The sequence below is a fragment of the Oncorhynchus kisutch genome, linkage group LG27 (genome assembly GCF_002021735.2).
Source record: "Oncorhynchus kisutch isolate 150728-3 linkage group LG27, Okis_V2, whole genome shotgun sequence".
Lineage (NCBI taxonomy): Eukaryota > Metazoa > Chordata > Actinopteri > Salmoniformes > Salmonidae > Oncorhynchus > Oncorhynchus kisutch.
The window spans coordinates 6,022,686-6,166,864 of record NC_034200.2 but is presented as its reverse complement, the minus strand read 5'-3'; the positions used below and the strand labels follow the sequence as shown (position 1 = coordinate 6,166,864).

The following is a 144,179-nucleotide window of genomic DNA, read 5'->3' as shown; positions in this document are numbered from 1 at the left end:
TACGGATTCCTGCCTGTTTGCTGACGTCTAGCAGTCAAACAATGGAGGGCGAGAGGGAGAGGGGCACAGGGGGTGACTGGCGTGTCTCTGTCTGTCAATGGCGCTTTCTTCCTCTTCAACCTCCTCCCTCTCTCTCTCTCTCTCCATCCAGACAAAGCTCTGTATTCTCCTCCCGCCTCCCTCTGCCGAGCGCCTACTCCACTTAATTCTGTAAAACCGACAGAGAGAGAGAGAGAGTAGGGAGAGACCAGCTATATATACAGTATATATACACTACCGTTAAAAAAGAAAAGCACATTTTTTGTCCATTAAAGTCACATAAAATTGATCAGAAATACAGTGTAGACATTGTTAATGGTGTAAATGACTATTGTAGCCGGAAACGGCTGATTTTTAATGGAATATCTACATAGAAGTACAGAGGCCCATTACCAGCATCCATCACTCCTGTGTTCCAATGGCACGTTGTGTTAGCTAATCCAAGTTGAACCCTTTTGCAATTATGTTAGCACAGCTGAAAACTGTTGTTCTGATTAAAGAAGCAATGAAATAGCATTTGTGGGTTCAATTTACAGGCTCAAAATGGCCAGAAACAAATAACTTTCTTCTGAAACTCTTCAGTCTGGTCTTGTTCTGAGAAATGAAGGCTGTTCCATGCGAGACATTGCTAAGAAACTGAAGATCTTGTACAACACTGTGTACTACTCCCTTCACAGAACAGCGCATACTGGCCCTAACCAGAATGGAAAGAGGAGTGGGAGGCCCCGGTGCACAACTGAGCAAGAGGACAAGTACATTAGAGTGTCCAGTTTGAGAAACAACCTTTTAAAATGATAAACTTGGATTAGCTAACACAACATGCCATTGGAACACAGGAGTGATGGTTGCTGATAATGGGCCTCTGTACGGCCTATGTAGATATTCCATAAAAAATCTGACGTTTCCAGCTACAGTAGTCATTTACAACATTAACAATGTCGACATTGTATTTCTGATAATTTTATGTTATTTTAATGGACAAAAGATGTGCTTTTCTTTCAAAACAAGGACATTTCTAAGTGACCCCAAACTTTTGAACGGTAGTGTAAACATATACATACAGATTGATTGATATGAGGACACTAAGACACAGACATGAGCGCAAATGGCAATACAGGGAGCGGGAGAGACAGAGAAAGAGACAGAGGGTTAGACAGAACACCAGAGTAGGGGTTTCTATGTACGAGACCAGGCATTCCACTCCAGCAGGACCCACAATCCATCAACCTGTCAGATGATATAAATATGCATTTGTTTATCTATGGTGGGTCGATTGAATCTACGCTGAAATGATTGCTTAATGTTACATTGCTTTTATCCGCTGGGCCTCTAGCTCTCCTCTCCATATCAGAACATTTGCTCTTCCCATCAGACCAGGGTGGCGTCTCAAGTGGAACGCTATTCCCTATATAGTGCTCAACTTTTGACCAGGGCCCATAGGGAGAGGAGCGTGACCTAGTGGGCCAGCAGAAAGAGGGCTCTGGTCAAAAGCAATGCCCTATATATGGAATAGGGTTCCATTTGGGATGCAGATTCTGTATAAGATTGGCAGCATGCAGTCTAAACTCAGTTACATATTACAAGGCTACTCATTGTAGGCTAAGCTTAAAAACCCGAACACCATACTGACGGATCAATTAACTACAACAGACCATCTGCCAACCTGCAGTGGCAGACACTATCTCTGTGTATCTCCTAAATGATTAAGGCTGCCATAAGGCAAAGGAAAAAGGATATATTTTATAAACCTGGCAGGCAGGTGGACGGAGATTGCCTTGGCACACAACTGCTGTATTAAGAGAGAAAGAGAGAGAGAAGAAAGAGAGGCAGTTATGAAACCACCTGCAGTAAGGAGAGAGAGACCATCAACCTCTAAATAACACAAGGGAGAGAAGAGGTAGGGCTAACTCTTAGCCTGCATCCCAAATGGCACCCTATTGTTTATTTGACCAGGGCCCTAGTTTGCCATTTGGGACGCATATTTAGGCCTTAGCCCAGATGGAAGAGAAGAGTGGATTACAGGAGCAGCACCCTCCTGGGTTCTACTGCTGTGTGAATAAAATCAGCTCAATAGGCTCGCCATCTACAGTGTCTGTGTGTAACAGAAGGTTAATAACCAGGCATGTTGGCAAATGAGCACCAGTGGAATGTCTTGGACTGGCCGGGTTGGAGTGATCTGGGGAGCGTCTTGAGGGGGCTGGTGGGTGGCGGTGGGTGGGAGGCCGAGGCTGAATCCCAAATGGCATCCTATTACCAATACAGCGTACTACTTTTGACCAGGGCCCTGGTCAAAAGTAGTGCACTAGATAGGGAATAGGGTTCCACTTGGTATGCAGACAACATTCTCTGGCCATGAGGACAGAGAGGGAAACAGAGGCCAGAGGACACAGTACTCATCAGGTCATGAAGCTAATGGCCAGGGAAGTGATCCAATGGAGCACAGCAGAGCAGACAACCCCTTAGGGAGAAGAGAGGAGCAGCAGTGTGGGCCTATGCCAACCAGCATTTGGGAAAACGACCACCGATGTGGACCAATCACAACACAAGAGCCATAAACACCCTGGGCCCATATTAACAAAACTTCTCAGAGTAGGAGTGCTAATCTAGGATCAGTTTAGCCATTTAGATCATAATGACTAAGATTAAATGGACAGAGGGGACCTGCTAGTAGATCCTTTCTCCTACTCTGATACGCTTTATGAAGAGGCCCAGATTCTGCTCCCAAACCGCAGCTAAAGGGTGAGGGTAACCAGCCAAAACTGCCATGACGAACAAACAGCAGGCAATTCCAGAATGTTCTCCAGACAAGAGACTGCAAGTCTCCCAATGATTTGAATAGGTGTAGAATATGAATAGAAATAGGATGTGGCTTAATAGGGTCTTGGTATAATTACAGAAAAAGTGCCAGTGAAGACTGTGGAAAAAACATGTCAGGTGCTGTGTGCGTCCCAAATGGCACTCTATTTGCTATATAGTGCACTTGCCGGGTTGGAGGGATCTGGCGAGTGTTTTGAGAGCCGTAGGGCTCTGGTCAAAAGTAGTGAACTATGTAGGGAATAGGGTGCCATTTGCTACTCAACCAGGGTGCTAAAGCTGGCATGACATCATCAAAACTATTATCCAAAGGTTACTGGCCAACGCTCGGTGGTCCTGTGGCTCAAGAAAAACACAATTGATATTCCGTGGGTTCAGCTGGAGACAATGGACGGTCCTGTCCCTCCCTCTCTCCCTCGTGTCCTTGCATGGCCGAGATGTCACAGAGAGCACCAAACAAGGGATGGAGGGGCAGACAGGGATGAAAAGAGAAGGCGCGATGGAGGAGAACAAACACATTATTCACGGTTGAGAAAGGGTGTATTGTGTGCAAGACAGATAGCTGGGTGGGAGAAAGGGGAGAGGAGACAAAAGGACAGAGAGAGGTGAAAACCGTTATTTGTCAAGCACCAAACAAAATCGAAACAGTTTGGGGCAATCCATAACAGTGTTCGGGAGGTTCTGCATTTCAGCCAATAGCTCAGCATTGCTACCCGGCCTTACCTCTATTTCTTTCTCTCAACCACGGGGAATACAAGCTCCGGAAACAACATTTCCATTTAATTTGATGCCTGTGAGCAGAACTGAGCAGTGATGCGATTTGATGTGTCAGTTGCTTTTCCTTTACGTCAGGGACGTAGGCATGTAGCTACTCCATCATGTGTATCAACAGACCATAATAAACAGCGGTGAGAGGCAGGGTGATTCCCAAATGGCACCATACAGCGCATTACTTTTGAGCTTTGTTGGTCATAAGTCGAGCACTATAACGAGAACAGGATGTCATTCGGGACACAACCTGAGTTTGGTTCAGCAGCTCCCAGGTGGGGGGACTCAGTGAAGCAGGTTAGTTAATCTGAACCAACATCAGGCAGATGCTATAAGTGGAAACCAGGGCTGCGTTCCAAATGGCGACCTATTCCCTACATAGTGGAAGGTTTCTGACCAGGTCTCTGGTCATTATAAAAGGGAACAGGGTGCTATTTGAGACCCAGGCCTTTGTAGAGATTGAGGCCACAGAACCACAGCAGAGCGGTACTCTGCCCTGCAGGCACATGATCTGAGCCAGCTGCCCCTCCGTAAACACTAAACACCAGCTCCCACTCCTCCCCTCGGTCTGCAACACCACAACACAACACACTGCAGCTGCACTGAAACAACACAGGAGCAGAGGAGTCTTCAGCTCACATTCTACTGTGCAAACATTCAGCTACTTCCTAGTTTCAGGTATTATTTTTAATCATCAGAAGCAACACCAACAGGGGCAGAGACTAATAATATAATATAAATAACTAATATTCCACCATGCAAACATTAACTGCTTCTTCCTTGCTTCAGGTATGAATTAAATAGGACAAATAATAAGCATCAAATCTAAATCTGCCATTTATTCGTGATAGAGCTAGCTAGGAAAGGAAGCCACATGTTGAGACATGCAGAGAAAGAGAAGGAGAGGGGGAGAGAAAGAAAGAGAAAGAAAGAAAAAGGGAAAGTTGTAGAGATGAGTAGAGGCAGAGAGAGAAAACACAATGACATAAACAGATGGGAAAGGGCAAGAACATCTACATTTCCATGCCCAGGCTGGCACAATTGCAGCCCTTCTCCTCCCCCTCCTCCCTTGCAGAAGCAGACACTGAAGCTCAAGCACAGGTCACATCACAGCCCACTCACTTCCACAACATTCATTCTGGGTGTGTGGCCCAAATGGCACCCTATTCCCTGCATAGTGTACTACTTATGACCAGATGTGCTCTGGACAAAAGTAGTGCACTATATAGGGAATTGGGTGGCATTTCAGACACATACAAACACCATGTATGGCATCTCACTAGCTTCCCAGAACGCTACAATCCTCTTTACTTCCTATAATGACCATGTGTCCTTGACTCTCTTCTCTGGCCTGAGTCTTCTTGTAGTGGATTGATTCTTGATTCCGTCTACTGACTTGTGGAGTTTCATCATCTAATGCAGGCTGGTAAATGCATCTGTTTTGTACTGCTCCTTGAGCTGTCAACCCGTTTGCATTTTATAATGCACCAGATGCTCTCCTTGCTTCGTCCTTGTTCTTCTGCACATACCCCGTACATTTAGAAACGTTACACTGATATTCTGCATAATAACATGTCTTAAAGAAATCGCATGTCTCGTTGCAGTGTTTTGCAATGTTTCTGCAGGGAATCTTGTTTTGTGTGGGAGTGTTAATTTGACTCTGGTGAACTGTTGAGATGTCACAGTGTACTGTTACACACTGTAGTGTACTGTAATATTTGTAAGAGAGGAACTGTCAATATTTGTAACCTAGAGTCGGGATATTTTTGTAAGGCCTATTGGGTAGACTAGAATTATTGGGTAGACTAATAGACTAAAAGTAAAGATACCTTAATAGAAAATGACTCAAGTAAAAGTGAGTTACCCAGTGAATTACTACTTGAGTAAGTCTAAAAGGGTTTGGTTTTAAATATACTTAAGTATCAAAAATAAATGTGATTGGCAAAATATACTTAAGTATTGAAAGTAAAAGTACAAATATTTCAAATGACTTATGTTAAGCAAACCAGAAGGCACCATTTTCTTGTTATTTACAAATGGCCAGGGGCACACTCCCAACATGTGTTTAGTGAGTCCGCCAGATCAGAGGCAATAGGGATGACCAGGGATGTTCTCTTGATACAGTAAGTGCATGAATTTTGCAGTTTTCCTGTCCTGCTACCCATTCAAAATGTAAATGAGTACTTTTGGTTGTCATGGAAACAGTATAGAGTAAAAAGTACATTATTTTCTTGAGGAATGTAGTGAAGTAAAAGTAGTCAAAAATATTAATAGTAAAGTAAAGATCCCCCCCCAAAATGTAAGTAAAAATACTTTAAAGTACACTACTTAAGGACTTTACACCACTGGTGAGCAGCAATGTTAAGAGTTGACTTGCCTTCAATAGTGTAATGGGGAAAAACAGAAGGGCATTTATCCTTACATTCTGACGTTGGTAGGGGGCATCCTAAATGGCCCCCTATTCACTATATTAGTGCACTACCTTTGACCAGAGCCATATGGGCCCTGGTCAAAAGTAGTGCACTATGACAAAAATAGGCTGCCATTTGGGATGCACACCATACTGGACTGAAGCTGTAAGAATGAGAGGTACTTAGGGGGAAGTTAGAGCTTTGTTGACTTCGACAGTATTCAAGTCTCTGCGTACTGCTAGGATTATGCAAGTGTTATTCAACTCTTCTGAACTCCTCATCCTTATTGCACCAGGTGGCTCATAGGACACCATAAAGGGATCTCCATTTCACTCACTGCATGAATGATGAACATTAAGACAAAGGATAATGGCTCATACATGCTTAGAACCAGTTTTAAAGCATACCTGTATGTTTCAGGTAGTGTTACTGAGATATGCATTACAAGTGAATACCGAAGATTAGTCTTCAATGTCTTGGTGTTCTCTATACTGTATCGGACGATTTCCTGAACACAGATGAAATTTAGAACGGGATTAAAAAGCATAAGTGTTTTTTATTCCAGGGCTAGTCTTAAACTGTGTCCGGGAAACCAACACTATCAATCGATAAAATGAAGCTTAGGCCAGGATAAAATCAACACCCAATATGTTTGATATTATAAAATTAGCAAAGCCTTTATTCACATTGTCATTACTGTGATTTATTTGTGTCATTGAAAACCGGGGAACACATCCTTTATTTATACTGTTACGTATACGTTTACAAAAATGAGCCTTAGGCTCAACACCAACACACACAAAATGTTGACATTGGCAGAGCCTAAACCAGCACCTGGATATAGACACTGCTGTGCAGAGTTTAAAACATTTTTTATAAAAAAAAAATATTTACATTGCATCGACAGAGCCTTGTTCAAGTTTACCATAACATTTATTTTATATGTACAAATTGAGATTTCACCCGAGTCATTGGCGACTGGCCGGTCCGTTGATGAGGTCAGTAGTAGTCCTCAAGGTCAGCTTTGTCTCCCTGATTCTGAACAACCTGCTGCTCCCTGTACAAATCAGCAATCTGAAATGGGACAGAACAAAGAAATCAGTGAGGGGGAGAGGGGATGAATGAGCCAATTGGAAGCTGAGGATAAGGTGGCCATGATGGTACGAGGGCCAATTTATATCAAATTACAGGGGGATAAACACAGAATAGCAAAATTGGTGGAATAAAATGTACTGTGTGTATATATATATATATATGTGGGAGAAGCTGAAACACAGAGGGGGGAAGCATAGATCTAGAATGAAAGAAAACTGGCACCCTATTCCTTATTTAATGCACTACTTTTGCCTGGGAATAGGGTGCAATATGGATGCACCCTCTGTCTCTGAAGGTAGGTTTCTTCTATAGAATAGGGTGTCTACCAACCCTGCCCAGAGTGGGTGAAAAAGCACTTTGGTGATGAGATTTCACTTCCTTGTGTTATAAAATACATTTTACCAAGACAAATATGATTATAAATGTTCTGAATCATTAGTGGGGTCTTTAACATTTCATTAACAGTATATCCAAATGGGCAGAATGTGTAACCTCTGATGATGATAATAATCACAAAGCTCTGTTGAAAGAGCATGCAGCAACTTGAGGATTTTACATTTTGTGGTTCGTCTTCAAAGTTGTTCCCACGGGACGCAAAAAGCGAAATTAGCATGGCACGAGCTGAATTTAAATGTAAAAGGCTTTGAAAAGAAGCTTGCGGTATTCTCAGTGCTCTGTTGACATTTCACAGATGTGGAAAATCTTTTAAAAAAACAGGAATTTCACATTAATGTGAAACGGGTATACCAAAATATAAAAGTACTACATGTCATGTCTCAAAATCGATATACATCTTACCTCTACATTGTTTTGAGTCCTGCGGATTTGAGAAGAAAGATGGCGAGTTCAACGGGAAAATGAGCCTGTCAAGTAGCCTTTATTCCCACACAGCATCCAGCCTAGCTGATGCGATGCTGTGCAATTATTTTGATTTACTCACCCTAATTTTGGCCATTCTACAAGGGTAAAAACTCCAATAACTTTTGAATTGATTATGATAGGGGCATGAGGTTTGAACCATTGAGTTGACCCATTTGTCAAAATACCCGTTTTTGATTGGACAACCTGCATAGAAAAACATTTGGGAACGCAACCAGAGAAATTCAGAACTACGAGATACACTGTCACAGCAGTGTCATCAACTACCGGTCTTCCTGAAGTTGCGTGCTCTGGTTTTTTATCATCTCGGATCCTCAGGAAGCGTGGGAACCGAAGAGAGATGCCCTTCTCTGGGTCACACTGGGAGAGAGGAGAAAATACATGAATTGCCAGTAACAGTATTCGGATAGTTCCAAATAGATAGTTTGTCAACACTTCAAACAACTATCCACTAACCCTAGCCCTTACCCTAACCTGAGCAAGCGGTTGAAGCTCTTCTCTGGGTCACACTGGGAGAAGACCAGAGCCAAAGAAAAGATATGAATCATCTTTTCACCTAAACTTGTCTGACTTTTGCTGCCACTAAAGACATTAAAAACGGAAGACTATTGTGGGTTTTCCTTTCACAGTTAATACGCTTTTTAAACCCTGCACCAAAAGACTGGAGGTTGAAGAACTATTGATTCAAAGATGGCATCTCTTTATTTAATCTAACATAGTACCACGATATCACAGCTTTGTTGAGTACTAATGCAAAGCACAGATTAGGACCCATATCCACAAAGAGCTTTGGAGTAGAAGTGGTGAATAAGATTTTCGGACAGCACTGCTACTCAGACTGAATACGGTCCTGAGATTTTGCCTAAATATTTGACTTAGGCCTATAGGAGTGTGTTTTTAAGCTATGGGTAAACATGGTCGCTTCATGGTAGGTCTCTTAAATAATATAGTTTTTAAGGGGAAGAAAAAAGTGTCATGATCATCATGAGAAATTTGAGACATAAAAAATGTGAAAATGTACCAGAGAAATTTCACAACATCCTGAGACCTAAACATTTTAGATTTGCAGAGGGGATTATTGAGTTAAAGATTCTGTTGTGGTTGCTTTACTGGCTGGCCCTCAAAGATGAAATTGCATTGAATCAAATTATTAACTTCCAAATTACTTTAAACTGGCTTGAAATCCAAATATTATTAGTACTGATGAGCCAGTGTACAAGGACTAGTTCTACTAACCAATCCCATGCCAGCCTTGTAGATTGGCGACAGCGATAGGTCAACACACTTCACTTCCCATACTTGCACGGCATCAAGCCACACATCAGGCTCTGTTGATAGGTCCACACAATGATAGGGGTGGGGCTTGGGCAAAATGTGCTCCTGGAAAAGACAATGCCTTCATAGTTAATTGGGTCTAAAGACTCTGCGCTTCGCATCAAACGAGCATAAAACACAAACATCTCTGTATTGTACCTTTAAGAATTGGTACTGTTGCTCCAAATCTTCATCCTTGAAACCTGTCCCAATCTGCAAAGACAAAATAACTTGAAAAATATATCCCCCTGTTGTAAGCCAGATGAGACATTTAGCAGAGCAGAATTGTGAAAGAATTCCCTGTGCAAAATACCTTTATCCTATTTGGACTGAGGCACTGTGTCACATTTCAGAGAGACAAACCAACCGAGACAGAGAAAGACAAAAAGTCACCTCCTAGGCAAGGAGGTACACACACACAGACATAAGCAGACATACAAAGACACCCCTGACACGCACACAGACAGACCTTGCAGACTGAGTGGAACTATTCATTGTCCTCATCGTAGCGGGCGAGCAGGAATCCTTCGTAGGTCCCTGTTCTCTTGCCCTTCCCCAGATACGCTCCAATCACACACAGATCCACTGTCCCCCATCCAGATAGTCTTTCTTCAGCTAGACAGAGAGACAGGGATGAATTGTAGGTTTTCATGCGAGTAGATATGAGAGTGTAAGTATGTGTGTGTGTGTATACCAGTGGTTCCCAACTCCATGTGGGGGTCGCCTGATATGAAAATGGGGTCGCAGGAGAATTTCCAAACCCCCCACCCCAACAAAATACAAAAAATATATAGTATCATCTTTGTGTCTCAAATCATTGTAATGTGGTTCATCTTAAAAATGAATATGATGAAAATCAAATTCAACCAGAGTGCCCTTGATCCTGGGAAAAGGCCACACTTGACCGTTGCACTTGAGTCATTCCCACAGTGAATGACTAGGCCCGATACGCCATGAAACCACACACTACTGCAGAGACTTCAAAATTACCGTCCGTAAACAATGTGTGGGGAGGCAGAGTCACAGAAACTCACATCAATACCTTTGCCAGACAACACTGTTAAAGAAATCATTCATGCTATTGCTAGCAATGAAGAAGAAACTGACTGAATGACCCAAACTCCAAACGGACGTTAGTTGTGAGAGCTGAGATGCCCATGAATTGCCTTGTTTTCTATAGATGTCGGGGGATGCTATTCACGAGGACACAATGTTCTGTCTCACCATTACCGAGCATGAAATGGCACAGGGGATGTTCAGTGTGCTGCGTGGCTAACAGATTCCATATGGGATCAAATGGCTGGCTTTTGCACAGATGTGGCTCCATCGATCACGGGACGGAGGTCAGGTCTCTGCTCTCTAGTTATGAATGTGTCTGCCTCTGCCATATGAATGCGTTGTATGATAACCCGAGAGCAACTGGCGGCAAAAGAGCTGAGCACAGAACTCGGAGATATACTGTAGCAAGTAACTTTGATTGTAAACTACATCAAACCACACACTGGTTCGCATTAAAACCAGAGATGAGGTGCGCACTGTAGATCACGCCCGCTGACTTTGAGAAGTGCTAACGTGACATGCATCAAGCACACCCATCTCATTAGTTGTGGTGAGATAAGATACATTTTTTCAGACTCATTTGCAAATGACTCATAGCCCCACATCAGAAGTATGTGATGTGGAGTTGAGAAGACATAAAAACAAAAATACTGTTAGAATGTTTTCCAATTGACTACCATAGCCCCAAATAAAAGTCAACTTTGGCTGTTAAATCACATACATTTATTTTCCCACAAGGTTGGAATGCGAGAATTTTCACATATCAAAATGGGGTCGTGGGTCAAAAAAGTTTAGGAACCCCTGGTGCATATGTGTGCGTGCATGTGTGGTTTGTGTACGTATGCGTGCATATGCGTGTACCTTGAGTCATTTGTGAGAGCGCTTGGCGATTTCATGTGGCATCTTTCTCCAGAGTCTTCACTATTAGTCTGAGGATTCAACCAAAAATCACACCACAGGAGGACATACAATTAAGAATACATCCCAAATGGCACCCCCTTCCCTATATAGCGCAAATACTTATGATCAGGGCCCATAGGGAATTAGGGTGTCATTTGGGACACAGCCTAAGACATTCATTAATAAACAACTTCTCGAGAGAAGGAGAAGACAGGATAGCCCTCCCACAAACACATGGTTGGCTCCCGTCTCTCTCCCTCCCTCCCACACACAGACAGTCACACGCACACAGCAAATAGACCGATCCCACACTGACACACACACACCTCGAACAGACTACTCCATCAACTCAGCGATGGTGTCTGTGTTGTCTGAGTCAATAGCGCGGGCGAACACAAACTCTCCCTCCTCGAAGCTCTCCTTCAGTAGGGCCCTGTGACCCAGGGGCCGCTTTACCAGAAACTGAGACACACACCACTGAAATTGCAAACATTAGAATCAATGTCTAATGATTCAATGTCTAATATATTACACTAGCATCCTGTGCAGGGGGTGTACCTCAGTGTTCATTTTGTCAACGAAAAGTGGCGAAAATATTAGTCTCACACCTATGTGTTTATTGTAACAGCCGTGTATATTCCCCCTCAAGTCGATACCACGACAGCCATCATGGAACTTCACTGGACTTTATGCAAACTGGAAACCATATATCCTGAGGCTGCATTTATTATACCTGGGGATTTTAACAAAGCAAAGTTGAAAACAAGGCTACCTCAATTCTATCAGCATATTGACTGTAGCACCTGCCCTGGAAAACACTGGATATCACTGCTATTCTAATTTAGACGATGCATACAAGGCCCTCCCCCACTCTCCTTTTGACAAATCTGATCAACGTTGGTCTGACCAATCGGAATCCACGCTTCAAGATTGTTTTGATCACACAGACTGGGATATGTTCCGGGTAGCCTCAGAGAATAATATCAACATATACGCTGAGTCGGTGAGTGAGTTTATAAGGAAGTGTAAAAGAGATGTTGTACTCACTGTGACTATGAAAACCTACCCTAACCAGAAACCGTAGATAGATGGCAGCATTCGCACAAATCTGAACGCGAGAACCAACACATTTACAACGCAACTCAGACCAGAACATACCGGACCTCTCTCTCTCTCCCTACCCCCAGATTTCAACCGAAAGCTCTGGACATTTACACCTGGATCACGCAGCTAGCTAGCTGCTATCCGTGTGACTATTGGCTTACGTCGATCCCGGAGCAAACATCAATTATTCCAGAGCTAGCCAGCTGAAGAGTTCCATCAGCCACTCCTGGGCTACAATCACCTATCCCGACGCGTTTTACTGCCGATGCGGAGCCCCACCGGGGCTTCACGACTGGACTACCAACGTTATCTGCCCGAGGGAGTTATCCAACTGGGCCCTCAGTCGCAACGTTACCTGAACGCCCATCTGCGGCCTGCTAATCGTTAGCCGTCTTATCGGCTGCTATCTGAATAGATCTATCGGACAATTTTTCCTGGGTCACTATAACTATATCTATTTTGCCAATTGGATTGATTCCCTCTACCACACGGAACCCCACTAATCTACCGACGGAAACGCACGAGGTGGCTAAAAATAGACCTCCATCCTATGCTAGCTTGAAACCGATGGCCCGGCTAGCTGTCTGAATCACCGTGACCCCAACCAACCTCACTACTCACTGGACCCTTATGATCACTCGACTAAGCATGCCTCTCCTTAATGTCAATATGCCTTGTCCATTGCTGTTCTGGTTAGTGTTTATTGGCTTATTTCACTGTCGAGCCTCTAGCCCTGCTCATTATACCTTATCCAACCTTTCAGTTCCACCACCCACACATGCGATGACATCACCTGGTTTCAGTGATGTTTCTAGAGACAATATATCTCTCTCATCATCACTCAATACCTAGGTTTACCTCCACTGCATTCACATCCTACCATACCTTTATCTGTACATTATACCTTGAAGCTATTTTATCGCCCCCAGAAACCTCCTTTTACTCTCCGCTCCGGATGTTCTAGACGACCAATTCTCATAGTTTTTAGCCGCACCCTTATCCTACTCCTCCTCTGTTCCTCTGGTGATGTAGAGGTGAATCCAGGCCCTGCAGTGCCTGGCTCCACTCCTATTCCCCAGGCGCTCTCTTTTGATGACTTCTGTAACCGTAATAGCCTTGGTTTCATGCATGTTAACATTAGAAGCCTCCTCCCTAAGTTTGTTTTATTCACTGCTTTAGCACACTCTGCCAACCTGGATGTTCTAGCCGTGCCTGAATCCTGGCTTAGGAAGACCACCAAAAAATTCTGAAATCCTCATCCCTAACTGCAACATTCAAGATAGACAAGATAGAACGGCGAAAGGGGGCGGTGTTGCTATCTACTGGAGAGATAGCCTGCAGAGTTCTGTCCTACTATCCAGGTCTGTACCCAAACAATTTGAACTTCTATTTTTAAAAATCCACCTCTCAAAAAACAAGTCTCTCACTGTTGCTGCCTGCTATAGACCACCCTCAGCCCCCAGCTGTGCTCTGGACACCATATGTGAACTCATTTCCCCCCCCAACTATCTTCAGAGCTCGTGCTGCTAGGTGACCTAAACTGGAACATGCTTAACACCCCAGCCATCCTACAATCTAAGCTTGATGCCCTCAATCTCACACAAATTATCAATGAACCTACCAGGTACCACCCCAAAGCCGTAAACACGGACACCCTCATAGATATCATCCTAACCAACTTGCCCTCTAAATACACCTCTGCTGTTTTCAACCAAGATCTCAGCGATCACTGCCTCATTGCCTGCATCCGTAATGGGTCAGCGGTCAAACGACCTCCACTCATCACTATCAAACGCTCCCTGAAACACTTCAGCGAGCAGGTCTTTCTAGTCGACCTGGCCAGGGTATCCTGGAAGGATATTGACCTCATCCTGTCAGTAGAGGATGCCTGTTATATTTTTTAAATGCCTTCCTCACCATCTTAAATAAGCATGCCCGCCAGCTGTGCCATCAGAGACTCTGGGTCCGCACCCAGGCTCTGTCGTAACCGGCCGCGACCGGGAGGTACATGGGGCGACGCACAATTGGCCTAGCGTCATCCGGGTTAGGGAGGGTTTGGCCGGTAGGGATATCCTTGTCTCATCGCGCACCAGCGACTCCTGTGGCGGGCCGGGCGCAGTGCGCGCTAACCAAGGTTGCCAGGTGCACGGTGTTTCCTCCGACACATTGGTGCGGCTGGCTTCCGGGTTGGATGCGCACTGTGTTAAGAAGCAGTGCGGCTTGGTTGGGTTGTGTATCGGAGGACGCATGACTTTCAACCTTTGTCTCTCCCGAGCCCATACGGGAGTTGTAGCGATGAGACAAGATAGTAGCTACTAAAACAATTGGATACCACGAAATTGGGGAGAAAAAGGGCAAAAAAAAATTTTTAAATTAAATTTAAAAAAATAGGCATGCCCCATTCAAGAAATTTAGAACCAGGAACAGATATAGCCCTTGGTTCTCTCCAGACCTGACTGCCCTTAACCAACACAAAAACATCCTACGAACAGCCCCCGTGATATGCAACTTTTCAGGGAAGCTAGAAACCAATATACATACACAGGCAGTTGAAAAAGCTAGCCTTGGATTTTCTAAGCAGAAATTGGCTTCATACAACAAACTAAAAAAAGTTCTGGGACACTAAAGTCCATGGAGAATAAGAACACCTCCTCCCAGCTGTCCACTGCACTGAGGATAGGAAACTGTCACCACCGATAAATCCACTATAATTGAGAATTTCAACAAGCATTTTTCTACGGCTGGCCATGCTTTCCGGCTGGCCACCCTTTCATTCTAAAATGATCTGCCGAAATTGTTGCAACCCCTATTACTAGCCTGTTCAACCTCTCTTTCATGTCGTCTGAGATTCCCAAAGATTGGAAAGCAGCTGCGGTCATCCCCCTCTTCCAGACTCACATCAAACATCTCCAATCCAAAGTTAAATCTAGAATTGGCTTCCTATTTCACAACAAAGCATCCTTCATTCATGCTGCCAAACATACCCTTGTAAAACTGACCATCCTACCGATCCTCGACTTCGGCAATGTCATTTACAAAATAGCCTCCAATACCCTACTCAATAAATTGGATGCAGTCTATCACAGTGCAATCCGTTTTGTCACCAAAGCCCCATATACTACCCACCACTGCGACCTGTACAGTCTCGTTGGCTGGCCCTCACTTCATACTCGTCAAACCCACTGGCTCCAGGTCAAGACCCTACAAGACCCTGCGAGGTAAAGTCCCCCCTTATCTCAGCTCACTGGTCACCATAGCAGCACCCAGCTGTAGCACACGCTCCAGCAGGTATATCGCTCTGGTCACCCCCAAAACCAATTCTTCCTTTGGCCGCCTCTCCTTCCAGTTCTCTGCTGCCAATGACTGGAACGAACTACGAAAATCTCTGAAACTGGAAACACTTATCTCCCTCACTAGCTTTAAGCACCAGCTGTCAGAGCAGCTCACAGATTACTGCACCTCTACATAGCCCATCTATAACTACCTCTCCCCCTACTGTATTTATTTATTTTGCTCCTTTGCACCCCATTATTTCTATCTATACTTTCTTCCACTGAAAATCTACCATTTCAGTGTTTTACTAGCTATATTGTATTTACTTCGCCACCATGGCCTTTTTTTTGCCTTTACCTCCCTTATCTGCATAGACGTATTTTTCTACTGTATTATTGACTGTATGTTTGTTTTACTCCATGTGTAACTCTGTGTTGTTGTATGTGTCGAACTGCTTTGCTTTATCTTGGCCAGGTCGCAATTGTAAATGAGAACTTGTTATCAACTTGCCTACCTGGTTAAATAAAAGGTGAAATAAAACAAAATGTAACCATGAAAAGGTGACTGGGAATATGGCTGAATACAAAAGTGTAGTTATTCCATAGGGAAGGAAATCAAACAAGCAAAATGTCAGTGTAGAGACAAAGTGGGGTCACAATTCAATGGCTCAGACATGAGACATATGTGGCAGGGTCTACAGAAAATCACAGACTACAAAAATATACAAAAAACAGCCACGTCACCGACGTCTTGCTTCCAGACAAACTAAACACCTTCTTTGCCCACTTTGAGGATAATACAGTGCCACCAATGCAGCCCACTACCAGGGACTGTGAGCTCTCCTTCTCCGTAGCCGACGTGAGTAAGACATTTAAACGTGTTAACCCTCGTGAGGCTGCCGGCCCAAACAGCATCCCTAGCTGCGTCCTCAGAGCATGCTCAGACCAGCTGGCTGGTGTGTTTACAGACATATTCAATCTCTCCCTAGCCCAGTCTGCTGTACCCACATGCTTCAAGATAGCCACCATTGTTCCTGTACCCAAGAACGCAAAAGTAACTGAACTAAATGACTATCGCCCCGTAGAACTCACTTCCGTCATCATGAAGTGCTTTGAGAGACTAAAGGATCATATCACCTCTACCATGCAGGTCACCCTAGACCCACTTCAATTTGCTTACCGCCCCAATAGGTCCACAGACAATGCAATCGCCATCACACTGCCCTAACCCATCTTGAAAACAGGAATACCTATGTAAGAATGCTGTTCATTGACCATAGCTCAGCATTCAACACCAAAGTACCCTCCAAGCTCATCATTAAGCTTGAGGCCCTGGGTCTCAACCCCGCCCTGTGCAATTGGGTCCCTGACTTCCTGATGGGCCGCCACCAGGTGGTGAAGGTAGGTAACAACATCTCCACCCCGCTGATCCTCAACACTGGGCCCCCCCAAAAGGAGATGATCGTGGACTTCAAGAAACATCAGAGGGAGCAGCCCCGTATCCACATCAACGGAACAGCAGGGGAGAAGGTGGAAAGTTAAGTTCCTCTGCGTACACATCATGGACAATCTGAAATGGTCCACCCACACAGACAGCGTGGTGAAGAAGGCGCAACAGCGCCTTTTCAACCTCAGGAGGCTGAAGAAATTTGGCTTGTCACCTAAAACCCTCAAACTTTTACAGATGCACAATTGAGAGCATCCTGTTGGGCTGTATCACCGCCTGGTACGACAACTGCACCGCCCACAACCGCAAGGCTCTCCAGAGGGTGGTGCGGTCTGCACAATGCATCACTGGGGGCAAACTACCTGCCCTCCAGGACACCTTCAGCACCCGATGTCACAAGAATGCCAAAAAGATTATCAAGGGCAACAACCACCCGAGCCACTGCCTGTTCACTCCGCCACCATCCAGAAGGCGAGGTCAGTACAGGTGCATCAAAGCTGGGACTGAGAGACTGAAAAACAGCTTGTATCTCAAGAGACATCACTAACTCAGAGAGGCTGCTGCCTATGTACAGACTTGAAATCATTGGAAACTTCAATAAATGGATCACTAGTCACTTTAATAATGTTGAAATATCTTGCATTACTCATCTTCATACTGTATTTTATACCATCTATTGCATCTTGCCTATGCCGCTGTCATTGCTCATCAATATATTTATATATTCTTATTCCTTTACTTAGATTTGTGTGTATTTAGGTAGTTGTTGTGGAATTGTTAGATTACTTGTTAGATATTGCTGCACTGTCTGAACTAGAAGCACAAGCATTTCGCTACACTCGCAATAACATCTGCTAAGCATGGGTATGTAAACAACACAACATGATTTGAGTCAGTGGCAATTGACAAGATTACTAAATAAATCGAGGGGAAAAAAATAACACAATTAAAAGGATCTCATTTCGGTTCACAAAAACAAGACTAGATTAAATTATCTGTGTGACTAAAACCTGACTAGTAAATGGACTGGACAAGAGTTGAGAGATTGAGAGCTTTTTTGTGTCATTTGTTTGGTCCAATCAAAAGCATGCATGACATTAGTAGAATTGTAAGGCTTAACTTTGATTACAATACATCTACAATATGTCAAGAGGCAGGGCTCTAGACGGCAGCCGTTTAGTCACATTTTGCGACCCTTTAACTTGACTGTGTGAGTTACATTTTTTATTGGTTGCATCAGTGGAAGCTGAAAATTCATTACATGGTCACCCCACTCGAAAGTTTAAAAATGTCCTATTTTTTGGCTGCTAAAACCATGATTTGGTCAAACAGTAAAGTGCATTATCCTCATGGTTCCAGTAATGAAATTGTATTCCCAGCCCCTGGGCATGTTTCCATGGGGCCTGCTGCTGTGATGAGCGAGCCACTTGATGTGCGCTACGGGAGAGAAAAAAGCTTCTGATTGTACATTTAAAAATCCAATTTGTGAAATTCATATCTTTGGAAGCAACTACTGTTGTTCTCAGCTTTCTGTGGATATAATTTAGATTTGTCATCTCTTAATTTTGAGCTCCAAAGCAACTATTTTACAACCAATACATTTGATTATTCTTTAAGATGCGAAGCATGCAATTCCGAGCGCATAGGGTCGCAAGCTACAACGTTTAGGACATTACATTTACTGTCTAGAGCGACTTACATTGAGTGAGTGCATACATTTTCAGACTGGTCCCCCGTGGGAATCGAACCCACAACCCTGGTGTTGCAAGTGCCATGCTCTACCAAGTGAGCCACAAGGGACACTAGCAGTGGGTATTATATTTAGGGTTAGCAATCTAGCAATCTATGTAGCTGAATCTACATAAAGTTGTTCATACATGAGTTGTCATGCAGTCATGCAAGTAAATTTGAGTTTACTTCCTGTGGTGAATTAACCCCAAAATAAATTAGCCTATGATATTAGTGCACATAACAGTTAAGGCAAATTACTCTCTATTGAACAACAAAAGTCAGAAAATTCTGGAGCCATATTTTAATAGAAAAATAAAAACAATACTCTATTGTCAACCCACAATTAATGACAGACACTGGATTAGGTAGCACATCAATATATGTTGAATCATGCATTCCTGCTTGGACGTGTTAGATGAAACAACTTCTGTCTCAAAAAGCCTACCATCTCAGTAGTCTATTACAGTCTAAAGCACTGTGAATGACTTCAATTACGCGTTTTTCTATTGCGTGACGCTGTGGAAAAAAATTGGTGCGAATCATGGGCTGGTGCAACCAACTGAAAAAGTTCTGGGAAATGTTAGTCTGAAGCCCTGACAAGGGGTGTGATTTTATCATCTGCTGCAGATAAATGCATTCTTCTGGCAATTTGGCTGTTGAGAAGAGAATCATGCGATAGGATGTTATGCAGAAAGATGTAGGACAAGACCATGCATGCTTGTGCACATGGAAGTCAGTGATGTGTTTACTAAAGGTTAATAAGGCCATTTTTTTTTGTAATATAATGTGCTCGACTAAGACAATGATATTTCAGTCAAAATGAATAAGACTAGACTAAAACTTGAACAATAAGCTGCCTCATGCTACAGAAAAAGGAGAGGCCATTCTGACTGGAACAAGGTTTACTTAATAGATGACTCCATAACTCCCGTCAAATCAACGTGCCGAATGCAACAGGTGTTACAGTGACATGCTTATTTAATCATCATCCCAACTCACCTCTCCGTTGAGATACAGCAGGTGAACAGCAACCTAACTAAACATGACCATACACCTACACACCAAAAAGAGCATTCAAAACCTAGATCTTTTGGCCCCTTCACTCAGTATATTTTTGCAGTCAGGGGGCTTGTGTACCCCAATAGCCACCTCAGAGGTAACTCCCGGCAGGTCTAACTTGATGAACATAGAGAGCATGGTAGGAAAATGATCCACCAGCACTGCAGACAACTTGTGAACACAGCTGCCTGGGCTAATCACCCATCCAGCTGTTATGAAAATAATTACAGAAACCAAAACCATGGATACCGACTATTGTCCCCCCCCCTTATTTCTCTTTCCTCTCACCTTTCTCTTCCGTGTGGTGAGCACCTGGAAAGGCTGGATCTGTTTATTTTCTCTGTCCCAAGACACAGCATCAGAGTCATGCACACAGGACACCATACTCCTTCTTTACCTGAGGGAGGGAGGGAGGGGTGTGATAGAAATGGGGGAGGGGAAGGCAGAGAGGGAGGGAGAGAGAAATATGGAGCGGGAGAGAGAAAGAGGGGAGCAAAATAGAGGAGATAAAGAGAGGTATTATTCATGAAGTGAGCTTATGACCATGAAGGGGCTAAGATGCTGGCTGAGTGTGTATCCCAAAATGCATCCTATTCCCTATATAGTGCACTACTTTTGACCAGAGCCTTATTATATAGGGAATAGGGTGCCATTTGGGATGCATACAGAGTGTGCTAGTGTTGAGAGGGTTACTATTACCGTGGGAATACGAGAGATGATATCGGGATATTTGGTCGTATTGTCTTCCTGGTTGCGACTGAAAATACGCACTTCCCCATTCTCCAGAATATGGATCTGCACAAATACAATAATCAATAGTTATCATTCAACTAATAACAGTGAGTGAGTGAGTTTCCTATCGTATCTGGAGAGTAGAGAGACAGGCCGTGTCCAAGGATTTTTCTTAATCGATTCTTCCTCGCATCCTCTCTCCTCACCCCGTTCTCAAAACCCACTGGAGAAGAAGGGCCTTAGCTCTTCTACTCCAATATGGTTGAGAAGAATTTGAGGAGATAGTATGCTAGGAATCACAGAAAGACGAATTGACAGAGCCCAACTGTATGAGAGAAGCTCCAGATGCCAGCATCTTAGGGTTCCATCTGCTGGCCATTTCAGGAGTCACACTGCAGTTTAAAGGCACAAAGAATAGGTGTCACACTGCTCTCTGGGTGAATCTCAAGTGAATTTCCATTGTATTTTTCGGACTCCTGGCCTCAATCTTCTCGACCTCCTCCTCAAAACGCATTGGAGAAGGTTCTAGCGGAGGAAGACAGATCTTCTGCTCCAATGTGCTTCGAGAATGTGAGGAGAGAGGTTAGGAGAAATTGAGGAAGGATAAATAGAGAAAGAGAAGTTACACTGCTCTCTCCAATGCCTCCACTGGGAGGGGCTAACACAGCCCAACAGCATCATGTCTGTTTTCTAACTAGGGCACACAGTTGACACACACACACACACACACAGTAAGTGGGCATGTGAGAAATAAGACACCTGTGCTCTTTCTCCGTCATACTTGTACTCGCAGGTGAAGGTGGCTTCGTCGAACCTCTTCATCCCCTCTCCTACACCTTTGGGGGGTTGAGCCAGCATGGGCCTCAATGGCACACCTGAGGTGGGGGAGAGGAGGGTGTCATAAATCATCACACACACACACAAAGTACTGTACCTTGGGTGAGTTTGCAGTGGTTGGGCAGTTCATATATGCCCTCCACCAGTACTGGGATGATGACATCATAGTTGGGCATCTCACTGGAGTGGACAAACAAGAAAACATCATCAGGAAGAGTCAGTCAATAGAGTGAATCAGTGTGTCCCAAAATTGTAAACATGCTCCACTCTAAATCCTCATCTAAACCAATACAAATAAATAAAAATATGTAAAAGGTGCTTGGAACTAAAAATGCATGACATGAACATTTTAACAGAAGGCCAATAATGAGTGCAGACCGACCGGTGTTAAGTACATCCCAAAAGGCACCCTATTCCCTTTGTAGTATACTGCTTCTGGCCAATAGGGCTCTGGTCAAAGGTAGTGAGCCATTTGGGAGACATGCTCAGGTTGACCAGAAGTAAAGTGAAGGCAGATTACCTGACGATGTTTCTGGCCTCAGAGAAGCGGCAGGCTACATAGAGACCTTTGATGATGTCAATGTTCTTATTCATGGCCTGCAGAGAGAGCGCCAAGAGATTCAGAGGGAGCGTGGGAAACGAAAGGAAAGAGGATACAGAGAAAAGGAGCAAAGAACTACCACAGGACTAGGGCTTATGTCCCAAACGTCACCCGCCTTCAGAAAGTATTCAGAGCTCTTGATTTATTCCACATTTTGTTGTGTTACAGCCTAAATTCAAAATGGATTAAATATTACTTTTTGCTTACCCAGCTACACACAATATCCGAAATTGAAAAATTGAAAACAAGTTTTTTTTAATTTTGCACATGTATTGAAAATTAAATACAGACATCTCTCATTTACATAAGTCTTCACACCGGAGTCAATACTACAGCTTTTATATGCCTATATCAGTTTTGTACATCTAGATTTGGGGATTTTCTCCCATTCTTACTTGCAGATTTTCTTAAACTCTGTTTTAGAGCGCATGTCCATGACTTATAGACAATGAAACTAATTGGTAAGAGAAGGGCTATTGTATCTCTTCAAGGTATAACCAAGAAACCTGAAAACAAGAGTTGGTTAGAGTTGCGCATTCCGTTTGCCAACAATACTTTGACATAAAGTGCCAAAGTCAAGTGTTAGTTGCGCACGGCAGTTACTAAAACAATGTAACTTGTTCCCAATGTTCTACCGTGTTAAAGCTGCCCATTTAAAACGTACATGCTCTAGCAAAGCAAATATATTACTCGAATAACGATATGTGTTGGTAGAGAATAATCCTAAAATATAACCTACTTGATGTGTTTGTTTGAAGCTCTGTGCCGGTGTCCGTCTGGCGTAATGCATGACACAAATTATTCTGCGTTTTCGAAGAACATTTCATTGGTTGATGGGATTAACCAAAGTGATGAATTATCCCGAGGGTGAGTTACGTCATGAATGTGGATTGTGTGATTTAAAGAAGACGTTATGGCACAAGTTATTGAAGTGTGTGTTTATGTCAAATTGTTGTTTATGATGTTATATGTCCATGGCAAATGACTGTATACATCTATGGTAGAACTGCGTTTTGGGCATATCATGATAGAACATTCCTAGCGGAAGGGAGTTCTTGGAAAGAGTACTTAGGCGCTCAGAGCCATACCTTAAATGTGTTATAGGCATGGAGTTGTTGCTGGAAATGGTTTATACCTTGAATAGCTTTGATTTATTAAAGTATTTGTCAATGTCCTCTTTATTGTTTTATGCACAAAGTGTATTAGCCAATTCGTCCTGCACCTCTTAATTTTGGAAATAAAAGCCTCTAAGAGAGGTGAGCACCAGAACATCCTGTTCGATCTGCCGCTACGGCTTCTTCACACTCTTAAATTCGATGGGGAGCGGTTTACAGCAATCTTCGAGTCTTTCCACAGATTTTTTAATGGGATTTAAGTCTTGCTTAGGCTGGGCCACCCGAAGTCTTTCACATTCTTGTTCTGAAGCCATTCTAGCATTGCTTTGGCTGTATTTTTTGTGGTCATTGTCCTGTTGGAACAATAAATCTTTACCCCAGTCGAAGGTCGTTTGTACTCTGAAGCAGGTTCTCATCGAGGATTTGCCTGTATTTGGCTCCATTCATTTTCCCCCCTCCAGCCTTACCATTCTCCCAGTCCCTGCCGGTGAAAAGCATCCCCATAGCATGACGCTGCCACCTGTTTTCTCCAGACAGAGCTTTGCACAAAATGGTTAAAATAGTCTTTCACATGCCTTTTTACAAACTCTGGACATGCCAGCATGTGCCTGTTTCTCAAGTGGCTTCCGTCTGGCAGGTTCTCCCATCATAGCCGACGTTATCTACCCGAAGGAGTTATTCGGCTGGCTCCTCCGTCGCGACGTTACCTGAACGCCCATCTGCGGCCTGCTAACCGTTAGCTGTCTTACCGGCTGCTATCTGAATAGACAATCGGACAATTTTTTTTATTATTTTTATTATTATTATTATTATGTTTTCTTCTTGGGCCTCTATAATTATATCTATTGTTTTTATTTTTGTTGTTGTGTGATTTGGATTGATCCCCTCTACCACACGGAACCCCACTAATCTACTGACGGAGCGCAGGAGGTGGCTAACAACAGACCTCCATCCTATGCTAGCTTGCTACCGATGCCCTGGCTAGCTGTCTAAATCACCAACCAACCTCTCCACTCACCGGACCCTTTTGATCACTCGACTAAGCATGCCTCTCCTTAATGTCAATATGTCTTGTCCATTTCTGTTCTGGTTAGTGTTTATTGGCTTATTTCACTGTAGAGCCTCTAGTCCTGCTCACTATACCTTATCCAACCTATTAGTTCCACCACCCACACATGCAATGACATCTCCTGGTTTCAACGATGTTTCTAGAGACAATATCTCTCTCTTCATCACTCAATACCTAGGTTTACCTCCACTGTATTCACATCCTACCATACATTTGTCTGTACATTATACCTTGATGCTATTTTATCGCCCCCAGAAACCTCCTTTTACTCTATGTTCCAGACGTTCTAGACGACCAATTCTCATAGCTTTTAGCCGTACCCTTATTCTACTCCTCCTATGTTCCTCTGGCGATGTAGAGGTGAATCCAGGCCCTGCAGTGCCTAGCTCCACTCCTATTCCCCAGGCGCTCTCTTTTGATGACTTCTGTAACCGTAATAGCCTTGGTTTCATGCATGTTAACATTAGAAGCCTCCTCCCTAAGTTTGTTCTATTCACTGCTTTAGCACACTCTGCCAACCCGGATGTTCTAGCTGTGTCTGAATCCTGGCTTAGGAAGACCACCAAAAACTCTGACATTTTAATTCCAAACTACAACATTTTCAGACAAGATAGAACTGCCAAAGGGGGCGGTGTTGCAATCTACTGCAAAGATAGCCTGCAGAGTTCTGTCCTACTATCCAGGTCTGTACCCAAACAATTTGAACTTCTACTTTTAAAAATCCACCTCTCTAAAAACAAATCTCTCACCGTTGCCGCCTGCTATAGACCACCCTCTGCCCCCAGCTGTGCTCTGGACACCATATGTGAACTGATTGCCCCCCATCTATCTTCAGAGTTCGTGCTGCTAGGCGACCTAAACTGGAACATGCTTAACACCCCAGCCATCCTACAATCTAAACTTGATGCCTTCAATCTCACACAAATAATCAATGAACCTACCAGGTACCTCCCCAAAACCTTAAACACGGGCACCCTCATAGATATCATCCTAACCAACTTCCCCTCTAAATACACCTCTGCTGTCTTCAACCAAGATCTCAGCGATCACTGCCTCATTGCCTGCATCCGTAATGGGTCAGCGGTCAAACGACCTCCACTCATCACTGTAAAACGCTCCCTGAAACCCTTCTGCGAGCAGGCCTTTCTAATCGACCTGGCCGGGGTATCCTGGAAGGATATTGATCTCATCCCGTCAGTAGAGGATGCCTGGATATTTTTTTTAAATGCCTTCCTAACCATCTTAAATAAACATGCCCCATTTAAGAAATTTAGAACCAGGAACAGATATAGCCCTTGGTTCTCCCCAGACCTGACTGCCCTTAACCAACACAAAAACATCCTATGGCGTTCTGCATTAGCATCGAACAGCCCCCGTGATATGCAGCTGTTCAGGGAAGCTAGAAATCATTATACACAGGCAGTTAGAAAAGCCAAGGCTAGCTTTTTCAAGCAGAAATTTGCTTCCAGCAACACTAACTCAAAAAAGTTCTGGGACACTGTAAAGTCCATGGAGAATAAGAACACCTCCTCCCAGCTGCCCACTGCACTGAAGATAGGAAACACTGTCACCACTGATAAATCCACCATAATTGAGAATTTCAATAAGCATTTTTCTACGGCTGGCCATGCTTTCCACCTGGCTACTCCTACCCCGGACAACAGCACTGCACCCCCAACAGCAACTCGCCCAAGCCTTCCCCATTTCTCCTTCTCCCAAATCCATTCAGCTGATGTTCTGAAAGAGCTGCAAAATCTGGACCCCTACAAATCAGCCGGGCTAGACAATCTGGACCCTTTCTTTCTAAAATTATCTGCCGAAATTGTTGCCACCCCTATTACTAGCCTGTTCAACCTCTCTTTCGTGTCGTCTGAGATTCCCAAAGATTGGAAAGCAGCTGCGGTCATCCCCCTCTTCAAAGGGGGGGACACTCTTGACCCAAACTGCTACAGACCTATATCTATCCTACCGTGCCTTTCTAAGGTCTTCGAAAGCCAAGTCAACAAACAGATTACCGACCATTTCGAATCTCACCATACCTTCTCTGCTATGCAATCCGGTTTCAGAGCTGGTCATGGGTGCACCTCAGCCACGCTCAAGGTCCTAAACGATATCTTAACCGCCATCGATAAGAAACATTACTGTGCAGCCGTATTCATTGATCTGGCCAAGGCTTTCGACTCTGTCAATCACCATATCCTCATCGGCAGACTCGACAGCCTTGGTTTCTCAAATGATTGCCTCGCCTGGTTCACCAACTACTTCTCTGATAGAGTTCAGTGTGTCAAATCGGAGGGTCTGCTGTCCGGACCTCTGGCAGTCTCTATGGGGGTGCCACAGGGTTCAATTCTTGGACCGACTCTCTTCTCTGTATACATCAATGAGGTCGCTCTTGCTGCTGGTGAGTCCCTGATCCACCTCTACGCAGACGACACCATTCTGTATACTTCCGGCCCTTCTTTGGACACTGTGTTAACAACCCTCCAGGCAAGCTTCAATGCCATACAACTCTCCTTCCGTGGCCTCCAATTGCTCTTAAATACAAGTAAAACTAAATGCATGCTCTTCAACCGATCGCTACCTGCACCTACCCGCCTGTCCAACATCACTACTCTGGACGGCTCTGACTTAGAATACGTGGACAACTACAAATACTTAGGTGTCTGGTTAGACTGTAAACTCTCCTTCCAGACCCATATCAAACATCTCCAATCCAAAGTTAAATCTAGAATTGGCTTCCTATTTCGCAACAAAGCATCCTTCACTCATGCTGCCAAACATACCCTTGTAAAACTGACCATCCTACCAATCCTCGACTTTGGCGATGTCATTTACAAAATAGCCTCCAATACCCTACTCAACAAATTGGATGCAGTCTATCACAGTGCAATCCGTTTTATCACCAAAGCCCCATATACTACCCACCATTGCGACCTGTACGCTCTCGTTGGCTGGCCCTCGCTTCATACTCGTCGCCAAACCCACTGGCTCCATGTCATCTACAAGACCCTGCTAGGTAAAGTCCCCCCTTATCTCAGCTCGCTGGTCACCATAGCATCTCCCACCTGTAGCACACGCTCCAGCAGGTATATCTCTCTAGTCACCCCCAAAACCAATTCTTTCTTTGGCCGCCTCTCCTTCCAGTTCTCTGCTGCCAATGACTGGAACGAACTACAAAAATCTCTGAAACTGGAAACACTTATCTCCCTCACTAGCTTTAAGCACCAACTGTCAGAGCAGCTCACAGATTACTGCACCTGTACATAGCCCACCTATAATTTAGCCCAAACAACTACCTCTTTCCCAACTGTATTTAATTTTTATTTATTTATTTATTTTGCTCCTTTGCACCCCATTATTTTTATTTCTACTTTGCACATTCTTCCATTGCAAAACTACCATTCCAGTATTTTACTTGCTATATTGTATTTACTTTGCCATCATGGCCTTTTTTGCCTTTACCTCCCTTCTCACCTCATTTGCTCACATTGTATATAGACTTGTTTATACTGCATTATTGACTGTATGTTTGTTTTTACTTCATGTGTAACTCTGTGTCGTTTTATCTGTCGAACTGCTTTGCTTTATCTTGGCCAGGTCGCAATTGTAAATGAGAACTTGTTCTCAACTTGCCTACCTGGTTAAATAAAGGTAAATAAATAAATAATAAAATAGCCAAAGGAACTCCGTAGTTCTGTCAGAGTGGTCATTGGGTCCTTGGTCATCTCCCTGACCAAGGTCCTTCTTGCCCGGTTGCTCAGTTTGGTCAGACAGCCAGCTCTAGGCAGAGTCTGGGTAGTTCCAGATTTGTTCAATCTCCCAATGATGGAGACCACTGTGCTCTTGGAAACTTTCAACACTATAATAAATTGTGGTATACCCTTCCCCAGATATATGCCTCATCACAGTACTCTCTCAGAGATCTACGGACAGTTTCTTGGACAGCATGGTATAGTTTCTGCTCTGACATACATGGTCAACTGTGGGACCTTATATAGACAGGTGTTTGTCTTTCAAATTCATGTCCAAACAGCTGAATTGGACACAGGATGACTCCAATCAAGTTGTAGTGACATCAAGGATGATCAAAGGAAATTGGATGCACCTGAGCTCAATTGGGAGTGCCATAGCAAAGGGGTGTGAATAATTATGTAAATTACATCTATATTTAATTTAATACATTTGAAAATATTTTCACTTTGTCATTATGGGGTATTGTATGTTGACGGGTGAGCAAAAAATATGAATCAATTTGAATTCAGGGGTATGAATACTTTGTATATACTGTATATAGTGCACCAGGGCCCAAGCCAAAAGAAGTGAACTATATAGGGATGCCATTTGAGATGCACGCTAGATATTAGTATCTAACTGACAAAAAGCGTAAAGGAATCCATGCCTTTTCATCAATTTCTAGACTGATTACAAATCAACTCATCATTCCATTTCCTGGACAGCAGAAGACTGGTTTTTAATCAGTAAATGTATCAAAAACATTGAGGATGTTCATGTAAACATCAGACAGACAAAGACAGACAACTCAGAGTTCCCACTCATGTTCCTGATGTCTTTCAGTTTGTTGAACACGCCCCCTGCCGTCAGATTGGCTGGCTGGAACATTCTCTGGTTGCTACGGGAACTCTCCGCCACCAACCCCGAGTCGCCCTTCTCTGCAGCCTCCGCCTTGATTTTGTCCAACTGTCGCCCTGGCAACAAGAATAATAAAAACAGTAAGATGTGATAGAATTCTAAGCCTGAAAGCAAAGAAAGAGAATGAATAACAAAGATGTGTTTGAGTACGTGTGTCACACCAGTTACTTGGGCAACAGTTTATGTGTGTGCACGCACACAAGTGTATGTCCTTTACCAATTGCTTGGGCAACAGCTTTCATCAGTACAGTTTCTCCCACTCCCAGCTCCAGTCCCAGGTAAGCAGGACCCAACTAATTGAGACACAGGTAAACACAGCTCAGCAGGTCCTCTGAGGAAGAAGAGAAAGAGAGAAAACTCAACTCAGCACACACATTGGACTCATCTACACTCTGGTTGCGTCCCAAATCACTCCCTATAGGGCACTACTTTTGACCAGAGCTTATAAGCACCCTCTTCCTTATATAATGCACTACTTTTGACCAGGGTTCTGGTCAAAAGAACTGGACTATGTAGGAAATAGGATGCCATTTGGGACACAGGCCATCTGACTCATCTCAATAAGTTAGGTTGCATCCTGCAACTGGGCCAATAGCTCATGTAGTTGCTGCTAGCTCCACATGCACAAACATTAGGGAAAAAGCTAAGAAAACTATTTCATCTGGAGAGAGGATTATCAGAGCGTAGAAGATTTGATAATGTTTCAATGCTCCTCAATCTGGCAAAAAAAGGAATGCAATTAGTATGTAAGACGAAGTATAAGGAAAAATTACACAAGAACAAACAGTCACCACTTCGGAGGTATATTAAATTCCACTTATCTGCCAGTCTTCGTCAATCTTCTCAAAGGTATGTGCAACAGCTGAATAAGGGACCCTGTGAATGAGAAAATGAGTCAAAACACCTCCATTGAGAGACATTATGTAAATCAAAGTATTGTGCAGGTTGTTCAATATTTAATATTCATAAATGCACACTGTAGCAAAACAGTATGGAACAGAAAATTAAAACAAGCATTTGTTGGACAAGTTCAGGTAGTCCCTCTCCGATTCGTCCCCTTTGCTTTAGTACCTAGTGAACACGACCCAGGTTGAGGTATATAACAGAGGGGTGTGGAATTGTGACAAGGGGGTTGAACGTACCTCTGTCCCCACCCCCAGCAGGCGTGGTCCACCGGGTGATAGTTGGGTCTGGACGGGTCGTACTGGGCCTGGTCCGTCTTCTCTCTGGTGGGAGAAACCACTGACATTAATACAGTATACAGTGCAGTATTCAACTCAATGAAGAAAACATTCAGGTAAAAAGTAATGCACTTTATAGGGAATAGGTTGCCATTAGGGAAGCACCCTGAGAAATGAACATGCATATAGGGCTGGGCGATATGGCCAAAATATCATATCACGCTCTTTGAAAAACAATTGCCGGTAATTCTACATTTGCTTCATGAGTAGTGTGACCCTTGGGTGACAACACATACAAGTTATTTCAAATAGGTCTTTCTCCATTCTGACTGTTTTATACTGTTCAATTCAACCAAAAATACATTTGATCAATGTCTGCATTTCTTGTACTCATTTGAGTTCATTTCCACACTCGCGTAGGCTGGACGATAGGGACAAACAATCTAGGCCATAGGGCCTCCTGAGTGGCACAGTGGTCTAAGGCATTGCGTCGCAGTGCTAGCTGTGCCACTAGAGATACTGGGTTCGAGTCCAGGCTCTGGAGCAGTCAGCCGCGACCGGGAGACCCATGGGGCAGAGCACAATTGGCCCAGCTTCGTCAGGGTTAGGGGAGGGTTTGGCCAGCAGGGATGTCCTTGTCCCATCAACTCCTGTGGCGGGCTGGGCGCAGTCCATGCTGACACGGTCGCCAGGTGAACGTTGTGTCCTCTGACACATTGGTGCGGCTGGCTTCTGGGTTAAGGCCTAGTGTCAAGAAGCAGTGCGGCTTGGGTTGTTCCGGAGGATGCACGGCTCTCGACCTTCGCCTCTCCCGAGTCCGTAAGGGAGTTGCAGTGATGAGACAAGACTAACTACCAATTGGATACCACGAAATTGGGGGGGGGGGGGAACAATCTAGGCCTTATTTTTAACCAAATGTTGCGATTTGACTTGCAATTTAGAGCAAAACATTTGGGTGAACAGTTGGAATCATGGAAATATAATTAGCATAATATATTCTAATGTAATAGTGGGCAATTTGAATAGTGTTTGACGTGACAATTAATGAAAATGCCAGGGAAGCGTTATTGTGACAGGGTAGGAACCAAATAAATCTAATTAGCATAATAATAAAAAAATCCCCTTCAAAATGTCTGTTTAATCTAGAAATATCTGGTATTTTGCATGGGATGCATCTCAATCCACCGCATCCGCCAATAGTGGTCTTCCACATCTGTGGTGGAAGTTGGCCGAGCTACAGCAGTGTTTGTCAGACCATGAGACAACCCAATATTCAGTCTTCTCACGAAAACGCCTGTACGGTTTGGCCTACACACTAATATGACCCCTTAATGGAATGGTGTTTTGCTCTAGGACAAGCCTCACAGGACTTGTCTGAAGGTAGCCCAGTACCATTTTTTATTAAGTATACAGAGTGTACAAAACATTAGGAACGCCTGCTCTTTCCATGAGACTGACTCGTGAATCCAGCTGAAAGCTATGGTCCCTTACTGACGTCACCTGTTAAATCATCCACTTAAAATCAGTATAGATGAAGGGGATGAGACAGTTCAAATTATTTTTAAGGCTTGAGACATTGATTGTGTGCCATTCGGTGGGTGAATGGGCAAGACAAGATTTAAGTGCCTTTGAACGGGGTATGGTAGTAGCTGCCAGGAGCACCGGTTTGAGTGTCAAAAACAGCAACGCTGCTGGGATTGTCTGATTTCTGATTTTCTTTACGCACCACCACTAATGAGCTGAGCTTCTCAGTATTTTTTTCTTCACCTCGACAGTAAGTCAACAAAGTCTTCTTTTTTAATCCATTGTGAATGACAGTAACAGTTCCTCACAGTATTTGAAAAAATCTTTCCAATACTCTCCTGGCCTCGACAATCACCAAGACTCTGTGTGAAAGAGCAAAATATTACGATCTGATGATCCTATATATCCAGTGGAAACATAAAATACCTGAACACTTTTCCCTTGCGCAAAAACAGCTGTCGTGCAGGAAACTGCTGGCCCGGAAGAGGTTAGTTGATACAATGTCACAGCTTTGGGTGGGACCCAGTTGATTGATTTGACACAATGTTGCACTACACTAGCTCAAGTCAAGACGGATAGAAAGGGAGGCAGACGGGCGGAGTAGAGATTGACGCGATTGAAAGAACCTGCATTTGTCAAGATATTTTCTACCATTTTTATTTGTCGAATTTAGGCTCATGTATTTTACTTAGCTGACGGTGGAAGTTATAGGCATGGACGGTAAACACCGTATATCCAGGTATTTGGGGAAAGCCTCGGGATGATTTGTCAATACCGTTAACCATTTAAAGTTAATACGTTTTAATATTTGTAGCTACTTTAAGTAAATACCCGCAGTCACTTGTGCAATACTTTAGGAGAAAAAAGCAGATTGAGTTCATTTCACATGTCACATTCTGAAGCTTACCGTAGTTCACCAGAACAGTTGAGCCAGCCATGTGTTTGGCACAAGGGGAGAAAGCGGGAGCAGGTGAGTGCAGCTGTGTATTGACAGGGGTCGCGTTTTATCCTAGACAGAAAATACATTTGTGCAACATTTTCATCCGATGGCAAAATAAGTGCATTGCTAACGTTATTTGGCTGGCAGCCACAAAAGTAAACAAGTTTACAATATAAAATGTTTTTCAAAAACAATGCATGGCCATCGTGTATATATATATATATATATATATGTGTGTGTGTATGTATATGTGTATGGCTAATATTTATCATAGAAAGGAAATTGAGCTGGCTACATTCTAATGTTTTGCTTTAAGTTACACTTGCGTTTTACGAGAGAAAGGTAGCTACACATCAGTTCGAGCGCTGTCTGCTGATTGAATGCTCGTTAGCGAATTCTCATTTGAGTGGAGAAGTGCAACTGATGCACGAAATTAGACTGATGCCAAGCAAAAATTACAATAAGAAGCATTTTTACATTTTGTTTTTACGAAAATAAATGTTATGCGTTATTTTTCTCCTGTGTTAACGCTAAATTCCGCTTTAATGTGAACACTAAATATAACTGGCTAGTTAATCAAATTAAGCAACTGAATTAATAAGGTGACAGGGCATCATATTGTGTTAGCTTTATGCATCGGCTCTTAGCCAACCATGCTATTGTTTTTTTTACCATTGTTGTAACTTGTTTTGTACATAATGTTGAAGCTACCTTCTCTTATGACCACAGGAGCTTCTGGACATTGGAACTGGGATTGCTCAACTCAAACTGTACAAAGAGTTCTTCTTCAATGAGTCAGACGGGAGGGATATAGACACTAGACCAGGCCCAGAAAAGGAAACAGATTTTGCGGAAAGAGATCAAGATCCCTTGTGAGGATCAGGCGACGAGTGGCTAATCTGCCTTTGCCTTCCGTCCAGCTAGTTAACGTTCAATCGCTGGAAAATAAATGGGATGAACTGAAAGCACATTTATCCTACCAACATTAGTACATTAGGGACATTAGTAACTGTAATAACTTATGTTTCACCGAGTCGTGTCTAAACGACAACATTAAGAACATACAGCTGGCGGGTTACACACTATCGGCAGGATAGAACAGCAGCCTCTGCTAAGACACGGGACGGGGGCCTATGCATTTATGTAAACAACAGCTGGTGCATGATATCTAAGGAAGTCTCAAGGTTTTGCTCGCCTGAGGTAGATTATCTCATGCTAAACTGTAGACCACACTATCTACCTAGAGAGTTTATCTGTATTTTTCGTAGCTGTCTACATACCACCACTAAAACCGCACTCAATGAGATGCCATAAGCAAACAGGAAAATGCTCATCCAGAGGCAGCGCTCCTAGTGGCTAGGGACATTAATGCAGGGAAACTTTTACATCAGTTTTACCTAATTTCTATCAGTATGTTAAATGTGCTACCAGATGGAGAAAATTCTAGAACACCTTTACTCCACACAGAGACACGTACAAAGCTCTCCATTTGGCAAATCTGACCATAATTCTATCCTCTTGATTCCTGCTTACAAGCAAAATTAAAAGCAGGAAGCGCCAGATACTCGGTCTATAAAAAAAGTGGTCAGATGAAGCAGATGCTAAACTACAAGACTGTTTTGCTAGCACAGACTGTAACATGTTCAGGGATTCTTCAGATGGCATGGAAGGAGTACACCACATCAGTCACTGGCTTTATCAATAAGTGCATCGAGGATGTCGTCCAGAAGCCATGGATTACAGGAAACATTCACACTGAGCAAAAGGATATAGCTACGCTTTCAATGAGCGGGAATCGAACCCGGAAGCTTATAAGAAATCCTGCTATGCCCTCTGACAAACCATCAAATAGGCAAAGTGTCAATACAGGACTAAGATCGAATCGTACTACACTGGCTCCGACGCTTGTCGGATGTGGCAGGGCCTGCAAACTATTACAGACTACAAAGGGAAGCACAGCCGAGAGCTGCCCAGTGACACGAGCCTACCAGGACAAGCTAAATAACTACTATGCTCGCTTCGAGGAAAGTAACACTGAAACATGCATGAGAGCCTCAGCTGTTAAGGACAACTGTGTGATCCCGCTCTCCTTGGCCGATGTGAGTAAGACCTTTAAAAAGGTCAACATTCTCAAGGCCACAGGGCCAGACGGATTACCAGGACGTGCACCCTGAGCATGCGCTGACCAACTGGCAAGTGTCTTCACTGGCATTTTCAACCTATCCCTGACTGAGTCTGTAATACCAACATTTTTCAAGCAGACCACCATAGTCCCTGTGCCCATGAACACTAAGGTAACCTGCCTAAATGACTACCGACCCGTAGCACTCACTTCTGTAGCCATGCAATGCTTTGAAAGGCTGGTCATGGCTTACATCAACACTATTTTCCCAGAAACCCGAGACCCACTCCAATTTGCATACCGCACCAACAGATCCACAGATGATGCAATCTCTATTGCACTCCACACTGCCCTTTCACACCTGGACAAAAGGAACACCTACGTGTGAATGCTTTTCATTGACTACAGCTCAGCGTTCAACACCATAGTTCCCTAAAAACTCATCACTAAGTTAAGGACCCTGGGACTAAACACCTCCCTCTGCAACTGGGTAGGTACAACACAACCGCCACGCTGATCCTCAACACTGGGGCCCCTTCTGGTGTGTGCTTAGTCCCCTCCTGTATTCCCTGTTCACTCATGACTGCACGACTCTAACACCATCATTAAGTTAGCTGATGACAACAGTGGTAGGCCTCATCACCGACAATGATGAGACAGCTTATAGGGAGGTGGTCAGAGAAATGACCATGTGGTGCAAGGACAACAACCTCTCCCTCAACGTGATCAAGACAAAGGAGATGATTGTGGACTACAAGAAAAGGAGGACCAAGCACGCCCCCATTCTCATCGACAGGGCTGTAGTGGAGCATGTTGAGAGCTTCAAGTTCCTTGGCGTCTACATCACCAACAAACTAACATGGAAGTGAAATTCCACATGACCATTTTGAGTCACGGTATCTAGGCTTCTCCAAAACTGTGCTCTGATGTCTCTGATGGTCGTTAGTAGCCTACCAAACTTGCTAACAGCCAGTCGGTAATGGCCAGTACTCAGCACTCTATTGTCCTTCTAAATCACTCCGACATCAATACAAATGAAATTACACTTTGAGTGCCCTGGTATTCTGAGTTTGAGTGGAATAGGATCACCTGGTTGATGCATGGAATAAAGTGTTTGTTGCACAACATTTCCATAGGCAAGGCAATTGCATGAGAAAACAGAGTTGATGGCCTCTTTTTAATAGAGGACCCATTAGCTTTCTATAGGCTAGGACTATTATATTTATTCCTCAACTTTCCATAGATTAAGCATTTTTTTTAATCTTTACAATTAGAGTAGCCTGCCTGGCTGGCATGAAAATGAACAGTGGGAAAAGCGTCCTTTACTATTCAAGTGCATACTGATGGCGTCTTTCGTTTTTTCACTGCCCCTGCTCTGACAGGTGCATGATAAATGCCCCATTTGAAATCGAAACAAATTTCACACACATTTAAAGACAAGTTTAAATTGAGAATAGTCTGAATGGTGAGAGTATTATCACTTGTGAATGATGCACAGCACATGCCTTCTTCTGTGTGCAACTTTTTCAAATCAGTCGCATGCATCATGTAGCCCAGCCCATGTTTTGCATCACAAAATGGTGTAGCTCAGCTGAACGGTGTTTCCTCAGACACAGTGGTGCAGCTGGTTTCCGGGTTAAGGGAGCAGTGTGTCAAGAAGCAATGCGGCTTGGCAGGGTGGTTTTTCAGAGGACGCATGGCTCTCGACTGTCGCAGCGATGGGACAAGACTAACTACCACTTGGATATCACAAAATTGGGGAGGAAAAACGGGTAAAAAAGTACAAAACGATAATAAAAAAAGGAATGGCTTGGAGATCGGTTGGTGACCACTGGTGTAAAGTAAATATATGCATTATTGGCAGTTGTCTCCCTCTTACCCTTTATTGTCTTTAACGTCCTCAGTGATACTAGCCACCTTTTCCACTTCTCTGTGCTCAGCTTTCCTTCTCCCTCACTCTTCTCATTTTTGTCTTCCACAATTTTGTTTTGTCTTCCACGCTTTTACTCCTATTTGTCTTCCACGCTTTTCTCCTCTGGTTTCTCCATCTTCACAGCTGCTTTCCTGGGAGCTAGATAACAGAGAAGTACAAAGCATGTTCCATTTACTTGTTCCACTGCCATCTCTGCAGCTTATAAGCCTCTTACACCACTACAGATTTCTTCTAAACTTCCCATAGCAAAGTTAGGTTAAGGCCCAAATGGCACCCTATATAATGCACTAAAATTGTTTAGGGCCTATACGGCTCTGGTCAAAAGTAGTGCACTATATAGGGAATAGGATGCCATTTGACACACTTGTTTCTTCTAAACAAACTGCAGAGAGCAAACTCATTCATATAGGATGTTTCAGTGCTAGGGAGGAAGTAAGTGTGTGGGGAAAAATCTCAAAATTGCTGATAGGGGCTTTCTTGGCTTGGGGGCTTTGACACTTTGTCCTCAGTTTCTTTCGGCTCCTTTACTGCCTTTTCATTTTTAGGACTTTTCTGCTTTTCTTTGTCATCCTTTACTGCCATCTTTTGAGTTTTATGGCTTTTTCCAACTTCTTTCCATCATCCTCCCCGTTCTCGGTCATGGTCTCTTTCACATCAATTTCTTTCTCCTTCTCTTCGTCTTTCTCTTCACCTGTCTCTTTCTGCTCTGTTTTTTTTCCGGCTCTACCTTAGGCGTACCCACACTTTTTTCCCTCTCCTCCCACCTCCATCGCTTCCTCTTCATTCTCGACAGAGAATACAAGGAGTAGGAAGCAACACACTTGTAATGGAGGAAAATGAACCTTACCTGTGCTGTCCTGTGTTTTGTCAACCCGTGCTCTTTTTTTCTGAGGTCCTTGTTCTTCCTTCACCACCTCCTCACTGCCACTCCTGCTGTCCAGCTCCCTCTCTGGGACCGGCTTCCTTGCTACAGAGATGACACAGAAAAATAGAGCTACATTACTACTGAGCACGTGTGCAATTATGCAGCCTAATTCCTTTTTCAAACAACTTGTGTGCAAGCTTCTCTTTACTTTTTGTAATAATTCCCACGCACCTGCAACGACCAGATGTGAGTTAATTTTTTTCATTTTCAAACACCTTTGAAAATGCAGGCTGCACTAGATAACATGGACAGTTAACAGCGTGTTATTAGAGGCTGATGGACTTGTTTAGAGACCGGTCCGGCGCTTGAGTATTACTGAAGGTGAGGTGGACGTGGCAGTTTCAGGGGTGGCAGCTGGGGTCACCGGTGTAGCAGGAGTGACGGGGGCAGCAGCAGGGTACAAGGGGGTGGGGAGTGCCTTGAATACTTTATCTTGTGGGGGAAAGAAAAAAGTTCTTACTCAGATCTACACACACACACACGTGCGTGCGCACACACTTTGCCTCGTCTTTAATTGCATAGACCAGGGGCTTAAAGTAGGAGTGCTGATCTAGAACCCGTTTTGCCTTTTAGATTCTAATGAATAAGATTACATGGTCAGGGGGGACCTGATCCTACTATGAGGCGCTTTGTAAATACAGGCCCAGTGCAGGGTGTGCAAATAATCTCCTTATTAGAGAGGGTTTACATAGAGAAGGAAATGTGGTGGGAAATGTAGTAGCTACCTTTTCCTTCCTGGGTAGGACAGCCCTGTCCTCTTGTTCCCGTTTGACTGCCTGTTCTTTCCCGACTGGAGCCTCATCACTGTCCAGGATCTGACGACTGCGTTTACTGAACTTTTTTACTTGCGAATCAAGCTGGTTGTGGACACCATTCTGCACTTTGAGAGAACTTTTGACAGGTCTAGCAAGTGTCTTTGGCATCATTAAAAGTGAAGACATGTTTATCAAATCACTTCTCTGTAATTATTATTATGCGATTAAACTAATCATGTAAATGTAATTAACTAGGAAGTCGGGGCACCAAGGAAATCTTAAGATTAAGATTCAGATAACTTAATATCTGATCAATTAGTCTAATTAATGAATTATTCTTTACCTCATGTTAGTCTCATTCCAAGTGTCGGAAATTGTTGGTTATATGCACGAACCCAGCCTTTACTATGAATCATCCATACACCAATTATCTTAATCGTTTATTTACTAACTAAATAATCACAGAAATGCATAAACAAACAGATATGGTTACAAGGAAATGATTAGGGAGGTTCCTTAGTGGGCTAAGCCAATATGACTGCTTGGTGGACAAAGGGAAGTGGGTGTGGACTGAACAGCGGGAAAGACCAACAAAAGGAATCACTACAGTTGATAATTATATTAATTGAAATGCTATTCCTTTGCACATGACTGCTCACTCATTCGGGAATAACTGCAATCAATATATATTTACGCTCAGTGTGTCGTTGTGGAATCGTCCGTCTGTCAGAGTTCATACGAGTCGGTCTCTGCCTCCCTGAAGATCAAGTCTTACGTGGTTAAAATGGATACTTCAGAGTACCATTCCGAAATGTTCTCATAGGATAGATGTTTCGGCGGTTGTCGGTAGAGGTCGACCGATTTATGATTTTTCAATGCCTATGCCGATTATTGGAGGACCCAAAAAAAGCCGATGCCGATTTTTAATTTGTAGTTTTTAAAAAATATATTTGTATTAATGACAATTACAACAATACTGAATGAACACTTATTTTAACACATAAAAAAAAATAGAATTTAGTCTCAAATAAATAATGAAACATGCTCAATTTGGTTTAAATAATGCACAAACAAAGTGTTGGAGAAGTAAAAGTGCAATATATGCTATGTAAAAAAGCTAATGTTTAAGTTCCTTGCTCAGAACATGAAAACATATGAAAGCTGGTGGTTCCTTTTAACATGAGTCTTCAACATTCCCAGGTAAGAATTTTTAGGTTGTAGTTATTATAGGACTATTTCTCTCTATACCATTTGTATTTCATATACCTTTGACTATTGGATGTTCTAATAGGTACTCTAGTATTGCCAGCCTAATCTTGGGACTTGATAGGCTTGAAGTCATAAACATCGCAATGCTGGAAGCACAGCGACGAGCTGCTGACAAATGCAGGAAAGTGCTGTTTGAATGAATGCTTACGAGCCTGCTGCTGCCTACCACCGCTCAGTCAGACTGCTCCATCAAATCAGACTTAATAATAATATAATAACACACAAATACGAGCCTTAGGTCATTAATATGGTAAAATCCGGAAACTATCATTTTAAAAAACAAACATTCATTCTTTCAGTGAAATACGGAACCGTTCCGTATTTTATCCAACGGGTGGCATCCATAAGTCTATATATTGCTGTTACGTTGCACAACCTTCAATGTTATGTCATAATTATGTAAAATTCTGGCAAATTAGTTTGCAACAAGCCAGTCGGCCCAAACTGTTGCATATACCCTGACTCTGAGCGCAATGAGCGCAAGAGAAGTGACAATTTAATATTTCCTGCTAACATGAATTTCTATTAACTAAATACGCAGGTTTAAAAATATATACTTCTGTGTATTGATTTTAAGAAAGGCATTGATGTTTATGGTTAGGTACATTCGTGCAACGATTGTGCTTTTTTCGCAAATGCGCTTCTGTTAAATCATCCCCCGTTTGGCGAAGTTTGCTGTCTTTGTTAGGAAGAAATGGTCTTCACACAGTTTGAAACAAGCCAGACGGCCCAAACTGCTGCATATACACTGACTGTTGCACAGAACGCAAGAGAAGTGACACAATTTCCCCAGTTAAAAGAAATTCATGTTAGCGGGCAATAAACTAAATATGCAGGTTTAAAAATATATACTTGTGTATTGATTTTAAGAAAGACATTGATGTTTATAGTTAGGTACACATTGGAGAAGTAGGCTGTGATTCAATGCATTGATTATATGCAACCCAGGACAAGCTAGATAAACTAGTAATATCATCATTGATTGTTTTTTATAAGATAAGTTTAATGCTAGCTAGCGCCTTGGTTCCTTGCTGCACTCACATAACAGGTAGTCAGCCTGCCACGCAGTCTCCTGTGGAGTGCAATGTAATCAGCCATAATCTGTGTCCAAAAATGCAGATTACCAATTGTTATGAAAACTTGAAATCGTCCCTAATTAATCAGCCATTCCGATTAATCGTCCGACCTCTAGTTGTCGGTCTTCACATCCCAGGTTGACAATTTCTAGCTGCAGACTAGTAATTAGTATCTAAGATTTGCTCTTATTCTGTCGGGATTGATAGTCTTAGAGTTTAACCATTTCCACCCGTGTAGCCAATGCTCCACGTGGTATGGTTAGGAATTCAACAACCATTGCAACCTTCGGACTCTGAGGCTTTTGTGGTTTGAAGAAGATTTCCTCGGGAGGGTTTTTTATTCGTAACAGCAGAAAAGGGCTGTTCCATTATGCCAGATCATGTCTGTGCTCACGGGGGGCGAGCCAATGACTTGGTTAAACTTTAAAGGAATACAATTCTCCTCCATTAAAAGGTTTATCACCTTACATTTCACAAATAGTTTTATCTTTACTCATTCATTTTATACAAGAATTGGATGCAAACACCATAATTGAGAAATGTACATATTCAGAGATCTAGTTGTGTGTTTCCTGTCCTCTCGGAGGTCACCAAATGAAACACACTCGTCATACCCGTCCCTTAAGTGTCCACGGACTATTCCCACCTTACAAGTGGACCTTTTGTATCAAATCCCCATTTTGGGCATTTAGGAGTTAGCCATGTGAAATCCTTTGTTCTCTCTGTGTGTCTCTTTCTGTAGACCGACACTGCAACAAATATCATCTGCATATCATCCTAGACCAGTCTGTTTGCTTTCGCCACAGCTAATTGCTTTGTCATTCAAGCAACGGCTAGGCCCCAAGTGGCTAGGTCCCAATTCCTTTTTGTAGTGCACTGCTTTTGACCAGGACGCATAGAAGACTGGTCAAAAGTACTGCAATATGTGCCATTTGAGACGCAGATGGGGTACAGTTTAAGCTTGAGGCATTTCCAAGTTATATTCTTAAAGAATCAACAGTACCAGTCAAAAGTTGACACACCTAATTCCAGGGTTTTCCCTTTTTCTTTATTTTCTACGTCGTAGAATAGCAAAGACAAACTATGAAAACACAAAGAATCATGTAGTTAAAAAAATTAAAAAGCGTTAAACAAATCAAAACATATGAGATTCTTCAAAGTAGCCACCGATTGCCTTGACAGCTTTGCACACTCTTGGCATTCTCTCAACCAGCTTCATGATGTAATCATCTGGAATGCATTTAAATTAACAGGTTTGCCTTGTTAAAAAGGTTTGCTTTGTGGAGATACCATTCCAAGATGGCGTAGCAGTCAGACGTCTTTGTCTCGTCTCGTCCCATGTAAATATATTTTAATATATTTTTCTTCGCATTCTTTTTAATATTTTTCCTAAACCTCAACTTCAAAATACTCTCCTGCAACCCGCCTCACCCAATGTGGTGTGGATCTGTTTTTTTTCTAAAGTATTTCTATTTACCTCCAAACTGGAATACCTCAACTGAAGCTAGCTAGCTAACAGCTATCAGTCATCTAACCACTGCTAGCGGTCGTCAGCTAACCACTGCTAGCGGTCGTCAGCTAATCACTGCTAGCGGTCGTCAGCTAATCACTGCTAGCGGTCGTCAGCTAACCACTGCTAGCGGTCGTCAGCTAACCACTGCTAGCGGTCATCAGCTAACCACTGCTAGCGGTCATCAGCTAACCACTGCTAGCGGTCATCAGCTAACCACTGCTAGCGGTCATCAGCTAACCACTGCTAGCGGTCATCAGCTAACCACTGCTAGCAGCCATCAGCTAACCACTGCTAGCAGCCATCAGCTAACCACTGCTAGCAGCCATCAGCTAACCTTTAGCTCAGAAAGCTCTCGCCAGTTCATACAACACGTTTCAAACCAGAGCATACCGGACCTATACCGGACCTATTTTTCTCTCCATATCCCCGGGATTCCTACCGCAAACTCTGAACCTTTTCATCTGGATCGTGGCAGTTAGCTAACCGCAACCCGGGTTGACTACTCCTGGCTAATGTTTCCGTCCCGGAACAAGCACCAACTACCCATCTTCCGGCTAGGGCTCCTGGGCTACTCCAGAAGCCCAATCCTCGGCTACAATATCCGGACCCCTTCTACTGCCAGTACGGGGCATGGAACCCCGCCGATCCTTCACAACTGGAATACCGACGTAATCTGCCCGAGGAGCCCAACAGGCCCCTCAGGTGCGACATCCCCTGAAGGCCCATTCTGCTAACGGCGGCCTGCTAGCTATCTATAGCATATTGGACTGTTAGCTGATCCATGGGCCAGTTTCTTGGACCACTATATCCATTTTGCAAATTGGACTTGGACCCCTCTGCTACTTGGAACTGTCACGACTTCTACCGAAGGTAACTCCTCTCCCTGTTCGGGCGGCACTCGGCGTCGCCGGTTTACTAGCCGCTACCGATCCCTTTTTATTTTTCTGATTGTTTTGTCTGTGTTCCTTTTCACACCTGGTTTCAATTGCTTTGATTTCTGTGGGTATATAGGGCACCTGTTACCTGCCGTAATTCGTGCAGGATTAAGCTTGTGAGTATTAGCGTTCAGTATTCTATGCTGTTTATTGTTTTCGCATTGACGTATGTGTAGGTAGTGTCAGAACTGTGGTTGTTCCTTCGTGTACTGACACGAGTTTGCATTCCTTCGAGCGCGTTGTTTGGACATTCATCTGGGCCAATTTTGTATTGGTGGACTATGTGTACAGATCTCTACATTAAACACGCTTCTCAAAAAAATCCCTGCTCTCCTGCGCCTGACTCCTACACCGAGACGCACTTTATCACAGGAACCCTACTAATTCCATGACTGTTCTATCGACATCACTGCACAAAGAGGCAAAAACAGACTTCCTCCATCACAATGTCCCTCTAAGGCCCTTCTGCTAGCTTGCTAGCCCCGGCCTGCTAACTGAATGAATCGCAGTGTCTCCGCCAGCCCAACCACTCACTGGACCCATATGTTCACTTGGCAACACATGCCTCTCTCTAATATCAATATGCCTTGTCCATTTCTGTCCTGGTTAGTGACTACTGTCTTATTTCACTGTAGAGCCTCTCAATATGCTCAATATGCCTTAACCAACCATGTTGTTCCACCTCCCACATATGCGATGACATCACCTGGTTTAAAACATCTAGAGACTATATCTCTCTCATCATTACTCAATGACCAGGTTTACCTCCAATGTACCATACCTTTGTCTGTACATTATGCCTTGAATCTATGCTATTGTGCCCAGAAACCTGCTCCCTTTACTCTCTGTTTCGAAGTAACCAGTTCTTATAGCCTTTAGTCGTACCCTTATCCTACTTCTCCTCTGGTGATGTAGAGGTGAATCCAGGACATGCAGTGCCTAGCTCCACTCCTACTCCCCAGGTGCTCTCATTTGTTGACTTTGTGACCGTAAAAGCCTTAGTTTCATGCACGTTAACAATAGAAGCCTACTCCCTAAGTTTACTTTATTCACTGCTTTAGCACATTCTGCCAACCCAGATGTCTTAGCCGTGTCTGAATCCTGGCTTAGGAAAACCACCAAAAACCCTGAAATTTCCATCCCTAACTATAACATTTTTCACCAAGATAGGACTGCCAAAGGGGGCGGTGTTGCAATCTACTGCAGAGAAATCCTGCAGAGTTCTGTCTTTACTATCCAGGTCTGTACCAAACAATTCGAGCTTCTACTTCTAAAAATTCACCTTTCCAGAAACAAGTCTCTCACCATTGTCGCTTGCTATAGACCACCCTCTGCCCCCAGCTGTGCCCTGGACACCATATGTGAATTGATTTCCCCCCATCAATCTTCTGAGCTCGTGCTGCCAGGTGACCTAAACTGGGACATGCTTAACACCCCGGCCATCCTACAATCTAAGCTTGATGCCTTCAATCTCACACAAATTATCAATGAACCTACCAGGTAAACACGGGCACCCTCATAGATATCATCCTAACTAACTCGCCCTCCAAATACACCTCTGCTGTTTTCAACCAAGATCACAGCTATCACTGCCTCATTGCCTGCATCCGTAATGGGTCTGCGGTCAAACGACCACCCCTCATCACTGTCAAACGCTCCCTAAAACACTTCAGCGAACAAGCCTTTCTAAACGACTTGGCCAGGGTATCCTGGAATGACATTGACCTCATCCCCGTCAGTAGAGAATGCCTGGTTATTCTTTAAAAGTGCCTTCCTCACCATCTTAAATAAGCATGCTCCATTCAAAAAATCTATAACTAGGAATAGATATAGCCCTTGGTTCACTCCAGACCTGTCTGCCCTTGACCATCACAAAAACATCCTGTGTACCGTTCTGCATTACCATCGAATAGCCCCCGTGATATGCAACTTTTCAGGGAAGTTAGGTACCAATATACACAGGGAGTTAGGAAAGCTAAGGCTAGCGTTTTCAAGTAGAAATTTGCATCCTGTAGTACAAACTCAAATGTTCTGGGACACTGTAAAGTCCATAGAGAATAAAAGCAACTGCCCACTGCACTGAGGCTAGAAAACACTGTCGCCACCGATTAAATTCACAATAATTGAGAATTTCAAGAAGCATTTTTCTATGGCTGGCCATGCCTTCCACCTGGCTACCCCTACCCCGGTCAACAGTCCTGCGCTCCCCACAGCAACTCGCCCAAGCCTCCCCCACTTGTCCTTCACCCAAATCCAGAAAGATGATATTCTGAAAGAGCTGCAAAATCTGGACCCCTACAAATCAGCCGGGCTAGACAATCTGGACCCTCTTTCTGAAATTATCTGCCAAAATTGCAACCCCTATTACTAGCCTGTTTAACCTCTCTTTCATACCGTCTGAGATTCCAATAGATTGGAAAGCTGCCGCAGTCATCCACCTCTTCAAAGTGGGGTACACTCTTGACCCAAACTGCTACAGACCTATATCTATTCTACCCTGCTTTTTTAAGGTCTTTGAAAGCCAAGTTAACAAACACATTACCGACCATTTTGAATCTCACCATACCTTCTCCGCTATGCAATCTGGTTTCAGAGCTGGTCATGGGTGCACCTCAGCCACGTTTAAGGTCCTAAACGATATCATAACTGCCATCGATAAGAGACATTACTGTGCAGCCGTATTCATCGACCTGGCTAAGGATTTCGACTCTGCCAATCACAACATTCTTATTGGCAGACTCAACACCCTTGGTTTCTCAAATGATCGCTTGGTTCACCAACTACTTCTCCGATAGAGTTCAGTATGTAAAATCGGAGGGCCTGTTGTAATTCTCAGGCTGACTCTTCTCTGTATATATCAATGTCGCTCTCGCTGCTGGTGATTCTTTGAGCCACCTCTACGCAGACAACACCATTCTGTATACCCCTGGCCCTTCGTTGGATACTGTGTCAACTAACCTCCAGATGAGCTTCAATGCCATGCAACTCTCCTTCCGTGGCCTCAACTGCTCTTAAAAGCAAGTAAAACTAAATGCATGCTCTTCAACCAATCGCTGCCCACCTGCCCATCCAGCATCACTACTCTGGACGGTTCTGACTTAGAATATGTGGACAACTACAAATGCCTAGGTGTCTGGTTAGACTGTAAACTCTCCTTCCAGACTCAATATTAAACATCTCCAATACAAAATTAAATCTAGAATCGGCTTCCTATTTCGCCATAAAGCATCCTTCACTCATGCTGCCAAACATCATAAAACTGACCATCCTACCGATCCTAGACTTCGGCGATGTAATTTACAAAATAGCTTCTAATACTCTACTCAGCAAACTGGATGCAGTCTATCACAGTGCCATCCGTTTTGTCACCAAAGCCCCATATACTACCCACCACTGCGACCTGTATTCTCTCGTTGGCTGGCCCTCGCTTCATACTCGTCGCCAAACCCACTGGCTCCAGGTCATCAACAAGTCTCTAAAAGGTAAAGCCCTGCCTTATCTCAGCATACTGGTCATCATAGCAGCACCCACCCGTCGCACGAGCTCCAGCAGGTACATCTCACTGGTCACCCCCAAAGCCAATTCTTACTTTGGCCGCCTCTCCTTCCAGTTCTCTGCTGCCAATGACTGGAACGAACAGCAAAAATCTCTGAAACTGGAGACTCACATCCCTCTCTAGCTTTAAGTACCAGCTGTCAGAGCAGCTCACAGATCTCTGTAAATAGCTCATCCAATCTACATCATCCACATACTGTATTTATTTATCTTGGTCCTTTGCACCCCAGTATCTCAACTTGCACATTCATCTTCTGCACACACTACCATTCCAATGTTTATTTGATATATTGTAATAAATGTGCCTATTTATTGCCTTACCTCTCTTATCCTACCTCATTTGCACATGCTGTATATAGACTTTTCTACTGTATTATTGATTGTATGTTTGTTTATTCAATGAGTAACTCTGTTGTTGTATGTGTCAAACTGCTTTGCTTTATCTTGGCCAGGTCGCAGTTGCAAATGAGAACTTGTTCTCAACTAGCATACCAGGTTAAATAAAAGTGAAATATTCTTATATAAAATTCTTATAAAATATTCTTATTAAATACTTTTTTCTTTACATAGTTGAATGTGCTGACAACAAAATCACACATTATCAATGCAAATCAAATGTATCTACCCATGTAGGTCTGGATTTGGAGTCACACTCAAAATTAGAGTGGAAAACCACACTACAGGCCAATCCAACTTTGATGTAATGTCCTTAAAACAAGTCAAAATGAGACTCAGTAGTGTGTGTGGCCTCCACCTCCCTACAACGCCTGGGCATGCTCCTGATGAGGTGGCGGATGGTCTCCTGAGGGATCTCCTCCCAGACCTGGACTAAAGCATCCGCCAACTCCTGGACAGTCTGTGGTGCAACAGACTGTCTGTTGGTGCAACAGACTGTCTGTTGGTGCAACAGACTGTCTGTTGGTGCAACAGACTGTCTGTTGGTGCAACAGACTGTCTGTTGGTGGATGGAGCGAGACATGATGTCCCAGATGTGCTCAATTGGATTCAGGTCTGGGGAACGGGCGGGCCAGTCCATAGCATCAATGCCTTCCTCTTGCAGGAACTGCTGACACACTCCAGCCACATGAGGTCTAGCATTGTCTTGCATTAGGAGGAACCCAGGGCCAAACGCACCAGCATATGGTCTCACAAGGGTGTTTAATGTCTGATATGTTTAATGTCTGATAAATCGTTTGTGATCATTTCTCTATCGGGGAGCAAATCAGTGGGACCAGAACGGTTTGACGCTTCGTCCATTTCAGGTGGCGTTATCTTGTCCAATCATATACAATTAGGGTATCACCTCGAAGTTCACTGACGTCTGGAATGTGGAGGAGCGAGCTAAAATAAAAAGCCTAAGTGATAAGGTAAGCAAGGTTCCATCTACATGACTCAAACGCATATCACTAGGTAGCTAACGCGTTAAACAGCTCAGATTCTTTGGAACAGTTTGCATGCAGAATTGTTGAAGCGATCATATTTACTGCGAGTAGGTCGATATCGTTTATTGTATAACCTCTGAAAATGTCTTGTTGATAGGTCGTTCTTCCTTGAGATATGAGTTTTTGTTTGTTAATCTCAGTTCACCTCTGTGTTGTTGGTCCCATTTTTGTAAAAGGCTTCGTCACATTGACCTGTGCATTAATTAGCACAACTTTCAAGTGCGCTTGAAGTTACTTGGATAATGTCGAAGAGACTGGCAGTACTAAAACGTTAAAATTACTTACGCTATGCTTCGCTGCATGTTATCTTGCAGTTTTCCGTTGTGGTCAAATGTATTTAAATGCAAATTCCTTGCTTAACACTGAAATTAAACCAACACCACACGGACATTACCTGTGCAGAAATGCGATTGAAATGTTCGGTGCCAAAGTGACTTCAGACGATTCTCCCGGGGAATTTTTTTTTGAGCCATTCGCAGCTGTGATACTGTCTCCAGCTGGAGTGGACTCGTATAGCTACAGCACGATACTGGTGATTTATGGGGATGCTTTATTAGTCTTTAGGTAGACCAAATAGTTTTATTTTTTTATATTCATAAAGCACAGGACAACAATTTGACAAGTGAAATATTTGATAATACATAAACTACATCTCTGTTGAAGATTGTAGAAAGTTCACTGTTCATACAATTCATCATACATATCATACAGTTGCAATTTATCTGCTCTATACATGAAGTGCTTTGTTACACAAACATATTATAAAACGACCTCAATAGGAACAATACTATTATAAAATTGTAACTTCAATAACAGCCTTTTCAGCAAAAAACTACAGACAAAGACCTATTATAATGTCAAAAGAGGAAATTCTCTCCTGCATTTCTCCTCCTCTGACTCTACTCTCCATCAACATTTCCCACATTTCTCTCCCCTGTTTTGATCCCACTCTCTTTCGCTCCCAGTCCCACACGAAGGGTGGTGGTTCTGTTCACATTGTTCAAACCCCACTCTGAGCCAACCTTGGTTGGCCAGCCGTTGGGGTGGAGGTGTAAAGCAGCAGTGGTGGAAGGTGGAAGGACTGCTGAGAGTTCACTCGGGTTAGAGCTCCCAGGAGGAGGGGGCACAGAGAGGAAAGGTAAGTGTCCCTGAAGATAGTGGGACTGAGGGAACGGGATGGGCTTCTGGAGGCAGTACGGAAGCAGGAGAGGGTGTGTGACACACTGGAGGGCTGTCAATCAAAAGAAACAGACAGACACCACACACAGTCAGTCAGTCACATACACATTGATTTACATCAAACAATGGCACAAATATCTTGAGGACAAGGGGCTATATGTATTAACCATCTCAGAGTAGGAGTGCTGATCTAGGATCAGTTCCCTCTTGTCCATATAATCTTATTTATTGTAATCTGAAAGGCAAAACAGCACTCCTAATCTGAGAAGGTTGATACATACAGCCCCTGAAATCTTGGAGCCCAAAATGAGCACTGAGTAACGTCAAATCAATTGAAGCGGAATGATATGATCAATCATCAATATGGTGGGGTGTGTTGTCATGAGGTTTTATGGGAGGGAGGGTTGGGTTCTTACCTCTGTCCATCATGGCCCCTCTCCCTCCTCCACACAGTGGGGCCCCAGTCACCCCACCCTCAGGGAGGGGGAACGGAAGAGGGGCACTCTGTACCAGCTGGGAGGGACAGGGATGGTATGGAGATGGTCAAAAAGAGAAGGTGTTTTCATAACATTACATCCTTATATGCAAAGAGGTTGGTATGGTAGGATATGTGTAATTAACTGTGTCCTAAATGGAACCCTATTCCCTGTATAGTGCACTACTTTTGCCCATAGCTCTTTTATAGGGAACCGGGTGCTATTTGGGATGCACACCTTGAGATAAACGGGGGATATAATGACCTGGTGGCAAGGTGGGTACCCTGGGTAGTTAACCAGGATCAGTTTACTGAAGTTAAACTTGTAGGTGAATCTCTTCCCTTTGGTCTTATGAAGAATCCTCTTATTGTAGTAGTACCTGTTGGTAACAAAGAAGGAGCAACAGTAGTATTGACACTATGTGTAGCAGCGGAGGCTGCTGAAGGGAGGACGGCTCATAATAATGTCTGGAACGGAGCAAATGGAACGGCATCAAACCATGTGTTTGTGTTTGATACCATTCTACTGATGCCGCTCCAAACATTACCACGAGCCCTTCCTCCCCAATTAAGGTGCCACCAACCTCCTGTGATATGTAGCCTGATCCACTATCCTGACTTCACTAATGTCGGAAGGTCAGGATGGTTGAACGAGGCGACTGTATGTGAGCTTAGTGTAAGAGTCTGTGTGTGTGTGTGTGCGTGCATGACTTGTGTGTTTGTGGAATTACACTTACATCTGTAAAACATCCTCATCATCATCACCATTTGAGTGTGTTATGTCACCTCACCTCAGTGCTCTACTCAGCTTGTCATAGTTCATGTGGGGTTTGCCTTTCCTTTCTCCCCACAGCCTCGCCAGCCTCTCAGGGTCTCTGATGACAAACTCCCCCCACTCTCCCCCCCATCCGATCGCCCCGCCCTCACCCCGCCCAAGGAGTTCCAACAGGAAGTGCCACAGCTGCACCTGTCTGGAGCCAGGTGACCATGCAGGCTTGTATGCCCAATCAGGGAATAACACTGCTAACAGGAAGAGACAGGAGGAATCGTTAGATTAAACACACAGGCTCTTTATCAGTTTGTTTTTCTTCCATTCCTTGCATCCTCTCTCCTCACCTACTTCTCAACCGTATTGTAGTAGAAGGTCAGAGGTCCTTTCCTTCGGACCTTCGTCTCCAATTAGTTTTGAGAAGGACGAGAGGAGAGAGGATGCGAGCAAATCAAGGAAATACGATTGAGATTTGCTTGCAGAGAGAAATGCATAGACACAGACACCTACGTAAACCACGCAAACCTCAATTTGCAATGACTGCAAATGCATTGTAAAATGTGCGCGCACACTGTACCTGCCCAGTGCCTAAATTATGTAATTACTTACTCAAATGTTTTAGGGACACAGTATAAAGTGGGACCCTTACTTCTGCTCCAATATGGTGAGGGAAGGGATCCTATAGAGGCGTGACAGTTACACTGCATCTGTAAAATATCATCATCGTCATCTTTATCTTCGTCGCCATAATCATCATTATCATCATCACTACCACAATGAAGTCATATTTTCAAGAACATCTGTAAAGTTGTTTGATTTTCTTCATTACCACAGTAAGGTATTGAAATAAGGTATATAAATCACTTTCTTTCATCTTTCTTTGATGACAAATGACAGTAACAGTCACAGCAGAAATGCAGTCTAATAATATTAGAGAACTTAAAATGTGTAAAGATTTCTTTTTCTATAAATGTCAAATATTTATGTTAAGATGTTACAATAGAAATCCAATGTCATCCTAAGCAGCTGATTCCTCTTCACACTGAAGTAATATGATTGCATCATCATTGTTGATGGCCTCCAAAAATACCATTCATACCACCAACCTAGACTGAAACGTGCATTTAATCATGGGACAAATAAAACATACCGTCTCTTAAAATGTCATTGGTTTGTTTGTAAAATGCTCACATTTAGAAAGGAAAGCAGACAATTTCATGTAATTTGTAGTTTTGTTACAACTTCTTAGCAAATAGATATACAGTACAGTTATAAGAACAAAACAAACAATTGCAGCATGAAAGCAGAATCGCCCATCACAGCACACAGCTGAACTGAGGATCTTTTTACTAAACAACCTATACGATTCCTCCAATTTCAGGAACAGAATAGAATCAAATAACTTTATTTTTCCCTTGAGAACTTCTTATTTTTTGGAGTGGTTAAAAAAGAAACAAACACAAGCAGAGGAGGAAATGTGATATAAGAGTGGTGCTATAGTTACCTCTGTGGCCAGTGTTGCAGAAATGTAGGCTGATGCTTCTCCAGATGAGCAGAGAAGAGCAGTTTGTCTGTTAGTCCCCTTGACGAAGTCTGGACAGATTGAGGGACAGCAGTCTGTCAGAATCAAGCTTATACCCCCATCCCATCTACCTTTCTCTCCTACCCTCCTCCTTCCTCGCACTCCACGCCTTCCACTGTTCTTCTTTCCTACCGTCCCATGATCTAGAGTTAAACTAAAGAGATCGCTATGATTGCCAGTGTGGTGACATTCAAAATGATGTCAAAATGTACATATTTATTTATTTGTTTGTCAGGGACCATGTACAACATGCCATTGCACCAGATTTAGCTAGATCGCTCATTTTCATCTGTAGTCCCTGGGCAGAAAACAATCATCAAGACATCATTACAATGCTACGATATAGCACAATATTAATATATACAATATAACAAATCATAATATACAACAATAGACAATATAATGATAATATTACATCAGAGTTTAAATGTCCCGTTGGTCCTACAGTATCTAACAACATAAGAGTCGGAACGTCCAAGCAATCCATATGGGCTCTGGTCAAAAGTAGTACACTGTATAGGGAATAGGGTTCCTTTTAGGACGCAGTCTGTTTTCACCTATGAATAGTGTCTTTGATCAAGGAACAACAAGGCAGCCAGTATAATTAAAGTTAGGGGGAGATGGGCTCTGATGATACTGGCTATCTCAATCGCAGTATACATGAGTGTTTCATTGAAACGTCGTCAAAGGTGATTAGGCGCATACTGTGTCCGGGCCTCTGTCCTTTTCAAGTGTTAAAAATAAGATTTACAATAACACTTCTAATGCAGCAATGGTTGCTGAAGAGCACTTTATTCTCGATATAGCAATGGTTTGATAAAGGTGTGGAATCAGTGCACCCTTCCCGCCCGCTGTCCCCTCAGATACGATAGCTGACACCGGAGGCTTTTAATTCCAGTGTAAATACAAATACTCTTCCAGACAGACATCAATTATGCATGCTGCTAATTGAGTTGAATGTTGTGCTTTGAGCAGTCTTGGGACTCCGGGTCACATGCGGGTGGATCGCCTGAAACCAGACACACATGCATGCACCCCACACACACATACAGAGCCCTTGGCAGCCCAAAAGGGATACACTGGTGACACAGCCTACGGTGGACATAGATCACACACAGAGTTACAGATACAAGAGGCATTGAAGTCATCATTGGGGGTGTCAAAAATATGTTTCAGTTTGGTGTAAAATTCCTAGTTTTTTTCCCCCTCTGACTCCGCATGCTATTGGACCAGTCAGTCGTCAACATTGCAATTCTCAATAGAAAACCCAACTTGCACACAGGAATTTGGTTTTACAACAACTTGCTCTGAGCTTCTTCTCCTCTTTCAATAGTATGTACTGGATGCATTCCAAATGGCCCCCTATTCCCTACATAGTGCACTTTTTTTGACCAGAGCCTTATGGGCCCTGGTCAAAAGTAGTGCACTATAAAGGAATAGGGGGCCAGTTCAGATGCTGAATCTGTCCACTGTGACTAAACTTATCATAGTGTTTTGTATGTATGTATGTGCATGAATGGGATGGGGGGGGCTAAATAAGGATTACCTTCTTCTAAAAGGACTACTGTTTGTTTTACAGCTGACGACCCAGAAGCTTAATCTGCTACTTAGCTTAGCCCCTGTTCAATCTCTTTCCGCAACTTTTCATGCCTCCGTCCTCTCCTCCTCTCTCTCCCTTCAAACCGTCCATTTAAATCCTTTCCTCACCCAATTTCTCTTCCTTTTTTCCCACTCTCCTCTTTTCCTTTCACTGACAGAGATAGTTTTGTGAGTGAAGGGATATGGTGAGAGTACTGTTTATGATACAGGTTGATGATCCCATAGTATGCATGAGAGAGGAAAGTGTGGTCGCGTTCCAAATGGCTACCTATTATCTATGGGCCCTGGGAAAAAGTGGCCCACTACAAAGTGTATAGGATGCCATTTGGGATGCTGAAGCCTGTATGGGAGACAGGATGATGGTATTGTGTGGGATGAGGGTCATGCTGCAGGTCTTAGGGTCAAATCCTGTTAGGAATAAGAGGGATGAAGGTTTTAGTGTTTTTTCAGGGCCTAGTATTCAGTCATGGCAATGAGTTTAGTGGGAACATCAGTTCTCATCATGTGTGTATGTGAGAATGGAAAGTAAGTTTGTGGCTTTATCCCAAATGGTACAATGTTCCCTATGCAGTGCACTACTTTTGACAAGAGCCCTGGTCAAAAGTAGTGCACTATATAGGGAATGGGTTGCCATTTGTGACAAACACGTGTGTGTTGAACAGGACCCAGATTACCGCCCCACTCTTTTTTTGCTAATGCCCTCTGAGCTAAAGCCACTTAAACCCAGAAGGTTACAGGACCAATAGTCTTTTCCTCCCTCTTTCCTTGAATGTGTCCCAAATGGCACCTTATTCCATGTATAGTGCAGGCCCCGGTCAAAAGTAGTGCACTACATAGGGTATAGGTTGCCATTTGGGGTGCACACCTTTTCTCCCCAAAAAACACTTGTCTGTCTTTTTTCCTGCTGACTCTTCTCTCACCCTCCCTCTCCCACTCTCTCTCCAGGGAGCTTGTGGTTTTTGAAAGGTTTCTCAATGTTCCTAATCCTTCCATCTCTTTGTCGGGGAAAAAATATATCCGCATGAAACTCAAGAAGAGCCCAAAAGGAGCTAGGTTAGGTGTGTGACTGTGTGTGTGTGTGTGGTCATAAAAAATGTGTGCACCTTTGGTTCACTGGTGTACATCACAAGGCATAGAACTGGCATGGAACTGCTCAAAACATTTAATTTGGATAGAATGTAACTGGGTCGTTCCTCCAATTTGGTGCCGTTTGAGAAGTGTAACTGTTAAAAAAATAAATAATAATATTGAATATTACCTCATTTTAACATTGTCATAAAACTCATATGTTTTTATTATTATTTAACCAGGCAAGTCAGTTAAAAACAAATTCTTATTTACAATGACAGCCTACCCTGGCCAAACCGAGATGAAGCTGGGCCAATTGTGCATCGCCCTATGGGACTCCTAATCACGGCCAGTTGTGATACAGCCAGGAATCAAACCAGGGTCTGTAGTGTACTGAAATGCAGTGCCTTAGACCGCTGCGCCACTCGGGAGCTCATGTTCATAAACAACATTTTCCCCATCTCAAGAGGTTGAATAAAAAACTAACTATAGTAAGTGCCAAATAAAGTAGCAGTGTTAGCTGACAGGGTTGACAACTTCTTCTTAAATCAGCCATACATCCCCTTGTCACAGCGTGATTGGAACCAAGGTTGTGTGCAACAGAGTGGAAATGTAATGCAAGCTTCACAAAACATTTTAATTGAACATTTCTAGCCTATCTATGGGTAACAGGGTTGACGACAGTGGAGGCTGCTGAAGGGACAACAGCTCATAATAATGGTCGGAACGGAGCAAATGGAATGGAATGAAACTCCTGGAAACCATGTGTTTGATACCATTCCACTGATTCCACTCCAGTCATTACCACAAGCCCGTTCTCCCCAATTTAAGGTGCCACCAACCTCCTGTGGTTGACATTATGCTCGACCAGCTCAGTTTTCCACCACAAAATGCCCAAAAAGAGTAGAACCAGCTTACCTGATTTTACTATTAGATTTTCAATGTTTGTTTTGAAAATAATATTTAAAAAGGAATAGTTTCGGCATTTATTAAAAAATTGTTCAGTTCATGTAACAGGGTTGACGTTAAAATGAGGTACAGACATAAATTAATCACTAATCACATGAAATAAATCAATCTTCAGAAATCACTTTGTCAAAGCAACAAAATAACCAGGGCTTTACAATGATGGTGAAACTTGGATACATTTTGGGATTAAGTGGGTTAAAATCTTCCTAGAAGTGACACAGGGGGAGGGACATGTCAAAATGCAGAATTTTTGCACTTTAATAAGCAAGCCTTTTCATGTAAAACAAAATCAGATTTTGTCTATTGTCTATTGTAAAGGGCACTTAATTTTAAAGGGATTCTCTGGTACTTGTTTATACTTTTTAGCCAGTAGTTCTGAAAGCAGCACTCACGAGCCAAAAGTGGTCCCTGAAAATGGTGTACTATGTCACATGTGCACCCCGTCATTGCTCTTTTGCGCTCTGCTGTGTGTGCATCATGCTAGCTGTCATTCATATGGCGAGGGACTGAAGCCCATTGGTTGAACTCGAATTGCTTGGGGGCTGGCCCACATGGGGGGAAATGTAGGGGAATTGGTGCAGCACAGCTTCCAGAAAAAAGTTGCTTTCAAGCTAGGGATTGTGTGGCTAATTGAGGTAAAACAATAATTCTGCTCATAGATTTCGCATATTTATAACTGGGTGGTTCAAGCCCTAAATTCTGATTGGCTGACGGCCATGGTATATCAGAACATTTATTTTTTTACTCGAATTACGTTGGTAACCATTTTGTAATCGCGTTGTCATGCCTAAGAACAGCCCTTAGCCGTGGTATATTTGCCATATACCACACCCCCCAGGCCCTATTGCTTAAATTAACAACTGACACATCCAGCCCGAAGCTGGAAGTTAAAAAAAATACTAAGATGCCAAAGTTCGAGCATGTCTAAAATAAGTATTTTAAAAATAAATATTGCTGCAAAATTTCTATTCAAAATATCAACGGGTCTCAAAAGGCACTCATTTTTTGAAATTACACTAACTACACTGCTCAAAAAAATAAAGGGAACACTTAAACAACACAATGTAACTCCAAGTCAATCACACTTCTGTGAAATCAAACTGTCCACTTAGGAAGTAACACTGATTGACAATAAATTTCACATGCTGTTGTGCAAATGGAATAGACAACAGGTGGAAATTATAGGCAATTAGCAAGACACCCCCAATAAAGAAGTGGTTCTGCAGGTGATAACCACAGACCACTTCTCAGTTCCTATGCTTCCTGGCTGATGTTTTGGTCACTTTTGAATGCTGGCAGTGTTTTCACTCTAGTGGTAGCATGAGATGGAGTCTACAACCCACACAAGTGGCTCAGGTAGTGCAGTTCATTCAGGATGGCACATCAATGCGAGCTGTGGCAAGAATGTTAGCTGTGTCTGTCAGCGTGGTGTCCAGAGCATGGAGGCGCTACCAGGAGACAGGCCAGTACATCAGGAGATGTGGAGGAGGCCGTAGGAGGGCAACAACCCAGCAGCAGGACCGCTACCTCCGCCTTTGTGCAAGGAGGAGCAGGAGGAGCACTGCCAGAGCCCTGCAAAATGACCTCCAGCAGGCCACAAATGTGCATGTGTCTGCTCAAACGGTCAGAAACAGACTCCAAGAGGGTGGTATGAGGGCCCGACGTCCACAGGTGGGGGTTGTGCTTACTACAGCCCAACACCGTGCAAGACGTTTGGCATTTGCCAGAAAACACCAAGATTGGCAAATCGCCACTGGCGCCCTGTGCTCTTCACAGATGAAAGCAGGTTCACACTGAGCACGTGACAGAGTCTGCAGACGCCGTGGAAAATGTTCTGCTGCCTGCAACATCCTCCAGCAGGACCGGTTTGGCGGTGGGTCAGTCATAGTGTGGGGTGGCATTTCTTTGGGGGGCCGCACAGCCCTCCATGTGCTCGCCAGAGGTAGCCTGACTGCCATTAGGTACCGAGATGAGATCCTCAGACCCCTTGTGAGACCATATGCTGGTGCGGTTGGCCCTGGGTTCCTCCTAATGCAAGACAATGCTAGACCTCATGTGGCTGGAGTGTGTCAGCAGTTCCTGCAAGAGGAAGGCATTGATGCTATGGACTGGCCCCCCCGTTCCCCAGACCTGAATCCAATTGAGCACATCTGGGACATCATGTCTCGCTCCATCCACCAATGCCACGTTGCACCACAGACTGTCCAGGAGTTTGCGGATGCTTTAGTCCATCCCTCAGGAGACCATCCGCCACCTCATCAGGAGCATGCCCAGGCGTTGTAGGGAGGTCATACAGGCACGTGGAGGCCACACACACTACTGGGCCTCATTTTGACTTGTTTTAAGGACATTACATCAAAGTTGGATCAGCCTGTAGTGTGGTTTTCCACTTTAATTTTGAGTGTGACTCCAAATCCAGACCTCCATGGGTTGATACATTTGATTTCCATTGTTCATTTGTGTGATTATGTTGTCAGCACATTCAACTATGTAAAGAAAAAAGTCATAAGAATATTTCATTCATTCAGATCTATGATGTGTTATTTTAGTGTTCCCTTTATTTTTTTGAGCAGTGTATAACAACCTGTGAAAGTGTCCGAGTATCTGGACTACTCACCACTAAGTAGTTGTTTTGTCTTATGTTTGGTTTTGATTATTGTATTGTCTGTTATTGAGATGTGTTGTTGTAAACTGTCTTAAAAGCAATTACAAAACAGCCTAAAAAGCATTCTGATATTTTCATACGTCTTTATTGTGTGTAAACAAACTGAAGAGCGCATCAGCCAGGTTCTTGATCATTGGTATCATTAACATGATCAATATTGTACATAAATATCATGATTAAAACATGATCATTATAATAAATAACATTTTAAAATAACTCACTGCTACTGTAACAGTTCTGTCAAGCAGGGTAACCATCTCAAAGAGCTGTATGCGTAAAATTATGCAATTAATGTGGACATTTCGTGGTTAACTGTTTGTCTATGTAAATTAGGTTTGTGTGCGATTTAAGATTGACACATAGTCCAGAGGTTTAATGGGTTAGTAGGTCATCAAATCAGTAACAACTTTCCAGATTCCATTAAAAAGGGTTGCAAAAATAACCCTATTAAATCAACAAAACAGTTCTCCAAGAATCAGTCATGTAGTGTTATGCACGAGTTCAACAGAATATCTGCTTAGTAATAATTACTCACATGAACAACATATGTACAATTAATTAAAACAAACTAACAAATCTGTAATAAAAAAAATATATATAAACTACCATAATCAGAACCACAGACAAGTTAGTGTTATAGGGTTAGTTTGACTGTTTGAATATGCAGGTAGAGTATTCTCTTCACTGACTTTCCTCACCCTGACAGCATCCCAAATGGTACCCTACTCCCCATTTAGTGCACTACTTTTGCCCAGAGCCATATACGGGCTCTGGACAAAAGGAGTGCTCTATATAGGGAATAGGGTGCCATTTGGGACGTAATCCCAACCTGAAGGACAGCCTCGCCGAGGCACAGGGTCTACAACAACCACAGCCTGCTTCTGTCATCAAGGACTCATTTTGATCATGGAGGGTAGATTTTGCCTGACGACTCAACCCCAATTTAATTCCGCTGCTCTATGGATGCCTCCTGGGCCGTGTCAGTCTGAACCTGCCATCCTAGTCATTTGTGCGGATGTCAAAATGACGTGATTCATATCAGGCCCAACTCATCGGTTTCTGGGACCAATCAGAACAGTCAAAATGTTGACACGTTTTCAAAGGGTCAGGGAGGAAAGCAAATCCCGACTCATTGTGGAGAAGAAACGTTAGATGGGTAGCCAGGCAAAGATGTACTGTAGTTTGACCATAGCTAGGTAGTGGGCACACTTGGCCAAAAGCCTGTTTAACATGGGCAGCACCACTGAGGGCTTTCATCATTTTGAGGCTCTATAGTACAGTGTACATCTATGGGTTACACTGACAGCTTACATCTAAGCTATTAGCTCTGTGTGTGTGTGTAAGAGAGAGAAGGGCTGTGTGTGTCCAGTAAGATTGAACAGCCTCATCTCAAGCTCTCTCTCTCTAACTGGGCTCCCAAGTGGTGCAGCGTCTAAGGCACTGCATCTCAGTGCAAGAGGCGCCACTACAGTCCTTGGTTCGAATCCAGGCTGTATCACATCCGGCCGCGATTGGTAGTCCCATAGGGTGGCGCACAGCGTCATCCGAGTTTGGCCGGGGTAGGCAGTCATTTGTAAATAATAATTTGTTCTTAACTGACTTGCCTAGTTAAATTAAAGGTTAAATAAAAAATAAACCGCTTTTAAGGCTTCCAAGCTACTTTGGATCAAAGACTGACAGTCCCCGATTATGCACCATGACGGGCAAGGGAGGGGAGGGTAACTTGGGTGGCGTTCACTTTGCACTGGCCTCATTTTAGCTTAATTTGCCATTCTAAAACGCTTCAAGGGTTTACCAAAACAAATAAATCATGTAAAATGCCCAAAAACAGAACATGAAATCAGTGTTGCGAAGTAGCAGTCTTTTCCGAGGGTCATGTCATAATTGAAGACTTTCTTCCACTGAGCCATGCCAGGGCCTGAGTGATTAAAAACAGGGAAGGGACAGTAGTTGAACATGTTAAAACTAATTGAACTAGTAATGCAGCAGTCACCCTACTGCTCCTTCGGGGGTAAGTAAATGTTCTTCATCATCCAGTTTGGAAACACATTGAACAGACTAAAGGGAAGGAGGAGGAAAACTTTGTTTTTTAATTTCCAGTTTAAATAAATAATATTTTAAAAGCTCCCCCCCCCTTGCTCCTGCGGGTCTCCTCTCCCCTGTTTGTGTGGCTTTGGGGTGAAGTTTCCCCTAGGTACACATCTAGGAGATCAGCTTCCCATCCCACAATCTTAACCATAGCCATTTAAAGGGGGAAATGCGAAACTGACCCAAGATCAGCATCTAGGGGCAACTTCAACCTACACGTGTGTGTGTGTGTGTGTGTGTGTCTATGTGAAGTTCTGTAGGGGCTCACTAACACGCATGCAGGCCCAGTACAGAGCCCGGCCCAGGGTAAGGAGTACCAGCAGGATCAGCACGGCCCAGGAGGCATAGATACCTCCATATTCCTGGGCCTTCACCCACGTACCAGCCTACAGAGAGAGAGAGAAAGAAAAAGGAGAGCATGTAACATTTTTATTTTTTGCAATGTGTTTAGTGGCGAGATGGGTCCTACAGACACAGAACAGAGTGAGAGAGAACACTTAACAAGGGTTTTTCCTGCTTCATGAAGGGGCTTAGGCAGTGGACATGGCAATGTTTGATACATCTATGATATGGGTTTGTCAAGTAATGGAGAGTGGACAGTAGAGGGTGTACTCACCACCAGCCCAGCAGTGGAGATGCTGAAAAGCAAGCATAGTAGAAAACACCACAAGCTCCGCCTTCGAGGGTACCTCTGACCAATAGAGGAGCTGCATGTCGAAGGGTGTGGCAAAAGAGGTAAAAATGGACTGTAAACATTAAATAGAAAGGGTAATTTTCCTGGAGAAAAATTGTTAGTTGCTGAAGCAAGTCCTACTAATAAAAGGTTGTGTAAGAGTAACAGCTCAGACTTGAGAGGTTGCACACAAGTTAGTAAGGAGCTTATCCTGATGCCTAATGCTACATGCTAATGGTACAGTCATCCAGCCACAACTATGAGCATGTCCTCCGATATAACGTTGCCACCAGCCACCACTGGAGAACATTATTTTTAGCATATTGTATAATCCCTTTTAAATGGACTCCTATTGACTGGGTACTGTGTGGACAGATAGAAACTCACACTTTCTTGCAGTGTGGGCACCTGGCGAGTGTCCTGTCAGTAAACTCTGTCCACTGAAACACATTACAAGACACGTATGTCAATATGATAGAGTATACATCCCAAATAGCACCTTATTGCCTAAATAGCGCACTACTTTTGACCAGAGCCATATGGGTTCTACTCAAAAGCAGTGCACTAAATAAAGAGTAGGGTACCATTTTGGATGCTGTCAGGGTGAGAGGAAACAGTCAGTGAAGAGAATACATACACACTACCTGCATATTCAAAGACACAATCTAACCATTTAACATTAACTTGTCTGTGGTTTTAAATGTGGTAAGTTTGTTTTAATTAATTGTACAGACACACTGGCCAGTTTTAGGTACACCACCCCATTCACGAAAATGGATCGCTCCCAGACAGTGAGTCACATGGCTGTGGCTTGCCATATAAAGCAGACAGACAGACATTCAATTGAATGTTGGAATGGGCAAAACTTTGAGCGTGATATGATCGTCGGTCCCAGGCACGCCGAATCCAGTATCTCAGAAACTGCCGCCCTCCTGGGCTTTTCACTCACAAGTGTCTATGGGTTCCCGAGAATGTTTCGACAAACAAACATCCAGTCAGTGGCAGTCCTGTGGTCGAAAGCAGCTCGTTGATGAGGTCGAAGGAGAACGGCAAGAATCGCGTAAGCCAACAGGCGGGCCATAAACAGACATAACGATGCAGTACGGCATCGTGGAACGCACAACTCGTTGATCCTTGTCACGGATGGGCTACTGCAGCAGACAACCACACCGGGTTCCACTCCTATCAGCTAAAAACAAGAAATGGCTCCAGTGGGCATGCATTCACCAACACTGGACAATTGAGGAGTGGAAAAACATTGAATGGTCCAGCAAATCCCAGTTCCTGTTGCGTCATGCTGATGGCAGAGTCAGGATTTGGTGTAAGCAGCAATCCATGGCCCCATCCTGCCTGGTATCAAAGGTACAGGCTGGTTGCGGTGGTGTACCACTGTCCAATCTGCAGCAACTGCGCGATGCCATCGCGGCAGCTTGGACCGACATCCCTGTGGAATGTTTCCGACTTGTAGAATCCATGCCCGAAGAGTTCAGGCTGTCATGGAGGCAAATAAACTGGCCGGTGTATTTGTTGTTCATGTAAGAGTAAATAATACTAATCAGATTATGTTGCACTCGTGTGCATAGCACTAAATGATTGATTCTTGGATAACTTTTTTTAGTTTGTTGTTGATTTAATAGGGTTATATTTGCAACCCTTATTTTAACTGGAATCTGGAAAGAATTTACACTTATTTGATTACCTAATCACCCAATAAGCCTTAAACTGGACAAAGTTTCCAAATCTTAACCACACACACCTCATTTACCTATAGACACAATCAAACAATTGGGCCCTGGTGCCCTTTTGGCAGGAATACGGTGATATTTGGGATGCAGCCTACTGTATATGATGGCAGTGAGAGAGGTGAGGGAAGGGTCGTACCAAGAAAGTATTGCTGCAGTGTCCACAGGAGACCCGAGCTCCGGCCGGCTGGGGGTCAGGGCTGGCTGGACCAGGGTGGACCGGACCCAGGTTTATTATCCTCTTACTGGGGGAAGACGACCACATAGCTCACTGATCAGTCTACAAGCCAGTATTCCTAGATTTAAATGCAACAGAGCGTTACCATACCTGTCAACTACAATGTTTACATTTAAGTCATTTTAGCAGACGTTCTTTTCCAGAGTCACAGTTAGTGCATTCATGTTTAGAAGGGAAAACAACCTCACAGCACAAGTAGACCCTTATTCGAAATAGCTGCTATCAGCAGAATCAGTGCCAGGATGGCAAAACAGCAACCACATAACTCACTGTTCAGTCTACAAGTCAGTATTCTTAGCTAGGTTTAAATGCTACTGAGCGTAAGTTCCATACAAGTCACCTAACTTATCTGCATTAGGCTATCTGGGTTAGCCTAATGCAGCCATTAAAGGAAAACTCCACCCAGAAACTATCTTTTGGTATTTGTTTCATAAAGGTCCATTATTGATATAGTCCCAAAATGTTTTGCATGTCAACAATCCAGTTTACAAGATATATAACTTTCAAAATAGAGAAAGACAGCCGGTACGAGCCTCCATATGATGCAAATCGCAGCATTAAAAAAATGCATCATACAGGCATTATTTCTGTAGTTTAAATGATATATCTTGACAACTTAGATACACAGGAACACACATTGGGGGACCTGTTGTAATTCATGTCCTACATAGTCCTAGTTCACAGTAATCATTTACTTGTACAGTTGAAGTCGAAGTTTACATACACTTAGGTTGGAGTCATTTAAACTCGTTTTTCAACAACTCCACAAATTTCATGTTAAACTATTGTTTTGGCAAGTCGGTTAGGACATCTACTTTGTGCATGACAAGTAATTTTTCCAACAATTGTTTAGACAGATTTCACTGTATCACAATGGGTCAGAAGCTTACACCCACTAAGTTGACTGTGCCTTTAAACAGCTGGGAAAATTACAGAAAATTATGTCATGGCTTTAGAAGGTTCTGATAGGCTAATTGACATCATTTGAGTCAATTGGAGGTGTACCTGTGGATGTTTTTCAAGGCCTACCTTCAAACTCAGTGCTTTGCTTGACATCATGGGAAAATCTAAAGAAATCAGCCAAGACCTCAGAAAAAAATAAAAATAAATTGTAGACCTCCACAAGTCTAGTTCAGCCGTGAGAGCAATTTCCAAACGCTTGAAGGTACCACGTTCATCTGTACAAACAATCGTACGCAAGAACACCATCCCAACCATGAGGCACAGGGGTGGCAGCATCATGTTGTGGGGTTGCTTTGCTGCAGGAGGGACTGGTGCACTTCACAAAATAGATGGCATCATAAGGACGGAAAATTATGTGGATATATTGAAGCAACATCTCAAGACATCAGTCAGGAAGCTAAAGCTTGGTCGCAAATGGGTCTTCCAAATGGACAATGACCCCAAGCATACTTCAAAGTTGTGGCAAAATGGCTTAAGGACAACAAAGTCAAGATATTGGAGTGGCCATCACAAAGCCCTGACCTCAATCCCATAGAAAATTTGTGGGCATTAAGTGAAAAAGCATGTGCGAGCAAGGAGGCCTACAAACCTGACTCAGTTACACCAGCTCTGTCAGAAGGAATGGGCCAAAATTCACCCAACTTATTGTGGGACACTTGTCGAAGGCTAACCTAAACATTTGACCCAAGTTAAACCATTTAAAAAGGCAATACTACCAAATAGTAATTGAGTGTATGTAAACTTCTGACCCACTGAGAATGTGATGAAAGAAATAAAAGCTGAAATAAATCCCCTCTTTCTTATTCTGAAATTTCACATTTTTAAAATAAAGTGGTGATCCTAACTGACCTAAAACAGGGAATTTTTACCTGGATTAAATGTCAGGAATTGTGAAAAGCTGAGTGTAAATGTATTTGGTTAAGGTGTATGTAAACTTCCGACTTCAACTGTATGTACACATATATATATATATATATATTGACTGAAGTTGCATCTGCTGCTGCCAGGTAATGTTGTTTTTTGAGGGGACAGAATCATTTCTCATGTAACCGTTGTCTGTCTTCCTCCCTCTTTGATTATGTGGCTACATCCCAAATGACAGCCTATTTCCCTATAGTGTATTACTTAATTCCCTATATAGTCCACTATAACCAGGGCCCATCTAGTCAAAAGTAGTGCACTAAATAGTAAATATGGTGCCAATTGGGATGCATCCAGTCTCTCTTCCACACACTCCTTCTCACTCAACCCTCTTCCCTCCCTCTTACCAGTAGGGCCGGGGACAGGCGATCCTCTGGGAGGTGACTTTGCAGATGAGCAGACAGTTACAGGGGCAGCGGACATACTTCTTCCCTGCAGGCGCATTCTTGATGGGCTACAGAGGGAGACAGAGACAAAAGGGGAGGGACACAGAATGGTTAACAAGTTCAATTCCATTTCAAATAAATCCATTGGCAACAGCGCTGGTCCCATGAATCTGTTTATTTTCAAAAAGCTTCCACATGGAATTATAACTTCTCCTAACCTTTTATCTTAAACCTAGGGTCAATTCAGGAAGTAAACTGAAATTCTACATTCAAGTTCAGAGAAGCAATGAGGGAAATTCCAATGTCAGATTACTTCCTGAATTGAAATGGAATTAACCCCGACATGCAGGTTTATGTGGTAGGTCACCCACCCAGCCTGCCCACTGTATACAACTTGTATGACTATGTCTATAGATGTGATGACACTACAGATAGATATGTGTCACCCACCGTAGCCTCGTTGCAGACCCCACACTTGACCACATGCTGGTGGATCTTCCCCTCCACGCTGATGAGGCTCTGACACACTCTACAGCTGATGCCTGGCACGCTGCCACTCTCTGGGGAGGTGAGAGGGGAGTACGGAGGAGGGTCCTCCCCCATAAGCACTGAGGGCTGGGTGGGGCTGGGGAAGGGAGGAAAGCCTGAAATGCAGAGGGGGTTGGGGGGTGAACATGAACGTTTTGGTCAATTAGCAGACACTAATTCAGAGTGATTTACAATCAGTGCATGCAACTAAGGTAGGAAAGACAACCACACCTTAGTCATCGCAAGTAAAACATTCTTCAATAAAGCCCTGATTTCGCTGCTAGTTGCCATGGCACCCTAAGCACAGAGCTCCTATACATTGGTACATATTTATTTTTAAATGCTTTTTTTTTATCAGCCCTTTTGTTTTTGATAACATTGTTTTTATTGCATATATCTGGTGTTTTAGAACCACGGATTTGCAGATTGACTGACAGAATAATACAGATAGAGTAAGTAGTGCACTGAACCATGAAAGGGTTACACGAAAGTACTATTCCGTGTTTTACCTTTTAAATGAGGATTAACAAGATTGAGATTTGAGTCTTGAGTTCCAACAAAAAAGGAGCTTTATTAAAAGGACTGCAGGGGCTTATCTCTGTGTGTGTAGTACTATTATCGCGGAAATATGCAATTGCCATTGTAATATTTCAAAAACAAAGAATTTAAGGTATTATGATGTGAACAAACACCTGTGTCACTGCAACTCATGCCACTGTTCTGATATTTCCGTAGATACAGTAGCCCCTCCCCAGACAACAGTAATTGGTCGACGTCTTATCTTGCAGTAATTATAAGCTTATTGAATGGCCCAAAGCGGTGCCAATCAAATCAGGTGCTTCGGTACACACCTCAAACGAGATTAGCACACTAGCTAGTTAGCGTGAACATACTGGTGGTATATCTTCAAATGGTGATACAAATATTACTGACATGTTTTATTTCTGCATGACACTATAACATAACACGTGGATCATCAGGATATGGTAACTTGCATATTCTGTATTGAGAAATGGATTATAGCGAGGCTAGCTAGTTAAAAATCTTGCAGCAGACAACTAGCTAGCTAGCTCCATGCACACAACTCAACATAGTGTTTTGTTAGTTACATTCGTTTAACTATGATGCCTAAACGATAAATGCATAAAATGCTTTAAGGTTAGAGAAATATTGTGAGCCAACTAAGTTAACTAACCGGCATGCTTGCGTCAACCGCTAGCTGGCTAGCAACCACAATATATTCCCCAGATAATCAGTGCAGACACAACATCGTCGTTACTATGTTTTACCAAATACGCGCTGTTCATGTTCCTAGCTAGACAGCAACTTGGGCTCTGGCTATCTGGAAATCATAGGAACCGATGAGTTGTTAGCTAGCTAACCAGTCGCCTGCCTTGGCTAGGTTGGAGTACATCCATGGCATGTATACTCACTTTGTGGCTTATTTGGTAAACCATAAGGAGCCGAGCCAGGTGACACTCCGCCGTTACCACCCCCAAGACCACCATCTCCGAGATCTGCCAGTAGCGGGGACCTCTCTCCGTCCGCCATACCGAAAGCAAGGCGTGGGGGTAGTAGGACTGTGTAAAGCGATGATATGGAGCCGTTGCGTCTGGGATTGTGCCGGGAAAGTAACGTATGCGTCACATGATCACGAGTTCGCTACTGCGACTCTGTCCGACCATGTACTTACTCCCTCATAACAATTGATCAACACAGCCCACGGCCACAACTACCTTATAATAAAACAATATTGAATAATAACAAACAATAATGGTAAGCTATAGCAAAGAGGGTGTTGGTAAATGTAGCACAATGAGAATAAACCACAAATACACGAGTAACACAGGTTGAATAATTGTATTTCTTGAAATGCAAACAATATTCCATGTAACAGACCAAATATATTCCATGAACAGAGTCAAGACTTTATAATGAAAACCATGGAACTCTAATCCATAGTGGCAGTAATGACAATACCCATCTTTTCTGCTTCATAACAGAAGATGGAAGCTCTGCACTCACCTGTGCACATTCCTACCTACTCCTCTCAACTCAAGCCGTTTACATGCATTGGTAACAAAAGCCTGCATATTTAGGCCAAGCACAGGCACAAAGTCCTTTGTTGGAAATGCAGGAAAAATGTGGTAGTGCAGTTTGTATAATATTGGGTATTCCACCCTAACTTGCTATGTCATTCATTGCAGGTTGCTTTGATCCATGAAGCAGTTCATGGGTAGAGTGACCTCCAGCCCTGTAGAACTGGGCTTTTCCCGCCTGACTGTGTACTGGGTGCGGAAGTTGCAGGCCCAGTTTACTGTCGAGAGAGAAGTAAGGATTTAATGAGTTGGGAGGGGAAAAGAGAGTGAGACAGAGAAATTGTGTTTGTGTCAAACAGACAGTCAGACAGAAGATTTAGTATTTTTATTTAACCAGGCAAGTCGGTAAAGAACAAATTGTTATTTACAATGACGGCTAACCCCACCAAACCCTAACCTGGACCACGCTGGGCCAATTCGCCGCCCAATGGGACTCCCAATAACGGCCAGTTGTGATACAGCCTGGAATCGAACCAGGGTCTGTAGTGATACCTCTAGCACTGAGATACAGTGCCTTAGACCGCTGCGCCACTTGGGAGCCCAAAACTTTCAAACGAAACAACAAGAGCAGATGTGTAGTTTCAACAAGAGTAGCTATTTATTTCCATGAGCACTATTACAAATGATTTTGTTGTTTTAGCCTAGAACATCTATTAGCGAATTCCTATGAATATTATAAGGGGATCAAAGTCTATACATTTGAGCGCTTAGAATTTACACCCAAAAGGTGGAATTGAACCACTCTGCCGATAAGCAGCTACAGGTTTGAAGCCTGCACCTCGGACCACCGATGCTCATCTGGACAAAGGGAGAGGAAAAGAGGGGATTTTCAGTCATGGCTGAGATGTTGTAGATAGAGATAAAACACTTCTCTCCTTATGAAGAAAAAAGAAGCATGAGAGGTCAGCAAATCGTAGCAAAGAGTTTTCTGGCTGTGGATTGATATCCTGGAACTCTTTGCAGAAGGATGACAGGCAAGCAACTTAGAAGTATGGTGTTTGCAGAACAAGGACTTTCTCCTTCACATCCATCCAGGACTATATCTGTTGCTTTGGTGTCTGGCAGTTGGATTTTCACCTGAGGATGGGGAAAAAGTTAATATACAGTACTAGTCAAAAGTTTGGACACATCTACTCATTCAAGGGTTTTTCTTTATTTGGACTATTTTCTACATTGTAGAATAATAGTGAATCAAATCAAATGTTATTTGTCACATGCGCTGAATACAACAGGTGTGGACCTTACAGTGAAATGCTTCCTTACAAGCCCTTAACCAACAATGCAGTTTTAAGAAAAATGAGTGTTAGATAAGTAAAAAAATAGAAAATAAAAGTAACAAATAATTAAAGAGCAGCAGTAAAATAACAATGGCGAGGCTATATACAGGGGGTACCGGTACAGAATCAAGGTGCGGGGCACCGGTTAGTCGAGGTAATTGAGATAATATGTACATTTAGGTAGAGTTAAAGTGACTATGCATAGATAATAAACAGAGAGTAGCAGAAGCATAAAAGAGGGGTCTGGGTAGCCCTTTGATTAGCTGTTCAGGAGTCGTATGGCTTGGTGGTATAAGCTGTTTAGAAGCCTTTTGGACCTAGACTTGGCACTCCAGTACAGATTGCCGTTCGGTAGCAGAGAGAAGAGTCAATGACTAGGGTGGCTGGAGTCTTTGACAATTTTAGGGCCTTCCTCTGACACCGCCTGGTATAGAGGTCCTGGATTGCAGGACGCTTGGTCCCAGTGATGTACTGGGCCGTACGCACTACCCTCTGTCGTTCCTTGCGGTCGGAGGCCGAGCAGTTGCCATACCAGGCAGTGATGCAACGAGTCAGGATGCTCTCGATGGTGCAGCTGTACAACCTTTCGAGGATCTGAGGTCCCATGCCAAATCTTTTCATTCTCCTGAGCGGGAACTGCTTAGCTCAACAGTTTTGTCCTACCCTCTTCACGACTGTCTTTGTGTGTTTGGACCATGATAGTTTGTTGGTGATGTAGACACCAAGGAGCTTGAAGCTCTCAACCTTCTCCACTTCAGACCCATTGATGAGAATGGGGGCGTGCTCGGTCCTCCTTTTCCTGTAGTCTACAATCATCTCCTTTGTCTTGATCACATTGAGGGAGAGGTTGTTGTCCTTGCACCACATGGCCAGGTCTCTGACCTCCTCCATATAGGCTGTCTCATTGTTGTCGGTGATCAGGCTGTTGTGTCATTGGCAAACTTGATGATGGTGTTGGAGTCATGCCTGGCCATGCAGTCATGAGTGAACAGGGAGTACAGGAGGGGACTGAGCATGCACCCCTGAGGGGCCCCCGTGTTGAGTATCAGTGTGGCGGATGTGTTGTTACCTACACTTACCACCTGGTGTTCCTGGGCACAGGGACTATGATGGTCTGCTTGAGGGATAGGTTGAGTCTTGAGGGATTGATAGACCCTATCCCTCAGATAGGTTGAAAATGCCAGTGAAGACACTTGCCAGTTGGTCATCGCATGCTCGGAGTACATGTCCTGGTAATCCGTCTGGCCCTGCAGCCTTGAGAATGTTGACCTGTTGAAAGGTCTTACTCACATCGACTACAGAGAGCGTGATCATACAGTCGTCCGTAACAGCTGAAGCTCTGATGCATGTTTCAGTGTTACTTTCCTCGAAGCGAGCATAGAAGTAATTTAACTCATCTGGTAGGCTCGTGTCACTGGGCAGCTCGCGGCTGTGCTTCCCTTTTAAGTCTGTAATAGTTTGCAAGCCCTGCCACATCCAACGAGCATCGGAGCCCGTGTAGTACGATTCAGTCTTAGTCCTGTTTTGACGCTTTGCCTGTTTGATGTTTCGTCGGAGGGCATAGCGGGATTTCTTATAAGCTTCCGGGTTAGAGTCCCGCTCCTTGAAAGCAACAACTCTACCCTTTAGCTTCGTGTGGATGTTGCCTGTAATCTATGGCTTCTGGTTTGGGTATGTACATACACCTTAGCCAAATACATTTAAACTCAGTTTTTCACAATTCCTGACATGTAATCCTAGTAAAAAATTCCCTGTCTTAGGTCAGTTAAGATCCCCACTTTATTTTAAGAATGTGAAGTGTCAGAATAATATTAGAGATAATGATTTACTTCAGCTTTTATTTCTTTCATCACATTCCCAGTGGGTCAGAAGTTTACATACACTCAATTAGTATTTGGTAGCATTGCCTTTAAATTGTTTAACTTGGGTCAAACGTTTTGGGTAGCCTTCCACAAGTTTCCCACAATAAGTTGGGTGAATTTCAGCCCATTCCTCCTGACAGAGCTGGTGTAACTGAGTCAGGTTTGTAGGCCTCCTTGCTCACACACGCTTTTTCAGTTCTGCCCACAAATTTTTGATAGGGTTAAGGTCAGGGCTTTATGATGGTCACTCCAATACCTTGACTTTGTTGTCCTTAAGCCATTTTGCCACAACTTTGGAAGTATGCTTGGGGTCATTGTCCATTTGGAAGACATATTTGCGACCAAGCTTTAACTTCCTGACTGATGTTGCTTCAATATATCCAGATAATTTTCCGTCCTCATGATGCCATCTATTTTGTGAAGTGCACCAGTCCTTCCAGCAAAGCACCGCCACAAGATGATGCTGCCATCCCCGTGCTTCACGGTTGGGATGATGTTCTTCAGCTTGCAAGCCTCCCCCTTTTTCCTCCAAACATAGCGATGGTCATTATGGCCAAACAGTTGTATTTTTGTTTCATCAGACCAGAGGACATCTCTCCAAAAAGTACGATATTTGTCCCCATGTGCAGTTGCAAACCGTAGTCTGGTTTTTTATGGCGGTTTTGGAGCAATGGCTTCTTCCTTGCTGAGCGGCCTTTGAGGTTGTCCATATAGGACTTGTTTTGCTGTGGATATAGATAATTTTGTACCTGTTTCCTCCAGCATCTTCACAAGGTCCTTTGCTGTTGTTCTGGTATTGAGTTGCACTTTTCGCACCACAGTGCGTTCATCTCTAGGAGACAGAACGCGTCTCCTTCCTGAGCGGTATGACGGCTGTGTGGTCCCATGGTGTTTATACTTGTGTAGTATTGTTTGTACAGATGAACGTGGTACCTTCAGGCGTTTAGAAATTGCTCACAAGGATGAACCAGACTTGTGGAGGTCTACAATTTTTTTTTCTGAAGTCTTGGCTGATTTCTTTTGATTTTCCCATGATGTCAAGCAAAGAGGCACTGAGTTTGAAGGTAGGCCTTGAAATACATCCACAGGTACACCTCCAATTGACTCAAATGATGTCAATTAGCCTATCAGAAGCTTCTAAAGCCATGATGTCATGATGTCTGGAATTTTCCAAACTGTTTAAAGGCACAGTCAACTTAGTGTATGTAAACTTCTGACCCACTTGAATTGTGATACTGTGAATTATAAGTGAAATAATCTGTCTGAAACAATTGTTGGAAAAATTACTTGTGTCATGCACAAAGTAGATGTCCTAACCGACTTGCCAAAACTATAGTTTGTTAACAAGAAATTTATGGAGTGGTTGAAAAACGAGTTTTAATGACTCCAACTTAAGTGTCTGTAAACTTCCGACTTCAACTGTACGTACGGTCACTGTGGGGACAACATCAACGATGCTCTTATTGATGAAGCCAGTGACTGATGTATTATTTATGAAGCCAGTGACTGATGTGGTGTACTCCTCAATGCCACCCAAAGAATCTCAGGAACATATTCCAGTCTGTGCTAGGATAACAGTCCTGTAGCTTAAGATCTGCTTCATCTGACCACTTCTTTATTGACCAAGTCACTGGTGCTTCCTGCTTTAGTTTTTGCTTGTGAGCAGGAATCAGGAGGATATAATTGTGGTCAGATTTGCCAAATGGAGGGCGAGGGAGAGCTTTGTACGTCTCTGTGTGTGGAATAAAGGTGGTCTAGAGTTTTTTTCCGTCTGGTTGCACATTTAACATGCTGGTGGAAATGAGGTAAAACAGATGTAAGTTTCCCTGCATTAAAGACATCACAACTATGAAATAACACATATGGAATCATGTAGTAACAAAAAAAGTGTTAAACAAATCAAATTAGATTTTTCAAAGTAGCCACCCTTTGCCAAACACACACAGAAAGTGTACACAAGCGAGCCAACAACAAACACAATGATCAGTGAGACGTGGTAACTGTCTTGTCTTGAATGTTGTTTTATTTTTCTTGACGACTGCAAACTTGTCTATGTCTCAAATGGCACCTTATTCTCTATATAGTGCACTACTTTTGACCAGGCCCCATAGGGCTCTAGTCAAAAGCAATGCACTATGTAGGGAATAGGATGCCATTTGGGATGTACATACTTAGGCTGTGGCCGGCTGTCTGTGAGGTCATCAATCTGCCATCACTCTGTCACCTCCTCCTCATTCCAGATGGCATTACTGTCCTTCTTTGCACAGTCTTGTATACCTCCAAAATGGCACCCTAGTTCCATACCTCCAAAATGGCACCCTAGTTCCTATGTAGTGCACTACTTTTGACCAGAGCCCTATGGGTCCCAGTCAAAAGTAGTGCCCATAAGGAATGGGGTGCCTTTTTGTCACTTAAGAGGTTGTTATTGCCCTGATATAAGCCATTTTGGTAAGTTGGTCAACCATTGTTTGTAAGTGCAGTGATAAAATACTGTGTAAAACAATGAATTTGAAGAATGTATGTTTGTTAGTTAGCTAGCCAGCCATTCCATAAATGTTTCAAATTAACTGCCAATATGCCAACATTTTATTCAAACAATGCCCTTCAATCCAGTCATACACTGGCTGAAATCAGTGATAGGCCATCAGACTGCTAAAGCAATCACTAACTCGGAGAGGCTGCTGCCTACATTGAGACCCAATCACTGCCCACTTTAATAAATTAATTACTAGTCACTTATACAATGCACTCTAAATAATGCCACTTTAATCATGTTTACATATCTTACATTACTCATATCACATGTATATACTGTATTTTATACCATCTATTGCACCTTGCCTATGCCGCTCGGCCATCGCTCATCCATATACTTACATGTACATATTCTCATTCACCCCTTTAGATTTGTGTGTATTAGGTAGTTGTTGGGGAATTGTTCGATTACTTGTTAGATATTACTCCTCTGTTGGAAGTAGAAGCACAAGCACTTTACTACACTTGCATTAACATATGCTAACCATGTGTATGTGACAAATACATTTTGATTTGACTTAAATTGTAAATGAAACAAGTACTGATATTGTATCATGTAGCCTAATAACACTCACAGCTCTACAATAAAACAATAATTGAGAAATGTATGGTCTGTTTCCGTAGATTTTAGATGCTATTTATACAGAAAAATGGCATAAAACCCATTTAACTGTATAAGGATATGACAATATTATGTTTGTTATTAAATAGAAATATTGTCAATTACACAATTTCTGATATAACACCTGCCTTACTTTTATTTTCCTGCATAAGTAAAATCAGGAAATGCATCACCTATGCCTCTACTGCCATTCATTCCTAATTTAGACTGGTTTTGGATTTCTCCCAAACAATGGCTCCTATTTTCCCCGCATTCTGGAACCTTTATGGTTTATGACATAGCCCCTCTAGTAATTGAATAGAATCTCTATGGTTTTAGCAGCTTATCTCAATGATGAACGTTAGCAATGCCTTACCTTACAATCATCTTCATCATCCTCGTCCTGCGTGGATAAGAGGGCAGAGAGGTCTTGTAGATTCTGGAATTATGCCCCCCCCCCCCCCCCCACATTTGTGAAATAATTCACGTGCTCGAGCAAAGGCTCCCTGGCAAAGTCAGTTACTGCTAGCATGTTGTAACAAACAATATCGCTTGATACTTACATTCTCGAGCTAAACTTGATGGCTAATATCACCTCAGTGTACCTAAAATAGGCGAATCAACTTTGTCTAAACAAAATACGTTCACAGCGACACCGTAATGTGCCAGTCCCAAAAACGGGGAATGTGTTGGTCGTATTGCTGTTTCCTGGGAGACGGTTGCTCAGATTTTTGTCGATGCCATGGAGACCGTGACGACGTCATCTCCTTTTAGACGAGTGGGAGTGGCGAGAAGCATAGAACGATACTAATTACGTTCTAATTATATGAGTAAAATTGAACATGTCAGACTGGCACTCGTACTCAGATCTGAAATGATAGGATAGGTGACGCAAATACCATATTTGTTAAACGTATTATTTTCAGATATACAGGAGTGCTTATGAATTCTTGGGAATTCAGCACACCTCTCTTTGAGCCTCTGGTCCTCAGATTTCATTTGACTCTCTGGTCCTCAGAATTCATCCTCTCGTCTCCCATGTTCTTCTCTCTCACTGGGTTGTCACTTGCTACTACAGCCACAATGTCAACATTGGCTATATCATAAAAATGAATGAAAACAAAAACTTTTTGGACTTAATTTAAGGTTAGCAGTGTGGTTAGGGTTAGTTTTCAAATCATATTTTAAGAATAGAAATTGTACAAATAGGTGGTGTTTTGCCATAATTCTAACTTTGTGGCTGTGGTAACTAGTGATGACCATCTCCCTGAACATGACACTGTTGCCTAAGAAACAGCGGGGACCCCTCACTGTGCCAGTCAACAGGCCTGAGCTCTTCAGTTCCATCGTGAGGACAAGATAGGGATTTCATCCTAGGGATTGGTGAACTGGTACACTAGTCTCTTCTCACAGATGCTGTGCCACATTGAGTGAACTGGCAACATCTGATTTGTCAAGTATTGCCAATAGTCTCTAACCCAGATTGTCTCACACAAAACAAATTGTTGGACAAATGGATAGACAGAAGTGAAATTGTTCAGTGAAACAGTATACCCCAAAGGATTAACAGTGAAAAAGTACAATAAAGACCACATTGATAAAAGTGAGGGTCAAAGATGAAGAAAGTTGGTGTGGAATATAGTTTATTAATTCTTATAGAATGAATTTTTCAATATTAAAAATGCTCACAAATGTACACAGCAGCAGAAGCAGGAGGTTTGGCTGAGCTGAGCAGGACATTGTTGTGCTTAAATCCTATGAGGCTGGCAAAATAAGATATTTCATTGTGCTACTTAAGCGCACTGAAACATTCCCAAGAGAGCAAATGCTTGGTTTTATCTCAAAACTTGTCAGATGACTACTTCCACTACTCACCCTATTGGGATGGGGTCAGTGAAAAGCTACAGTACTTGTGATGTGAACATTTAAGTGAACACAGAAATGATTTTACATCTATTAGAGTCACAAAACGGAGGTTGTTTTAACATCATCCATTCTTAATGTACACGTCTATATATATATTTTAAAACAATCCTTGTTTTGTTTTTGAGATACAGATTTAGAGATACCATTTCAATCTATTCCTTTGTATCCTCTATACACGTTAAAGTGAAAAACATACGTGGTCTCTTCTATCACACTATCCCATTGTCTGTAATACATCTTTCCTTTTTAAACATTGTCTCTCCCATTCAGCCAACACATGACATGCTTCTCTTTCTGCCTCTGAACATTCCAGAATGTTCCAAAACAAGCTGCTCTTTCTGTGTCTCTGAACATTTCAGTATCCTACCTGGCTGAACATCCTATTTCCTGACTAAGAATTGTCAATACTTAATTCTTTGAAATAACAGTGTATTAACTAATATCATGTATATTGGCAGAGGTGATTAGAACAATAACAATAAAATATATAATATAATTCTAGTGTAGCACAGACACTCGTGGTAAGAATTAAATATCATAAAGACAAAATGTAATTGATATAATTTGTCATTTCTAGTCAGTGTTATTAAACAAAGCAATGAAGTAGCCTTTTTAAACCACCCATCTCTCCCTTGGTAACAAATGTTCTATAGCTGTATATTATACATGAGCTAAAAATCATTTACAGTAATGTAGTTGTGGGTCCTCCTGTCATGACATTGATTGAAAGTATGTCCCAAATGGCAGCCTATTCCCTATATAGTACAGGGCTTTGGTCAAAAGTAATGCACTGTATAGGGGATAGGGTGCCATTTTGGAACTCTACCAGATCTACTTTAGGCCTCTGATTCTGACTGGTCGGTGGTGACACAACCATTCAACTCTCCTGGTCCTGACTGCTCTTGTATTCTAGTGATCTCTCCGACAATAAATGTGGGACCAACAACCCCTCCTTTTCCATTGTCTAGCTGCTTTCCTGATTGGTTGGTCAGAGAAGATCCTTCCCATTTCTCTTCATCCAGTTTACTGGAGATCGACCAATACAGATGAGCCTCCAATCGGGCCGCAGCCAATGAGAGTTCGTGCGCTGAGCAGGAGGGTGTGTCCACCTAAGGGAAAAATAGGTATGAGCTGCAGTTATCAGACACAACTCGAAAGAAGACTTTCAAAATCAGGGTAAAATAATTTGTGACATGACAAGAGTAAAAGAGGAAACACACCAGAGGGGCAAACGGTTCAACTGTATTGTTTTGTTCTAGTGGTAGTGATGCACATAGCCAGGTACATGATTAAAAGCAGCGGTTTATTTCCACATGTTGAATCGCCACCGCATCCAGCATGTGATCGCTAACACTTATTTATTTATTTTACCTTTATTTAACTAGGCAAGTCAGTTAAGAACAAATTCTTATTAACAATGATGGCCTATCCTGGACAAACTCAGACGACACTGGGCCAATTGTGCGCCGCCCTATGGAACTCCCAATCACGGCCAGATGTGATTCAGCCTGGATACGAACCAGGGACTATAGTGACGCCTCATGCACTGAGATGCAGTGCCTTAGACCGCTGCACCACTCGGGAGCCCCAACACACCGCGGCCCTTGCTGCTTTCAGCCTTTACTCTTTCTGGAGTGTTGTGTGTTTGTGTGTTCTTACCTCTAAGGTTTGATGGAAGGCGCCATAGTCGATGTCAAAGAACCCTTCGGCCAGTGACATCATAGGGCTGAACCTGTGACCCCACTGGACCTCATCTGCCAGGTAAGAGCTCCGTGCCTGGCACGTCATACCTGGGGGCACACACACACACCCACCCCCATAGTGAGAACACATACTGTATTAACCTTCCCTGGCAGCTCACCTTCAGCTACTATGATGACTAAGCAAATATTTTCTCAGTGGGCAGTGAAGTCACTTCCACTTTCAAAGCATGGTGCACCCATAGCTTTCATATAATTCACTGTGTGTGTGTGTGTGTGTGTCTGCAGGATCTCTGTGTGTGCACCACACTATACAACAGTCTCATAATAGATCATGAGAACATGATCATGGACTAACCAGTGGCCTCCACCATTCCCTCCAGGATGACGACCATTTCGAAGTCGTCTTTCTCCAGCTGGCCTTGAGACATGTCCCAGAAGGGCGAGTGGTGGTCAATCTCGTGGGAGATGACCAGTGGAGACACCAGGAACAGGCGGTCGTCCCCTGTCTCAAAACCGACACTGATGTCTGTCTGGTCCAGAGGGATAAACTCACCTGGAGAGGCGGGCGAGAGGGGGAGAGAGGGAGCACGAGAGAGCAGGTGAGAAGTGACTTATAAGACCTTCAGGGCTAGGTTTTCAGTCCAGGACTAGGATTAATCTGTGACCAGGAAATATGCATATACTGTACCAGTAAAACGTTTGGACACAACTACTCATTCAAGGGTTTTTATTAAATTTGACTATTTTCTACATTGTAGAATAATAGTGAAGACATCAAAACTATGAAATTACACAAATGGAATCATGTACAAAACAAAAAAGTGTTAAACAAATCAAAATATATTTGAGATTCTTCAAAGTAGCCACCCTTTGCCTTGATGATAGCTTTGCACACTCTTGGCATTCTCTCAACCAGCTCAATCATGAGGTAGTCACCTGGAATGCATTTCAATTAACAGGTGTGCCTTGTTAGAAGTTCATTTGTGGTATTTCTTTCCTTCTTGATGCGTTTAAGCCAATCAGTTGTGTTGTGACAAGGTAGGGGTGGTATACAGAAGATAGCCCTATTTGGTAAAATACCAAGTCCATATTATGGCAAGAACAGCTCAAATAAGCAAAGAGAAATGACAGTCCATCATTACCTTAAGACATGGAGGTCAGTCAATGTGGAAAATGTCAAGAACTTTTAAAGTTTCTTCAAGTGCAGTCGCAAAAACCATCATGCGCTATGATGAAACTGGCTCTCATGAGGACCGCCACAGGAAAGGAAGACCCAAAGTTACCTCTGCCGCAGAAGATAAGTTCATTTGAGTTAACAACCACAGATTGCAGCCCAAATAAATGCTTCACAGAGTTCAAGTAACAGACACATCTCAACATCAACTGTTCAGAGGAGACTGCGTGAATCAGGCCTTCATGGAAAATAATTCTGCAAAGAAACCACTACTAAAGGATACCAATAAGAAGAAGAGACTTGCTTGGGCCAAGAAACACGAGCAAAGGACATTAGACCGGTAGAAATCTGTCCTTTGGTCTGATGAATCCAAATTTGAGATTTTTGGTTCCAACCACCATGTCTTTGTGAGACGCAGAGTAGGTGAACGAATGATCTCGGCATGGTGTGGTTCCCAACCGTTCCGATCTCGGTGTGGTTCCCAACCGTGACGCATAGTGGAGGAGATGTGATGGTGTGGGTGTGTTTTGCTGGTGACACTGTCAGTAATTTCTTTAGAATTTCAAGGCACACTTAAACAGCATGGCTACCACAGAATTCTGCAGCGATATGCCATCCCATCTGGTATGCGCTTAGTGGGACTATAATTTGCTTTTCAACAGGAAAATGACCCAAAATACACCTCCAGGCTTTTACCAAGAAGGAAAGTGATGGAGTGCTGCATCAGATGACCTGGCCTCCACAATCACCCAATTTCAACCAAATTGAGATAGTTTGGGATGAGTTGGACCACAGAGTAAAGGAAAAGCAGCCAACAAGTGCTCAGCGTATGTGGGAACTCCTTCAAGACTGTTGGAAAAGCATTCCTCATGAAGCTGGTTAAGAGAATGCCAAGAGTTTGCGAAGCTGTCATCAAGGCAAAGGGTGGCTATTTGAACAATCTCAAAATATATTTTGATTTGTTTAACACTTTTTTGGTTACTATATGATTCCATATGTGCTATTTCATAGTATTGATGTCTTCACTGTTAGGTTATAATTCTCAGAGTAAAAACTCGACGGACAATATGAAAGCTTAAACCAAGTTAATTCTTCCCAGAAGATCAATACAGCTGCATTAGACAAAAACCTTTTCACACAAGCAGTGATATTTAACCCTTTCTCCTAGGCTGTCTCCTCCTACACATTTTATTTTTACTGCTAGGCAGGACACGACGTGATACAGGCCATAAAAGTTTATTTCTCCCTTAACGTGAACTCACCTGATCTCACTAATCCAAGGCTCACTCCCCTTATCAATGCCTGTCACATGTGATCGCTTTCCCTACACGCAGTACATTCCAAGCATAATTGCCCCCACCATATACTTTCCTCCTACAGATAGCCGAGGGGCTACACCAGAGGTTAAGGGTTTTAGCACCCCTCATTTCTCTATTACAACTAATGATTAATAAGGATTTAAAGTTCATAAATCCAAACCTATCCTCATTATTATTCTACAATATAGAAAATAGTAAAAATAAAGAAAAACGCTTGAATGAGTAGGTGTTCTAAAACTTTTGACCGGTAGTATATATCAGTGCCTTCAGAAAGTATTCATACCCCTTGACTTGAAAGCGGATCACGGTTCTACAGAGATATCTCTCCCTCCTGCAGAGGGGAGAGGTATAGAGGGATTGATGGAGGGGGGGGGGGGACTGTTTGGGACTGGAATGTCTGTTTGGGCCTTATGGAGAATCTACCTCAGAACTGTAACATGCAATAAATGGACTTTGTGACGTTATATTTCATCAGCCAAAATGGTGGTGACAATTATAAATGTAATATGAATGTTGGTTTTGTTATGTTATTAAAAGTTAAATGAAGACCTTATAACAAAAACATTCTAACTTGAAGAGTTTTCATAATGCGTATGTGATGTTTACAAACTTTGTTGTGTAGAAAATATCCAGATGAAAGAGAATGTTTTAGTGACGATAAGACTGTGATTTTAGTTGTCTAAACGAGATCATAGCAATTTATAATACCTTGCCTCGTAACTAGCTACGCCCCAGGGAACCCAGAGAGCGTGTCATAAAGATGGGAATGCCCTTCCTACCCTGGGGTATAAAACATGCTGCAGCCAAGGTTTATGACTAGTCGTGACCCCGAAACGCAACACGAGGTTGAAAACATTACATAAGGTCCCAAAGTTGACAGTGCAGCAAAACCCAAATGAGGTCGAAGGAATTCCCAGCGGAGCTCTGAGACAGGATTGTAAAAACGTTTTTATAACATTTTGCTAATTCTTATGTAAATATCACATAAGTATTCAAACCCGTTACTCAATAATTTGTTGCACCTTTGGCAGCGATTACAGCCTCGAGTCTTCTTGACTATGACGCTACAAGCTTGGCACACCTGTATTTGGGGAGTTTATCCAATTCTTCTCTGCAGATTTCCTCTGTCTTGTCCTGAAGCCACTCCTGCGTTGTCTTGGCTGTGTGCTTAGGGTCGATGTCCTGTTGGAAGGTGAACCTTCGCCCCAGTCTGAGGTCCTGAGCGCTCTGGAACAGATGTTCTTCAAGGATCTCTCTTTACTTTTCTCCGGTCATCTTTCTATCGATCCTGACTAGTCTCCAAGTCCCTGCAGCTGAAAAACATCCCCACAGAATGATGCTGCCACCACCAGGCTTCACCATAGAGATGGCATTGGCCAGGTGATGAGCAGTGCCAGGTTTCCTCCAGATGTGACGCTTGGCAAAGAGTTCAATCTTGGTTTCATCAGACCAGATAATCTTGTTTCTCATGGTCTGTGAGTCCTTTAGGTGCCTTTTGACAAACTCCAAGCGGGCTGTCATGTGACTTGTAATGAGGAGTGGCTTCTGCCTGGCCACTCTACCATAAAGGCCTGATTGGTGGAGTGCTGCAGTGATGGTTGTCCTTCTGGAAGGTTCTCCCATCTCCACAGAGGAACTCTGGAGACCTGTCAGAGTGACCATCTGGTTCTTGGTCACCTCCTTGACAAAGGCCCTTCACCCCAGATTGCTCAGTTTGGCCAGGCGGCCAGCTCTAGGAAGAGTCTTTGTGGTTCCAAACTACTTCCATTTAAGAATGATGAAGGCCACTGTGTTCTTGGGGACCTTCAATGCTGCAGAATTGTTTTGGAACCCTTCCCCAGATCTCTGCCTCGACACAATCCTGTCTCGGAGCCCTACGGATAATTCCTTCGACCTCATGGCTTGGTTTTTGCTCTGACATGCATTGTCAACTGTGGAACCTTATATAGACAGGTGTGTGCCTTTCCAAATCATGTCCAATCAATTGAATTGACCACAGGTGGACTCCAATCAAATCGTAGAAACATCTCAAGGATGATCAAAGGAAACAGGATGCACCTGAGCTCAATTTTGAGTCTTATAGCAAAGGGTTTGAATACTTACTTAAATAAGGTATTTCAGTTTTTTCATTTCAATAAATGTTCAAACATTTCTAAAAACCTGTTTTTACTTTGTCATTATGGGCTATTGTGTGTAGAATAATGAGAAAAATATATAATTTAATCAATTTTAGAATAATGCTGTAACGTAACAAAATGGAAAAAGTAAAGGGGTCTGAATACTTTCCAAAAGCTTCCATAATATACAGAAACAGATTATGTGAAAAGATATACCTGCATCCCAAATGGTACCCTATTCCCCATACAGTGCACTACTTTTGACCAAAAGTAGTGCACTATATAGGGAATAGGGTGCTATTTGGGATACAGACCCTGTATGGCGATGGATGGTATGTTAGCCTCACCTTCCTGAGTCTGTTTAGACTTGATGAGTTTGGCCCTCATGTTGGCCCCTACAATGTGGGAGCTGCGCAGGTCCCCCACCCGGAACATCAAACACAGTTTGTCATCTCTCAGAGAGATCACTGCATTCTTAGAAAAAACCAGGGTCTCCGCTCGCTTATTGGGCTGAGAGATCTTCACAAACATACAGCCCACCTGATCAAAAGATGAAGAAAAAGATTACTTAAAGGCCCAGTGTAGTCAAAAAGTGATTTCCTGTGTTTTATATACACTGAGTGTACAAAACATTAGTAGCACATGCTCTTTCCATGACATAGACGGACCAGGTGAATCCAGGTGAAAGCTATGATCACTTATTGATGTCGCCTGTTAAATCCTCTTCAATCAGTGTAGATGAAGGGAAGGAGACAGGTTAAAGAAGGATTTTTAAGGCTCGAGACAACTGAGACGCGGATTGTATAGTGTGCCATTCAGAAGGTGAATGGGCAAGACAAAATATTTAAGTGCCTTTGAACGAGGTATGGCTATTAGGTGCCAGGCGCACTGGTTTGAGTTAGTAAAGAACTGCAATGCTGCTGTTTTTTTCATGCTCAACAGTTTCCCGTGTGTATCAAGAATGGTCCACCACCCAAAGGACATCCAGCCAACTTAACACAACTGTGGGAAGCATTGGAGTCAAAATGGGCCAGCATCCCTGTGGAACACCTTTGAAGGCTTGTAGTCCATGCCCCAACGAATTGAGGCTGCAAAAGGGGGTGCAACTCAATATTAGGAAGGTGTTTCTACTGTTCTGTTCACTCAATGTATATTTCCACACTATGAGCAGTGGTGCAGTGGTGCCTGGAGACGTGGGTATACTTCTCAAATTTAGCCCCAAAAACGGCCAGCCCAGTGAAGGAAAGGTGCCCTGTGTGAAAAATTTAAAAAATGACAAATAGTGACATACACTCTGAATGACCTAAAATGATAAATCCCATATTGGTCTTTCACAGCCAGGCCAACCCAAGCAATACTGTGCAAGTAGGCAACAGGAGGTTGGTGGCACCTTAATTGGGGAGGAATGGCTGGAGCAGAATCAGTGTAATGGTATCAAATACGTCAAACACATGGTTTCCATGTGTTTGATGCCATTCCATTTGCTCCGTTCCAGACATTATTATGAGCCATCTTCCCCTCAACAGCCTCCACTGATTTTGTAGGCTAATAGCGGCCTACTATTGAAATAGAGACTATCAACTGAGTCAGATACTCACAGATTTTCACATTTTTAAAGGTTTTCGCTCTCAATGTTACACTTTTTAATATAGAAAAAAACCTCAATTGGATGTTCTTTGTCCACAACAATGTTTAAACCACAACCACAAATCTAAGAAATGTACATTTTTGATTGTAGTTAGGCCTACCATTTAATTCAACTGTGCAGGCATGTAGCACTGTTGTTTGGTTTGCTGTGTTTCTGTAGCGCACATGAGAGGGAGTTTGCAAAACACATGGTCACTGGTTTGATGCAAACAATCACAATATGATTCTGCCAGCACCACCCCAACATCAACATAAGGTACTGTAGGTGAAAATTGCACGTTTCTATGTTTTGTAGTAAAAAAAGATAGAGAAAGATGTGTTTCCAATGACATCATCGGTGTGAGTCGTGTGATTTCTATGTTTTGTAGTAAAAAAAGATAGAGAAAGATGTGTTTCCAATGACATCATCGGTGTGAGTCGTGTGATTTTAACCAATTATGAATAGGCATTGCCTACTAATTTCCTCCTAATTACCTCCTAATTGGTTGATGATCTCATTGAAAACACTTATTGTCCTCTTATCTTTTTTTACTACAAAGCATAGAAATGCGCCATTTTCACATATGAAGTTAACATTTTAAGTTTCCCTTTAACATTTAATTGAGAAGGTTTTTGTAAAAGCCTGTGAGGTACTTAATTGTTACCCAGAAATGATTTGAAATTCAACCTTAAGAGTCTATTAATGCACGTGAGTCAATCTAAGAAACATAACAAAAACAAATCCTTCAAAATCCGTCAGTTTAAGCTAGAGATACTGTATCAGGTTTTTTGCATGGGCTGTGTCTCAATCCACAGCATCTGCCTATGTCGGCCTTCTGCAGTGGAAGGTGACCCAGCTTCAGCTGTGTTTGTCAGACAATGAGACATGGTGTTATCCGTTTTGCTCTACGACGCCCACAAGTGTCACAGGACTCGTCTTAAGTCGGTAACGCTGATGTGCCAACTTCTGTCTGTAGCGTCCAAACTTTTTGAGCTACAAACTAATAGGACCCCACTATGGAAAGGGGAGACTCTCACGAACACGATGTTGTTCTCCATTTTGAAGGAAACCCATACAAATGAATGGAAGTATGGAGGTAGTTTTGTACCACCAAAATAAGGGGTTAAATATGTGTCCAAAAAAATAAAATATTTTCTGAGCTTGCTAATATCTCCTAGATATCAGACAGACATTTCAAAACCTTATTCCTTATTATACTTTGACTGTCTTTTTGACTATTTATGAATGTGTTATTCAATGCGTATCTATGGGCTATAGTAGTGAAGGCAAAGTTCAATATTCTACTAAATAATTTTGATAAAAATCTGAAATAATTTTGATAAAATATAACACGATCCATGGTATAACTATCTTAAAACAATTCCATATGTTAGTTTAGTACACACACCCCCCACACACAACCTACGTGTTGTGATAATTGCATTGTTTACTCTATAACCTGTTAGTTCATATGCCTTGCCACTGTGATATATAGGCCTAAGGCGAAGAAAATAAGAAGACACCGTGGAAGAATAAAGTCAACCATACCTTTGTTTCATCACAAAACCGGAGAGCAACCTCTGTCCAGTGGAGTCCACAAAGCATATTGCATGTGACAAACAGTTAATGTTCCTGACATTTTCGGACTGCTAAACAACTATTGATTTAGAACCATAGGGAATTCCCACAAGTCACAAAGAAAACAGAAGAAAACAGCTAAAAGATACCAAAAACAATTTAGTCTAATTAACGTAAGCTAAATATGATGTGGCTGTCCATGTTTCTGATTTCTGTGTGTGTGTGTGTGTTCGTGCAAGTAGAAAAACTCACTCTAATTGTAGAGAAACGCCAATGCCATCCTCCTCCATTTCATGTTGATGAAACGGTCTATGACTCTGTCATACAGTACACGGTTTTAGTTTTTGTTGTTCTAGGCTACATGCTTGCTCGCTAGCCTAGCTTTCTTTCATGGGCAACAATGAGCCAGCTAGCTAACATTAGCCTTCTACATCTAGTTACATACTGAATTTCCATCCTCTCAGGCCAGGGGTAACCAACGTTATAATCATTAGCCAGTACGGAGAATTAATTATAACTCCACAAGTCCAAATCCCTAACTCATGGCTAATTTTGGAAAGGGACCATGTTAGCTAGGTAGCTAGCCACCAGAGGACAGCAACACAACGAGATGTGTGTTTCAAGTGTTTCTGTCAATGACATTTTGCTTTTGATGTGACTGGTGTGAAGCCAAATCCAAACTGTCTTCCCTTGACACTTTTTTTGTGCCAGGACCATTCACAGTTGAGCTCATTCAGTTTAGCTTAACTCTGATTGGCTATTATTTAATTTTAAAAATTATCAAGGGACACCAAATGCTCATTGGCTTCCCTTGCATTCAATGTTATGCTTTCATGCTTTTGTTATGCTGTCATGCTTTCCACCTGGCTACCCCTACCCCGGCCAACATCTCAGCACCCCCTGCAGCAACTTGTCCAAGCCCCACCCCACAGCTTCTCCTTCACCCAAATTCAGACAGCTAATGTTCTGAAAGAGCTGCAAAATCTGGATCCCTACAAATCAGCTGGGCTAGACAATCTGGACCCTCTCTTTCTAAAATTATCCGCCGTAATTGTTGCAACCCCTACCTATTACTAGCCTATTCAACCTCTTGTTCGTATCGTCTGAGATACCCAAAGATTGGAAAGCTGCCGCGGTCATCCCCTTCTTCAAAGGGGGAAACATTCTAGACCAAAACTTATAGACCTATATCCAACCTGCTCTGCTTTTCTAAAATCTTCGAAAGTCAAGTTAACAAACAGATCACCGACCATTTCGAATCCCACCGTACCTTCTCCACTATGCAATCTGGTTTCCGAGCTGGTCATGGGTGCACCTCAGCCACGATCAAGGTCCTAAACAATATCATAACCTGCCATCGATAAAAGACAGTACTGTGCAGCCGTCTTCATCTACCTGGCCAAAGCTTTCGACTCTGTCAATCACCGCATTGGCTTCTCAAATGGCTGCCTCGCCTGGTTCACCAACTACTTCTCAGATAGAGTTCAGTGTGTCAAATCGGAGGGCCTGTTGTACAGATCTCTATAGCAGTCTCTATGGGTGTGCCACAGGGTTCAATTCTCAGGCCGACTCTTTTCTCTGTATACATCAATGATGTCGCTCTTGCTGCCGGTGATTCTCTGATCCACCTCTACGCAGACGACACCATTCTATATACTTCTGGCCCTTCTTTGGACACTGTGTTAACAAACCTCCAAACGAGCTTCAATGCCATACAACACTACTTCCGAGGCCTCCAATTGCTTTTAAATGAATAAGTGCATGCTCTTCAACCGATTGCTGTCCACACCCTCCTGCTCGACTTGCATCACTACTCTGGACGGTTCTGACTTGTGGACAACTACAAATACCTAGGTCTGGTTAGACTGTAAACTCTCCTTCCAGACTCACATTAAGCATCTCCAATACAAAACTAAATCTAGAATCGGCTTCCTATTTTGTAACAAAGAATCCTTCACTCATGCTGCCAAACATACCCTCGTAAAACTGACTATCCTACCAATCCTTGACGTCGGCGATGTAATTTACAAAATAGCCTCTAACACTCTACTCAGCAAACTGGATCTAGTCTATCACAGTGCCATCTGTTTTGTCACCAAAGCCCCATATACTACCCACCACTGCAACCTGTATGCTCTCGTTGGCTGGCCCTCACTACATACTCGTCGCCAAACCCACTGGCTCCAGGTCATCTACAAGTCTATGCTAGGTAAAGCCGCCTTACCTCAGCATACTGGTCACCATAACACCCACCCGTAGCACGCGCTCCAGCAGGTATATTTCACTGGTCAACCCCAAAGCCAACACTTACTTTGGTTGCCTTTCCTTCCAGTTCTCTGCTGCCAATGACTGGAACGAATTGCAAAAATCACTGAAGCTGGAGTCTTATATCTCCCTCACTAACTTTAAGCATCAGCTGTCAGAGCAGCTTACCAATCATTGCACCTATACACAGCCCATCTGTAAATAGCACACCCAACTACCTCATCCCCATATTGTTATTTACCCTCTTGCTCTTTTGCACACCAGTATCTCTACTTGCACATCATCTGCACATCTATCACTCCAGTGTTAATGCTAAATTGTAATTATTTCGCCTCTATGGCCTATTTATTGCCTTACATCCCTACTCTTCTACATTTGCTCACACTGTACACATAGATTTTCTATTGTGTTATTGACTGTACATTTGTTTATGTATAACTCAGAGTTTTTGTTTTTTGTCGCACTGCCTTGCTTTATCTTGGCCAGGTCGCAGTTGTAAATGAGAACTTGTTCTCAACTGGCCTTCCTGGTTAAATAAAGGTTTAATAAAAAATATATAAAAAATGGGCAGCAACAATGTTCTACCCTTTTTGACCAAACAGCTTCAAATAGATGGGCTACAAATACAGAGACAGAGGGTTGCTGCTTCGCTCGCTTGGATGCTTTATCTGATGAGATACATTCAGCCTCTTGTGAATTGAAGGAAAATCATGAAACAAAGAGAAACGACACATAAATAATTGTTTCTTTTTTTCTTCAAATGTTTTGAGGGGAAGCCTCAGGGATCTGGTCAAAATGTGTGCACTACATAGGGCTCTGGTCAAAATTATTGTACTATATAGGGTTCTGGTGAAAAGTAGAGCACTATATAGGGTGCCATTTGAGATGCAGTCCATGAGTCTCACCATGAAGGCGTTGACCATAGATCCCAGTATGGCCTGGAGCAGGAGCAGCATGGTGCCCACTGGACACTGGTCAGTGATGACACGGTAGCCGTAACCGATGGTGGTCTCTGTCTCGATGGAGAAGAGGAAGGCCGAGATGAATCCGTTCACGTTGTTGACGCACGGTGTCCATGTCTCATCCTCCAGATGATCTAGATCCCCTCTGGGTGGGAGGCAGGAGGGAGAGGGAAGGGGAGAGAGAGGGAGAAGCAAAGAGGCGACAATAATGTAGGATGTGAAAAAACTATCCATTGACTAATATACTTCCACTTGCTTTACAGAGAAGAAATTGCATCATCTAGAGCAGGGTTTCCCAATAGGCAGTGATTTTATTTGGCCCTCAAGTTTTCAGAGCAAAATGTTTTTTTCATAATTTTCATTGTTGGACATAAAAGACTGTACGCCTAAATGCATACTGTATGTGATTGTTTCCCAATGTAATCAAGGTTTGAAATTATACTGTTTTTGTCAAATACGATATCTGTTTGGGATTCTTGTGGTAGATTTGCAGTGTTCAAATTATTTATCACTATGTTCTGGGCTCCAGACTGTACGCTCAAAGACAAATCGGCCCACAGCTGAATGTAATTGGGGACCCCTGATCTAGAGTGATTCTCTCAGACAGAGATACCATGGATGTGTCTGAAATGGCACCCTCCTCCCTAGTGCACTACTTTTGGCCAGGGCCCATAGGGGAATAGGGTGTTTAGAGAATAGGGTGCCATTTGGGACTCATCCTAAAAAGTGTGTCTGAGTCTGAGCGGATAATAGGGAATAGAGTGACATTTGGGACGCATCCCAAGTGTCCCCTGGCATGCTCCGTATGAGTGCTGTCCTAGCCTGCTTTCTGTCTCTCTCACCTGAGGTAAGCTATCAGGTACCAGATGGCTCCAAAGAAGAGCCAGGTGATGGCGTAGGCCATAACGAAGACGAAGAGAGAGCAGCGCCAGTTGAGGTCCACCAGGGTGGTGAAGATATCTGTCAGATAACGGTACGTCTCCCTCATGTTGCCATGCGACACGTTACATCTGCCATTCTTCTCCACATAGCGCTGCCTCTTACGTCTCTTAGCTGGAGAGAGAAGAGACAGAGAGAAAGAGAGAGCGACAGAGAGAGTCAGATAGATGAGAAAGACTACATTGACATATCGACAGTAGAACTAAAGGGACTTAGTAATAAGAAGACAGAGGGGTTGTTGTGAGAATATCCAAATCACTGAGGGAGAAACCAAAGGAACAGCCATTTTGCACAGGAGTAGGAGGAAGAGATGCTGGAGGAGGAGGTGAAACTGTGGAAGGAGAATAGGGAGGGAGAAAGTACACATGTTCGGCCAATACGCAATGTGTAAGTGTGAAGGGGGGAGGGAGAGAAAAATAGTAGCGTGCATAGTCAATAACCCCCTATCTGCAGACTACTGTGGCACCGTATTCCCTATACAGTGCACTACTTTTGACCAGAGCCCTATGGGATGCCAATAGGGTGCCATATGGGACACAATTAAAGTTAACAGCACTACTACTCACCCCAGCCAAATCTGCCCCTCTCCTTCTCCATCACCCGAGGCAGCTTCTTAACATACTCATCAGATGCTGCATTTGCCTGCCTCTCTGCCAGCTTGGACTTCCACGATCTGTTAGCGGAGGGATGGGCGGTATCTGTCGTAACCACATGGCCCAGTTCCTCGGACACATGAAACACTCCGGTGGACACCATCACCTCGGAAGCCTCTTCCACCAGCACCTTCCCTTTCTCCACCACGGGGGGAGAGAGGGACTCGGGGCTCAAGGTGAAAACAGAGTTCTCAAGCGCCATCAGGAATGATGGTGTGTGTGTGTGTGTTTGTGTTCCTGGGTCCTCAATGTATTCCTATGGCAGACTCTGTCCGATGGTTATTGACTGTTTAATCGGGTTCTGTCCGTCAAGGTCCTGGGAAACAAAACAAGGATGGGGAAATTGATTCAAATTATTATTGTGAGATCATAGAATAGTGGGGTATTTAAAGTGCTCTGCTTTCAGTAAAAAAATTCTAAAGGGACTGTAGGGCTAGTGTTGAGCAGAACTGATGTCCTTCACTATACTGATTAACTGTATCCCAAATGGCACCCTATTCCCTATGAGCCAGGGTAAAAAGTCATGCACACTATAGTAACTATGGTGCCATTTGGGGAGCAGAATATGTCCCTCACTAAATTGTCCACAATACCCAACCCATAAGTACTGACCAACGCCGATGTCTTTTGGGCATCTTTTTTTGGTCCTGTCCAGACCGGCCGTCTTTTTTATTTATTTTTTAAACCGGACAAAATATGAACCAATCATAGACGTCTACTCTACTGTGCTCAGTACAGTAGAGCATAGCAGAGTATAGTACGGTATAATGTGCTGTATTGTACACTACTTTAGTCGAATGTACTCTACTGAACTAAACTGTACTGTACTATACTGTACTGAATTAAACTCTACTGTACTGTATTGAATTAAACTCTACTGTACTGCTCTACTATACTGGATAAAACTCTACTTTCCTGTACCGCACTGTGCTCTACTGTACTGAACTGTGCCGTACTGTACTGTGCTATTTACATTTGTGAAACACTAGATGTTTATGATTAGGACAGATTTTTTCTGTTTTCACATTGACATTTTGGTCATTCAGCAGACACTCCAGAGCGACTCAGTGCATTGAACAAACAACATATCACCGTTACTCAGAATGTTGTTAGTCTGTGGTCTGTTGGTTTATTTGTTAGGTCAGACTCCTTTGAACACAATCGTGGCAAGTTTTAAAGCTTTAGAATAAGCTAACATAAGTGCATGTGAGTGCATGTGACAAACAGGAGCAATAATTAATATTTTACGTTACAATCTTCAATTGGCTCCTCTTTCGTCATGGATTTAAACATTCTTATTGGGCTATAATGTTTACTTCATTGAGAATGTGTGTGCAGTTGAAATTTGGCCATAGAATCAATGACCAAAAAATAAGTATTTTCAATGTTTGTAAATTAAGGTCTTTTCAACTTTCATTCTGAACCAAAAATGAACCTCATTTCAACATCCAGAAAATACGTATTTTCAACATCAGGAAAATGCGTATTTTCACCTTCCATTCAGAACCTAAAATGAGCGTAACTTCAATGTCTGGAAAATAAGTATTTTCAACGTCATTTTGCATACTGGGATGTCTGTCCTTATCTACGTTTTATCTACTCAACCTATCCCATTACTTTCAGTCTAATAATCTATATTTATGGAATAGGTAATACTATAATGGGGAGGGGAGTGTGTGTGTGTCTGTGTGTGTCATAGATGTCTGTATGTCTGTCTGTTATGGGACACAATGAATTACAGGAATATTTTGACGGAGTAAGAAGGCTATTCTTACTCAGAAAATGTACAATGCCACTTTTAATGTATTCTGTAATACATAGCTATAAGAACACAAAACAGCAATCAGGCAAATGTCATTCTAATATGAATAATCATCGTGTTTCATGTTAAAATGGATGCCTAAAGCGCTACCTTCAAGATATAATAATATATTTTATCCCATCGCTTTATTTATAAGGACCTTACAGATAGATGAGTCGATGGTCCAATAGTGAGCCTCGGAGATCGTCCGCTTAGGTTCAATTCTACCCATTTTTTATGTTTACCATCAACTCTGATGATCGGGCTGGTGTTCGACGAAGCATCAGTTCAGTCTTTCCTCTCTCACCAGGAAACAAAGGCAACCCCAACCAAACGACTGTTTTTTTTTATTTTTTAGATGTTATCCTCAATTGGAAGCGGGCTAATTATAGAAAAATCCCTTTAGTATTGACAAATAGCCAATTATTGTATTTTCCTACTTTGTTTTCAAAGATTTTAAGATGGTGGCAGTTCGTCTATACAGATCATTGGGTATAGACAGTGCAAGCAGCACCACCGATCCGCGTCCGATAGAGTTGTATTAAGCACTTAAACTGTGCAGGTGTTAGATCATGGACGTGACGGTCGAGGGGATGCTGTCGTCATCCCCGTCACTATTCTTCAATAGGCTTGCAGAAGACCATACGGGTGTTCGTGTTGTGGAGGATGACGTTTAGGAAATTAATGAATTCATATCAATTTAATGTGAAACAAACTATGTTTTTCTCCTGGACAGCCACATTGCCTAGCATCATTTAAAATAAACGAATCGATAGTATTTTTCCAAATTAATTGGTCTTCCGATGCATTTAATTGTTAATCACATGTATTATAGTCTACTACTTTAATTAAGTGTTTTTTCATATAGCGTCGTCTCTGTGTGCAATGCGAACTCCAATGCAGCAGGTGACGCACCTTTCAATACTTGCATATAAAACTACGGTAAGTGTAATATTTTATTTGATTTCTCAAGATGTCGGTGTACGGACCAGTGGTGAAAATTCACCCTGTCGTTCTCGCCTCCATCGGTGACTCATACGAACGGAGAAATGAGGGAGCGAGTCGTGTGATTGGAACCTTGCTTGGTACATTACATTTATTCCGAAGCGTAGCTATAAAGAAAATGTATTCGAAGCGCAGTGAATCCGGCATGTCTCTCTTGCTAGTTTCTAGCTACAGCGGTATGTCTCGCTAGCTAGTTGCTAGCTACAGCGGTATGTCTCGCTAGCCAATTGTGGTATGTCTCGCTAGCTAGTTTCTTGCTACAGCGGCATGTCTCGCTAGCTAGTTTCTAGCTACAGCGGCATGTCTCGCTAGCTAGTTTCTAGCTACAGCGGCATGTCTCGCTAGCTAGTTTCTAGCTACAGCGGCATGTCTCGCTAGCTAGTTTCTAGCTACAGCGGCATGTCTCGCTAGCTAGTTTCTAGCTACAGCGGCATGTCTCGCTAGCTAGTTTCTAGCTACAGCGGCATGTCTCGCTAGCTAGTTTCTAGCTACAGCGGCATGTCTCGCTAGCTAGTTTCTAGCTACAGCGGCATGTTTTTTTATTTTAATTTTTAAATTATTTTTATTTCACCTTTATTTAACCAGGTAGGCTGGTTGAGAACAAGTTCTCATTTGCAACTGCGACCTGGCCAAGATAAAGCATAGCAGTGTGAACAGACAACACAGAGTTACACATGGAGTAAACAATTAACAAGTCAATAACACAGTAGAATAAAAAAAGAGAGTCTATATACATTGTGTGCAAAAGGCATGAGGAGGTAGGCGAATGATTACAATTTTGCAGATTAACACGAGTGATAAATGATCAGATGGTCATGTACAGGTAGAGATATTGGTGTGCAGAAAAGTAAATAAATAAAAACAGTATGGGGATGAGGTAGGTAAAAATGGGTGGGCTATTTACCGATAGACTATGTACAGCTGCAGCGATCGGTTAGCTGCTCAGATAGCAGATGTTTGAAGTTGGTGAGGGAGATAAAAGTCTCCAACTTCAGCGATTTTTTGCAATTCGTTCCAGACACAGGCAGCAGAGACCTGGAACGAAAGGCGGCCAAATGAGGTGTTGGCTTTAGGGATGATCAGTGAGATGCACCTGCTGGAGCGTGTGCTACGGATGGGTGTTGCCATCGTGACCAGTGAACTGAGATAAGGCGGAGCTTTACCTAGCATGGACTTGTAGATGACCTGGAGCCAGTGGGTCTGGCGACGAATATGTAGCGAGGGCCAGCCGACTAGAGCATACAAGTCGCAGTGGTGGGTGGTATAAGGTGCTTTAGTGACAAAACGGATGGCACTGTGATAAACTGCATCCAGTTTGCTGAGTAGAGTGTTGGAAGCAATTTTGTAGATGACATCGTCGAGGATCGGTAGGATAGTCAGTTTTACTAGGGTAAGTTTGGCGGCGTGAGTGAAGGAGGCTTTGTTGCGGAATAGAAAGCTGACTCTAGATTTGATTTTAGATTGGAGATGTTTGATATGAGTCTGGAAGGAGAGTTTACAGTCTAGCCAGACACCTAGGTACTTATAGATGTAAGACAGCAATCCATGATTTTGTTTGGTTTACCTGGAGACTGTCTTCAAAGGCTAACTTAAAGTGAAAGGGGTGATACCTAGTCAGTTGTACAACTGAATTGCATTCAACTGTCGGAATCATATTCTAGGTCGGAATCATCCAGGGTGGTGATGCTAGTCGGACGTGCGGGTGCTGGCAGCAAACAGTTGAAAAGCATGCATTTGGTTTTACTAGCGTTTAAGAGCAGTTGGAGGCCACGGAAGGAGTGTTGTATGGCATTGAGTCTAGCCAGACACCTAGGTACAGGTTTTCAGTCTCTCGGTCCCTGCTTTGATGCACCTGTACTGACCTCGCCTTCTGGATGATAGCGGGGTGAACAGGCAGTTGCTTGGGTGGTTGTTGTCCTTGATGATCTTTACGGCCTCCCTGTGACATCGGGTGGTGTAGGTGTCCTGGAGGGCAGGTAGTTTTCCCCCGGTGATGCGTTGTGCAGACCTCACTGACCTCTGGAGAGCCTTACGGTTGTGGGTGGAGCAGTTTCCGTGCTCTCGATTGTGCATCTGTAAATGTTTGAGTGCTTTTGGTGACAAGCCAAATTTATTCAGCCTCCTGAGGTTGAAGAGGCGCTGCTGCGCCGCCTTCACCACGCTGTCTGTGTGGGTGGACCAATTCAGTTTGTCCGTGATGTATACGCTGAGAAACTTAACTTACTACCCTCTCCACTACTGTCCCATCGGTGTGGATAGGGGAGTGCTCCCTCTGCTGTTTCCTGAAGACCACGATCATCTCCTTGTTTTGTTGACGTTGAGTGTGAGGTTATTTTCCTGACACACCGAGGGCCCTCACCTCCCTGTAGTCTCGTTGTTGTTGGTAATCAAGCCTACCACTGTAGTGTCGTCTGCAAACTTGATGATTGAGTTGGAGGCGTGCATGGCCACGCAGTCATGGGCGTACAGGAGAGGGCTCATAATGCACCCTTGTGGGGCCCCAGTGTTGAGGATCAGTGGGGTGGAGATGTTGTTAACTACCCTCACCACCTGGGGGGGGGCGGCCCGTCAGGATTCCAGGACCCAGTTGCACAGGGTGATGATGAGTTTGGAGGGTACTATGGTGTTAAATGCTGAGCTGTAGTCGATGAACAGCATTCTCACATAGGCATTCCTCTTGTCCAGATGGGTTAGGATAGTGTGCGATTGTGTCGTTTGGACCTATTGGCAAATTGGAGTGGGTCTAGGGTGTCAGGTAGGGTGGAGGTGATATGGTCCTTGACTAGTCTTTCAAAGCACTTCATGATGACGGAAGTGAGTGCCACGGGGCAGTAGTCGTTTAGCTCAGGTACCTTAGCTTTCTTGGGAACATGAACAATGCTGGCCCTCTTGAAGCATGTGGGAACAGCAGACTGGGATAAGGATTGATTGAATATGTCCGTAAACACACCAGCCAGCTGGTCTGCGCATGCTCTGAGGACTCGGCTGGGGATGCCGTCTGGGCCTGCAGCCTTGCGGGTGTTAACACGTTTAAATGTTTTACTCACGTCGGCTGCAGTGAAGGAGAGTCCGCAGGTTTTGGTAGCGGGCCGCGTCAGTGGCTCTGTCCTCAAAGCGAGCAAAGAAGTTGTTTAGTCTGTCTGGGAGCAAGACATCCTGGTCCGTGACGTGGCTGGTTTTCTTTTTGTAATCAGTGATTGACTGTAGACCCAGCCACATACTACTATTGTCTGAGCCGTTGAATTGCGACTCTACTTTGTATCTATACTGACGCTTAGCTTGTTTGTTTGCCTTGCGGAGGGAATAGCTACACGGTTTGTTTTCGGTCATGTTTCTGGTCACCTTGCCCTGGTTGAAAGCAGTGGTTCGGGCGAATGCTGCCATTAATCCAGTTTCTGGTTTGGGAATGTTTTAATAGTTGCTCTGGGTACGACATCGCCGATGCACTTGCTAATAAACTTGCTCACCGAATCAGCGTATTCATCAATGTTGTTGTTAGACGCAATGCGGAACATATCCCAATCCACGTGATTGAAGCAATCTTTAAGCGTGGAATCAGATTGGTCGGACCAGCGTTGAACAGACCTGAGTGCGGGAGCTTCCTGTTTTAGTCTCTGTCTAAAGGCAGGGAGCAACAAAATGGAGTCATGTTCAGCTTTTCCGAAAGGAGGGTGGGGAGGGCCTTATTCTAACTTCCGCGATGCATATAACAATGATCCAGGGTTTTTACCGGCCCTGGTAGCACAATCGATATGCTGATAGAATTTAGGGTGTGATTATAATCGGAAGAGAATTCTCTTGGTAGATAATGCAGTTGACAGTTGATTGTGAGGAATTCTAAGTCCGGTGAACAGAAGGACTTGAAGTAGTTGAACTTATTTGTCCCCATAAACACAATAGTATGATAACTTGTTGCATTCTTGTGTCCCTAAGGTACCATTGACAAGCACTCTGTTGAGGTCACCAACTGTTTCTCTGTCCCCCACAATGAGTCTGAAGATGAGGTGAGTAGAAACGGATGCTATCTATCGATCTCTGTAACATAGAAATGAGTAAAGTTGGTACATGTGAAACTAGAAGTGTCACTTCTATTCTTTGTGATGGTGACAGGTTGCTGTTGACATGGAGTTTGCCAAGAACATGTATGAGCTCCATAAGAGGGTGTCACCCAGCGAGGTCATCGTCGGATGGTGAGTAGGCCAATGTTTTCCTACTCCCATCCAGTGAAGCTTTTGTCTCATGCCAGTACTAACAATTAATGACCCAATGTAATGTATTCAATCTAATGGAATTAGGTACATTCCCTAAAATAAAATGTGGTTCTGTGTCCAAAAGCCTATGCTGGAGTTAGAACTCTGCTCTAAAGTGAAACCATTCTCCTTCATCAGGTATGCCACTGGCTTTGAGATTACGGAACACTCTGTGCTGATCCATGAGTATTACAGCCGAGAGGCCACAAACCCCATTCACCTGACCATGGACACGGCCCTGCAGAGTGGCAAGATGAACATCCGCGCCTACCTCAGGTCAGTGACTTCCCTCACAACCAGTCGCACTGCTGTCTCATTACTTGTTTGTCCAATGGAAGCTATTGCTGACGCAATTAATTTCAACATGGTCTGGGAGGCTCACAAGGATATTGGTATCCACAGTACTCCACCAATTATATATATTTCAACTCAATAATTAATATATTCTCCCATTTAAGCTTTAAAACTGCAATGTTTTCTCTTGTCCTCATGGCAAAATGTGTAGAATTGCTGGATATTAATGTGAAAGCTGCAACAACAAAACATCTCTACCCATGACAAAATGTGTAGAATTTCAGGAAATGGGTTTGAAAAAAATGCACTGCACGGGGTCATCGTAAAACTCCTATAATGATATTTTTTATATCGCTTGAGTTGTTCTGATTGAGAGGGTTCCTGATGAATTTGCTTTCACAAAGGGGATCCCTGCTTTATACATTAAATTAATAATAATTATTCCGTTGCTTTGTTTCCTCTGACAGTGCCCAGATGGGTGTGCTGGGAAAGACAGTCGGTGTGATGTTCACCCCTCTGAGTGTGAAATACAAGTATTACGACACCGAGAGGATAGGCAGTAAGAATGTTCTCTCTTTGCCATGTTTTCTGTCCATTTAACTTTTCTATGTCCCAATTTGTGCCTTTCTTGGACATAGTTGTTTATTTTTTATGTCATATGTTACATTGGAGGTGGAATGGAACACCCCTTGATAAATGGTAAATAATGGTCTTTATATTTCAGTTGACCTTCTCGAGAGGACGAGAGATGCTCCTAACACCACCAATGGACTGACCTCTGACCTCTGCCAGGTTGGCGGGGCTGCTGGCCGGGTTCAGGACATGCTGGCCACGGTACTGACCTACATAGAGGATGTGTTGGTGAGTACATACACAGAGCCTATAAATGGGGATGCCACATTGCACCCTATTCCCTATGTAGTGCACTACATTTGACTAGGGCCCGTAGTGCTCGGGTTCTCAGTCAGTAGTCTCTGTTTGCATTGCTATTGGAGTGATCTGTGTGTAGATGTCAGCTGCATGATATGTTATAGACAGCTCTGGGTAGTGTTTACAGCGACGTTTACATAGCTTCGTTTTCTGAAATACTTTTCTCTCTGTGGCTGTTTCAGTCTGGTAAACAGACAGCCGATAACAGTGTTGGACGTTACCTGATGGATCTGGTCAACAAAGTTCCTAAGATCACAGCAGAGGACTTTGAGACCATGCTCAACTCCAACATCAACGTGAGTATGCCTCCTTTGGATATGGGCCTGTTTTTATCAAGTGTCTCAGAGTACGAGTGCTGATTTTAGCATCAGTTTAGGCTTTTAGATCACAATGAATGAATACGATTACATGGACTGCGTGGAGCTGTTCTAAAATCAGCACTCCGACTCAGACACTCGTACGTACAGCACCTGAGCTGTAGAATTGATTCAGTTGAACAGCTCTAAAACATACTGTATTTGTCCCTAGTCCTCATGACGTTTGTGTAAATGTATACCTTTTACTATTTGCAGGACCTGTTGATGGTGACCTATCTATCGAATCTGACTCAAGCACAGATCGCCTTGAATGAAAAAATCGTGGTACTCTGAGCATTGGGGGATTGGGTTTGTTTATTTCTTTTCTTTTTTGGAGTTGTATTTCATTTTTTGTGTATATTCTTAAGCTCAAATTAATAAAGGTGTTATAACAGTACCTAATTGCTACGGTTGCTTTTATAACGGAAGTAATGTCTTCTAACTAAGACACTTTATTTACCAATTCCACAATGTCCTGAATAGGACAATGCATGCGTAGTTGTAGGGTCCTTTTTAATTTCTGGAAAAGGGGAGGTCCGATACATTTGCTTGAGTGAATTCTATTTCCTTCTATGGGTGTTGTCACAAGAAATACAAATAGAGCTCATACTGTATTCAGATTAGTTGCCACTTCACCAGTCCCTAGGATGAAATCTATCTTGTCCACAAGGTGGCACTGAAGAGCTCAGGCCTGTTCCCTTGCATGGTGAGGTCCCCGCTGTTTCCTAGGCAACAGGGGTCATGGCCAGGGAGAGGACAGAATATGGTAGAGGATGAATGAATTCTGAGGACTAGATGGTCAGAGGGGTCTGCAGAATTCCCAGTAACAATTTGGGATGCACATTGAGATAATAGTAGTCTTTTTTTTTTTGTATCTGATTTTATGTACATCCTATATGCCTCAGACCCTCCTTTTACGGAAGATTTCTTTGACTGAGATCAACATCAATGAAACCTAGTTCATGCATGCATACATTCATTTCTTTGAATTTTGATTTTAAAACTGTTTAGTGAACTTCACTATCAGTTCAGTCCTTTCCCCCATCGTTACCATGAATAGAATTAGTATCGAGGGGATATGTTTAACAAGTGTTGACATTCTCATCCTAGTCGGATCAATGCAGCTGTGTTGTAATATAATTATCATATACTGTTTAACAAATTACTTTGAGCGTCTTAAATGTCCTTGAGTACCCTGAAAGCCATCCGCCACAAAGTGTATTATAATAGCTGGCATGCAAACCCTGCTGTCATTATCTAATAAACTATTACAGTATTATGATCTGAGGAAGTGGGTTTCACTAAGTTTGAGTGTGTGCAAAATGGCATTTGTATTCCCTGTATGGTGCAGTACTGTTGACCAGAGCCCTATGGCTCTAGGAAATAGGATGCTATTTAGAATGTGTCCTTAGTTGGAGCTTGAAGGGGATAGAGGGTCAGGGTAGTCGGCAGCAGTAGATTTGTGTAGTTATGCTCAGTAAGTAACATTTAACATTTAAACTCCTTATACATACTGTATGCATCCAAAATTGCACTCTATGGGCCCTTGTAAAAAGCAGTGCACTATAAAGGGAAAAGGGTGCCATTTTGGATCCTCAGTCACTGTCTCATTAGGCCTTGACCACACCACAAAAAAGGTTATTTGGTAAACCATATTGCAGTTCTATAGTCAATCTTACCTACAGTAGGCCTAACTCGGTCTTTGCAATTTTCCCTCTTTTAGGGTAGTGGAAGCATTATACAAGTGAGGACTCATAATGTACCCATGAATGATATTTAGTATTTCTGCTCTTTAGACAATGCCACAAAAAGAGCTCTCATCCCAATTCCATTAAAAAATAAAGCCCAAGTGCCAGTAGTCTGGTTTCTAGTATTTTCCCCTGTGTGCTCCACAACCCCATATTTGCCATTCACAGGCACCACTTCCATTTCATAATGAGAGGCCAGTGTGTGTAAACCCTGCCAGGCCAAAGTTATAAGAGCAATGGAAATGTATGCTTCTGTTTGTGGAATGAAGTAAGGAAAGTCTGTTTGAATCTGAGATTTTGGGAGATTGTTGCTGTCGCTCCCACTGCTTTGTTTTAGTTGTGCCAGTTATGAGTGCAAATGCATATCTTCTGGGGAAACAGATGACTTCAGGTTTGTTTTCACTGACACTTCAACCTCTCACTGGCTGTGTCCCGAACCAAATGGCCTCTATGCACTGCACTACTTTTGACCAGGGCCCATCGGGCTGTGGTCAAAAGTAGTGCGTTTATGTAGGGAATAGGCTTCCATTTGGGATGCAACTACTATCTCCCCCTCCCATGGCTTATTGCCAAGGAATGCCAGTGAGTCACAGAATTCCAACTGGTAGCAGAACTTTGGTGCTGTTGGTTGGTGCCCCATGAGGTGGCGATCTGTACAGTACTCTAGATGGAATACTTTTGTATGCGTGGGACATTTCTCACCCGAGTGCTCATTCTTTGATTAACTATGTCATGACAATTTAAAAGGTCTTGAATACGTTACATATATTACTGTTGCATTTCCATGTATACAGTGCCAGACAGTGGGTGTCCTCAAGTATTTACCACGTCAAGGAATAAAACCCCTGGTCTTTTTGTAATGTCTTCATAGAGCCGTAGGGCTCTGGTCAAAAGTAGTGCACTATATAGGGCATTGTTTCCCAACCCTGGTCCTTGAGTACCCCTGACGGTACACATTTTTGTTGTAGCCTTGGATAAACACAGCTTGTTCAGCTCTTTGAGGGCTTGATGATTAGTTGACTAGTTGAATCAGGTGTGCTGGTCCAGGGTTACAAAAGTGTACTGTTGGGGGTACTGGAGGACCAGGGTTGGGAAACACTGATATAGGGTGCCATTTGGGACACATCGATGGTCTCCATATTATATGGTACTTATGTGATGATCGTTTCCAGGTTAGCCTTTCCAGGGTCCTAAACTGTCTATCAACTAGATGAGCCACATGGCTCTACCACAACTATTTGTAACAAAAACCAAAATGGCAGCTCTATTTCTATAGTCTCCTTTACTTCTAGATAAACTACTGTTCAAAAGTTTGTCACTTAAATGTCCTTGTTTTTGAAAGAAAATCACTTTTTTTGTCCATTTAAAGTAACATTTGTCAGAAATACTGTGTATATATTGTTAGTTTTGTTAAATTACTATTGTAGCTGGAACCGGCTGATTTTTATTTTAATGAAATATCTACATAGGTGTAACAGAGGCCCATTATCAGCAACCATGACTCCGGTGTTCCAATGGCACATTGTGTTAGCTAATCCAAGTTTATAATTTTAAAAGGCTAATTGATCATTAAAAAACCCTTTTGCAATTATGTTAGCACAGCTGAAAAATGTTCTGATCGAAGAAGCAATAAAACTGTCCACCTTTAGACTAGTTGAGTATCTAGAGCATTAACATTTTCGGGTTCGATTACAGGTTCAAAATGTCCAGAAACAAAACTTTCTACTGAAACTCGTCAGTCTATTCTTGTTCTGAGAAATTAAGGCTATTCCATGCGAGAAACTGCCAAGAAACTGAAGATCTTGTACAACGCTTTGTACTACTCACTTCACAGAACAGCGCAAACTGGCTCTAACCAGAATAGCAAGAGGAGTGGGAGGCCCCGGTGCACAACTGAGCAAGAGGACAGGCACATTAGTGTCTAGTTTGAGAAACAGTCCAATCATAAATCTACACTACCATTCAAACTGACTGAACTGTCTAGTTTGAGAAATAGACACCCCACAAGTCCTCAACTAGCAGCTTCATTAAATAGTACCCACAAAACACCAGTCTCAACGTCAACAGTGAAGAGGTGACTCCGGGATGCTGGCCATCTAGGCAGAGTTGCAAAGAAAAAGCCATATCTCAGAATGGCCAATAAAAAGAAAAGATTTAGATGGGCAAAAGAGCACAGACACTGGACAGAGGAACTCTGCCTAGAAGGCCAGCATCCCGGAGTCGCCTCTTCACTGTTGACATTGAGACTGGTGTTTTGTGGTTTTCCATTTGGGTCACATATTGTGTCTCCAGTCTGATACAACTTCCATAAGACCCAAGTGCTCTTTTGGCTTTGCATTTCAACATATGAACTTCCCATTAGTCAGAAGTGGTAATTTTGTATTGAAAGGATTTTATTACCCTGTAAGTCAACCCTCTGTTCTAAAATAGGCCCAACATGGCTTCAGTTAGGGTTAAACCACCCATGGACCGCCAGACATTGTGCCACGTGGCAGGAAACGGGTAAGGCTGAACGATTTCCCCTCTGTCATTTAATGATATGCTCCTATTACAGAGTCAAACACTGCTAGCTAGCAGTATAGACCTGAGTTCAAATACTATTTGAAATCATTTCAAATACTTTGAGCTGGATTGAGCTTGACTGGCACAATAGAACCAATAGAATAGTTTCAAATCTGTAAACCCTACCTTATTTGAAAGTGCTGGAAGAGATGATGCAGCACTCACTCAGAGCCTTGTGATTCCTGTGGCGGGAGATACGGCTGCTTGTCATCACCTAACCCAAATGGCGCACTATTCTCTTTGTAGTGCACTACTTTTGACCAGGGACCTTAGGGTTTAAAGTGGTGCATGATATAGGGAATAGGGTGCCATTTCAGACACATCCATCATCATGGAGTAAATGAGTCCAAATATAAAAATGAAAGACTAATATGCACTCTCTACAGTAAAAACAGAGACTACTGGACCCTCTACAGTAAGAGAAGAGACTAACATATCCTCTACAGTACATTATATTCCTCTCCTCTGAGAACAGTACTGGTACTGTACTACTGACTGGCACTGTACTACCACTGACAACATTCCTAAAAAGCATGTACTATCAGAGCACAGTTTTCCACAGACAGCACAGCAGCATGTTCCCTCGGTGCTAATTTGTAACTGTATGGCAGTCAGAGAGCTGAAACATGCCCTTGGTGGTGCATGGTGGATGGTGATGACTCGCCAGTGAGTGTCCCCCCTCCCGTCCAATGCCAAGACAGCTTGGTTAATTAAATGCACTCTGTTCAGACCTTCCTTCCTGTGCCAACTGTGACATACTGCACTTTGAGGGAACCCCTGTGTGCCATGACAGCCTCACCGCTCTCTGAAAGATTTGTTTATTACAGACCAACCAAGTGTTACTGTAAAGCCCAAGCAAGGCAAATAGAAACAGTGTGGATCCCAAATGGAATCCTATTCCTTATATAGTCCACTACTTTTGTCCAGGGCTCTCGTTAATAGTAGGTCAAAAGTAGTGCCCTGTGTAGAGAATATGGTGGTATTTGTGATGCAAGCTAAGACAATGTTGGCCTACAGTAAATAGCAGAGGGAGGGGATGGAGGACTTGCAATCCAGTCATCAGACAAGAAAAGCTTTATTTCCCCCACTTTTTTGGTGTGCGATTGGAAATAACACCAGAGAGCAAAAGGACACATGTCCAATACTGATTGGAAGATGAAGTTGCACTGTATTGTTTTTCAGTGGCAGCATAGTTCATAAATGGCACTTTATTCTTTATACTGTATAGTACACTACTTTTGACCAGACCTGTTCAAAAGTAGTGTACTATATAGGGAATGGGTGTCATTTGGGACGCACAATACATAGGCAACGTGCCCTAGCTGTGGCTAGTATGCTGTGTGCTCACTGTCTGTATGTGTATGTGCATACCCATGTATACCAATCATGTATACTCATGTATACACAGTACTTGAATGTATTCAGAGCCATATATTTATGGAATAAATGGCTCTGTATGTATGGATACTCGTTTCAATATAAACACACAATGATATGGGAAACATTTATTGCTGCCTCTGGCAAGAAAAAAACAAGTTATTACACAGTTTGGAAGAAACCATTTTGAAATCCCTTTTTAACGAACAACAAACGCACAGTGTAGCGGCTGGTTTAGCGCGTGAGAAGAACACACTCCACCCTGGCAACGCGTCCTCCGCTATCGTTATAGGCATGCTCAGCAGAAGGGCTGTGCTGTGCTCTCAGCGACTGAAGCTGGGCGCAGGGGAACTGCAACCGCCGCGCCGAATATCTTCCAGGTAGGATGCGTATCTATGCCATTAAGCGTTTATAACGATCTCGCAAATATGTATACTAGGAGTATTCTTTACCATGCAGATATTGTTGGTTTTTTTCAGGGGAGGGGCTGTCTATTTTTGCTTCACGTACAAGGTAGCGCAGGGTGACTGTTTGAGTCTTGGTAAACACACACACAGTCAGCCAAGACGCATCTGCAAAAGCCTTAAATTAACGGCGCTTTAAATTTGTACTCGGGAAAATGTTCACCCTTTGATTAATCAACATTTAACAACGGTTGATGGCGAGATCTGAATGTATATTTTATGACATGATGGGTGTATTTCGGGGAGCATGTAAAATTGCAATGAGGTTATGATTTGGCTAACGACTGTTCGTCAATGCCGACCGCTCACATTTTCATTTTACTTGCGTGCAAGTATCGATTTTTTTCTCCATAGGCGCTAGTAGCCTATATAGCCTACCTGCAGTAACCTATAGCCTACAGTGTAAAGCAATGTGTTTTGTATGGAGTGCAAAGCTGACTTGAGAAATCATTCTTAACAGGTCAATTTTATGTATAGGCTGTATCAGTTAACACTGCATAATAGCAAGGTTCTATGGAGTAGGTCATACCATAGCCTACTGTATCTATCTAGTCTACATAGTAGCAGGATCTGTTATTGATTGGCAGTGGTGGCATATAGTAAGTAGGCCTATCTGTTTCTAACGATAGTGACTGCATAGAGGCATGTGGAATCAAATATCTAGGAAAAGGTCCAAACATAAATACTTGGTTTCAACTTAGATGGCAAAGTTCATAAACCTGCCCAAGCCATACAAAACAGTGTGCCTGTTTGACTTTTAGGTCTCCAATAAAATGGCATGGTAGATATCCATCATAAGGTAAGAGTTAGGATGCATGGTGTTGCAAGGCTTGCGTCCCAATGGCACCCTATTACCCAGATTGTGCACTAATTTTGACCAGCGCCCTTGCCATTTTGGGATGCAACCCTGGCAACAGTGGGGCCTCACTCAACAGAGCCAGGAGATCGGAGGTGAGCTGAGGGAAGGGGAGGAAGAGGTGTGTGCCAGGTCAACAGCAGACAGTAACTCTGGAAACCTCAGCACACCCTGCATGCATTGAATCAGTCAGTCTTTACCGTATGTCATTGCCTTCTCTGCTGGAGTTTGCATGGTGTTCTTCTTCCAGTAGTGACCTTGCTCAATGAGGCATTGTTTAGTGCACTATTTTTGACCAGAGCCATAGGGCCTGGTTAAAAGTAGTGCACTATATAAGGAATAGGGTGCCATCAGGGACCCAGTTACTGAATGGTTTCAATATAGCCACATCTCTCCTTCAGCTCCTCAAAAGTAGTTTCTCTCTGTAGGCTACACTTTGTTTGGTCTGCTGGTTTGTTATATATATATATATATATATATATATGAGGGAGAGAGAGAGAGAGTAATTGAACATCTACTTTCCATTGTGTCAATTTAGACTTGCCATATTTACTCTTCTACATTGTGCCTGGTGTGTGTGCTGGTTTCCAATGGAAACCCTTGAGATATTTTGTGTGTTATTGTAGAGAAGCAGGCAGGCAGCAGGTGCTTCAGCTGTTTTGACACCACACACAAGGGGCCTGGAGTCATCAAAGGGCACGTAGGCTGTTTTAGATGTCAGAGATGATTTGAAGATGTTATTTACTCAAAGTTCTACCTCAAGTGCCACCTTTGGGTGCTTACTAGAGACTCATGAAGTGAGTCCCAAATGGCACCCTATTTCCTGTATTGTGCACTACTTTTGACCAGAGCCCTATGTGCACTATATGCAGTGGTCACCAACCTTTTCTGAGTCAAGTTCACTTTCACAGTAAAAAAGCAAGCCGAGCTCTACCATTAATAAAAACAGTCTGTAGGAATGCAATTTGTACAGTAGGGCTAATACATTAGCACAGTATATTGGCTATATTCTAGGCCTGCCAATATTGTTCTTCTCGAACCATATTATATTTCAAAACTATAGCTTTGATAACAAAAAATATCACTTGTTGTATCACTTGTGAGGCATAGCTGAACATAAGTTGAAATAATGAGCTTTTTTAATTTTATTTTACTGGACGATGGTAGCTGCCATCTGTTGGTCAGTCTCGGCGGAGGGAGGGAGAGAGCAGCAAAGGGTCTGCCTCATGGTCCCTGCTCTCTTTTCCTCCGGTGAGACTGACCAAAGGGGATACCGTCCTCCCACTGATGGCGAAACTCGAGTCGCACTTCATTATTTCTGCCTCATGCACAAATTCATGTTCTTCATATAACCAGAGAACGTGAAATATTCCTTGATATTAAAATAAACATGAGGAAGTGCTCATAATAAAAGCACAGGGCAATCGATACACTTCTGATCCAGTGCAGCTTCAGCGCGGGAGTCTGGAAGAAGTGCGTTTTATAAAAACAGTGTTGACAGTGCTGCATGAACTTGAACATATAGCTCTTTCCTGTATTCTTTGACCGTTTCACTCTGGTCGTGGTTTTAAAAGTTTGAACTAGCCAGAGCTCTCCTGGTCTGCCAGGTAGGCGGAGTTTGTCCCTTCAGACAAATTAAATGGTTCAAAATGCCTACCCGTTGCGCAGTGTTTCTGAATCAAGTGTACCTTCCGGCAAAAGAACAAGCCTTTATCGTTGGCTTGTCTGCATAAATGTTTGGTGACTGACTAGGAATGCCTAGATGATGGAACAGTTGATCGCAAACGACCGGTTGGTGACCACTGCCTTACAGAAAAGATACATGATTTCACTTTTGGAAAATGTGCAAAACAGGTGTTTTTGGAACACTTCACGTCATCACGTTTTCACTTGTAGTTTCACGTTATCACACGTTGCTTTACATGTTACATTAACTTCACATAAGATCCCATGTGATCGCATGAATGCATGTTTTTTTTCTGTAAAGGTTAGGGAATAAGGTGCCATTTTGGACATTTACAATGTTTTTAAAATTATGAATGTGCCAAGGTCAATTCGAGGTCATGAGAATTTGCTGGACTATAAGTAGACTGAAAGTGAAAAAACGTTATGTAAATAGTACATGGCAGGTGAGAAATGATGTGGATGTACATACAGTACAGTCATATGACCCTTGTCCATTAGTGGTCCCTCTGGTTCAAGATGGAGATAAAGTGGAAGTGTGCTTCCCAAATGGCATCCTATTCCCTTTATAGTGCAGTACTTTTGACCAGGGCCTATAGGGATCTTGTCAAAAGTAGGATACTATATGGGGAATAAGGTGCCATTTGGGATATATGCACAGATTTATTCCTGCATAATAAATATTTGTAATAACTTGTATCAGGAAAATGCAGATATGAATCAGCCCCGCTAACCACAGTTTGAAGGTTAAATGTTTCTCCATTCTATGACTATATTATTAAACACTAAACACACACCTTGGCTACCTTTCCCCCCACAAACTATACCACCTAATTTGAGTCTTGTTTATAATGGGCAACTATACTTTATTTGTGTCCCAAATGGCACCATTTTCCTTATATACTGTACTACTTTTGACCAGGGGAAGGACCCATAGGTCTCTGGTCAAAGTAGTGTAGTATATAGGGAATAGGGTGCCATTTGGGATGTAAGCTTTGAATTGTTTTGATGTCCTACCAAAAGTGCTCCATATGGACATCTGTTGCTGACTTCTCTACTGCTTTGGATTTGAAATTGTGTGCATTTGTTTATGGCCTAAGCCATCTGTTTAGAACAAGCAGCTTCCATCTGTTTAGAACAAGCAGTTTAAACGAGGAACCTGGAATTGCTACATTGATACGTTTCTTCAGTGCCATTCCTTATCTTTTAACCAAAAAAGTGGCAGGGTGTACACTTTGTTTTTGTTTGAATCCCTGATTGCTTCTCAGTGTTGATCTTGTTAGAACAGTGTTTCTCAATCCATTCCTGTGGGACCTACAGGGTGTGCACATTTCTGTTCCAGCCCTGCACTAACACACCTGATTGGGGTAATCACCAAACCCTTATTAGTTGAATCAGGCGTCTTAGTTAGTAAATGTGCTACCCTTGGGAGGGATTGTATTGAGGAACACAGAATAAGGTTCAGTTACCTGTTGCCATGTAGGACTGGTTAAAATATCCTTTCACGTTGCTGTCATTGAAAAATGCTGTGTAGTCCTGTTAAAGGGATAGTTCAACTTAATTATCCAAATTTTGGTCACCCAAACAAAAAAATGATGTGTTTTCCTGTAAGCAGTCTATGGACAAGGTATTTTTTATTTAACCAGGTAGGCTAGTTGAGAACAAGTTCTCATTTACAACTGCGACCTGGCCAAGATAAAGCATAGCAGTGTGAACAGACAACACAGAGTTACACATGGAGTAAACAATTAACAAGTCAATAACACAGTAGAAAAAAAGAGAGTCTATATACATTGTGTGCAAAAGGCATGAGGAGGTAGGCGAATAATTACAATTTTGCAGATTAACACTGGAGTTATAAATGATCAGATGGTCATGTACAGGTAGAGATACTGGTGTCCAAAAGAGCAGAAAAGTAAATAAATATAAACAGTACGGGGATGAGGTAGGTAAAATTGGGTGGGATATTTACCGATAGACTATGTACAGCTGCAGCGATCGGTTAGCTGCTCAGATAGCAGATGTTTAAAGTTGGTGAGGGAGATAAAAGTCTCCAACTTCAGCGATTTTTGCAATTCGTTCCAGTCACAGGCAGCAGAGAACTGGAACGAAAGGCGGCCAAATAAGGTGTTGGCTTTAGGGATGATCAGTGAGATACACCTGCTGGAGCGCGTGCTATGGGTGGGTGTTGCCATCGTGACCAGTGAACTGAGATATGGCGGAGCTTTACCAAGCATGGACTTGTAGATGACCTGGAGCCAGTGGGTCTGGCGACGAATATGTAGCGAAGGCCAGCCGACTAGAACATACAGGTCGCAGTGGTGGGTGGTATAAGGTGCTTTAGTAACAAAACGGATGGCACTGTGATAAACCTGGACCCGTACAAATCAGCCGGGCTTGACAATCTGGACCCTCTATTTCTTAAACTATCCGCCGCCATTGTCGCAACCCCAATTACCAGCCTGTTCAACCTCTCTTTCATATCGTCTGAGATCCCCAAGGGGGAGACACCCTGGACCCAAACTGTTACAGACCTATATCTATCCTGCCCTGCCTATCTAAGGTCTTCGAAAGCCAAGTCAACAAACAGGTCACTGACCATCTCGAATCCCACCGTACCTTCTCCGCTGTGCAATCTGGTTTCCGAGCCGGTCACGGGTGCACCTCAGCCACGCTCAAGGTACTAAACGATATCATAACCGCTATCGATAAAAGACAGTACTGTGCAGCCGTCTTCATTGACCTTGCCAAGGCTTTCGACTCTGTCAATCACCATATTCTTATCGGCAGACTCAGTAGCCTCGGTTTTTCTGATGACTGCCTTGCCTGGTTCACCAACTACTTTGCAGACAGAGTTCAGTATGTCAAATCGGAGGGCATGCTGTCCGGTCCTCTGGCAGTCTCTATGGGGGTGCCACAGGGTTCAATTCTCGGGCCGACTCTTTTCTCTGTATATATCAATGATGTTGCTCTTGCTGCGGGAGATTCCCTGATCCACCTCTACGCAGACGACACCATTCTGTATACTTCCGGCCCGTCCTTGGACACTGTGCTATCTAACCTCCAAACGAACTTCAATGCCATACAACACTCCTTCCGTGGCCCCCAACTGCTCTTAAACGCTAGTAAAAACAAATGCATGCTTTTCAACCGTTCGCTGCCAGCACCCGCACACCCGACTAGCATCACCACCCTGGATGGTTCCGATCTAGAATATGTGGACATCTATAAGTACCTAGGTGTCTGGCTAGACTGTAAACTCTCCTTCCAGACTCATATCAAACATCTCCAATCTAAAATCAAATCTAGAGTCAGCTTTCTATTCCGCAACAAAGCCTCCTTCACTCACGCCGCCAAACTTACCCTAGTAAAACTGACTATCCTACCGATCCTCGACTTCGGCGATGTCATCTACGAAATAGCTTCCAACACTCTACTCAGCAAACTGGATGCAGTTTATCACAGTGCCATCCGTTTTGTTACTAAAACACCTTATACCACCCACCACTGCGACCTGTATGCTCTAGTCGGCTGGCCCTCGCTACATATTCGTCGCCAGACCCACTGGCTCCAGGTCATCTACAAGTCCATGCTAGGTAAAGCTCCGCCTTATCTCAATTCACTGGTCATGATGGCAACACCCACCCGTAGCACGCGCTCCAGCAGGTGTATCTCACTGATCATCCCTAAAGCCAACACCTCATTTGGCCGCCTTTCGTTCCAGTTCTCTGCTGCCTGTGACTGGAACGAATTGCAAAAATCGCTGAAATTGGAGACTTTTATCTCCCTCACCAACTTTAAACATCTGCTATCTGAGCAGCTAACCGATCGCTGCAGCTGTACATCGGTAAATAGCCCACCCAATTTTACCTACCTCATCCCCATACTGTTTATATTTATTTACTTTTCTGCTCTTTTGCACACCAATATCTCTACCTGTACATGACCATCTGATAATTTATCACTCCAGTGTTAATCTGCAAAATTGTAATTATTTGCCTACCTCCTCATGCCTTTTGCACACAATGTATATAGACTCTCTTTTTTTTCTACTGTGTTATTGACTTGTCAATTGTTTACTCCATGTGTAACTATGTGTTGTCTGTTCACACTGCTATGCTTTATCTTGGCCAGGTCGCAGTTGCAAATGAGAACTTGTTCTCAACTAGCCTACCTGGTTAAATAAAGGTGAAATAAATAAAATAATAAACTGCATCCAGTTTGCTGAGTAGAGTGTTGGAAGCTATTTTGTAGATGACATCGCTGAAGTCGAGGATCGGTAGGATAGTCAGTTTTACTAGGGTAAGTTTGGCGGCGTGAGTGAAGGAGGCTTTGTTGCAGAATAGAAAGCCGACTCTAGATTTGATTTTAGATTGGAGATGTTTGATATGAGTCTGGAAGGAGAGTTTACAGTCTAGCCAGACACCTAGGTACTTATAGATGTAAGACAGCAATCCATGATTTGGTTTGGTTTACCTGGAGACTGTCTTCAAAGGCTAACTTAAAGTGAAAGGGGTGATACCTAGTCAGTTGTACAACTGAATTGCATTCAACTGAAATGTGTCTTCCGAATTTAACCCAACCCCTATGAATCAGAGAGGTGCGGGGGGGGGGGGGGGGGGGCTGCCTTAAGGGTGGCCTGCCTTAATCGACATCCACGTCATCAACGCCAGGGAACAGTGTTTTAACTGCCTTGCTCAGGGGCAGAACAACATATTTTTACCTTGTCAGCTTGGGGATTTGATACAGCAACCTTTCGGTTACTGGCCCAACGCTCCTACCCGCCAGGCAACCATTTTGTAATTTGGGTGAACTACCCCTTTAAGTTGCACTTATACATGTGCAGCAATAATGTAATTGCACCAGTAACAACATTGGACTATTTATTAATAGGTTTTGTCAACAGGAAGCCGCGACAGTATCATTTGAAACTTATGTTTCAAGAATATACATTTAACTTTCAACATATATTTCCAACAGTATTGTACCTAATGAGGTAAAAACTGCTGAATCAGTCCAGAAACGTGTCGTGATTGATTTATTTTGATGATATACCAATAATCACCAAAATGGGTTTTCCCTCCCTACTGTTTATAGACACACACACACACACACACACACACACACACTACTTTTTTTGTAAAAAGAAAATATGGGTAGGCACGACCTGCCTAATTCTCACTTGAAACATCGTTTTTGGGGACTCCCGAGTGGCACAGCGCTCTAAGGCACTGCATCGCAGTGCTAGAGGCGTCACTACAGACCCAGGTTTGATCCCGGGCTGTATCACAACTGGCCGTGATCGGGAGTCCCCTAGGGGCGGTGCACAATTGGCCCAGCGTCGTCCGGGTTAGAGGAGGGTTTGGCCTGGGGGGCTTTACTTGGCTCATTGCTCTCTAGCGACTCCTTGTGGCAGGACAGGCGCCAACAGGCTGACCTCAGTCATCTGGTGACTCGAGCCTGTTGGGGAGATGCAGCGATGAGACAAGTTAGAGAAAAAGGGGGTAAAATACCAAAAAATAAAATAGTTTGTGTTTACTAGACAAAGATATCTAGATATTTAGATATGATAATATTTCATGAAGTAGTTTGGATGTAGTGAACTACTTTTTCAAAGTTACTTTAGTTAATTAAACTATATTTTTCTTAAGGGGAGCTTTAGTGTAGCTTAACTTCTAATTGGTATCTATATTTTCAGAGTAGCTTCTCCAACACTGCTCCCGAGCAATGTTGCAAGTCACTCAGCCAGGACAAACACAATGTCACTCAGCCAGGACAAACACAAAAGTTCAAAATACCACTTTTCAGTTTATACGTTTCTTTCATGTCAAACATTGAGGCATTTCTTTTATCTGGCAAGTCAATTTAATATTATTAAAATGACTGGGACTACAATTATTGTCAGAAAGAAGAGCAACAAGTATATTTTTAAACGTTGTTTTTGAATGGCATCTGTTTATAGCAACCCCTGCTGTGCTAATCTGGAAACAGATTGATTTGGGCTGAGTCAGTCGGAGACAGAGAAAAAAATACACAGCCATTCAATAAATACTGAAAGGAATGTGTTACAGGTTTGCGTCTCAAATGGCACCCTATTCCATGTTTAGTGGACTACTTTGGATGAGAACCCATAGTCTCTGGTTAAAGTAGTGCAGTACAGTGCCTTGCGAAAGTATTCGGCCCCCTTGAACTTTGCGACCTTTTGCCACATTTCAGGCTTCAAACATAAAGATATAAAACTGTATTTTTTTGTGAAGAATCAACAACAAGTGGGACACAATCATGAAGTGGACGACATTTATTGGATATTTCAAACTTTTTTAACAAATCAAAAACTGAAAAATTGGGCGTGCAAAATTATTCAGCCCCTTTACTTTCAGTGCAGCAAACTCTCTCCAGAAGTTCAGTGAGGATCTCTGAATGATCCAATGTTGACCTAAATGACTAATGATGATAAATACAATCCACCTGTGTGTAATCAAGTCTCCGTATAAATGCACCTGCACTGTGATAGTCTCAGAGGTCCGTTAAAAGCGCAGAGAGCATCATGAAGAACAAGGAACACACCAAGCAGGTCCGAGATACTGTTGTGAAGAAGTTTAAAGCCGGATTTGGATACAAAAAGATTTCCCAGGCTTTAAACATCCCAAGGAGCACTGTGCAAGCGATAATATTGAAATGGAAGGAGTATCAGACCACTGCAAATCTACCAAGACCTGGCCGTCCCTCTAAACTTTCAGCTCATACAAGGAGAAGACTGATCAGAGATGCAGCCAAGAGGCCCATGATCACTCTGGATGAACTGCAGAGATCTACAGCTGAGGTGGGAGACTCTGTCCATAGGACAACAATCAGTCGTATATTGCACAAATCTGGCCTTTATGGAAGAGTGGCAAGAAGAAAGCCATTTCTTATAGATATCCATAAAAAGTGTCGTTTAAAGTTTGCCACAAGCCACCTGGGAGACACACCAAACATGTGGAAGAAGGTGCTCTGGTCAGATGAAACCAAAATTGAACTTTTTGGCAACAATGCAAAACGTTATGTTTGGCATAAAAGCAACACAGCTCATCACCCTGAACATACCATCCCCACTGTCAAACATGGTGGTGGCAGCATCATGGTTTGGGCCTGCTTTTCTTCAGCAGGGACAGGGAAGATGGTTAAAATTGATGGGAAGATGGATGGAGCCAAATACAGGACCATTCTGGAAGAAAACCTGATGGAGTCTGCAAAAGACCTGAGACTGGGACGGAGATTTGTCTTCCAACAAGACAATGATCCAAAACATAAAGCAAAATCTACAATGGAATGGTTCAAAAATAAACATATCCAGGTGTTAGAATGGCCAAGTCAAAGTCCAGACCTGAATCCAATCGAGAATCTGTGGAAATAACTGAAAACTGCTGTTCACAAATGCTCTCCATCCAACCTCACTGAGCTCGAGCTGTTTTGCAAGGAATAGAATAGACATGGTAAAAAATAATGTAGACATGAATAAATACCTTTCTATAGCTTTACAATGGTGGGGGAGTGTTTTGAGGCGCGGTGGCTTCAAAACAGCGCCCCCTGTCAGACATCTAGTGTAACTAGAAATCATTGGTAGTTATGCTATTGAAGCTAGCTAATTGTTACCTCTCTTCTCCCCATAGGGATGGCCTCTGCTGAGCCGTTGTGCTCCAGTTTCTACCACCAGCACTGCGCTTAAGGAACAAAATAAACACCTTTGCCCTCCTGCTGCCAAGACAGACACACACCACCATGTACAGCGTGGAGGACCTCCTCATTTCTCACGGATACAAACTGCCCAAGACAAGCATCCCCTGCCCCTCTTCAACTTCATCCGCCACCGCGCCTTACGAGAAGCAGCGCCACGCCGCCGCTGATTGCCACCGTGAAATCCCAGCAGCAGAGAACCAGAGATCTGGTCGTGGTGGACCACTGAGCGGGAATGAACAGGCGGGAGACAGAGGGGCCTGCGTCTTCAGCAGCAGCAGGCAGGCACTACTGGCGAAGGGCTACCCCGGCAGCTGCGACAATGAGAGCGGCGAGGAAAGGAACCAAAGGAGAAAAGAAGCTGTCAGCGGTAACCTAGGTGACAGCCTCGCACAGCCCCTGGCCGATTCTCTCGCCACGGATAGCGGGTGAGTTTTTTTCTCTTTCTCTCTCTTTTGAGATCCCCACCATACCTTCCCTCCCTTTTTTTGTTTTGCCGGGCCCTTCGGCATTGCATGCAAAGCCAAGCCACTCAGTCTACACTGTGCAGGACGATGTGTTTTCTTCCTTCCCGTTTCCTTCCTTCCAGAGCTGCAGAACGAACACTGAGGCTGCTGCACCACTGCCTTGTCTTGCCAGATGCTGCGAATGCCACACTGTTCCCTATATAGTACACTACTTATAGGGATTAGGGTTCCATTTGGTCAAAAGAAGTGCACTGTATAAGGCAGTGGTCACCAACCTTTTCTGAGTCAAGATCACTTTCCCAGTCAAAAAGCAAGACGAGATCTACCACTCAGATAAAAAATAAATAAACATGACTTCAAAAATGTAACATTAACCTACTAAAAACCATTCTGTAGGATTGAGGTTTGTGCAGTAGGTCTAATACATTATCATAGCATATAGGCAAATGCCTGTCCAGCCAATATTGTTATTCTCAGGCCATATTTCAAAACTCAAGCTTTGATAACAAAATAGATCAGTTGGTGTAGCACTTGCGAGGCACTGTGGAGCATAAATTGAAATCATTTGCTTGTTTATTTCACTGGACTGATGGTACCTGCATCTGATGATCATGGTGCTTTCAAGACAACTGGGAACTTGAAAAAAAGAGAGAGGTCAAATCATGACGTCAGTGATCATCAGGTTGGAAAGTTGGCAGTCTAGAAAGATGCCAGAGTTTCCTACTTGAATTTCCGAGTTCAAAAAGATGTTCTCAGTCGGATCTCGTCCCCCCCCCCCCCCCCGAGTTCTCAGTTGTCATGAATGCACTGAAGTTGGAGATTTCCATTTGTTTTGAACACAGCATTAGTCTCAACGGAGGGAGGGGGAGAGCAGCAGAGGGTCTGCCTCTCACAGTACCTGCTCTCTCCTTCCTTTTCTCTGGTGAGACTGACCAGAGAGAGAGGGGAAATCATCTTCCACTTGATGGCAAAACCCCAGTCGCACCGCATCTACCTCATGCACAAATTCATATTGTTCCTATGACCAGAGAAATAAAGACACTATCGATACACTTGGCTACTCATTCAACTGGAAGCACGTTTTATGTTTTGTAATAGAGCTATATAAAAACGTAGACATGAACTCACTCATAAAAACAGCAGTTCTTTGGAGTGTTCTTTGACAGTCTCTCTCTGGTTATGGTTTTAAAAGTGATGAAATCTCACATAGGCTAGTATAAATTTTGCTGTGGCCGGTGTCGTGGATGCTGTAGGCGTGATGATTTGAGCGCAGTAGGGGCACTCGATTTAGCTACAGCTCTTCCAGTCTGCCGGGTAGGTGGAGTTTGTCTTTTCAGACAATTGAAATTGTTCAAAATGGGAACACTTTGCCCACCCGGTGCGCAGGGCTTCTGAATAAAACTAACAGGGCAAAACACAAATAAACATGTCACAAAGGGGTGCAATTGTTTATCATTAACTTTTCTATAGAAATGTTTGGATGATCGACTAAGAATGGCTAGACCGGTTGGTGACCACTGATATAGGGAGTAAGGTGCCATTTGTAATGACACCATGATGGATGATAATGTATACAGGGTTATCCTCCAATTGATTTAGTATTCGTCAATAGACTCTTCACAGTCTTTAGTACCTACAGTATGGTTGTTCAGATAGGCTACTATAGATCTATATGTAGACTCATAGTTACATGAAACTGCATAAAGCTCACAGTAGATTATATTATAGCCCTCCCTGAATTTCACTTCCTTACTACTCTAGGTTACTGATATTTAGTTTGCGTCCCATGTGGCACACTAAATTAGACTGCGTCCCAAGTGGCACACTATTCCCTATATAGTGCCCTAGGGCTCGTAGTGAGCTGTATAGGGAATAGGGTGCCATTAGGGACATTACTCTGAATGCTGTCCATTGGACTGACTGGGTGCATGCTTTAATGTGTAGATAATCAGGTGCATCACACAGCCTGAAGGCCACTCTTTTTGCAATAGATTTTCTTAGGATCATTATTACACAATTACATTAAATCCTATTTCTGGTCCTCCGAAAGGGGCGGTGAAAAAGTAGGAAGTAGCCCATATATTGTGTCAAGTTTTTCTAAGTACTCGGTTCAGAATATATCCCAGAACTTTGTTTGGAAATAAATTAGTTTATTTTTAGATTAATTTAAATTTTACAAGCCCCAATGTAGCCAAGTCTCCTGAATTGGATTGAATGGATAAGAAATAGGAAAATGGAGTTGTTTGTCACTCTGCATATGGTCACATCACGTGATGGGGAACTGGCATTTATAAACAAGTCAATAATTTCTTGCTCAGACTTGAAGCGCGCTTAGCAGTGGCAGCAGGGGCAGGCAGGCAGTGCCTTTTCCCTACATAGTGCACTACTTTTAACCAGAGAGCCTTATGAACCTTGGTGAAAAGTAGTGCACTATATAGGGAATAGGATGTCATTTGGGACGATTCCCAGCTTTCTGAATTAAGGTCAGCGTGTGTTTTAATATGCAGATCATATTGCAGTACATTTTAAATGGTAACTTCAAGGGAGTTGAGAGTCTCTGACTCAAACACTTCCATCAGATATGTGTGCTGTCTGGCTCTCCCCTCTTGGGTTGGAGATGGACAGTTGTAGATTCCTACGGCAATGTCCAAAATGGCACCCTATTCCCTATATAGTGCACTACTTAGGACCAGAGTCATATAGGCGAATCGGGGGCCATGTGGGATGCAGTACCTCTTCACCCTCAAAGCCAAAACATCAGCTTAGAGGCTAGCCAGAGATACCAGCGTTTTAAATGTCACAATTATCAATATTGCATCAAATCATGGCAGGCTGGTCAGCATTGTATCATCACAGTTAAACAAGCTTCTGCAACCTAAAATACTTCATTTCTTTTGGTGTTACCACTGCAACCTAGCCACAGTTTTGCCATTTATGTTCATGTGCAAAAACCAAATAATCATACATACAGGTTGTTAGTGTTACAACATGTTTACCGTTTATAATATGTTTTGATGTTATTGTAAATATTACATTTGTTATATTAATGAATTAATATTGTGCACTGAATTGTGCATTCTTCTCTTTCCAGGTTCTATGACGCGCCCAGCTTAACCTATTCTGAGCAGGTCGAGAGAAGAGAGCAGTTGGATGAGAGGGATGTCTTCTACTGGAGGAGGAGAGGCCAGGACTTCAGTGTCCTCCTGGATTACGCCGACGGCCAGGAGCTGAGAGCATCCGCTGGCTTTCTGAAGGCCTCTGAGGCGGCATGGCGACCACAGGCCCTGATCGCAGAGGACCATAGGGGAGAGAGGGAGAAGCTGCAGCAGCAGAAGCAGCTATGGGAAGACACCTCCATCTCCTGGCTGAGAGAGGCCGATGCGGCTCCTAGACAGTTAAGGGTAGTGACTGGGATGACTGGGGAGCGGAAGTGCCAGAGCCTGGGCACAGAGGAGTGGAAGCCTGCAGTGGGGCTGGGGAGGCAGCTGTCGGATGGGGAGGGCGAGAGGTGGGCTCAGGAGCAGCAGCACCGCCTGAGGACTCAAGAGAGCACTGGTTCTATCCTCCCCAGAACCAGAAGGATGTCCCAGTCCCTCCCCAGAGTGTTGTCACCTGCTGGAGCTACTGAACACGCAAACACACTGTCCAGTTTGGTCAGTTTCCAGCTTCGACCAGGCCAGGTTGATAGACAGCGAGTGAACAGCACCGTATTTTCCGGGCCTTATAGTCGGTATTACCACAGTGCCGCAGTCAGCAGGGACCGGTGGGTCAGGAACAGTTGGCAAAGCGTCGGACATGTTGCACTTTTACCAAAGCCCAGGTTCAGCAGGCCTGTCAAGCCTCCATCATACGAAATACACCAGCAGACTAGGGGTAGCCAGGAGATGCTCGCTGTAGCTGTAATAGATCAGCAGGGAGGGTCCAAACAACCGAAAGACAACAGGCCTGTCTATTACCCACGGGGTGGAGAATTGCAAAGACAAGACTATTTTGCACAACACTCTGCTATCTTTGGCATGGAGCCCCCCGGTTATATCCCGCCCCCGTCTTATAAGAGAGCCCTGCCCCCAATCAGGGGAGGACCAATCAACCGCAACGAAGTGGCAAACTATAAGTGGAGGGGGGAGATGAAGATACAGATGCACATGCCTATGAGCTCAGAGGCGGGAAAGTGGTTCTCCGGACAGACAGGAGGGTCGTGGCTGGAACACTACGGGGATCGGGGTATACCCTACAGGAAACAGGTTAACGCTAACCCAAACCTTAACCCTGGATACACCGAGGAGCATCTGGGTCATGTTCACTATTTACCCTTTGATAATCCGCGAGTGAGACATATCTCAGGAGGGCCTGGCGGAAATTCTCTTACTGACACTGACAAGTTTATCCGAAACATGAAGAAAGAGACTCCCTGCGCTAAGGTTTTAGGACAATCTACACACGATAGTGCCTTTCCCCCCCCACAGGGGCTCTCTCTCAATAACGACTGCCGCAAGACATCTCTCAATGACAACGACGGTGGTAGTAGTACTAGATGGTGCAACAGGGGTTTAATAAACAAAGGAAATGTAGACAGTGTAGCTCCTGATCAGAGCTGTGGTATCTATCCAACAGCTTTTCACATTAGACCTGCCCAGCAACTGATCAGGCATGTGGACCGAGGTCAAGGTGTGTCAGAAACTGTAACTCAAGTGAAAACGTCAGTCAATGAGCCTGACTCCACAGAGAAAGAGAAACCAAGAAAAACTGACTCCGAGAAAACAGAAAAAAATGAGAAAAAGAGTGTAAAACAAAAACTTAGTGAGACAATATTCTGTTTGATGTCTGTTCCCGTCCCTCTAACGCCGGGTGGTACGTCCCGTGATCAAAACAACAACAACAACGAGAAGCTACCAAGCCCAGTCCGGCCACCAAGCCCAGTGGAAAGTCCGAGTGAGAACAAAACGGGCCACTTAACAAACCAAAGTTTCCAAAGCACATCTTCAGCAGAGGCTGAGCTGCAAGCACTAACCGGTAGCATAGCGAGCAGCAGATCAAGCAGCAAAATAGTGAGAAAACTCCCTATTAAACCCCCCAAAATAAACCATCACATGGAGCTGAAACTCTCAGGTGCCTGGCCTGGGAACCAATACCGGGACCAGGAGACCCAAACTAGCCCAGAAGCCCGAAAGCCTCAGCATCCCCCTCCTCCAGGCACTGAAAACAAGGAAGCACAAGACCCTCACGTCCCTGCCCCAGGCTCCTCTGACGTCATCACCCAAGATCCCAGCGGTGTGGGCAATACTGCATTCAGCTGTCCTATAAAAGGGGTGAAGAGCCTGAAACCATCCAGCAACAGCGCCTTTTCCAGGACGGCCACTTTCTCCATTTCCAGCCAGCTGGTCAAGAGCACAGCTCAGCCGCCAGCAGCGCCACCACCACCACCACCACCCTCAGGAAACATGATGGAGGCCAAACCAGCAGCGACCTGCAGTGGGCAGGAAGCCTTCGGTCAGTTCCTGCTGAAGCCCGTCAGCAGGCGGCCATGGGACGCCATCGAGGAGCTGGAGACTATCAACAAAGAGTTCCAGGATCAGCAGCAGAAGCAGCAGCAGAGCAGCAAGAGACCCAGTGTTGACCAGTGCATTGAGGACCTCAACGAGGCCTACAAAGACATCCTAGAGCTAGGCACTGCCAGCAATAACATTTCCAACAATAGTGGTGCTGTGCAGATCCCTGAGCGGATCAAGATAAGGCTGGCGGGGGAGGCGGGGCTCAGCAAGCCCAGCAGCCTTAGGCGCAGTATCGAGAGCTGGTCTGTGTCCGTCGACCCGGAGTACGGGGAGGTTAAGAGCGCTTTCTCCAGACCTGCTGAAAGAAAATCTGTGACTTTCAGCAAGCAGCTAAGAGAGGAGCTCCCTGTCCCACCACGCAAGCCTACAGGATTCAGAGAATACAGGGTTGTTTCGAACTTGTCGCAGAGGAGAAGTAGCTGCAGTGGCAGGACAGTGAAGCTAGACCTCCCTTCGCCTTCGGAGACACCACCGCCTTGTCACTTCACCGGCCCTAGTGACTTTACTGACTCTCCTAGTGATCCCAGCAAGACCAGAGACTTCAGTCCAATGACTCCAACAACGCACACGGCAGCAGAAGTCCCCTGGGCAGATAGGCAGCCGATGCAGGACGCCTCCACACTTACGAGTCCCCCTGACTATGAGGACATATGTCAGTCTTTACAAAAGACCCGAGACTCAGAGGTTAACAAAACGTTCACCGCCATATCTAAACCTGGTGGTGGTAGCTGCGATACAGAGCCTCTAGGGGGAGCCTGTTTAGACTCTGCAGAGGAATGCCCTATTTGTAAAAGAGAGAGCGAGAGCCAGATGTCCAGACCAAGTCCAATGTCTCCGCTCCACGAGGAGTCAAGCCCAGACTTATCCGATCAAAGTAGCGCAACGATTGTTGGCGACCGTGACAGTCCACAAGGAGCTGAAACGTCTGAAGAACCAGCTGAAGGTGAAGGAGACACAAAGGTATCCTCTGACTCTGGCTCAAATCATTCAGAGGCTCAGACTATATGTTGCGATTGGAGGAAGCAGCTGTCACTCATAGATAAGAAGGTGGAGGGGAGTGTCACTGCTGAGAAGACCAAACAAAACCAAGCTCTGGCAGTGGCAGAGAACATTGGCAATCTATACAAACTTAAATGTGCTGAGGGCATTCCAGAGAATGAATCCATAGAGGAGAGGGCAGCCAGGATATTAGGGATTGATGTACCTGCAAAGTCTTTAGTCACAGGGGAGCAGCGGGTTAGCGAGACGGCAACAGAGAGTAAACCCGCTGCTAGTGAAGATACAGAAAGCAGCAGGGCAAACGAACAGACAGTACAAACACATGTGAGAGATCCAGATTCTGAGGAACTGGACTCTGGAATGGTTTCTACAGTGCCTCCTGACAGGCAGGAGGCAAAAGAAAAGGAGACACCACAGGATAACCCAGAGTACATCAGGAGTGCCAAATGGACCCATCTGGGTCGAGAAACTCCAGGTATGCAGGAGTTTCCGCCAGACAGACTACCGCTTTCGGTCCCCATTAACCCTGACCTTAAGCTGTCCCACAGCCTGGAGGGAGAGATGAGGGGCAGAGGACCCTTGCAGCGCGTAGACGCCCTGCAGGATAAGCTGGCTGCATCGCCCAGCCACCGGGTGGCGGTAGAGCGCCGGGCACGGATGAAGGAAGTGGACCCAGTGTCGCGCATGAAACGCCTCAGCATCAGGAGCACAGACTCTGGGGAGGAGGGGGCAGAGATGGAGGGGGAGACCAAGCGTGGCGGTGGGCAAGTGGAAGTGCTCTCCCTACCTGCTTCCTCCCAGAGTGATACTGTGGAAGATAGAGAGGCCTCTGAAGACACAGTGTTGCAAGATGAGGTGTCATCCCTCTCAGGTAACTACTTCATACATTTGATTTGTTCAAGTATTTTTTCTGTTGAACTGTGTTACATGTTATTCTGAATACAAGTGTTTCATCGAGTTAATAATGTAATATTTGTTACACATTTGTGCATCATTTTCACTGCAAAATACACTACAATACCAGAAGTATGTGGATGCCTGCTCGTCGAACCTCTCATTTCAAAATCATGGGCTTTAATATGGAGTTGATCCCCCCCCCCCCCCCCCCCCCGCTGCTATAACAGCCTCCACTCATCTGGGAAGGCTTTCCCCTAGATGCTGGAACATTGCTGCGGGGACTTGCTTCCATTCAGCCACAAGAGCACTGATGTTCGGCGATTAGGCCTGTAGGCCTGGCTTGCAGCCGGTGTTCCAATTCATCCCAAAGGTGTTCTATGGGGTTGAGGTCAGGGCTCTGTGCAGGACATTCAAGTTCTTCCACACCGATCTCTTCAAACCATATTTGTATGGACCTCGCTTTGTGCACAGGGGCATTGTCATGCTGAAACAGGAAAGGGCCTTCCACAAACTGTTGCCACAAAGTTGGAAGCACAGAATCGTCTAGAATGTCATTGTTTGTTGTAGCATTTAGATTTCCCTTCACTGGAACTAAGGGGCCTAGCCTGAACCATGAAAAACAGCCCCAGACCATTATTCCTCCTCTGCCAAACTTTACAGTTGGCATTATGCATTCAGGCAAGTAGCGTTCTCCTGGCATCCGCCAAACCCAGATTAGTTCGTCGGACTGCCAGATGGTGAAACTTGATTCATCACTCCAGAGAACGCGTTTCCATTGCTCCAGAATCCCATGGCGGCGAGCTTTACACCACTCTAGCCGATGCTTGGCATTGCACATAGTGATCTTACGCTTGTGTGTGGCTGCTCGGCCATGGAAACCCATTTCATTAAGCTCCCGACGAACAGTTATTGTGCTGACACTGCTTCCAGAGGCAGTTTGGAACTCTGTAGTGAGTGTTGCAACCGAGAACAGACCATTTTTCATGCTGTATGCGCTTCAGCACTCGCCGGTCCCGTTCTGTGAGCTTGTGTGGCCTATCACTTCGCGGATGAGCCACTTTCCACTTCACAATAACAGCACTTCAGTTAATCGGGGCAGCTCTAGCAGGGCAGAAATTTGGCAAACTGACTTGTTGGAAAGGTGACATCCTATGACGGTGCCATGTTGAAAGTCACTGAGATCATTCTACTGCCAATGTTTGTCTATAGAGATTTAATAGCCCTGTGCTCGACTTTATACACCTGTCAGCAACAGGTGTGGCTTTATACACATACATTTGTGTATATAGTGTATAGCAACACAAAACTTGTTTGGCAATGACTTAATGTTTTGTTATTATTATTTGAGTGTTTAGTTTTACCTAGTGTTATTTTATGAGGCAAGCATTTCAAGCAGTGTAATTCTGGCTGTTACTATGGAGTCTTTCCACAAGAGGGGGCTATTGTACTTAGATATAACACTTCAAACTAGAGACCTGCACAGGTCAGTTTATTGGAGCCGCCGCCACCCTGTGCCGGCCACCTCAAGTCTGAGCCCCATCTGACATCAGGACAGATTTTTTTCCGCAATCCCATCCACCCACATAGAATTGTTCTGAGAGCCGATCCGTGACCCGCCAAATTAACATGCATTTATTTAATTGTTTTTACGACAACAGCGTAGTAGGCTTTAAGGCTATTCCCATTCCCTTCATGAATTAATTTGTCTATTCAACATTTGGATAAAAGGAAACCTTGCCATGAATTAAGAAGAATAAAATCTTATTTTCACAATGGGATGCTCAAATCCCTTTGAAAATAAGCCTTCTAATTAGCCTTCTTCTTACCTAATGAAAGCCTATTGCCGACAGAAGAAAACAGTTTTATATTCAATATTGTTTAACTAATCAAGTAGTTTAATTGAAACTAATTAAACAATTCCAAAACTCTATAGGCTGCAGATTTATTTAGTAGGGGCATTTGCATCTCAAAGGACCCATGAGCACCAACATATGAAGTTCATAGGAGCATGTCAAATGAAAGCTATTTTTTTTGTCTATTTTTTTATATTAATTAAGGCATATATACATTTCCATCCTAAAAATTAAGATTAACCAAAGGCTTTGAATTCTGAACTGTTTTTTTTACTGAATTCAAGCTTGCTTATGAGTTAAAGTGATTAAAACTCTGCTGTTACCAAATCGGTAGCAGAATGACAGAAAAATCTGTAACAGAATTACTGCAATTGATTTGGATACAGTGGGAAATCATAGTAGTCACAAACCACAGGTTGGTCACCTGCTATGGTCCAACCAAATGTGATATTTTTGTGATTATTCTAATGAGCTCCGCCAGTGTGTGAGGGAATCCCCTCCTATTTGAATGGCCTGTGGCCCACGTAAAACCTTTCCCGGTCAGAGGAATAACGGAACCTTACAGAGTTCACACACACACACACACACACGGAACTTTATTGAAAGTACAGAGAAAGAGAAATAATGAGTACTATACATGTAATAACTTGGGTATAAACAGTGCAACAGTGCAAAGTCATGCATAGAGTAATGACCACAATAGCTCAAGTAGTGATAATGATAAATAGAACAAAGAACTGTAGAAATGTAAACATAAACATGTTACCTGAACAGTAATAACATTACAGGGAATAGATAATAGCAACTGCTACTAACAGTAACAGTAAACACACACAAATCTCAACCATAACAACAATAAACACTACCCACTTCTACCCACGCATTCCATGAACATACTGCGATAAATCCACCTCTTATCTGTGCTGAAGGAAAGATCATCCGGACTGGGTCCATTTATGGGGATGCAAGAGCATGCATCGGGCCTGATTAGACAGTGCAGGATCAGCTAGATGTCCTTTGCCAATCAGAGGTTGTATGATCAGCTCATGTACAGAGTTTCGGGCAAGTGGTCACCAGCTGATTGGCTAAGACCACAGGGCTGAATACTGAACAATATTTCCTCACATGAGAGCCAGACTCAGCAGAGCCAAACAAACAATTGCCACAAAAACCCTGTAAATTAAAGTGTGCTGCAGCACCCTCAGCAGGGGGGGATTATCTACACAGTGTGTGGAATAATACCTACAAATGCTAAAGGATATTGCATATTTATATATTTGTGTGTCTATTCAGGATACATCTATATTAATAGAATGATATGCATAATTATGGATATGACTCTGTATAGTACAGATCAGGGACCTGATTACCGTAATTCCATTTCCGGAGGTAAATCCACTTCACACCTACTGTAGTTCAATAACCAAAATATTTTCCTAACTCAAGGTGTCATGTCATAGCTGACACCCCATTAATTCTGCAGACATCTTTGAATCTCCTTCTCCATCCAAACCGGGCATTTCACTCGGACACCACCTGTTTCCACTAAGGTGTATTTCAGCGTTATAACACCTTTCTTTTTATTGATTCTGTTACGTTAGCCAAGTGAGGAGTCAGGGAAAATAAACTTTGCTATGTATTGTCGTGTGGCAAAAGGGAACATAAGCCCTGCACGTGGACAGCACCACACAAATAGGCTCCCAGCAAACATGTCCACATTGGCACGATGTGACCCAATGCGGGCTAAAATATTGACCCCATGTAGGCTGCCAACATTGGGCCAATGTGCCTTTTCTATTTAATAGGAATTGATTTACTAATAACAATTTAACTCAATACATAAATGTAATAATTTTCAAGCCCTGAATGTACTTGGGGAAAGTGATACATTGTATCAGAAAGACAACGAAGTTGTTACTATCATACATATATTTTTACATGAGAAACTTAAGTTTCTCATGTCACATGCACTTTAGGTATTTTTTTTTTTTAAGACATCATTGGTAGGGTACAAGATTATTTTTTTAATCGGCATCAAACTTTCACACAGAACACTTAGCTGCAATATGTTAATTTTTGGGTGACCTGACCAATATAACAGAAGTGTGTGTTATAGATCTGTAATTCTCATTGTAAGCAAGTGTAAGAAGCGGTAAATCTGTTCTGTGTGCACCATTTCTTTGCTTCCTATTATGTTTTTGCATCTTTTATTTGTGTACACCAGCTTCAAACAGCTGAAAATACAATATTTTTGTTTATGGAAAATGTGTTTCACAGCAGTTTAGATGGTACAAGGATTCTCTACACTCTACTTGCTTTTTTTGTTACATAAAATTAAGCAAACTATTTGAATTGTAGCAACCAGGAAATGGCAGAGGGATTTTCTTTTAACTAGAATGACACTCAGTAATGGTTGCAAAAAAGAACTGTGTGCAAACCACACACAAAAATATTCTAATGAGCCCCCGCCTGGTGTGGGCTAGACCCTGTTGGGCTTGGTGTGGGCTGGCCCCTGTTGGGCTGTTGTAGGCTAGCCTGTGTTGGGCTTTTGTGGGTTTGGTGTAGGCTAGTCCACGTTGAGCTTGGTGTGGCTGGCCCACCATGGGCTGGTGTGGGCTAGTCTGTGTTGGGTTTGGTGTAGGCTAGTCCACGTTGAGCTTGGTATGGCTGGCCCACCATGGGCTGGTGTGGGCTAGCCTGTGTTGTGCTGGTGTAGGCTAGCCTGTGTTGTGCTGGTGTAGGCTAGCCTGTGTTGTGCTGGTGTAGGCTAGCCTGTGTTGTGCTGGTGTAGGCTAGCCTATGTTGGGATGATATGGGTAGCTTGTGTTGGGCTTGGTGTGGGCTAGCCATGCCCACCGAATTCCCACATGGGGCCAATGGGGTCATGTTTGCTGGTCTACTAATGGAGAGTTTCATGCTTCCCTCCCTCGATGAGTGGCTGGTAACCTAAGCCTAGGCTATGTCTGCCTCACCACTCACATAGCCTAATGGAATACACAACAAAATATATATATATATATATATTATCTTCAGTGCTGAATCTTTACTATAGGACCTAGGCGTTCAGAGGGACCAAAATCTTCCAATACGTTGTATAAATAAAAACAAATCTAGTAAATAACAGAAGACATATCACTTAATGCACCCGACATGATATTGTCTGTAGTCGGGACCATTCTAGTGATATTTTTTATCACGTTATGAATGAATCAAACCCATCAAAAGGTGAGGCTCATGGTGCTGAAAGGACAGCGACCGTAATACCGGTGCACTCCATGGCACTGAAGGAGAGACCATTTTGGTCAAACACATACATGGCTCACAAACAGGCAACCGCAGTCACACACAGCATCAAATAATGTTCAAGATTATGCATCCCATTACTCCAGTTGGCCCCATGAAATCATACAAATACAAAAGCACAATCATTTCACGTCCAAAATTAAATTAACCAACCAACTATGACTTTCCATTGCAAATATATTTTAATCACGTTCATCGCACTAACCGGTGATCTGAAGTTTAAAATGCAACAATATTTCACAGTAATTATTTTCAAAGAGATGTGCCACTCACCAGATGATAATTTGTAAACAAAGTTTGAATGTTAGTATTGAAATAGCTGATGCTAACAAATTAGCAACATCCACCTTGAAGTTGATAACAGCTGCTGCAGCCGCCATCGTCACTCTACAACACAAGCTAGTTAACGTTACTTGCTGACAATGTTACATGCGCTGCAAATTAAATGTACACATACAAGTTGTTCAATAATTTCAGCCACACTGCTCTCACGTGTCAACGAGTGTCTGCAGTCAGGCGCTGAAATAGAACTTGGTTCCATTTTTTTACGATTGACGCACTGCAAGTACTGTCTCTCCCACCTTGGTTTTTAGGAGCTGTAACGTGCGCTGAGAGTCGGGGAGTTCAGGGAGTGAATAATATAATTCATAACTGAAACATGACCAACGCACAGCCATGAAACTGAAAAAGAAACAATGGCGCCTGGGGAAGGAACCAAAGGGAGTGGCATATATAGGGAAGGTAATCAGGGACGTGATTAGAGTCCAGGTGAGCGTAACGATGCTGACAGGTGTGTGCCATAACGAGGCCGGAGAGGGAGCACAAGCGACAGGAGCATATACCCACGTGGTGTAATTGAAAGATGAACTGAGGTCCACACTCCAGTCCAGTTGTTGGCGGTAATGCACCTTAAAGTTGGTTGCCAACCGCCATATAAAGTCCATAGATGAAGAAGAAGACTGAAGGGGGCGAGGTTACTAGAAACAAACTAGGTTTCCCCTTTTATCTGTGGATTAATTGTCGGAGTAGAGAATACACTATTTTGTGTGACTCAAAATGGGTCGATATTTTACAAAGATCCAGCAAAAGAAGGATCTTGTAGATTTCAGGTAAAATAACAACAAAAGGTTTATATCCCAGGACAAATGATCAAGCAACAGCAAGCTAGCTAGCTGAATGTCCATGAATGTTTCATAAGTGTTTCGACCTGTCCCCAAATTAATATAGTTGGTTCAGAATTAGTTTAGATATTTCAAACTGCGTGTCCTGATGGACAAAATCAACATGCGAGAGATGGCGCAAGCGGGCGAATGCGCGTGCCCGATGTAGTCAGCATGTTAGCGTGGGAAGACTACTGCTTGCGACACTGATTATTTTCTCCTGCATGCTCTTACATTTGACATTTTTGTCATTTAGCAGACGCTCTTATACAGAGCGACTTACAACCTATTAGTGTATTGCCGCCACCTACTGTATTTGCTGTTTATCAGCCTGCTATTCTGTATTATAAATTCATTACCTCTTGCGCTCAGACTAGTGAGGTGTGTAGGCCTTGGAGTCCTAGACATGTCCTAGACATGTCACAGCAACAACAAAAAACGGTCCCACTCATTGCAAGTATAAATGTAATTGGTTCATTCCACTGTCACTCCAAAATTCTACTCAAATACAGTTGAATGGCAGAGGCCTTCTGTCCAGCTTCTTTCTGAAGGCCTAGCCTTCAGATCTAGCTAGATTTTTCTACCCAGAGACCACCAAAAAAAATCCTTACTGGATTTTGTCTATTCAGTATTAACCCTTCTCTTTCCAACACAAATTGAGGAGATTAAATCAGAAAATGATTTACAATTATTGTAAAATGAAATAGAAATTAAAACATAATTTGATCAAAAATAAAATATTTATACATTTTTATAAATCCTTAGGCCTTCTCTGATGTTCTAGAAGGCCCTGATAGTTCCCCACTGATCTTTATTTAAAATGTTTCCGACCCACAATATAATTGTTCTGAACTGTGAGCCGACTCGCGGGTTGGAAGAATGTTTTCATTCCACCCGCGAGCTGATTTTTTTGGTGGGTCAACCGCGGGTAACCATGGTTATCCGACCCAATACAGGACTCTCTTCAAACCTACCACCACACACAACTGATATATAATTATTTTAATACATTTTCCAGACATTTTTGTGAAATGTGAAATACATTTTGGATAATTTATGATGACTGTCACATGATCAGTGGCATGTCAAGAGGGTGGCCCAGGGTGGCCACTAACACTACTAACACAGAGGGGTGCTGTTTGCCTCACTCGGATGCTTCCTCCGGTGAAATAGATTCAGCCTCTTGCGAATTGAAAGAAAATTCTGAAACACTGATAGACACAAATGAGAAATCAATTGATAAGTTTGTTTCTTTTTTTATTGCAACCATTTTTGGGTAAGCCTTTGGCATCCATAAATGCACATCACTTTGTAGGCTGAATGTCATTACACAGTGTTTGTAATAGATTCCATTCAAATGGCGGATGCACAGTGCACTGTTTGGATGCTGGACTTATTTTGGAGTAAACAAACGTACGCAGGTACCTACTTATCCTACTATTGAAGTGATTTGTTTGACAATCAGATTTAAACACCACGACATGTCTTTACTATAAAGCCTTGCATACATACTGTAGGAGGTCCCATAAAAAAAAATTTGAGACCCAGGGCCTTCTGAGTGGCACAGCGGTCTAAGGCACTGATTAGTGCTAGAGGCATCACTACAGATCCAGGTTCGATCCCGGGCTGTGTCGCAGCCGGCCGCGACCGGGAGACCCGTGAGGCGGCACATAATTAGCCCAGCGTCGTACCGGTTAGGGGAGGATATTCTCGACTGGGATGTCCTTGTTCCATCACGCTCTAGCAGGCACATCCACACATTGGTGCGGTTGGCTTCCGGGGTAAGCGAGCAGTGTTTCAAGAAGCAGTGCGGCTTGGTGAGGTCGGGTTTTGGAGGATGCATGGCTCTCGACCTTCGCCTCTCCCGAGTCTGCACGGGAATTGCAGCGATGGGACAAGACTGTAACTACCAATTGGGGAGAAAAAAGGGTAGCAAAAAAATTAACAGAGACCCTCGAAAGTCACGGTTTAATTAGCAAATTTTGAATGGACCTTTCGAGTGAATTTTCTGCTGTATGTTAATACCCTTATATAAAATTCTGACCTTTAATGCAAATAATGCATCAAGAGTTTTGGAATTGATTCATTTGAACAGGGAAATGTACCAAACCTAAGCTGAAGCATTTGATGCATTGATCCTAAACTTGGACTGTGCCTCACCTTGGCCACCTCATGCTAAATTGTCTGGACACACCACTGCACATGATATAAGGTGAATCCCAAATGGCACCCAATTCCCTATGTTGTGTACTATTTTTGACCAGGGTCCATAGGGCTTTGGTCAAATGTAGTGCACTATATAGGGAATAGGGTGCTATTTTTAACGCACACATATTTACTCTAAATGATTAAATGTATCCCTTCTTTCTTTGTATTATACCAGAGGCCTACGACCCAAGCGGAGTGGAGAAAGTGTAGAGCGACTGAGACGCCCATCATCTTTTTCCATCGGAGGTTTAGATCCCTCCAACACTGTGACCTGGCAGCCCACTAGAATGCCTTCATCTTATCCCAACACAGAAATGGCCTTCTTCTCCGACAAGAGCATTGTGTACACCCTCACCCTCGGCGTTGTTGAGTACTATGAGTACCAAGTGTCCCACTGCCAAAAGGGAGGTGTTCCCCCACCTAGGGGTAGCTTCCAACTAACCCCCCTCCTCCCCTTTACCTCCCCTCAACCCATCCTCTAAATGTGTTTCTACTAGTATGCGGCCCAAATGGCACCCTACTTCCTATGTAGTGCACGACTTTTGTAACCCTACTTCCAATGTAGTGCACTACTTTTGACCAGGGCCCTTTTTGACCAGGGCCCAGAAAGCAGTGCACTACATAGGGAATAGGGTGCCATTTCAGACTGAATTCCTAGTCTTCTGGTAGTGGCTTGTCCTTTCTCCTTTCTTATTCTACCCTCCCAGATTCTTTTCATTGGCAGACATTATGCAAATCTGTCAAGCGTATAACAACTTAAAATATGTTGAAATTGAATACAGTTAGTTGACTCATCGTTAACATGCTGTATGATTCTGTTTGTTTATGGGCGAGCTGTTTAGATATAAATGTAAGTCCTTATGTTTTACATAACGGATACATAGGGAGAATATTCATCATAAAAGCTGTTCCATTACATTCAGTGTCGATTACACCAAAATAGTTACATTGTATTGTTATTATGGAGAGTTGAGAAGAAATATATTATATTGGACGTCAATGTCTTTGGCTCGAGAACTGTTTTCTTTTTCAGATGAATCGATCAATCCATCAGTCTATTATTATTTTGATACACTGTGGCCTGTCTGTCTCGTCGCTTTCCCGCATACTGTAATCATAACCCATAAAGCTCTTCAATGAAGAGTCACTCTATACCTACCTATGTGGCATAATGGTAAATCAGTGATATGTATTCTGAGGCATTGGTTCTACAATTATAGGGGGAAGGGAGTTGACTAGCCTGAGTGTCAGTATATTTGTGCTATCATGTCACTCATTGGCTTTCATGGTTGGGATCAATTCCATTTAAATTCCAGTCTATTCAGAAAGTAAACAAAATGTTTTAAAAAAATAAATAATTAAAGTTTAAAATAATTTCAGTGTACTTCCTGAATTGGCTGGAATTGAAAAGAAATTGACCCCAACCCTGTTGGATTGACAATGAGCATTGGACTTGTCAAGAGCACAAACAAATCTAGGACCAGGCTAGTAGTTGCCATCTGTATCCAGATGTGCATGTATAAGCTGGGTCAGGATATATAAGACCATTCTGGGTAGTTAACTTAAATGTTGTAAAAAATCTGGTGTATAGCTCGATTTCCCAGGTCATTTCAGGAAGCAATAATGGCATGGAGTGTGGCAGTTTGAGTTGTAAACAAGAATTATATGGACAAGATAGAGCAATATTGCCATACAAACAGCTGTGGCTTAGTCAGTGGAGCTGGGAACCATTGTCAGGAATCTCGTTGTATACTTACCCAAATGCCACCCTATTCCCTATATAGTGCAATACTTTTGACTAGAGCCCAATGAGTCATGGTCAAAAGTAGTGCACAAAATAGTCAATGGGGTGCCATTTGGGATGTAACACTTCCCGCAGCAAAATGGAAATGTGTCAGAGTATACTGGGTGTGGGTGGGTGCTTATTTCATTGAAAATATCAGTGGCCATACTTGTGTATCATGTGAAGAAACTATGGCCGTGTCTGAAATGGCACTATTCACTATATAGTGCACTACCTTCGACTAGGACCTATAGGGCTCTGGTAAAAAGTAGTGCACTATATAGGGAATATGGTGCCATTTCAGACGCAGCCTACATTTCACTGAATATTTATTTTTGTTATCATTGAATTGTTAATCAGTTTGCATAATGTACAAAATAAAGTATATTTTAAATATTTTAAGAGGTATTTTGTATTTAACCATTATGGTTTATTTCTGCATACTTTGATCACAAGTTGAAAGTATCATAATGTCTGTACAGTACCATAATGAGAGTATATAATTTTCTAGTGCAAAAAAAACATTTAAGAAAATAGATTGACATAAAGAAGGATGACCTTACAAGTAAAGCTGTCTGCCGTGTGCCTTGATCACACGGTTGTTCTGTGTAGTGACAAGATGAGGGTTTATCTTCTTTCTGAGTATTGACTTGATGGGAAAATCTGGTTGTGCCATGAGTTCCTATTTGTAGTGCATTTTCACATGAAAAAACAGTTGAACATTTGATGTTGGGCATTCTTTATTATATTTGATCCATCGCAGCTGTGTTCTTATGTTTATGGTCAGCTGTGACCTGCAGTGTTGTGGTCAATTCCATTTGAATCCCGGAACATAATGCTCAATGCTGGTGTATGGAAAAAATGTGGAATCAGAATCGTAGTTTCAGTTCACTTCCGGAATTGACCCCAACTCCGCTGACCTGTCTTATTTAGTTTTTTTATGTCTTCCAAGCCAAGTCACATACTGTTGTTTTGTTGCTGATTCATAGCAACACGTTTACAAATTTAAAATAAATCCAATATTTTATTATTGCAACTTAACATTTCTTTATACATTGAGCGACGTTTGAGTTTCAGACAGCTGTCAATGATACAATGGTTAGGGAAGGATGTATAATGCATCGATAAAGGTGCACATTAATGTTGTTTTCCTATTTGTCAAAGGTGAATACATCTACTGCTCAATCCCAGTTTTATAACGTATACTTTAATGTAGCATTATTGCGGCTGAAGTATTTCATTGACTTAGAACTTTATGCTACGCTTAATATATCTGACCAACATATTTACATTTTTTTAATAATCATGGCACCTAAGGCAATTGTGTGCATTACATTATTCTTAAGGCAATGACAAATAATTACTAATTGCACACTGTTACATCATTTTAGGTGTTACAAACAACTTATTCTGGTTCTGCCACTTCTTAAGCCTGAAAGGTAGCAATGTTGACTGCATACTTATATAGTGACTGCCCTTCACATACTTTTCTCTTGTTGTAATATTTTCTATTTTCATAAGAGATTTAATTAAGAGCTTTTTGTACTCACTGACATTTTTTTCTTACATGAAATGCAAGAGAGAGGAGGATTCTTTTTTTGTTGTTGCATACAGTATATTTGCATTTGGTACTCTCCAGTAGTCAAAACGAACGAATGGGCAACCATTATCTCTCAGAATTGTATTTACAAAACTATGCCAAGTATTTAAAGGCAATTTTTTTAGTAAAATCCAATGGAAAATCATTCATTTATTTTTCATTTTAAAGCATTTTATTTGCTTTGTATTGATGAATATGAGCATAATACATAGTCAAATGATTGTGCTACTGTTGTATGACACTGCAGTCTGATTCATAAATAAACTCCTTGCATGAAGGTTGTCTTTGTGATCAATCAAACAGTTTTGTTCTAGAGTGTTAGTTTAGATACAGTATCGTGATGTCCTTTTGCCAAACATCAAAACGTTGTACTGTACGCTGTCACGTGCTATTCCCACCCGGAAGCGGGAACTATGGCATTTTCATCCCAAATTGTCCCACTCACTCTTTAACAGTGACGTTACTGCCCTACAAGCCAGTGTTAACTCTAGAGACCTAAATTCTTGTGTAAATGGTCAGCTGCTCGATTAAGTTCTGGGTCCATACGTTTTAAGAGAAGGGATCAAGAGATGCTAGAACGAGGAGCTCCACCCTCTCTCTTTGCAAGTTACGGGCTGAATGTTCCTCCTCTTTTGATATTCGAAAGATGCTAACACCTGCGAAATTGTGATATGTCCAAATAACCAGTGCTAATAAACCTAAACACCGGGACTACACTGCTCGTTATCCCACTCATCACGCTCCTTCCCCACAGATTATACTGTACCATTAATTATGTTTTACATAGATTTGTCCACGAGAGATTAACTCTAGAGGGCTTCTTGTTAGTTTGTTTTTTTGGGGCTGAGAGAGGAGATAGCTTTTCCTTCTAACGCAATAGTTCATAAAATATAATAATACTATATAAAATACTAATAACTTCCAGAGTAATGTAGCAAATACAGCAGTTCAGTCAATAGTCAATCAAAGATATTCACTTCTAGTAACCTATAACAACAATTAATCTTGCTATCGGCAGTACACCTACAAACAGTAGCGGCATCGAACACCTTTAGTAAAGACCGACATACAGTACATTCGGAAAGTATTCAGACCTCTTGACCTCTTTTTTCCATATTTTGTTACGTTATAGCCTTTTTCTACAATGGATGAAATATTTTTCCCCCTCATCAATCTACATACAATACCCCATAATGACAAAGTAAAAACTGATTTTTAGAACTGTTTGATAAATTGAGCTCAGGTACATCCTGTTTCCATGGATCATTCTTGAGATATTTCTACAACATGATTGGAGTCCACCTGGGGTACATTCAATTGACTGGACATGATTTGGAAAGGCACACACATGTCTATATAAGGTCCCACAGTTGACAGTGCATGTCAGAGCAAAATCCAAGCCATGAGGTCGAAGGAATTGTCTGTAGAGCTCCGAGACAGGATTGCGTCGAGGCACAGATCTGAGGAATGGTACCAAAACATTTCTGCAGCATTGAAGGTCCCCAAGAACATGGTGGCCTTCATCATTCTTAAATGGAAGAAGTTTGGAAACACCAAGACCCTTCATAGAGCTGGCCGCCTGGCCTAACTGAGCAATCTGGGGAGAAGGGACTTGGTCAGGGAGGTGACCAAGAACCAGATGGTCCCTATGACAGAGCTCCAGAGTTCCCTATCGTGAAGAGATGGGAGAACCTTCCAGAAGGACAACAATCTCTGCAGCACTCCACCAATCAGACCTTTAAGGTAGAGTGGTCAGACAGAAGCCACTCAGTAAAAAGTACACGACAGCCCGCTTGGAGGCTGCCAAAAGGCACCTAAAAGACTCAGACCATGAGAAACAATATTTTCTAGTTGATGAAACCATGATTGAATTCTTTGGCCTGAATGCCAAGTGTCACTTCAGGAGGAAACCCGGCACCATCCCTATGGTGAAGCATATGTTTTTCAGCGGCTGGCACTGGGAGACTAGTCAGGATCGAGGGAAAGATGAACGGAGCAAAGTACTGAGTAAAAGTACTGCTTATGTAAATGTGATAATTACATTTTTTTATTTGTAATATATTTTCAAAAAAAATGCTAAACTTGTTTTGGTTTGTCATTATGGGGTATTGTGTGTAGATTGATTAGTGAAAAAAAACAATTGAATCCAAATGTGGAAAAATTCAAGGGGTCTGAATACTTTCTGAATATTTATTTATTTATTTATAGATTTTTTTTTGAGAGAGACTACCTAAAAAAGTAAGTGAAAATGTCCAAATTATCCAATGGATTATGATAATTTTCTGGTACAAAAAGTGGATGTGCAAAAACAGAAGTTTGCATCCCCTATTCTTAATTGTTCCATGGCTCAGGTGGCCAAGTAAAGGCAAGGCTGTTTGGATCATCTTAGTCACGAAGATGAATAACTTTGCATCTGTTTCTGATTGAATAGCCATGCTTGTGGATGGTAACGTTCAAATAAAACTCAGCCCTGAAACGTAGGCTGAAAACAATTAGTATGTCTTGTCATAGGAAAAGACTGCATTCACACAGATTTGCACAAAGTGGGCAGTTTAGATTTTTCACTTCAAGACCAAATATATCATACTTTGACTAAAATTATGACTTATTGACTTAAATCGTTGCGCAATATCATGGGTAGGTTCTGGCCATTGTCTTTCAGCTTGAAAAAGTGACTCTTGCTATATATTTTCAAATAGATTTAAGTCACAACTGTAACTCGGCCACTCAGGAAAATTCACTCTCTTCTTGGTAAGCAACTGGTCATGGTTCACATTCATCTTTCAGCAGGATAATAACCTAAAACACAAGGCCAAATCTATTTTATTTTTTTAATTTTTTTTATTTCACCTTTATTTAACCAGGTAGGCTAGTTGAGAACAAGTTCTCATTTGCAACTGCGATCTGGCCAAGATAAAGCATAGCAGTGTGAGCAGACAACAAAGAGTTACACATGGAGTAAACAATTAACAAGTCAATAACACAGTAGAAACCAAAGGGGGAGTCTATATACAATGTGTGCAAAAGGCATGAGGAGGTAGGCAAATAATTACAATTTTGCAAATTAACACTGGAGTGATGAATGATCAGATGGTCATGTACAGGTAGAGATATTGGTGTGCAAAAGAGCAGAAAAGTAAATAAATAAAAACAGTATGGGGATGAGGTAGGTGAAAAAGGGTGGGCTATTTACCAATAGACTATGTACAGCTGCAGCGATCGGTTAGCTGCTCAGATAGCTGATGTTTGAAGTTGGTGAGGGAGATAAAAGTCTCCAACTTCAGCGATTTTTGCAATTCGTTCCAGTCACAGGCAGCAGAGTACTGGAACGAAAGGCGGCCAAATGAGGTGTTGGCTTTAGGGATGATCAGTGAGATACACCTGCTGGAGGGCGTGCTACGGATGGGTGTTGCCATCGTGACCAGTGAGCTGAGATAAGGCGGAGCTTTACCTAGCATGGACTTGTAGATGACCTGGAGCCAGTGGGTCTGGCGACGAATATGTAGCGAGGGCCAGCCGACTAGAGCATACAAGTGGGTGGTATAAGGTGCTTTAGTGACGAAACGGATGGCACTGTGATAGACTGCATCCAGTTTGCTGAGTAGAGTGTTGGAAGCCATTTTGTAGATGACATCGCCAAAGTCGAGGATCGGTAGGATAGTCAGTTTTACTAGGGTAAGCTTGGCGGCGTGAGTGAAGGAGGCTTTGTTGCGGAATAGAAAGCCGACTCTTGATTTGATTTTCGATTGGAGATGTTTGATATGAGTCTGGAAGGAGAGTTTGCAGTCTAGCCAGACACCTAGGTACTTATAGACGTCCACATATTCTAGGTCGGAACCATCCAGGGTGGTGATGCTAGTCGGGCATGCGGGTGCAGGCAGCGACCGGTTGAAAAGCATGCATTTGGTTTTACTAGCGTTTAAGAGCAGTTGGAGGCCACGGAAGGAGTGTTGTATGGCATTGAAGCTTGTTTGGGGGTTAGATAGCACAGTGTCCAAAGACGGGCCGAAGGTATATAGAATGGTGTCGTCTGCGTAGAGGTGGATCAGGGAATCGCCCGCAGCAAGAGCAACATCATTGATATACACAGAGAAAAGAGTCGGCCCGAGAATTGAACCCTGTGGCACCCCCATAGAGACTGCCAGAGGACCAGACAGCATGCCCTCCGATTTGACGCACTGAACTCTGTCTGCAAAGTAATTGGTGAACCAGGCAAGGCAGTCATCCGAAAAACCGAGGCTCCTGAGTCTGCCGATAAGAATATGGTGATTGACAGAGTCGAAAGCCTTGGCAAGGTCGATGAAGACGGCTGCACAGTACTGTCGTTTATCGATGGCGGTTATGATATCGTTGAGTACCTTGAGTGTGGCTGAGGTGCACCCATGACCGGCTCGGAAACCAGATTGCACAGCGGAGAAGGTGCGGTGGGATTCGAGATGGTCAGTGACCTGTTTGTTGACTTGGCTTTCGAAGACCTTAGATAGGCAGGGCAGGATGGATATAGGTCTGTAACAGTTTGGGTCCAGGGTGTCTCCCCCTTTGAAGAGGGGGATGACTGCGGCAGCTTTCCAATCCTTGGGGATCTCAGACGATATGAAAGAGAGGTTGAACAGGTTGGTAATAGGGGTTGCGACAATGGTGGCAGATAGTTTCAGAAATAGAGGGTCCAGATTGTCAAGCCCAGCTGATTTGTACGGGTCCAGGTTTTGCAGCTCTTTCAGAACATCTGCTATCTGGATTTGGTTAAAGGAGAACCTGGAGAGGCTTGGGCGAGGAGCTGCGGGGGGGGCGGAGCTGTTGGCCGAGGTTGAAGTAGCCAGGCGGAAGGCATGGCCAGCCGTTGAGAAATGCTTATTGAAGTTTTCGATAATCATGGATTTATCAGTGGTGACCGTGTTACCTAGCCTCAGTGCAGTGGGCAGCTGGGAGGAGGTGCTCTTGTTCTCCATGGACTTCACGGTGTCCCAGAACTTTTTGGAGTTGGAGCTACAGGATGCAAACTTCTGCCTGAAGAAGCTGGCCTTAGCCGGACTTCCCTGAACAGTTGCATATCACGGGGACTATTCGATGCTATTGCAGTCCGCCACAGGATGTTTTTGTGCTGGTCGAGGGCAGTCAGGTCTGGGGTGAACCAAGGGCTGTATCTGTTCTTAGTTCTGCATGCTTATCTAAAATGGTGAGGAAGTTACTTTTGAAGAATGACCAGGCATCCTCAACTGACGGGATGAGGTCAATGTCCTTCCAGGATACCCGGGCCAGGTCGATTAGAAAGGCCTGCTCACAGAAGTGTTTTAGGGAGCGTTTGACAGTGATGAGGGGTGGTCGTTTGACTGCGGCTCCGTAGCGGATACAGGCAATGAGGCAGTGATCGCTGAGATCCTGGTTGAAGACAGCGGAGGTGTATTTGGAGGGCCAGTTGGTCAGGATGACGTCTATGAGGGTGCCCTTGTTTACAGAGTTAGGGTTGTACCTGGTGGGTTCCTTGATGATTTGTGTGAGATTGAGGGCATCTAGCTTAGATTGTAGGACTGGCGAGGTGTTAAGCATATCCCAGTTTAGGTCACCTAACAGAACAAACTCTGAAGCTAGATGGGGGGCGATCAATTCACAAATGGTGTCCAGGGCACAGCTGGGAGCTGAGGGGGGTCGGTAGCAGGCGGCAACCGTGAGAGACTTATTTCTGGAGAGAGTAATTTTCAAAATTAGTAGTTCGAACTGTTTGGGTATGGACCTGGAAAGTATGACATTACTTTGCAGGCTATCTCTGCAGTAAACTGCAACTCCGCCCCCTTTGGCAGTTCTATCTTGACGGAAGATGTTATAGTTGGGTATGGAAATCTCTGAATTTTTGGTGGCCTTCCTGAGCCAGGATTCAGACACAGCAAGGACATCAGGGTTAGCAGAGTGTGCTAAAGCAGTGAGTAAGACAAACTTAGGGAGGAGGCTTCTGATGTTGACATGCATGAAACCAAGGCTTTTTCGATCACAGAAGTCAACAAATGAGGGTGCCTGGGGACATGCAGGGCCTGGGTTTACCTCCACATCACCCGCGGAACAGAGAAGGAGTAGTATGAGGGTGCGGCTAAAGGCTATCAAAACTGGTCGCCTAGAGCGTTGGGGACAGAGAATAAGAGGAGCAGGTTTCTGGGCATGGTAGAATATATTCAGGGCATAATGCGCAGACAGGGGTATGGTGGGGTGCGGGTACAGCGGAGGTAAGCCCAGGCACTGGGTGATGATGAGGGAGGTTGTATCTCTGGACATGCTGGTAGTAATGGGTGAGGTCACCGCATGTGTGGGAGGTGGAACAAAGGAGTTATCAGGGGCGTGAAGAGTGGAACTAGGGGCTCCATTGTGAACTAAAACAATGATAACTAACCTGAACAACAGTATACAAGGCATATTGACATTTGAGAGAGACATACAGCGAGGCATACAGTAATCACAGGTGTTGAATTGGGAAAGCTAGCTAAAACAGTAGGTGAGACAACAGCTAATCAGCTAGCACAACAACAGCAGGTAAAATGGCGTAGACTAGGCAACGGGGCCAACAGATAGAACAAACAAGCAGAATGGAGTACCGTGATTAATGGACAGTCCAGCGTGCATCAGCTATGTAGCCAAGAGATCAGTGTCCAGGGGGCAGCGGTGGATGGGGCAGGGAAGCTGGCCTGGCGAGTGTTATCCAGGTAAAAAAAAAACTAACAATGACTAAATAGCTTGTAGCTAGTTAGCTGGTTAGCTTCTGGAGGTTCTTGAGTGTGTTCTAAAAATAAATAAAAAAATAATAGCGATTCCGTATCACATTGGGTGAGGCAGGTTTCCGGAAGGTATAAACAAATTAAAAGTCAAAAGAGATAGAAAGTAAATATGGGTCCGGTGAGCGTTTGAGACGCGGCGATTCAGGCGGTTAGCAGGCCTGTGCTAACAAGCTAACAGTTTGTAGGCCCGGGCTAGACAAGGTAGCAGTTAGCGGGCCGGAGCTGGACAAGCTAGCAGTTAGCAGGCCGAATTAGCAAGCAGGGAGATAGCGAGGGCTAGAGAGTTAGCCTTTGGGGGACGTCGCGATGGGGTGAGTCTGTTTATTCCTCTTCATGCGATGACATCGGTAGACCGGTCGTGGGCCCGGGTATTGTAGCTCAGGAGTATGCTACGGTGGTAGCGCAGGTGCTACGGCCGGGCTAGCTTCAAGCTAAGTGGGTGGAAACGCTAGCCAGGAGTAATCCGAGGTTGCGGTTTAGCTAGATAGCTAGTTGCTGAAAAATCCAGCTGAAAGATGTTCCGTTTGCGGTGGGAATCCGGGGATGAAAAATAAATAGGTCCGTTGTGCTCTGGTTAAAGTCGCGTTGTACGAACAGGCGAGAGCTTTCCGAACTACAGGTTAGCTGATGACCGGTTAGCTGGAGACCGCTAGCATACCCGCTGGTTAGCTGGCTAGCTTCAGTTGAGGGGTCCCGAAGTAAATATAAATACTTTAGGAAAAATAGCTACATTGGGTGAGTCGGGTTGCAGGAGAGTATTTGGAAGCTTAGGGTTTAGCAAGATGTTTTCAAAGAGATATGTGGAGAAAATATGTAAAAAAAAAAGAAAAATAAACGATATATACAGGGACACGACAGGACAGGACGACCTACTGCTACGCCATCTTGGGGAGTTTGTGTTATATAAACTGGAAACTGAAAACTATTCCAGTATAGATTTGGCCTTGTGTTTTAGGTTATTATCCTGCTGAAAGATGAATGTGAACCATGACCAGCCTTTCAAAGCACTTCATGGCTACCGACGTGAGTGCCATGGGGCTGCAATCATTTAGGCAGTTTACCTTTGCTTCCTTGGGCACAGGGACTATGGTGGTCTGCTTGAAAGATGTAGGTATAACAGACTCGGTCAGGGATAGGTTCAAAATGTCAGTGAAGACACTTGCCAGTTGGTCTGCGCATGCTTTGAGTACACGTCCTTGTAATCCGTCTGGTCCCATGGCTTTGTGAATGTAGACCTGTTTAAAGGTCTTGCTCACATTGGCTACCGAGAGCGTTATCACACAGTTGTCCAGAACTGCTGGTGCTCTCGTGCATGCTTCAGTGTTGCTTGTCTCGAAGAGAGCATAAAAGGAATTTAGCTTGTCTGGTAGGCTTGTGTCACTGGGCAGCTCGTGTCTGGGTTTCTCTTTGTTGTCCATATTAGTTTTCAAGCCCTGCCACATCCGTGTCAGAGCCGGTGCAGTAGGATTCAATCTTAATCCTGTATTTACGCTTCGCTTGTTTGATGGTTAGTCTGAGGGCATAGCGGGATTTCTTCTGTGTCAGGATAAGTTTCCTGTTCTTTGAAAGCGGCAGCTCTAGCCTTTAGCTCGATGCGGATGTTGCCTGTAATCCATGGCTTCTGGTTGGGAAATGTACGTACGGTCACAGTGGGGATAATGTTGGCGATGCACTTATTGATGAAGCTGATGACTGTGGTGGTATACTCCTCAATGCCATTGGATGAATCCCATAACATATTCCAGTCTGTGCTAGCAAAACAGTCCTGTAGTGTAGCATCCACGTCATCTGACCATTTCCGTATTGTGTGAGTCACTGGTACTTCCTGCCTTAGTTTTTTCTTGTAAGCAAGAATCAGTTGGATATAATTATGGCCAGATTTTCCAAATGGAGGGTGAGGGAGAGCTTTGTATGCATCTCTGTGTGTGGAGTAAAGATGGTCTGGAGTTTTCTTTCCCTCTGGTTGCACATGACACATGCTGGTAGAAATTAGGTAAAACCGATTT

At 43.3% G+C, this 144,179-nt stretch overlaps 5 protein-coding genes, 1 long non-coding RNA gene and 1 pseudogene across 7 annotated transcripts; 2 read left to right on the top strand and 5 right to left on the bottom strand.

Moving 5' to 3' along the window:
- Positions 1-6,698: 6,698 nt before the first annotated feature.
- LOC109871474 (DNA ligase 1-like) lies at positions 6,699-22,498 on the bottom strand (annotated as a pseudogene).
- Positions 22,499-28,691: 6,193 nt separating this feature from the next.
- LOC116357837 (uncharacterized) lies at positions 28,692-48,571 on the bottom strand. Its single transcript, XR_004205879.1, has 6 exons — positions 48,461-48,571; positions 37,444-37,563; positions 36,543-36,734; positions 30,039-30,122; positions 29,114-29,772; positions 28,692-28,952 (listed from the first exon to the last, which is right to left on the bottom strand). It is a non-coding gene; the product is annotated as an uncharacterized LOC116357837 (long non-coding RNA).
- Positions 48,572-49,501: 930 nt separating this feature from the next.
- LOC109871473 (ETS domain-containing transcription factor ERF-like) lies at positions 49,502-55,596 on the bottom strand. Its single transcript, XM_031806388.1, has 5 exons — positions 55,581-55,596; positions 50,512-50,743; positions 49,959-50,100; positions 49,662-49,758; positions 49,502-49,506 (listed from the first exon to the last, which is right to left on the bottom strand). Exons 1-5 carry the CDS (start codon positions 55,594-55,596, stop codon positions 49,502-49,504), a joined length of 492 nt encoding a protein of 163 aa, XP_031662248.1.
- A 2,842-nt stretch (positions 55,597-58,438) lies between these two features.
- Positions 58,439-67,607, bottom strand: LOC109871533 (type I phosphatidylinositol 4,5-bisphosphate 4-phosphatase-A). The gene is made up of 7 exons (XM_020462422.2): positions 67,345-67,607; positions 65,834-66,027; positions 65,345-65,451; positions 63,015-63,120; positions 61,521-61,573; positions 61,077-61,167; positions 58,439-60,846 (listed from the first exon to the last, which is right to left on the bottom strand). Exons 1-7 carry the CDS (start codon positions 67,460-67,462, stop codon positions 60,703-60,705), a joined length of 813 nt encoding a protein of 270 aa, XP_020318011.1. The 5' UTR covers positions 67,463-67,607; the 3' UTR covers positions 58,439-60,702.
- Positions 67,608-75,956: 8,349 nt separating this feature from the next.
- LOC109871455 (G protein-activated inward rectifier potassium channel 3-like) lies at positions 75,957-92,948 on the bottom strand. 2 transcript variants are annotated; one of them, XM_020462356.2, is made up of 8 exons: positions 92,515-92,948; positions 90,462-90,864; positions 89,799-90,009; positions 88,900-89,101; positions 82,872-83,064; positions 78,270-78,467; positions 77,871-78,001; positions 75,957-77,320 (listed from the first exon to the last, which is right to left on the bottom strand). In XM_020462356.2, exons 2-8 carry the CDS (start codon positions 90,748-90,750, stop codon positions 77,048-77,050), a joined length of 1,497 nt encoding a protein of 498 aa, XP_020317945.1. In that variant the 5' UTR covers positions 90,751-90,864; positions 92,515-92,948; the 3' UTR covers positions 75,957-77,047. The 2 variants fall into 2 exon arrangements, with proteins under 2 accessions (XP_020317945.1, XP_020317946.1); XM_020462357.2 differs by having other exon boundaries at positions 92,595-92,939.
- A 354-nt stretch (positions 92,949-93,302) lies between these two features.
- On the top strand, positions 93,303-100,466 carry LOC109872150 (eukaryotic translation initiation factor 3 subunit F-like). Its single transcript, XM_020463264.2, has 8 exons — positions 93,303-93,434; positions 97,288-97,358; positions 97,465-97,544; positions 97,743-97,880; positions 98,366-98,457; positions 98,623-98,759; positions 99,011-99,124; positions 99,401-100,466. Exons 1-8 carry the CDS (start codon positions 93,323-93,325, stop codon positions 99,476-99,478), a joined length of 822 nt encoding a protein of 273 aa, XP_020318853.1. The 5' UTR covers positions 93,303-93,322; the 3' UTR covers positions 99,479-100,466.
- Positions 100,467-105,163: 4,697 nt separating this feature from the next.
- LOC109871472 (junctional protein associated with coronary artery disease) lies at positions 105,164-135,683 on the top strand. Its single transcript, XM_031807315.1, has 4 exons — positions 105,164-105,251; positions 115,527-116,018; positions 119,149-123,479; positions 132,205-135,683. The coding sequence occupies exons 2-4, from the start codon at positions 115,636-115,638 to the stop codon at positions 132,237-132,239; spliced, it is 4,749 nt and encodes a 1,582-aa protein (XP_031663175.1). The 5' UTR covers positions 105,164-105,251; positions 115,527-115,635; the 3' UTR covers positions 132,240-135,683.
- The last annotated feature ends 8,496 nt before the right edge of the window (positions 135,684-144,179 follow it).

Excerpts from the sequence above, each read along its gene's own strand:
- LOC109871473 (XM_031806388.1), bottom strand. Across the intron at positions 50,101-50,511 it reads AAGCTGAGTAGAGCACTGAG|GTACTACTACAATAAGAGGA; the intron begins GTGAGGTGACAT and ends TGTTACCAACAG. Across the intron at positions 49,759-49,958 it reads TATCCCCCGTTTATCTCAAG|CTGGTACAGAGTGCCCCTCT; the intron begins GTGTGCATCCCA and ends TGTCCCTCCCAG.
- LOC109871533 (XM_020462422.2), bottom strand. The coding sequence starts at position 67,462 with ATGGCGGACGGAGAGAGGTCCCCGCTACTGGCAGATCTCGGAGATGGT. Across the intron at positions 66,028-67,344 it reads TTTACCAAATAAGCCACAAA|GCTTTCCTCCCTTCCCCAGC; the intron begins GTGAGTATACAT and ends TCTGCATTTCAG. Across the intron at positions 61,168-61,520 it reads TGCCCACACTGCAAGAAAGT|CTCCTCTATTGGTCAGAGGT; the intron begins GTGAGTTTCTAT and ends TTCGACATGCAG.
- LOC109871455 (XM_020462356.2), bottom strand. The coding sequence starts at position 90,750 with ATGGCGCTTGAGAACTCTGTTTTCACCTTGAGCCCCGAGTCCCTCTCT. Across the intron at positions 89,102-89,798 it reads TACCTGATAGCTTACCTCAG|AGGGGATCTAGATCATCTGG; the intron begins GTGAGAGAGACA and ends CCTCCCACCCAG. Across the intron at positions 83,065-88,899 it reads CTATGGTCAACGCCTTCATG|GTGGGCTGTATGTTTGTGAA; the intron begins GTGAGACTCATG and ends TCTTTTGATCAG.
- LOC109872150 (XM_020463264.2), top strand. The coding sequence starts at position 93,323 with ATGTCGGTGTACGGACCAGTGGTGAAAATTCACCCTGTCGTTCTCGCC. Across the intron at positions 93,435-97,287 it reads TGTGATTGGAACCTTGCTTG|GTACCATTGACAAGCACTCT; the intron begins GTACATTACATT and ends TGTGTCCCTAAG. Across the intron at positions 98,760-99,010 it reads CCTACATAGAGGATGTGTTG|TCTGGTAAACAGACAGCCGA; the intron begins GTGAGTACATAC and ends TGGCTGTTTCAG.
- LOC109871472 (XM_031807315.1), top strand. The coding sequence starts at position 115,636 with ATGTACAGCGTGGAGGACCTCCTCATTTCTCACGGATACAAACTGCCC. Across the intron at positions 116,019-119,148 it reads TCTCTCGCCACGGATAGCGG|GTTCTATGACGCGCCCAGCT; the intron begins GTGAGTTTTTTT and ends TTCTCTTTCCAG. Across the intron at positions 123,480-132,204 it reads TGAGGTGTCATCCCTCTCAG|AGGCCTACGACCCAAGCGGA; the intron begins GTAACTACTTCA and ends GTATTATACCAG.